This window comes from Colletotrichum gloeosporioides, assembly GCF_011800055.1.
Source record: "Colletotrichum gloeosporioides strain Lc1 chromosome Unknown consensus_19, whole genome shotgun sequence".
Lineage (NCBI taxonomy): Eukaryota > Fungi > Ascomycota > Sordariomycetes > Glomerellales > Glomerellaceae > Colletotrichum > Colletotrichum gloeosporioides.
The window spans coordinates 268,630-407,046 of record NW_025544664.1 but is presented as its reverse complement, the minus strand read 5'-3'; the positions used below and the strand labels follow the sequence as shown (position 1 = coordinate 407,046).

Here is a 138,417-nt window from a genome sequence, read left to right as displayed (position 1 = left end):
CTCAAGCTCCGATGATGCGGTTCATGGCGTGAAGTCGTTCGTCAGAATCGTACGAGTCATCTGGGTATATGTGACGAGGAAACTCGTCTAGGCCCGGCATGCAGACAATCGGGCGCAGCTTATCCGCAATGTATGCGGCCTTTGCCCCATCATGTCCAACTGGACGCTGAAGGATAGTGGGAGGCGCATAAGCCCTCTAGGCAGTGCCGCGAGGGCCAACGTTGCGCCGGTTCTTGTTGGGAACCGTAGTCCAACCGTCCTCCTCAACAGTGGCCTCACCGTCAGCGGCGGGGGTGGAGGGCTCACGAGCAGCAGGGCCGCCGTTGGAGCGCGAAGGGCGGGCGTTGTCAAAACGGCCGCCACGAGGACCGGCACCGCCACGACCACCGCGGGGTCCAGTGGGAGCACCACGCGCACCTCCGGAAGACGCCGATCTCCAGCTGCTGGCCTCAGTGGCACGGGAGGTCTTGGCGGCCTCGCGGGGCTCTTTGGGCTCCTTTGATCGAATAGGGACCTTCTGCTCGTCAGAGGCACCGTTCTCCTTGCTCTCCTTGCTCTCTTCCTCCTTTGCGGCCTCGGGGGCCTCCTCTGCAGCCTTGGCAGCCTCCTCCGCGGCCTTGGCCTCCTGCTCAGCCTTCTCGGCAGCCTCCTTAGCGGCAGCTTCCTTGGCCAGACGGCGCTCTTCCTTGGCCTTCTCGTCGGCCTCCTTCTTCTCCCTCGCCAGCTGCTGCTTCTTCTCCTCGATCTCACGCTCTTTCGCGGCGGTATCGATAGGACGGGCGGCACCGAAGGGGCTGGCCTTGGAGTCAGTGCCGGAAGGCGAGAGAACATCGGGGGCTTCGGAAACGGTGCGCTTGGCAAGGTTCAGCCTGGGGCGGCCAACAGGGGCAGCAGGGGCAGCGGCGGGGGAGGACGGGGCCTCGCTGCCGTCGCGAGACTGGCTACCGGACTTGACAGCCGCGTCAGGACGCATCTTGGATCTCCACTGGCTGTCCTGCTCGGCGGCGGTAGGGGTACGCTCAGGGCGAGGGGGGCGAGAATCCTGGCGGGGTTGCTGGCCCTCTCCCCAAGCGGCGGGGGACTGGTGACGGTTGCGGAACTCCCGAGGTCCATCGTTGGTGCGGGGGCGGCTACCCTCGCGGGAACCGCGCTCCTCCTTGGGAAGAGGAGAGAGGGGGCCTCTACGCTCCCAGTTGCCAAAGTCACGGGTCTTGCCGTCATCCTCGCGAGGCTCGCGGGGCTCACGCGGGGCACGGCGCTCGCCAAATTCGGAGCCACGGCGGTCGTTTCCACCACGGCCGGGGAGGTCAGGAAGGGGGCCCTTGCGGGTCCAGTCGCCAAAGTCGCGAGTAGACTCACCGCGGTCGCCGCCACGGGCTGAAATTATGTTAGCAACGGTCGAGATGTGTCATCGCGTGGGCATGCTTACGAGGATCAGCAACCTTGATTCTGATGACACGGCCCTGGAAAGACTGGCCGTCCAGAGTCAAAGCCTGCTTCAAGCCCTCGAGGTCCTGGAACTCGGCGTAGGCGAAACCCTTGGGACGCTGCTGCTCGCGGTCCTCGATGATGCGGACGTTAACAATGTTGCATCCCTCAAAGAACTCGGTGACGGTCTCGACGGTGGCATCGTAGGACAGGTTGCCCAGGTGAGCGGTAAAAGGGGGCTTGTCGGGGAGCGTCTGGGGGAGGTTCTCGCGGATGGAGGAGTAGCCGCCGTAGTCTCCTACAATATCATCAGCATGTGGGTTGAATGACGTAAACGCAATTGGAATAAAACTCACTGCGCTCGGGGCGGTCGCCGCCGCCGCTGCCCCAGCCACCTCCGGAGGGTCGGTAGCCAGCCCGCTCGGGGGGAGGAAGTGCCTGAGTGCCTACAAACACATGTCAGTGGACGGAAGCCTTAGAGTGCAAGGCTGAGACGGGGAGCTGTCGCATACCGGCTGCATCAAGGTTAGCGAGACTGTCTGCTGCGTATGGTTGGTGCCCAAAGAAAAAAACTCACTGAAAGTATCCTCGACCTCATCTGCCCACGATCCTCCATAGCCTGCACAATGTTAGTATTTCATATCCATTAACTGGGCGGTGAGTCGCTCGTTCGAAGGGTTGTGGGATGCTTCGGGGTTCGGAGAACGGGGGAAAATTTTGTCGAGGGGTTGCGACTGACTTTGGTCTTGCAGGAAGTCGCCAAGCGACATCTTCTGCTGTTCCTTCTTCTTGGGAGCTATGATGACATGACCAGTTAGCGCCAGCACGGGTCTGAGGCGACACAACGGTCCTCGACGATGGTAGCTCACCCATGATTGCGGTGTTGAGGGGGCTTCGCGCAACGATTCAGATCGAGGCGCGAGGCGGGGGAATGGTGGTAGCCGAACGAGGCGGCTGTTCGCAAGGGGTGTTGGTGGTGGTGCGGAGGCTGGATATCCGAGGGATATTCTGCAGGTCGAGATGCCGCCGTGGGAGGGAGGATCTCGTGCGCCGGAGTCGAGAGTGTCGATTGGCGATTTGCGTCAGGAATGCGCGGCAGACTAGATATGGCCCAGCTTGTATGGTATGCTGAGGCGGTAGTCTTCCGGAGAAAGGTGAAGTTTTACCCGCGCAGAAAGGGTGGTCGAAAGTTTGTGAGGGTTGGACAATTTTCTCGACAGTGGCCAGGAGGTGGGAGGCACTAGCCCCGCCGCGGCTTAGCGCAGCTTTTTTACCTAGCGCCCCGCCAAAGAAGCACGGACCATCATAGCCGGGCAAACCCGTGATTGAACAATCCGCCTGCTGTGAGAGGGGCAACCGGAGTCTTGGGGGGGAGGGGAAGCCTGCGGTTGACCTCACTCCAGCGCTTCGCTGTCTGCTGCAGCACTGCTGGGGAGTGCTTGGGCCACAACGTCGCCGGCTCTTGCATCTATCCGGAGTGCACGGTTAAAAACGTTTTGAGCCGCACCGAAACATTTAGAAACGGCCCCTCGCTTGTTTGTCATCTCCTCGTTTGCTGCATAATCGATATCTGCGTGGGGAAAGCTTCCAGAACACTCGTCGCGTCGTCCCCTGCATTGCGTTGTCGCTGGATGTCCGGGCCCTGGCTTCCTGCAACCTGCCGCCAAAATCGATATGGCAGACGACGCGCAAGACGATGTGAAGGAGAGGCGGCGCCAGCGCCAGCGCCGTGGGCTGCTGCCCCCGGAGCTTGTCGATCTCATGGGACCGCCGTTGAAGGTTGGCGCCCTGACTGGTAGGTTCTCATCTGAGTATTGCATCACACTATGAAGTATTCGCTAACTTGTAAATCAAAGGATCCATCGGTCTGTTCAGTGGCATTGCTGCCGGCATCATCCGCGACTCAACTCCAGCCCTGTTTGCGATAGCATCAGGCATCCAATGGTTTGCCCTTGGCTCCAGTTACTGGCGTGAGTATTCCTGTCGCATTCCTCGAATCCACATGCTAATCAAATTTTAGTCTCTAGGTCAGTAGCGTTGAACTACCTGGGCCGCGAGGGTCAACTATCCGACTCATCCAAGGTCAAAGCAAGTGCCGTTGCTGGAGGCACTGCTGGCATGGTCGGCGGTCTCATCCGTGAGTGGCATCTCTTGCCATTGTGAAGAACTTCCTAACCTCTAGCAGGCGGTCCCAAGAACATCATTCCCGGTATTATCGTGTTCTCAATAGTGGGCGGAGCAGGCCAGGCCATTGTCAACAGAACACAACGTGTGTCGCCAGATGCCAAAGAGAAGAAGAGCTTCTTCGAATCAAGTTGGAGCCCACTGAAGAAGCTGTCGGACGACGAGTATCGCGATATGCTCGACGAGAAGATGCTCAAGATTGATGCCGAAATTGCCCTCATTGACGACAAGATTGCCGAGCTGCGGGCTGCGAAGGCAGCGGAGCCCCCTCAGGCTCCAGAGCCTCCATCCAAGCCATCAAGTCCTAAGGCCTAGGTGCTGTCGATTCATCTGCGTACATAATACCCAACCATTTAGACTGTAACAATACATGTACAACATCTCGAAAAACATTCACTTTTCGCAAAGCTGAACTTCATGCCATCATTCAGACACTTATCTCTATCACGATACTCGGAGTCTACAAGGGTGAGTGTTTAGGAATGATTTCAAACGAGATAACTGATTTCGAGCCTCCCTGTGGCGAAGTACTATGCCGCACGAGAGACACTCTTCAATACACCAGTCAAGCTTGTTGATTCAGAACTAGTGCTGCAATCATGATTGGTCAAAGACAGGCAGTACAGCCTCATCGGTTACCTTCCCACGAAGGGATAAGCTCGCGACGTGACCCGCAGCTTGGTTTTCCCTACGCCTTGCACTATTTTACATTTCGCTTCTCGGTACTGCATTGCCTTCACGACAGTTTTGCTATGAGACTCATTGACACAGCAACCCTCCGTCTTCAAGACTTTTCCGACTTGGAACGCCCCAAATACGCCATTCTCTCCCACACATGGGGCAAAGAGGAAGTCAGCCTACAGGAACGGATGGAGTGGGAGGAGGGAGACCCAAATCAAAAGACCCGGATAGAAGCCAAAAGCGGTTTCAAGAAGATTGCAAACGCATGTCGAATCGCTCGGTTAGATGGTCATCCATACATCTGGGTCGACACCAACTGTATCGACAAGAAGAGTAGTGCCGAGTTGTCCGAAGCCATCAATTCCATGTTTTCCTGGTATCAGGCCTCTAGAGTTTGCTTTGCATATCTGGAAGATCTCCCAGCGGAAACCACTACCAAGGACCTGTCTAGGTGTCGATGGTTCACCAGAGGCTGGACACTGCAAGAGCTTCTCGCACCTCGACGCGTGACGTTCTTTGACTCGGCGTGGGAATCTGTCGGCACAAAAACCACGCTTCGCACACGAATTCGCGAGGCTACTTGCATAGAGGCAGCTGTGCTTCGTGACCCAGCAAAGATCAACACTGCTTGCGCTGCCAAAAAGATGTCGTGGGCGTCATCACGCCAGACAACTCGTGTCGAAGACATGGCTTATTGTCTTCTGGGACTTTTCAACATCAATATGCCCCTCTTGTACGGCGAAGGCAACGACGCTTTTCGAAGACTCCAAGAGGAAATCATCAAAGTTTCCACCGACCAAAGCCTCTTCGCATGGGACTGGCCTTCCACGACACCGAAATATTATTTGCGAGGGCTGCACTCAGTCACAACATTGGCCCCTTTCCCCTCAGCCTTTGGAAAATGCCATGATGTTGTGAGGGACTTGGACCATGAGCTGCAGACCCAGCCGCGCCACAGAGAGTATGCCATGACAAATTTCGGACTTAACATCGCTCTTCCCCTGCTTATTGAAAAGCAGGGTGCGCGTTACGGGGCATTAAACTGTAGATACAAGAAGCTGCAAGATTTTCTTATCTGCATTCCTCTGTCTATCCATGACCTGACAGGGACTTTCTACCGAGACGACTCCCGAGACCTTATAATTATTCCGCGTCGATACTTTCTTGGACAGCCGACCTCAATTTTACTCCCTCGATATTCCGAGTCTCAGCACTATGCCTTATCACCTAGTTTTCTCAGACCTCAGGATGGAGAAGTCTCGTTCCTGCTGTTCACCTCGAATAGGGACTTGGGACTCTGGGAGATTCGTACATCGTGGGGGTACATGCGAGCCAGTCAGCGACTTTACATCGAAGGAAAAGATATTCCGCATGATATCAGAGCCAACACTGTCACGGTCAGAAAGAAGAATACCAACACACAGTGGGTGTTTGTTATTTTATGGACCCCGGAATGTGACTGGGGACACGTATGCGTCAAGAGCTACTACGGAGATCCAGAAAATGATGTCGGAGGGGACCTCTTGCAGCGCACAGTGGTTCATGCGCCTTGTACCGGGGAAGCAACGGCTTTCTTCATGGATTTCGAGCTCGAGGTCGGTTTTCGTTATTCTACAGTGAGCAGTTCAGGCGGACGGTGGCTCCCTCTGTTTCTGAAGCGATCACCGGAGACGATGGACCAATGAGGTCCACGACTAGTCGGTGATGGAGAGCTGGCTTCTCCGCCCTTGTTAGGTAGATGATGTTCCCAGCGATGTGAGCCGTGGTCAGACAGCGGCGTTTTCATGTCTGGCGAAGTGGACGCTCACGGAGGGAGTGCCAGTTTTTCCTAGCTGGGCGACGTCAAAAGACATGAAAGGTCCGGTTGTCTAGGACAGGCCAGATTATGCAAGTAGCTAACTCTGGTCTGATTGACAAGAGCTTGCTGTTATCTTCAGTGTAAGCAAGACAGAATCGACGCTGTAGATTAGGCGTGCGGGACAAGTAAGCATGACTCGGCGAACGATTGCGATTCACCACGTGTCTCGACGTCAGTTGGTCCTTGCCGCTCTATTTTCCGATGGAAGGGCCGGTGGACCACGAGCGGATGGAATGAGTTCCGGGTTGCATACGCGTAGACAATTACATGGATGATCGAGATGGCTTGGCAACCGCGATCAACATCAGTTCCTGGAACTTGGACAATGTCGCTGAGGTCGATCCTTGTAGACCACGAGGAGGCTGGAACACATTGCTTCTTCATCAACCGTTGTAAGGCCCTTGCGCATACGTGCCCTCTTAAGTAAAGTGCTTATCTCAACTCAACCAGAAGAGCAAGATCTTGGTTCAGACGGCTTATCCTGGTCCGAGGCTCCCCGTCCGAGGCTGGCTCAGTCGGCGTCCGATATGACGGACGCTGGAGATTGGAGGCGCTTGCTGCACGTGCTAAGGATGAGGAGCAGCCCTAGCTTCGGCGCCAGGGCGTCCCAACCAATGCAGGAGCGCATTGAGTCCGCGATGCACGGCCCTCTGATGCAGCGATGGGATGCACGCAATTGATAATAAATCTGAGGCGGCGACATGAAGCCGTGCCGGACGGGTGGTGCTGCACTTTGGGGCAACAGGGTACGTACTTCTCGCACTCAGTGAGCCGGGATTGGGGATCCATACTGAACAGTCAGCGATCCAATGAGATGCCGTGGCAGCCGGAACTAGCCGGCAAGCGAGGACCATCTCTGGGGGTGGGAATTTTAGAGGAAGTGGTGAATGCCATCGTCTCTTCGCTGGTGACACCGTGGCGGTACTTGCTGCGCGGTGATGCACGGGTGATGTCAGAAGTACCGCGACTGGAGCACCCCTGGCGAGAGTGGACTTGGTGATGTTCATTTCCACCACCCGTCAATCCCAAGTGCCCTGTTCCTGGATTCCGCCGCTCCGTCCGCCTCCTTAACCTTTGCGAGAGTGAGCGAAGCTGACCAGACCAGACCAGACCAAACCAGACCAGGCCAGGCCGCCCTGTTCCCGTCGCCCTGCACTCACTGCACCTGCACCACACCGACGCGACGCCGCTTCTCCTGTTCTGTCCCTTCCTTGTCTTGGCTCCAACTCTCCAAGTTTGGACAGTCAGTCAGTCTTGTCTTACCTTACCAATCCCCTCTTGGGTCCTACTATTTGTTGCTATTGAAACGGAAAAAAGAAGGCCGCGTTGTTTTGCTGGCTAGCAACCCGCCCGTTATCGTTCATCATTTAATCGTATCGACAAGACATTGACAGCCAGCTCGGACAGACGGGTTCCCTGTCAAGGGTGGATTTGAAGCAGCAAGTACCTCCTTGGCTTCCCGTACTGAATACGTGTTGGTGTGTGGCAGCGTCAGTGTCGTGCCGAGCAGGTCACCAAGAACGGAGAGGACAAGGGCTTAGACGGCATCGCTCGCATTTTGCCAGTCCAATCCATCCAACAATTTCTGGCTGCGCTGCGTCACTCGTTCTGCAACAGCTGCATCAATCACCGATCCCGCCGGCTGAGCTTTTTTGAGCCAACCCTCTGCCATCCGACTGGACTGCCACACAAACCGCAATACGGATACGTCGTCTTTTTTCCCCAACGGAAAGTACTCTCCGCACTGCAACGCACCGCACCGCACCTCATCGCATCGCCGCCATTTTTTGGGGTCAGCAACCTTTACTCTCCCTTCCGACCTTCCCAAGGGATCCGATCGTCTTCTTTTCTCCCCGCCGTCCCGCCCTGCGACCGAACGACCGAACGATCGAGCTAGCTCGTTATATCCCTTGGCAAATACTGCAACCGCCTGGGCGCCGGAACTCTGCTCCTGCAAGAGAGCAATCGCGGAGTTTACATCATCAACCACACCTGCAGACGCACCCCAAACACCCACACACAAGGACTGGTTCACGACATGGCGCGCTCGGATCGTTGGAGGCGGAAGTAAACGTGCGGGATTCCATAGAGATCTGGTTCTCTCCAGGCACGTTACCCTCCTTTTTTTGTCCTCCGTGTCCGCCGTCTTGTCCCTCCGTTGCCCCCTCCATACCCACTCCGTTCCGGGAGCTGTTGGACTAACGTTGCGGCGGTGGTGGTACAGATACTGAACCGAGCTTTCGATCGCGCAAATCGACCGCGGGCTCACTATGGCTCTGCTCAACCCGACTTTCATCTTTGGCGTCATTGTCCTCCTCTACCTCTCCTCCTTCATTCTCTTCGCCGTCGTCCGCATCCTTACCGGAGTATCGATCCAGAGAATAGGCTACTTCTCCCTCCGCCGACTCGCTTATACACCGAGAGATGGATTCAAGATTGAGATCCGGGGGTTGGGACTCAACGTCCACCGCCCAACCTTCGCCCAGCCCACATGGCTGAGCATTGTGGTCAGCGAGCTGGTCGTCACCGTCGACATCCGCGAGCTCGACGGGAAGAAGAGTGAGGACAGCTCCGGCGACTCCGATAGTACCGATGCCGAGGAGGATTCCGATACACAGCAGGCGGAGCAGCAGAAGGTGCCTTTAATACGGCGGAATGGCGGCCCCCCGCCCCGGAGCGAGACCTGGAAACACCTCATGAAGCTCAAGGATAGGATAAAGAGGGCGCACCGCAAGCTGAATTGGCTGCGGATGGTCGATGTCGTGGCTACCAACTCTACCATCAAGGTCGTCGACGTGGGCGATGTGCAGTTTGGAAGCTTGACCGTGGCTGTTGACACGCGGCGCAAGATGGTCGACCGCGCACGTTTCTTTTTCCAGTCTCGAAATGACAAGACCAAGAACAAGCAACGACAGGCAGAGTGGATGATGACGCTACGCAGCGTTTTGTTTACACCGGAGGGCAAGGAGTCTCTCGAAATTCTTGATAATGCGACGTTGAACATCCATGGGTTCTTGTACGAGGCGTTGGACGGACTACGCGATGCAGCCATTGCTCTTAAGCTGGGCCGCGTCCACATTCCCTACGACGAGGTTCGGTTATGCGCCGACCGACTGAAGGAGTGTAAGTCGGCTGCCCGCACGCCTTCGTTGGAGGAGCCGGCCGACATCTTCATGGAGAAGGTGATCCACGAGGTTGCCCAGCCGGGCAGCACGCACCAAGAGTTGATCCAGACCGTGTCCGACTCGAAAGAATTCATCAGCTCTATCCTGAGGGGCGTTAAGGAGGTCCAATTCGCGGTGAGCTTTGTTGGCATGACGAAGAAGGTGGAGACGGTAAAGCCCAACGCCAAGCCCATCTTGCTCAATGCCTCTATGAAGGAGGTCGGCATCGATTTGCATCGCCTAGATCCCAAATCGCCATCCCACAGGATGTACTTTCCGTCCAAGGACATCGCCCATGAGGCTCTTGCTGCAGCGCTGTCCATATCTATTGGCCTGGACGATGGCGACGGGAAGCCGGAGAGACTGTTGTACATTCCTATGGCAACAACCACGGTCAAGACAACACTGCCGTCCAAGACAGTCGAGATGGCACAGGACGTGGGCGCCGAAGAGAGGAACGCCAACATTCTCTTCGCCAACTCCGTAGTGACATCTCCTTCGGTGGATCTCGACCCGCGTCATCTTCCGATCCTCGTCGCCATGCTTCAACCAAAACCCAAGAGGCATCGCGGCGATCGTCAGCCACGGCATGTACTTATATCACGATTACTGCCAAAGGCCAACATAAAGTTTACAATGCACGAGCCCGTTCTCCGAGTCGCCCTACCTGCAGTTGACCAGCACGCAGCTCCCGATGATTTTGATTTAATTATATCTTCAATCTCATCGATTTCACTTGACATGGAATCATTCCATTCTACTGTTGAGGACTTGCATTATTCACTAGCCTCAACAATGAGGATACAGTCACACGAGTTATACTACCAGACGTCATCGAGTAACCGATTCGACCTCATCCAAACCGAGTCCTTCGAGTTGAAGGTGCAACTTAGTGCGACACCCGATGTTCACGTTGTGGCATCAGGCAACCTACAAACGTTTGCCATCAAAATGGTGCGACCTGAGATCACCGATGGTCTTAGACAGATCGTGCGACAGCTGAGAATGAATGTCGAGTCTGAGAAGCGATTTACCTCAAAAACTTCAAGCAAGCCACCACAAAACTTCCTCCGCGCATTGCCATCTTGGTTGCTTCAATTTCAACTTCAAGCATCTGATTTCAGCGTGGAGGTTGCTGGCATCGACGAGGATATCTCAGATGACACGCGCGGCGTGTCCATCCAGCTCGATGAGTTCTCAGCGGAGTACCGAGCACAAAGACTCGACGGCGGACTTCAACGGCGGCCATCCAGGCGTAGGGCTAACAGCCGTACCGTCCACCCCGACTCGGATCTTCTCAAGCATCCGGTTTCCCCTGCACCGAGGAAGAAGCAGCAAAACCCAGGAGATGGACGCAGAGTCGCCATTCACGTGCGAGGTTTGGAGGCCTACATTGTCGAATCAGAGGACCGGGTGGAACTGGAGCCGTTCGTCAATATGCCTCGCTTTGAGGTTGCATTCCAGGCTCTCAGCGATCAACAGGGTCCAGTCTTCCATATCCATGCCGGCATGCGCACTGTCCTTTTGCAGTACTCTCTCTTCCGGCACTACTCTGTCGGAGTGGCCATCATGATCCTTAAGAGGGCGTTTATGAGATCGGGACAAGATGTTACTTCGCCAATGATGTCGCCAACGACGCCAAGAAGAGAGGGGAGCGATCTCCTGTCTCCTCCAATGTCACCAGAGTCGCCTTTTGTCGACATGAGTGACTTTTCGACCATCACTCCGGAGCTCGTGGCCATTGACATTAAGGCAGCTCTGGTTCAAGTCAAGGCCGAGCTTCCAAATGACCCTCAAGTGATGCTTCAGGTGTACGGCGTGGAAGCTGGTCGACACAGATGGTCAGCCCCACACCTGGCTTCGAAGCTGATTCGCGTTTACGTCCAACCGCCGAGAATGCGATCAACATGGGCTAGAATGGTCAGCATCAAGGGCGGACGCATCGACTGGAGGACATCCCGGCGCAAGCTTACCAGCGGCGGATTCCAGGAGGACAAGATGATCGACATCAACTCCGACGCCATACGATTTGCGGTACCGCATGAGGTCCAGGTCAACAAGATCTCCGACAACGTCATAAATACGCTCAAATCGATCAAGCAGCTCCACCACCGCTTCAAGACAGGAACTAATGAGTACATTCTTGACAAGGTCCCTGGAGGCCCGAAAAACGTCCCCAAGGTCTCGGTCAGAACCCGTTCTTTGCTCTTTGAACTGGAAGATGGTGCTTTTGAGTGGAAGCTGGGAATGATCTACCGTGCCGGCCGAATTGAACAGATGCAACGTCTTGCCCGTGAAGAGGCTTTCGAGGTCAAGAGGAAGAAGGTTCGCGAGGAAGAGTCAAGGAAAGAATCTGGCAAACTCCGAGCCCGCTCTCTATTCCACAGAGGGCGTCAGAACAACGGCGCCTCGTGGGCAAGAAGTCAAAGTGCAGATGGGCGGAGACGTGGGAGCGAAAGCCAGTCACGAGGTAGAGCGCCGCGGTACGACCCCGATGGAGGTGGCCTTGGTATCACCGGATCATCCAAGATTGCCGAGCAAGAGGCAAGAGAGAAGTTGGATGCGTACAATGCGCAGAGCTGGAAGAAGCGGATTGACCGATTCTACTCCATGGCGAAGAATGGCATGAAGGAGATTCGCGGCATGTTCTGGGGTCCCGATCAGCTGCCCGACGACTTGGAGGACACAGAAAACATCCTCGAGGTGCCCCAGAGGCCAGCACTGATGTCCGCCCTCATCACCGATCTCCAGTTCGTCATCGATAAACCTACCTTCGCTATGAAGGACCTGCCGGATTTCATCCATTCCGTTGGAAAGGGAATGCCCAAGGACATGAAATATGGCCTGTTGGTTCCCATGCATGTCTCGATCGACCTTAGTGAGGCGAGGATTTCATTACGCGATTACCCGCTCCCGCTCATTCACATTCCGAGCCTGAAGGCAGGGCAATCCACAAGGTTACCTGCAATGTCATTAAAGACCAATTTTGTCATCGCGGAAGAGTATCGTGGTATGGAAACAACCCGCCGTATCAAGGTCAACATTGTACCACCGCGAAGCCACGAGCCTGGGGGTGCAAGCGAGGGCGGTTTTGCCATCGACGTCCGACGGACTATCGGACCGGTCAAGTCCTACTCGAACATGAGAGTCGACATCAACACGGCTTTGCCAACAAGAATTACGTGGGGCCCAGCATACCAACCAGCCATACAAGATATGATGATGGGCATTGAGTCCTTCACCAAGCCGCAGGTTGACCCGTCCGAAAGAGTCGGATTTTGGGACAAGATTCGGCTCAATTTCCACTCTAGGATACACGTCGCCTGGAGGGGAGACGGTGACATGCATCTGGCACTGAAGGGCACGCGCGATCCTTACTGCGTGACGGGCAACGGCGCAGGATTTATCATGTGCTGGCGCAACGACGTCAAGTGGAACATCAACGCTGATGACAACCCCAAGCGCTTCATGACTGTCGACTCTGGCGAGTATGTGCTTGCCATTCCAGACTACAGCCACCAGGTCCGGGAGGCTGCCCGGCGCACGGGTGAAGACGACAGTTTGATGAGCGAAGACAGCTATAAGTCTGGCGCTTCCTTCAAGAAGGTCGTCATGAAGCTTTCTGGCAAGGTGCAGTGGATGGCTGGACTCGTGTTTGAGCGGGCAATTATGGAGGGCAAACGAAGCTTCGACTTCAGACCGCACTACGACGTCGTGCTGCGTGCTCCTCACCATGTCAAACCCGAGGACCAGCCGTACGATGCCTTCCGTGGATTCCGAAGTTCACATATCCATCTTTCGATCGCTGTCCGAGCACCCGTTGACCGCGATTGGATGTCTTCGAACCCCGAGTCGTCCCGGAGCTACAATACTGTGCACTGCACTCCCCGTTTCTTCACCCACTTCTTCGCATGGTGGTCGCTCTTTGGTGGCGCAATGGCCTTGCCAATCCGTCAAGGTTCTCTATGGCCAGGTAGAGAGCGGAACAGTAAGAAGTTCGGCAAGCATCTTTCGACCATCAAGTACAACTTGTTGTTGGCGCCGCTGTTTATCAGTCACATCTACAAGCATAAGGACGTTGAAGATGCTTCTGACAGTGGCGTTTCTGCAACGGGCCTCAAAGTCCGTTTTGACAGCTTCATGTTGGATCTTCATCAGAGACGTGAAGAATTCAATACCAGAGACCAGGGCCGAAAGACGAAGGGCAAGACCAGCGGAATCAAGATTCATGCGGCTCAGCTTGACCTGGCAGCCGCTGACGTACGAGCAGTGTCGGCAAGCATCAAAGGCACGACAACCGAGGCCATCAAGAAAGGATCCATATCCCAGCTGATAACGAACCAGCACGAGGATAGCGCCGATTTGTCACGCTTCACGATTCCTGACAACGACCTGAGCTGGATTGACATGGATGACTTTGTCGAGTTGGATTGGATCTTGCCAACGGAACCAAACCCGGATACAAAGATTCTGCCCTTGGCATATGCACCTCGCCTTACGTACTTCCGGCAAACCGACATTGGAGGCGTCGTCTCTGGAGATCCCGACCGCAAGAGCCCCTTTGGTGATGAGCCGACGCACTTCTGCATTATGAGTCACGACGACGATCCTCGCCGAGTTCAGACACAGCTCATTCAGGAACGCTTGGCTCAGCTGGAAGTCCAAATAGAAAGCTACGGAAGGAACTTGGGCGAAGCCGAGCTGAAGGTTGTACGTGACGACGCCAAAGACCCTAAGCTTGTTGCTGCGTTCGAGAGCTTGCAACAACAAGGCGCCATTTTGCAAAAGAAGAAGGTGTACCTTCAAAACATGCTTCGGCAGATGAACAAGCCCACGGACACTACCCAATTCTTCAAGCGCGAAAACGACAGCAGCCAGTCTGAAGAGTCGATCTATCTTGAGCAAGAAGATTCGCTGACGATCCCCTCCGGTGCCGAGTTTGAGAGTGATTTCAACAACCGTTTCGTCATTCACAACCTTCATTTCAAGTGGAACAACACGCTGCGTAACATCGTTCTACGCTACATCCACCAAGTCAGTCAGCGCCGGGGATTCGTCTACTACTTGTCCCGTCCAGCGGTCAAGTTTATCCTGGATATCGTGGAGGAGCAGTATAAGGCCAAACAGAATCCCAAGCCCAACGCCAGCAAGAACCGGACTCCCACGGGTGGCGCGACAACAGGCACCTCTCCAGACCTCGACCAGGCAGAGCGCGAATTCAAGCAAGACATCGAGGACCGCATCAAGAAAATCCTCCAAGACGGCAAGAAGTATGTCAACGCAGACGGCAAAGGCGGTGACAACGTACCCAACGTTCCTATTGAGGACTTGTCGAGCGGTATCTCGGACGAATTCACACCGCAAAACAGTTACCACGTCCGCCTCATTGCGCCGCAGATCCAGTTGCAGAGCGACAAGAACAAGAAGAATGTGGTCATCCTCACATCCAAGGGCATGGAACTCAAGGTTGTTGAGGTCATGGACAAGATGAGAATTTCAGATTCCGTCAGTGGTTTGGTGCAGCGACGATTCCTTGTGAACATGGATAGCACCCAGTTCTTCGTCACGCACCAGTCCTACTTCTCGGAGATGGTCACCTCCTATGCCGGAAGTCGCTATGGAACGCCGTCCTCGACCTCTTGGCCTCCCTGGGTTCCTATGGAGGTCATGTTCGACTTCGAGACCGATCCTTTCGGATTCAATCGTGTGGTGCAAAAGACATCAGCGATGCTCCGATACGACAAGTACAATACTCTGCGTCTGAAGTACAACGACGAAGTCAACACCGAGGGCTCTAGTGATTCATCGCAGCCCAATGCCGAACAGAAGATGGACAACCTTTGGGTCGAGTTCCCCCAAGCCCGTGCCCTCTGCAACTCCGGAGACTATTACGCCATGTATGTCATTGTACTGGACCTGCTCATGTACAATGAGCCTCTGGAGAAGACACGAAGCGAGCGTCTGGAGAAGATCATGCTGGCCTCCGATTTCAGTGATCTCAGCGGCACGCCCGAAATGGTGCAGAAGCTCCAAGAGCGCATTCGATCACTGCAAGACATCAAGTCACACTTCCAGATCTATTCCAAGTACATGGACGAACGTGGTTGGGAGGACAGACTTCTCCTGGAGCGTGATTTGGCAGCATGCGAGGACGAGTTGTTCTTCATGATGAAGGCTATTACATCTTCGCAGCGCAGATACGAGACGGCATCCGAGAGCAACGCCTTGCTGAGATGGAGCATCACAGCTCGCGACACGGTCTGGCACATGCTTCGTGACAACAAGGAACCTCTGGTCGAATTGCAGCTCAAGGATGTGGAGTACGACCGTACCGATAACGCTGATGGTTCGCATATCAACTTGATTCGGGTCGGCAAGGTATTCGGTTTCAACCTCTTGCCTGACGCCATGTACCCAGAGATCATCGCCCCGTACATTGGTGATGAGAAGAGCGCAGGCGAGCTGGGCAACCGGGAGATGATCCGAGTCTACTGGTACATGCTTGAAGCTATTGCCGGCATTCCTGTCATGGATCACTTCGAAGTCAACTTGTTCCCTATGAAGGTTCAGCTGGAGCGAGAGGTTGGAAAGCGTATATTCGAATACATCTTCCCTGGCATTGACGGCGATGAGAAGCAAGCCAAGAACGACTCACCCTTCATGCTCAAGCACACGCCCGCCGATGAGGAAGACGAAGACGATTCCTCCATGTCTGGATCTGGCCGTCTTACGGCTAGTGATAAGGATGGATTCAATACCAGGCCTGGCTCACTCGAGTTGCGTCTACACCCGACTTTGAACTCGGACTCCCCGTCCAAGTCGGTTGGTAGCACGCCTAAGAAGAATCTCTCAGTCAACACTGGAGAGGGCCACGGCTTCCGTCTGTTTCGGTCTGTGGGCACAGGAAAGACTATCGCCAAGAAGCCGTCGTATGAATCTCTGAAATCAAATGCTCCTCGTCCCGGAATCGGCCGCACCTCGACGGGCTTTTCGTCCAAGGAAAGCTCGGTAACGGGCGATAGCAAGAAGTCCCGTTTCGGCTTGCGCAAGGAGTCCAAGGCAGAGGAGAACAAGCCGTCCGACGACCTCACTAAGATGATGTCTCGCGCGAGCAGTTATATGACGTTCGCACACATCAAGATGCCCTCCGTGGTTCTCTGCCTCAGCTACAAGGGCAAGGACAACCGCAACGTGGAAGACGTGCATGACTTTGTGTTCCGCATGCCTGCAGTCGAGTGGCGCAATAAGACTTGGTCCAACCTCGACCTTGCCCTCGCGCTCAAGAAGGCCGTCATCAAAGCCTTGATCTCGCACACGGGTGCAATCATCGGCAACAAGTTCAAGCACCGCCCCAGCAACACCCAGGCCAGCAAGCTGCGAGAGCTCGCCAGCGGGTCGTCCCTGATTGCACCGTCCTCCGCGTCACAGCATGACGCTGATAGCATCAACAACAGCGACGATTCCTCGAGCTTATATGGTAATTCTCCCGTCGACTACTCGCGCTCTCCACCAAGGTCCTTACACGGTAGTTCAGCTAGTAGCATCCCGATCCCGCGATCCACGAGTAGGAGTTCTAGCGTCGCGAGCTCGAGATCACGTCGAACGGGCGAATCGAGCATGCAAGGGCCGGCCGTTCCCAGCTTCCTGATGATGACGCCTCCCACGCCGTCAGACGGCCGAAACCCTCAAGGCTTGGGTATAGAACTCCTCCGCCCGTCGTCTAGAAGCAGTCTCGCGCCGGACTACCAGCCCGGCAACGGCACGATTAGATCTCTATCTAGATCAGGGACGGGAGCGGAACCAGAGGGCCGTCGTAAGTCAGCAGGCAGCGGTTTTCTTCGGGACAAGCTGAATGCCCTCACGCACCGTAAGAGGGAGCCTAGCAAAGAACCAAGTCGGCTGCAGAGGGAAGACACCCCAGAACCGGACGAAGAGGCCACTGCGTCTCCCGAGGAAAGCCCGAAGGCGGTGAAGAGGTTCGGGGGACTTGGTAGTCGGGTGAAGACCGGTTAGGATGGGTCTTTGTGAGTGGGAAGTATTATTCAACATGAAGCGTTGGAGTCAAACAGGATAGGAAGGTTTTACAAAAAGATCGAGAGCATACGTGCCGGATAGAACTGGGCCCCGTGGACATGGGAGGCTGCAAGATTCATTCGCTATACCCGGCGTTTGGGAGGGTATTATATATCATTACATTACTACAACACCACCACGTCAACTGACGTTGATTCTTTTTCTGTAATTTTCGATGGGGAGGAGGGTGTGAGCAGAGGATGAGAGAAAGGAGATCAGGACAAAGCGAGTTTTATCAAGCCAGCGTTTTGCGTTCTGAAGTTTTGTACATATGGATTTGGTTTAAGGGGAGGGAAGTTGTATCGTTTTTAGAAGTAGGGGAGCAATTCATGGTGGCGGACGAATACAAAGTAGCCTTATGTTAAGCTTGTCGCCTTTGGGGAAGAGGATAAATGGGCGGGGGTGTGTGCTTGTGACATATCTTGAGACAGGGAAATGAGGACAACGTTGACCACGGACGCGTGGAGGGGAAGGTTTTGCGTGCGATTGTCGCGGAGCCCATGGAAGTCCTCTGGAATAATGGAGAATCTCCTCCACCTGCCTTCTGTTTGTTGTCCTTGGTCTTCTGCTAAGTATTCAGTCTCGTATAAAGTGGCGACGGTGTCTTGGTGTTTCGCGTGAAGTCGATCTACGGCATTGGGATGATCGACTTGGACGTGGGAGACTAGTTGCTTCCCAATGCGAGGGGTTATTTAAGTTCCCAAAGGGCATAACTCTTAGATGCCCGCCGGCTGCGAGGATCGCGTCTCCCCCTCGCGGGGTCTGCTGCCTGCGTGCTCCTTTGGGTGTTGGTATAAGAATGAGATGCTTCCAACAAATGCCTTGGCAGAGCCACAGATCAGGCGGTCCTCGCACATTGTTTCTTGAATGGAGCGTCTTACCAAGGTTTCGTTACTCCAATGACATGACACCAGGGGATCATCCGTTATCTCCGTATAGGGGCGCAGTAGGCGCTGTTTGCGAGTACTGTTCGTGTATACTCGACGAAGGCTGCGGATACGCGGCGACAGTTGGAGGACGGCATGATCTCATGACAAGGAATGGCGAGCTCCAATATGATTTGAGAATGTGGGATGTGGATCACATACAGTACGGTTCATGGAAAAGGCAATGCGGTAGGCGTTCTGCTGCGCCTGATTGTGTGGCTGTCTGTAGCCGCGCTCCTCGTTCTCGTTGGCGGCCTTTTATATCTCTATCACGGCCTCGATTTGGTAACAAACGGGAGACCGGTGACTATTCATACCCATAGCATGATAACACCTTCAAGCAACGCTCTGGTCCTGCTGAAGTCGCTGGGCGCGCCTGGCCCTTCCGTCAACGAGGCGCGTGGGGTGTGTGTGAGCGGTCCCTGGTCTCGCCGGGCCCGTGATGGTAGTATATAATGATACAGGAAAGCTGAAGAATTTGCACTCTGAAACCAAACGCGGAGAGATAGGAAGCGTCGAGATACACTGTCACAGTGGCGAGAGGCTTTCAATTAGATGGGATAGGGCACACTCGGCTTACCACGCCTGTCCGTATCAGCGCAGTCAACCGCGCGAGTACAGCTACTTCCGGCGCCGTGTGTGACTGTCGTGTGTGTATCCACAACGGACTCTATAGCAAAGCAAACAAACGAAACGAGATCGCGACGCAGTAGAAATATACTAACTGCACCATTGACAACAGAAAGCGGCAATGCACTCGCTCGGCGCAACCACCCAAACGTAATTTCTTGGTGATCCAATAAGTCTCGCTCCAAGCGCTCGATAACAAATATATTTGTACATAAGTTGATCAATCGTCTAAGTGAAGACGGAATGAGGTCTTTCGTTAAACGCAAGCTATAGAGCGGTATTCGCACCCCATCCTGGTACTTTAGAGAACCAAGATAACTACTTCCGGTGTCGGGGGATTGACCATCCTTGAACCAAAGACCTGGACCGCTGGGGCTATATAAACATGCGAAGAAGGCAACAAATTTCATTCTCTCTCCCCCGCGAATGGCTTTTGGCACTCATGATGTTTTTGGCCTTGATAAGAGAATGCGCTGTTGTATTCCATGAGATGCGTCTTCCAGCGGACCAGATCTTCCCATCACCACTTTTGAGAGACTACAGCCTCTGGTGTCGTTTAGGAGCACTCCCCGCGTATCCTTGACGAATATGAGTTGAATGTGTGGCGATTTTCGGGAAGAAGTCATCAGAGATGTAGGGCTTTGGTTTGGGTTCTATGTGTGTAGACTTTCCAATTCCGGTTATGTCATGTCAATTATTCAGGCCATCCTGATTACTACCCACCCGGCATTATTCTGTCCTTGCTGTGAGCTCCAGCTGCGAAGGCGCGTCTTCTGTCCTTTATATACGACCCTATCTCATCGAAACCCGCTTCGTCGTAGATATCGAAGTCCTCGATTTTCGAAAGCTGAGCCCGGCCCCATTCTCATCGCCTCGAGTCGTTTCCTTAAATCTACGCGAGGAGTGGACATCCCTAACGTGCATACTTTTCCGAGCCGATGCTTATCGAGAGTCTAGTAGCCATGTTACGTATCCATATGAATATGTTCGCAGTTTCGATAAGCCCTCAATATCGCTGCAACTCATTGGATTGTCTTTCTCGTCGCGAGAATTCGCGATACCAAACAGTCTTCTTCGTTGTCAAACACAACCCCGGATGGAATAAACCTCAAGGCCTCGCTGATGGAAATGGGCATCCGATTGTAACTCACCTTGTCGGCGTCATTGATCTTCCGCTGTTTATCTGTCTGGTCATTCACAGCGTACAACCCGAGATCTCAGCTTCTCGTCATGCGGACCTCAGCCATGATGTCGAACAGCGGATGGTTAGTCAACTTGGGATAATTCAAGAGGTCTCCTACGAAGGGCATCCATCGTCTGTCTTGAGTTGAAAGGCTTGGACATCGAGAGCATCTTTTTTATGCATCGCCATAGTGATGTCTCTTGCCGTACGCTCGGAACCCAGAGTTCTGCCGTCATGCATATTTGCTGATCTCCTTATAAAGCTGGACAGCTGCACGTTCAAACTCCTTCAAGCCAATAATTCTTCAAGATCTGCGAAATTCAGTTGCCAACTGGTTTCGCAACAGCTTTTGAACCGTATGGCACGGTCAGCCGACCTACGTCAAAAGCCTGCCCGGTACCGAGGCTGATCATTTCCGACCGGAGGGTCCACATCGGCGCCGTCTCCGTCCAACGTCCGTCCTCCTGGGTTGATCTCGCCGAATACACCACAGCTGTTAGGAGAACCGCCTATGCCGAACAGATTCTCACGTCAACTCCGAGTGCTGATATACCTGGTCCTCGGCGACTTGTCTCTCAACCATACACACAGGATGCCTCAAGGTAGACTATTGGGATTCCGAACGGCAAATTCCTTGGTGGCATCAGAAACAATAGTTTCCTGTCGTCTCTTTTTTTGTTAACCTTTCCTTCGTTGCCATCGTCAACACCACCTCGACCAGATGCCTCGATACCGACAGTCATCCAAACTCCGGGGCGTGTCCCATGCATTGAATCGGCAGTCGACCGGTTGCCTCTGACTGTCGATGTAACTCGGGTGTCCTCGAATGTAGAGTCGTCGATGATCTCGCCGCCTTCATATCAACCTCCTCTTTCCTTGACTCCAAAATTTTCTGCCCACTCGACTTCGCCCTCACGACGTCTTCCCAATCCTCCACCCAAACCAACCCAAGAGAACAAGAACACCCTTCTCCAAATGACAGCAGACACGCCTTCTTATACCCCAATCCCCAACCCAAATGTCGCCATCAAACGCCATCCTTCGCAACCTCACGCCATCAAGCCACACACTCTCACAAACGCCATCATCCTCACTCACCTCACCTCACACAGCCATCACCATTCCCCAGACGCACCCTCACCGTAACATCCCGCCCGCCACATATCCACATCGCCACCACCGGAACAGACCGACAGGCAGAACACCAAGCCATCCATCCAGCAAGGAATCTGACTAGCATCCTTACACCAGATAACGGCCCCTAATGCTCCCCAAAACTCTCTTTTCACATTCCTTGTATGGTAGACCAATCACTTTGGACATAATTCAGCGAAAACTACCTCATCAGCCCGTACTGGAGATCCAACCCTCAGAACAACGCCCGCAGCTCCAGATGGAATACAACTTCGACAAGTCATACACCCTACATCTCACATACATCACCGCACCCGATTGCAAGATCACACAAAAGCAGTCAAACGGTCCGTCCCGTTGCCAAATGTCACGCAACCGCCAGAACCCTCGAAAAGCAGAATTCCCATACGAATCTCTCGGTCTCATATCAACCAGCCCATGCCCAATCTTCCTTACCTCCTTCCCAAAAGCCGTCCTCCCCGGTCTTGGAAAAACCCACCACCTTCTTAAACAAGACAAAACCCCATCACCTCAACCGCCAACCCAAAAGATCCCCCATCCCAAACACCTTCTAGAAACCGTCTAGACTCCAAACCACCTCACTCCCCAAAATTCCCATCTCGTCTAACAAAATCCACAAATCCCATAATCATAACCGCACACCCCGAGTTCATAGCCCCCAAACCTCTGCTCTCTCACTGCTGTCTCACATGGATCCATCCGCCCTAAGGCGGAGACAAGACCCAGGGTTCACCGCAATCTTCCCTAGCCTCACCACCACTGCTGGAAAAAAAAACCCTTCCCAGCCAGCCCCCAGCGAACAAGGATCCTCCCCTCAAACGCGCGCAGGCAGGACCCCTAAACAGCAAATCACCAGGGAACGCACAACAAACCGAACCATTGGCATTGGACCCCTATCGAAAAGAAAGAGAAAAAAAAAGCGCGCACAAATTCCAACCCTGCAGAAAAGGGTAGAGTACCTGAGCTGTGAACAGTGAACCCTGACCTAAATTACACAATCAAAATCCCGCCGCTCGAATTATTACAGCGGAGAAGAACACCCTTCCCACACGTCTGACCGTCCTTTTTTTCGCCACAAGCCATGTGCAGACGGGCGCACGATCGCAATAACCGCACCGCGACGTCCCGAGAAAGCGGATACCCCCGACGATTCGGTAGTATCGTTATTAATACAATCTGCAAGGAGGTGGCGATAGAACCGAGGGGGGAGAGAGAGAACACATTTCTGCGCACAAACTCCAAAAATGAATCTGGAGCCTTGCCACGATTTCCGGTCGATTTCCGCACAGCCGAGACCGCAACGTGTGGGAACAAACCGGCCGTTCGAGTTGAATTGGGCAAGGTCGGTGCTCTCAACTGCCGAGGTGGCGGCTCTCCGAGCGCAAACAAGAGTGGGAATCGTGCCTCTCGGCAAGAGGGCGAAAGTGGGAATTCCTAGCCTGCGCAGGACCTAAACCCGTCTGTCGGTCGTCTCGCTCGGTCGATATTCGCGTGTCTCGGAATCTGTCAAGCTGAAATCGAACGTCGGCAATGCGCGGGCGAGCCGCCGTCGCCGCCGCTGCGCCCACCAAATAAAACAGCCAGGCACTGTCCGACACGTCCGACCTCTTTTCGGGCCGCCGAGAGGCTCAGCGAACGAGCCAGCCTGAACCACGTCCTCGTCGGCTTGGCCGCATCTGGATGGCGGTGAGATTGCTCCGGAAGATTGACCCCGTCAACGCGTGACCGCCAGTCGACGACCGGCCCCCTTATCTCGGTTTTCGACCGCAATCACCTGCGCGTGCCCAAGAAGCGGTGCACTTTTCAATCTGCAGGCCGTGTTCCTGTATTCGTAGTCAGAGGTTGGGTTAGGCCTCCCTGCATGCTTCCCGGCCCAGTCCGAGCAACGTGTTCCTGGGCCATGCCCTGCAAGGATAAGTCAGGTCTTGCCTCCAATCAGTCAGTTCCTGTCATCGACAACCATGGAATGCCTGTAAGAATATGTGTACATATGTGATTGAGATTGTTCTGCAGCTAAATCATCTTGTGCGTCTGTAGCGCATCCTTTGCTCCCATGCGAATTCTGACGCCGCATTGCCTAATTCCCATGCTCTTGATCTTGCTCCTTGCTAATGCCACTGCGCCGTAATTCACCAAAAGCCTCGCGGCTGTACCTTCCTAAACAAAACTCCGGCTCTCATGTCGTCGCATTTCTCTTGCATCATTGTATGCAGAGATCAGAAAAGTTTTCCCAACTCCCCTCTTCCCTGTTGTGCGAGGTCCTTCCCTGACTCACGTCGCGGCCCCCCATTCGATCACTTGGGCGCCAGTCACTCAACCTGCATTCACATGCAAGGTCAGAGTCAATATTTTTTGGTGCCAAGACGTGGGCTGTTCGCGTGGGGAACAACACCAAAGAGGGGTCGGGTTTGACCCCCCGCAGACACCCGAGTTCGTGCCGCGTGGGTGTTTTGCCAGTGCTGTCGAAGGCGGTAAAGGCGTGTGAGTGAGTCGTCGTCGCTCAACAAACGGAAGAAAGTTGAGTGTAGAATGAGAAGAGAAAAAACAGAGAAATAAAAATTGGTATGCATGCGATGCGCCTCAAATGCTCGTGTCCCCAATCCATCGCTATGCATATGCTGTCGAATCAAATGCGAATCAAAGGCGCTGTGAGTGGCCCGTTTCCCTCGGTGGCAGCAGCATCCGCAACCTTGGATGCGTTCCGAGGCGAGATGCGACCCCACGACGCAGTCTTGGCTATGCGCATCCCACGCTGCGAAATGAGTCCTTGTCGCGTGTCGCTGTCATCAGGCCATGCGCTCGGGACCGGGCTCAAAAAAGACGTTGTATGTGTGTGTGTGTGTGTGTGTGTGTGTGTGCGTGTTGTGTATGCGTGTGTGTGCACGTTGTCGTGTGTGCATTGTGTGTGTGTCGGACGTGTGTCCACCTCTCTGTTGTCGTAACCCTTTGCTTCCATCATTGGCTTCCTTGGTAGTTGTTGACAACGCATCTTGCGTCTCTCATTTTCGCAGATTGCTCCGCCCCCTGTTTCAAATAATTCGAACGTGCGAACAACCGACCGCCCGAACAATTCTCCTGCTCGCATATCGCTTCCAGCCGGTGATCCTCGGTTCTAGAAAAATCGACAAATGCAGCAGGTGGTGATGACCCGCTAACAAACAGCTCATTTCGCAATAGTCGTGCCGGCGGCCAAAAGGCGACGCAAAAAATTCCTGGCCGTAGGCGGCAGGCGGTAGAAGGACGACTTGCAAAAGGTCCCTCGCTATTACCAAACAGTAAGGTAACGGCATGAGAAGACCCGCAGATCGACTGCTTCTAGACGCGAAGAAAAATGGATGCCGTCCTCGGTGCCCCAGACGGCGTAGTCGACGGTTTAGGTAGAAAACGGAACCCTTTTGCAGGGAGCCAGACGCGCGATGATGCTGACCATTCCGCGATGTCGGATAAGGCAGGCACTTAACGTCGGCCCCCTGTCTGATGAATGCGGGCCCAACGCTTCCCCGTAAATTAGCGTCTTGGGGCCTGTTGAATGACGATTCCACCCGAGAGACACGGTGCAATCAGGGCAGCGCACACAACGTGCCAGGAATGCCCCCGACCCTCTTGTTTTTGCTTTGTCCGCGGACAAGCACCGTCGTAGTGTCGCACGCGGGTGGAAAGTCCACGGCAAAACACAAGCTTGCCGCGGGTGAAGTAATTCGGACTGGGATCCGACTGCTGACGTGCTCGGTTCCTGGTGTTGTTGCACATTGCGGCATCGGTGCTGGGTGCGTGGCCGCCGGCGCACCGTCGGGCGGCGTCCGGTCGTGGGGGTTCCTGCATTTTCGGTGCGCTTCATCGTCGGTTCGCGTGATGCTGGAGATCATGTGTTCGTGCAACGCTTATTGCGACACGGGAATCCATCGAGCTGGGACGCCGTCGGCGCCAACCTCGTAGGCCCGCACGCTCGGCTTCCGCGGCGGCAACGCCCAGCGGGCACGGCCTGGGCGCTGGTCGTCAAGCTTGCCCTGTTTGCGCATCGCCATCTCCATGACAGCGATGCGGATGAAATCCGAGTTCTCGCGCATCTCGCGCTGACGCATCGCTCCAGGCGGGTAGGAAAAGGCAGTCTGGTTCGGAGATTGTGAGGGGGGCTGATAAGGCGTTGACTGAGTCGTGCCTGCCGATGTCGTCGGAGAGGGGCCCCGGCTGGATGGAGGAGGTGCACTCCGGCTTCGCTGAACCTTGTAGGTCTGCATCTGGATCGAGGCAGTAAAGCTTCGCGTTCCCGTAGGCGCAGCGGCAGCCGTTGCTGGGTGGGGCTCTATGCGTGCATTGGTCGTGGGGTTCAGATACCGGCGGAGGGCCGCCGACGGCTCCTCCTCCAGCACGGGCGGTCGTCGTTCATCCGTGTAAGGCACCTTAGGGTCGATGGTAAGAATGGACCGGGTGAGAAAGTCGTCTGGCGGAATTGACGAAAAGTTGATGTTGGAAATAGATCGGGCTGCCGAACGGAGAGCGCGGAGGGACGCAGTCAAGTTGGACTTGAAAGCCGACTTCAGAGGACGCAAAGGGAAGGTGTAGTCTGAAAATGAGAATTCCGACTTGACGTCTTCCTCGTCTTGCGATTCATCAAAAACTCTAAAGTCGAGCTCATCCACGGAGACTCGGTCGCGGGACAGTGGGTGATCCTCTGGCTGGCCGGGAGGAGAGGAAATGGGCTCCAAAGATCTCCGGGGCTGTCGCGATCGCTTCCTGCGAGGACTTGACCCATAAGGTGACTCAAGTGAGGACAGTGTATCGGTGGAGAATGAGTCCCCGAGAGAGGGCATGGACTCGACAGAAACCGTTCGTGTTGACAGGACTGAACCGAGTCCGCTGTCGCTAATGGAGAGATCGTCGTCCTCCAGATCATCGGGTGGGGAGAGAAGCAAGTCCATGGGGCTCTTGCCAAAGGTGAGACTGAGCTCTTTCTCACAGACCTGCTGCCTCTCAATGACAGCCTCCAGAGTCATGGGCTGGTCTCGAGCAAGCTTTTGCTTAGAGCCACGTCTCTGTCTGGGGATATCAGTGACGGCCAAAAGGGCCAACATGGCGGGAGGGACGGCATCCGGAGAGTGCACATCTCTAGGGCGGAAAGATTTCCTCGTAACGTGGCGAGAGCCGTGAAACAAGCTGGATTTTGATTTTGAAGGGATCTGGACTGGGCCGGTGGGCGTTGTTGGCCGGGTCGTTACGCTCGTGGTTGTCCTGGGAGGGCTCGACGGCGCCAACTTAGACGTTTCGCGGCGAGCATCCTTCCTTTTGGCCATGGTAGCTGCGGTGGTAGTGGGAGAAGCAGGGATAGGCGTGACGGTGACAGAAACGTTCTGAGCATCCTTTTTCCGATCCAGCAAGGCAGAAGGCAGCGCCGTTCTGGGGGTGTTGACGGGGGGAGTTGTCGTCGAAGTCGAAGTCGTACTGACGGCGAGTTTGTCGGTGTTCGGTTTGCGCGTGGGAAGCAGAGGAGAGGGAGAAGCGGCTGGTGGTGTGGAAGAGGCCGAGGGATGCCTATTGTAGTAGAGGAAACTCCTTGGGGACATCATGGCGTCTGGACATTCCCTGGGCCCTGGTGCGCCAGTGGCTCGGCGGGGCAGGCCGGACCCGACAGGCAAGACAGGTTGACAGGGAAGGGGTGAGAAAGGGACCAGACCAGGCACGCACACACTCCCTAGGGTGGTGGTACTTTGTGGCTCCCTGAGGTCAGGCAGAGACGGTGAGGTACCTCTGCAGGACAGGGCAGGGCACGACTGGAACCAGGATGGATGGGGGTTCGGAGGCGCTGGAAACTGGCACGGATTGGCGAGCAGACGGCGGAGGAGGCGGCGCTCAAGCTAGGGGATTCGACTGTGACTCTGAAGGGTTTGGGCCGACCAGTGGAGGCGTGCAAGGCGTGGCGGGCTGTTGCAGTCTGCAGAGGGCACGCGCAATCAGGGGACCAGTTCGGGCAGTTGTACAGTTTGTCCCTTGGGCTGGCACTTGGGATCTCTGAGGTGGTGCTTGCTGGGGGTGTGTGTGGGCGTGCGGTGCGGACGGACGTGCTCGTCTGTCGTCTCTGACTTCTGTAACCCTTCTGCCCTTCTGCCTCTCTGGGACTGGGAGATGCGCTGTGTCGTGTGCCGGGGGCAGGGGTGGCCAGTGTTTTGGTAACGTAAAGTCAACGGCGCGGTAACAAATCAGCGACGATGCTTTTCAAGGAGATGCTCGAACAGGAATCGCGACGGGTCCTTTGAGGACGGTGATTGACGGGAAGTGACGCAGCGGGTCTTTTTTCTTCAACGTCTTGTATTCGTCGTATCCTTGGTTCTGGTGGTTCTGGGTGGGATCTGGGTCGTTGGGGCCCGGCTTTTGCTGGAGCTGCACCCTTATTCTCCAATCTCGCGCGATTTCGTAGCAAGGAACGGGCGGGACGATGGAATGTGCTGCCGCCCTTGCAGAGTGCAGAGCGCGGTTGCGAGTGAAGTGCAGATTGCTTGACCGTGACTGTTGGATCGGGTGGGTTCGCGTGTGGTAATGTCGGTGCGGGTGCGGTCTGCGTAAAGTTGTGGAGGCCAGCAAGCGCACGACTCGGGTCGTCGTCAGAGGTTGACAGAGAAGGGTGGCTGCTGATAGCGGAATGCGATGAGCGCCGGGAAGGACCTGGATTCGAGTTGGAGATTGGAGGCTGACGGCTGATAGGGCTTGGATATCGAAGATGGAAACCCGTCACGAGGGTGAATTCGAGACTCGCGATGACGATGATGGGTGTTAGTATTAGGTACGAATAATCGATATTCGGTCGGGAGGCCTGGTGTCTGGTATTGAGGATGTATCGGCGAGGTGTTGAGCAGAGCAGTCGGCGCACGTCCCGAGAGGCGAAGTCGAGGTCGAGGTTCGTTCGGTGCCTAGGTGAGGCGACGACGATGACGACGATGCACGAGGCGGCGATAAGAGAGAAAAGAGAGATAGAGACACCGAGAATGAAGACTAGCAGAGAAAAGACCACGGGCAAGTTGGGGGACTCTTGGTTTTAGGTGGCAGGGCAAAAGGCATTCGCTCCTTCCAGGTTCCAAGATCTGGCCTTGGGCAGAGAGATAAGTAACTATCCGTGGGAGCGGAAGGCAACCCGAGGCTGTTTCTGCTGTCCTGATTATCTACACCTTAATCCAACCCAGCATGACACCTCTCGCCTTCTGTTACTGGGCCGAGTTCCATACAACACACACCACCTCAGTGACCGGACTGGCACAGCACGGGCAGGCACACTACCTCACACGTTGACACTGATAACGGGCCCAGGATGGAGTTGCTGATAAGGAACCTGGGGAAGGACAGGCTGGGAAGGGGCCACGGCCATGGATCATGACTAGGGACTTTGCAGCAGCAAGACACGGGGTCGCAGACGACAGGCGCTTGACGCTGGACGCTGGACGACGGGATGCGATGCTGCCCTCCACTGCCTTTTTCAGAACCTCAGCTGGACCTCCTGCCCTGCCTTGATTTGCCTGGATCGTGGTTACCCGTGACGTTGTGCGGTTGCTGCGGTAGACAGGCTGGGCAGGGCAGGGCAGGGACGGACGCCTCTTCCTGCCTCCTTCCTTTCCCCTTCGTCGTTCCTGCCTCGCTCGCGCTTCCACCCTCCGTGCCTGCTTGCTTCCTTACTGCGTATTGCCCTGACAGGCGACGGTGACCGTGTGCTTGCCCTCCGTGTGCGTCCTGCCTGATTTGGAGGCGTTTTCCTCGACTCCAGAGGAAAGCGCGATGGATGGGCGCACAGGCCCCAACTGATAAGCACCCGAAGCCTCCAACTTCCCCCAATCGTCGTCGTCTCTGCGTCTCTCCTCCTGTCTGGGCCTTAGAGTTTGGGGTGACATGAGTTGAGTTGGGGGTCCTTGGGGGTCTCCATGAATGTGGTCACGTTCATGCCACTGGTGGATCTCACCTCGAGACCAGCACCAGCCAGCTGGGATCACTTCTGGAAAGATACATAATACGAGCGCTCTTTCAGCTCTCACATCAACACCCCTATTGCGGACCATGACAGCGCCGCCAGTGTCACAATTACAGGGCTTCAGGGCCCGGATGACGGATGGCCAGCACCGTGTACTAAAGACGGCGACACACTGATACTGGATCTACGGCCTTGATTGGCCCCGACGCAGCTGATGGTCCTGTGGCAGTGGTGAAGACCGTCATAATAGTGGGAATTCCAAGACATTCGGGGTCTTCCAGCAGGGTCTCACCGTGTGAGCGCCCGGCTGACCCGATCAGCGCCCAGCCCTGGAGCGCTCAGAGGACGTGGAGAGGCCTCTGAGAGAATGAAAGAGCGACAGCAGCTGAAGCCTGAGGTACCTGGTTTCTCAGCCAATGGCAAGCCACAAGACCCACCTTGGGGATAAATCTGGAATAAACCACCCTATGTACGACACCTCCCCCCAGTTGTCTGGATAGCATTATTAAGCACAGCACAGTCCGTGAGCGTAGCTCTTGCACAACTGCCAAATGGCTGTGCTATGCTATGCTCCCTTATGCAGTGGGACGCTGTCCCTGGCAATATAATGCGTCGCTCATTTTATGCGTAATACAGCAACGTGCAGTCACGACCTTGGCTTGCTGCCAGTGGTGCCTTCTTCCTTGGACCTTCCCATCGTCGCCAACGTCGGACCGCCTCTCGTGTGCCTCTTGCTTATCAGCCCCCAACGACTCCATCCCTCCCACTTCATCCCATCCCCTCCATCCCCTCAAGCGCAACGCCCAATTACACGTTTTACCGATCGCCTCCGTGACCCTCCATCTCTACTAAGAGACCACCACAAGATCCGTCCGACCCTCTGGGTGTGACAGAGCAACAGGCACGCACGCACGCGCTGTTCAACGAACTCTGGATCGCCTCGGCGCCCTCGGGCTGAAAATGATGACCACTTCTTCAGCACGGCCTGGGGTCCTGACTCCTTCCGCTGCTCTGGACCTGACTCTAGCCCATCCCGACAGTCAGTTCAAGATGCCGAGGCGAACGGCCGCAGAATCTAAGACAACCACCATCACCACAACTCGAACTATCGTCGAACCGTCAAGCCGCCCGCCTGCGGCCAAGCGCTGTGTCTGGGCCTCCACCAGCAACCTTCATCGCCGCCAATCTATCTCCCGACGGCGGCCAAGTTCCCATGTCAATCACCGGACGGCTATTGAGCCTCCGGTCCTTGTCCGGGGGCCTGCGCTCGGTGACTCGCAAACACGCACGCAAAGTCCACCTCCATCGGCCTCCTCCGACTCCAAGATGAACAGTTGCCTCCACTCCGTCCACTCAGACGCCTGCCTCGCAGAGCTGCCAGGCTCAGTTGCTCCAGTTCTTTAAATCCTTGTCGACCTATGCGACGGGCTCTCATTGACGAGAATGGCAGGCCGACGGAGAGCACTCTGCAGTTTCCCATGGCACTAGGCTCTAGCGCCGCTTACCATTTGCCTTCCGTTCCATCCGTTCTCTTGGCCACTCAACCATCTCGACCCCGAACCCTCCATCTTCGCTCCGTTCATCGCCTCGAGCCCGATGAGCATGCCCTACCATCTGGCCCAGGACCCTTCAGTGGTCGTTGGGAAACCAATATCAACGCACTACACGTACGGGCCTCGTCGATCACCTCGGCGCCTCTCCCGCTTTCGGCACCTTCAGACGTGTCATCACCGCATTCACCCAGCCAACATGAACAAACTCAACCCAAGGACAAGGAATCAAGAGACGAACAGCCGATGCCCGTCGATTCGGCCGTCATATCTCTCGCATGGTGACATGTTCAATCGCCCGTTGCTTTTCACATGCATCGTGTTTGACTCGGCCTATCGCCCTTGCCCACGACTTCAACCTTGCTGCAGCTTGGGACAGGTGTCTGATGCGGAATAGCTACCTGGGGGATGCAGAAGTTTGCCCTCCGCTTCTCTTCCTGTCGGGACACGGATTGCGCCCACGGATTCTCTCCAGCCGTCATGGCAAATGATATTCAGGGCTGTTTGTCTCATCCCGCCCGCCCTTCCCCCGCCATCTTGGCCCGTTCATCACTTGCCCATCCCTACCCAACCTAGACCAACAAGCTTCCACCATCGATCATGTCACTCTCCATCAGAAACTCCTACCCGAGTGCAACGCCCTCATCCAGTGACCGAACGCTTGTTGAACTTGCCCGAGAAATAACCCGATCAGCCTGATTATCATTCGCTGCCTGCGTAACCTGTCAATACTCACATGCAGCCAGTTCCCAAGATGAGCAAGACGCTGCCCCATGTTGTCCATCAAACAGCAAACGCGCCCCGGCATCTCGCATTCAGACACCGGACGAGCTTGCTTCGTACATTTGCGCAGACAGACGGTCATCGACTAACGTTTAGCCAGGTGTGCGCGCGCCAGAGAGTCATCATGCACCACCCCGAATCTAGCGACGCCATCCCACACCTCACACGAGTCTCACAACTGCCTTATCGCTGCGCTGTGATTCGCTCATTTGTACCCCAACCCTGCGTCATCCAACGCCGGCAAGGTCGACTGGCGTTGGTCTTAGTGCGGGTGGGAACCGGGATGGTGGTGGTAACTTTTCCGCAAGTCGAGAAGCTCTGAGTCGCCCGCCATACCAAAACCAACCCTACAGCGATATGTTTTGCGGGGTAAAACCATCGATGGACGATGGCACGCATGCAAGGGACCTAACGTTTGTTTCTTCGCTGCCAGGACCAGCCATCAGCTGACTTTCGTCCAGCTCTGGGCATGCGCGCAAGATCCCATCCAACTCAAATCTCATGCACAGTTGTCGTTGCCGTCGCACAAGACACGAGCGTGCAAAAGCGTGGGTAGTAAAGGCTTCCAGATCGTCCGGTTGCCCAAGATACTGCGGTGGCACAGACGAGAGACCTCCAACATTTCTCGACACCGCCAAGGCCCCAAGACACGGCTCCGGATCTCAACGGCGCCGTCTAGCACGCCCCCCTCTTAACCCAAACCTGCCAAAGGTGCCTCACACTTCTTCACCAAAACCTCCCGTAGCCCGAGCGGCGGTCTCCCAACCCGTCTGTCCCGGTTCTTCCAAAGGGAGCCTGTCTCACGCGTTATTCCAACACCTCACGTGCCTCCCTGTCTGGCCTATCCGTGACCAGAAGCAGCATTCCCATGTGGCCCCGTCAGCGCCAGTCCAGGCAGGGTTGTAATTTGTTGACACAGTCAGGAGAGCCCATCAGGCTGTTGTCTTGTTAGGGTCGCATGGTAGGCAGACATCGGGCACACGCGGACAAATGCGCAGCCTCAACATCACCTGGGTGTCTTTTTGCAGTTTCCCGTCAACCCCGCAGCCTAAATACGGCCAGGTCTGGACTCTCTTCTTTTAAGCGGGTGTCAAGGTCTCGTTCTCACGCTGGCTTGACACGGGACCGCCAGCCAAGCCGCCCCCTCCCCACAACGGCCGGACTCCGGGGCGCGGCGCGGGGGCGGGGCAGAACGGTGCACCACATGTTATCTGCCATATTGAACAGGTGTTTGTCTTGTGTGATTTCTTGCATATGGGATTCTGTCCGAGTGCTCATACGCAAGTGGCAGTCTGCTAGATTTACTAGACGGGTATTTGGCAGCCCGTGGCGTCAAGTTGTGAGCGTCTGTCCGTCGGTTGCCTTGCATCCGCATTGCAGGGGGCGCCACATTGAGATATTGAATACTTTGCAGCGCTCAAGGGAGTTATGGTGAACTTACTGAGGCGGTATTCCTGTGTTCCTTCCAAGAAGATCCGTCTGTGACCGCCGGTTGAAGGCCCGCAAAGTTGCCCATCACAGACATCACCGGAAGTGACAAATCTTGGACCTCATGCAGCAATGACCCAGCCCTTGTAGAAGGATTGATCGCTATAAAGTCCACCAGCTCGACACCTATCGCCGCAATCTTCTCCAAGATTCATCATGTATTCCGCCCTGTGGGTGTGGTGCGTTGAGGGAAGTACAGCCTGGTCAGCTTGTCGAGCGGCGGGGTCATAACGGACGAGCCTACGCTCCTAATGCATAGTTGTCGTGCCATCTCGACTTCTGCCAGCTGCCCCGACCCCGGTATTTGCCGTTTCTCCTAGGATGGTATCGAAGATACGCACGCAGTGACCGGAGACGACACTAGGTAGGTCTCGGTTGAGGGTGATAGACTACTGGTGTTCTTCTAAAGGAGAAGATACGGTCAAGTAGGTAATAGATGTGTAAGGGAAGGCCCAGTACAATCTCAACCTGGCAGCCATGATTGGCATGAGAATCATCAGGGCCAAATGCGGCGAAGGTTATGCCCATTCATGCCCCGAAGAAGTAATGGTATTATTGTAGTTTGCTGCGGGATGCTGCGTACAGGTCAATGAGGCTATCTTTGAAGGGGATGTGATGTCCGCTGCTCTAACTATATTTATCGTGTCTATGCCGTTGCTTGTCTATGCCTCTTATGGTCCGATATGAGCGGTGCAGGTCCTTGCCAGTATGCCACGAGCTGTGCGTCTGACCCTCTGAATAGCACTTATGCAAAGGAGCCATATAAAGAAGCCAATGGGACGAGTCTCTGTGATGTTGCCGGACAGAATGAATCCAGGCTTCACCGGCGCTGATTGATTTCGAAGTTTTTAAACCTGCGTCATGCGGTCTTTGTCATTAATGCTCGTACAGAAAGTTGGTCCGTCTTCACTGCGGAGGTTGTTTGTATGTCCCTGAGGATGCGTCCCATGTGGGTACCAGGGATGAATACACCACGAGCGACGAGACCACGGGGTGAAGCTGGGAACGAATGCTAGCCGTGGATAGCATAACTGAGATTGGGCCTTAATGAAGCAGTGGTATCAACATGAATCTTTCGGGGGCAGTCGAGTCAAACACCTTGGAAGATCTAAAGAGGCCATTGGAGGCTAAAAGCTTTGCTCTTGCTGTGAGCAGCGTGTGGTTTTATATTGGTTGATATTCCCACTGTGCTGGAATGACACGTAGATAGTTGATACCGAAGAGTTCAAGTTAGATCTTGGAATTGTGATTATAGATGAGGCGATTGCGGGGATCGTTTTCGTTGGCACAAACAAAAACGAGTTGGCTATTCTCGGCAAAAGCTCCCGTCCTGAGATTCCTCGTCAAGGTCGACATGTCGTACCCCAAGTGGTGAGACTGAATTGGATACTTCTGAGCACCAACTGATCGTCATTGGTCATTTCTAGATGTTTATTAATACTTTAATAAAGTGAAGAAGAGCCGGGTAGCCGTTATCGAGGAGAAGATGATTTCAGTGCACGACTGCGTCACTGGGTCTTTGAGAACCGCTACTGTCTTGCTTCTCTGAACGGTTCCATCACATTTTGGTTTGCACATCATTTGTGTTGAATGAACCTTTTATTTATGAGCTTGCACCGTCGTAGTTATGTCTTGTTCGCAGACGCATAAGTGAGCAACATCATATCCCTTGCTGATGCCGCGTCGCGCTTCTCTTCGATATTAAAGGCTCCGTATGGGGGAAGACAAAAAAAAAAAAAAAAAAAAAAAAAAAAAAAAAAGAACACAAGACAATGATGCAAAAGTTTGAAGCGGTGTCTTCTCTAGAAGGTTAATGCCGTTGTAACGTTCATCAGCCGTGTCTAAGCAGCTAGCCACGTCGATGGATCCTTCAATTCGAGAGACACGCCGTCCTTGGTATGTTTGCCGCGAATACTATCAAGTCGAAGGAGCTGAACAATGGCAGCAACTTTGGTGATATTAATCAAGTCGTCGGTCACGCGGAGATGGGTGTCTTTGCTGGTTTGACCGTTCACTGACAATACTCATCTCGTGATCAAGCCCACCTTCGGGTTCAACAGAGTCGGAACCGATCCCACTCACCAGAGTTTGTTTGGGAGAAACCAAATCTTTATAGCAGTCTCGCTCTTTCATACTGCCAACAATTACCTGCGGGTAAAAGCCTGGACTGCCACATGCTTTGTGTTTCAACCTTGCCTATTTCATATACGTAGTACGCTTCGCTCTCTGCCTGGGACAACTTTCCCAGTAACTAAGAAATGGTCTCTGCAAGTTTGGGATGACGCTCTGAAGTTGATCACCCAAATCATATGGCCCGTGTATAGTCGTGCTCAATGGTTTGGTCCTTCTCTCTCCTGTTAGTTGAAAATAGAGATATTCGCGGTCCTCCCTGGCTCTCTTTCCAGCATATTGGTTTCGTCGGATAGTTATTAAAAAAACCACAACTTCGATGAGAAGTTCCGCAATCCCATTACTCCCTCTCAGACTTAAATCAAGAAGAGTTTTGTGGAGGATGCCAGCGTCTCAACTCGATTAACAAGACTCTATTCTCTAGTTGTAGTATTGCGTGAAATCATGGCTCAAGCCTGTTGAGGCCCTTGATAACTGCGCGGCCACCTCAGGGTTATGCTTGCTTTCGTTGATCATCTGCAAAAACGCGTCCTCCTCTAAAATCTTATCGGGGTCCCTTTTGCAGAGCCTCCGCATGTTTTCTGTTGAAATCGGATCGGTGAATTCGCGATATAGCTTCCTTCGAACATCGCTGTACCGGTCCAGGATGGACTCCCCTGCTTTACCCGTAACGATTCCGCTCAAGCAGTCATACAAACCCCCAACATCGAGAATCCCTCCCGTCAACCCCAAGCCACCAAATGGATTGCATACTGATTCGAAGTTTTAGCATACAGGTCTTAGAGAAGTATTGATGATCCGACTTACGGTGCGCTGCATCACCCGCGAGGAGGATCTTGTCTTGTCGCAGCGATGGTGCCAGGCGCTGGTGTATTTTGTAAGGACTGAAGTTGACACATCTCCACTCGTTGGCCTTCGGATTTCCTGGAAGCATCACCTCGAACTTCCAGGCTTGTCGTTCCAGATATTCGGTCTTGGTGAGTCCTGGTACTTCCCCGTACGTAAATCGCCACAGGCCGTCGATGGAAATCCTCGCTGCCATGTACCTACAATCATGATCAGCCAATGCCAGCGAGCTGTGAAAGGATCTGTCGGCCATACCAGTGCTCTCGGCTAATGATAAAGTTGCTATCGGCGAACCCGTACTTGTCGAATGGATAGTAAGTCTGTGAAATGTCAACTTAATCAGCGCAGACACCCGATGGCAGGACACGCTCCTCCACTTACGTTCGTTGCGATAATCTGCTCATCCCAAGTCCATCCCGGAAACTCCATTTCGCCAAAGAGCGATTTACGGACTTGGCTATTGGCGCCATCGCAGCCAATGACATAAGCAGCTGCCAGCGTTCTCATCGTGCCCTGAGCGTCTACCTCCACGATGGCTTGCTCCTCGTTCTGGCTCACATGCGTCACCCGGTGACCCCAAAGAATACTGGCTTGGGGCTGCTTCAGTAGATGATCATGCAAGATCTTGCCTAGTTTGTTCAGCGGTAAGCAGATCAATGGATGCTTCAAAGAAGTTGTCAAGGTGGTTGTTGGAAGCTCGGCGATGACCTCCCCGTCAGGTTTTCTCCAAGTAACACCGTGAGGGATGAAACCCTGCGCAAGAATGTCCGAAAGAACTCCTGCTCTGTCGAGCTGTTCTACGGCCTCTGGGCCGTAGTGAGTTGCCCTAGGTTGGTTGTCGAGTTCGTTGCCGGCATCGACGAGCTGTACCTCCAGCCCAGCTTTGGCGAGGAGAAGGGCTAATAAGAGACCGCAGGGGCCTGCACCCACGATGATGGCGAACGGCTGGGACATGGCGAAGATGCCTTCAAATGCTAATGTGACGAAAGTCAACTGCTGGGCATACACGTGAGCTACTAGGAGGCTGGTTCAGGACCCGCAGTGCCACGGTGCCAGGCATCACGCATCTTATATCTAGGCTACTTCATGACTGCTCGCCGCGTTGCTACATATTGACTTTAACACGACTTCTCGGGTAAGGTCTATGCTGAGTGACGTTCACAAAAATTCTGGCATCATGTTGTAAACTCTTGCCGAAACCTGGGCTGCAGCAAGGTGGGCGTCTTCGTACTCCCGTCAAGGCATCCCACATACCCCACACGGCATTTGTCCCACCATCCCACATTGCCTAATTAGGACATTCTGACCAGCCCACATCATGATGCCGCTGGACAAACGGATTCCCGAAACTCCATCTCGATGAAGGAATTCATGCATTCGTGATGTCATATGGAATTAGTTTTAGGCAAGAGTCCGAGAAAGGATTATAGATACATATGATCGATGTATATCCTTCCTATTATCTGTTCAAGTTCGATCAGCAAGTAGTTAACGTTCTTCCAACATGTCTCCTCCAACCACCCAAGTCCCAAATGAGAGCGCAGATCGACGCTGGTTTGAAGATGGGCATGAGAAGCATCACGTTCCCCTGGCACCAGCCGTGCCCATCGACCCTACCGTCAACACCTGGTCCCGCTTCGGCCCTACCTTCGAAGCCTATGAATACTCAGGCTGGATCGACGAAAGCATTTCCTGGAAAACGGACTGCTACATCGGGGATTGGTCGCCGCTTCTGAAAGCCCGCGTCAAAGGCCCAGAGGCCCAGGCCTTCTTCGAATTCATCTCTACCAATCGGTGGCCCAACTTCAAGCCGGGACAGGCGAAGCATGCTATCTTCTGCCAGGACAACGGCTGCGTGGTCGGCGAAGGCCTTGTCCTCATGCTCGCCAAGGATGACTTCATCTTCACCAGCGGGCCTGGCACTGTTTGGCTGGCGTACCAGTTCCAATTCGGAAGGAAGAAGTTCGATGCTACGCTTGAGCTGGTCACCGACGATTGGTTCCTCCTCCAAGTTCAAGGTCCTCGAAGCGCAAAACTTCTCAATGAGGTTACGGCCGAAGGGGTTCAGGACATCGAGTTCATGCACTACAAGGAGCTCTCCATAGACGGCACGAAGTTCCTGTGCTTGCGACAAGGCGTCTCGGGCGAACTAGGGTTCGAGCTTTGGGGCCCTGCGGAAGATGCTCGGAAGATTTACAGCTCCATTGTAGATGCTGGCAAGCCACATAATCTCCGCCAGCTCGGTGCCCGTACCAAGATGGTGAACCATGTAAGCAATCCCTTTGGTTTCTCATCTGAAACTCTCGAATGCCTTCTTTAACACTGTTTGCCATCGCAGGTCGAAGCAGCGTTTGCGACGCCAGGCGCCGATTTCATCCCAGCTGTCCACGCGCCCTCAAGCAACAAGGAGCTTGCCGAGTTTCGACGATATGCCAAGTCGATTGGCTTCGACTTCGACTTACACGTGTCCAAGGCCAGCGGTAGCTATGGAACCGATCCCGTGCTGTACCACAATACCCCATTCGATCTGAATTGGGGTTGGCTTGTGAATCTCAATCACGACTTTATCGGGCGTGACGCGCTTGCCAAGCTGAAAGCCGACCCTCCGCAGAAGTTGGTGACACTTGTCTGGAACAAGGACGACGTTGCGGACGTCTTCGCATCTTTATTCCGTCCCGAATCGTATGAGTATATGGAAATGCCTCGCAACTTGCTCGGCAACGTTGTTGGTAGCTCCGTCTCGGTTGGAAGCCAGACCGTCGGATATGCTGTTTCCCGATGCTACAGCTACTGGTTCAAGGAGATGATTTCTCTTGGCATCATACTCAAAGAGCATTCTTCACCGGGAACGGCAGTATCGGTGAGATGGGGTAGCGAAGGCTCGAAGCAGAAGATCATCAAGGCTGTAAGTTTGTTCACAATGTGTTCTGGTGCATTTAGTTGTCTCACATTTGCATACAGATCGTCCAACCTGCCCCTTACAAAGAGGACAAGAGACGCTGGAAGATTGAGTAGAAGGTTACAGCTCAACATGGGAGCGGGTGCAATTCTCATAGAAGTTGCACATGATCTCGCCAGCAAAACATCTGCAAGTATCCCGTCGGGAGCTATATTAGTTGCCGGACCAAAATTAGTTTTCAGTCGTACTGCACCTGTTAGTGGACTGCAGCTACCCTGGAACCCCGCATGATCGCTGCGATGGTCCCATAAATAAAAGTCCGATGCCGTCGCCCTCGGATACTTGCCAATCTCCGTCGCGGGCCGTCACGGGAATTAAAATCCTGTTTGTGGGGGTTGAACTGGGTTTACATGCACATGGCGCTCATTAGGAATTGGATGCTCTTCCTTATCCTCTTTTGTCTTTGAATTGTTCGTCTTGACTGTTCGTCTTACTCAGCACCCAGCCACTGACTGTCATCTGAAGCGATGACATCCAAGACAGCGCCTGGAACGTCGGTCATCTCATTTGCTAAAGAAGGCACCGCGGTACACAAGTGCCGCGTTTGTTTCAAGCCTTTCAAAAGGCGAGAACATCGAAATCGCCATGAGCGCAGCCGTCAGTCTTTCATTCGCCTAAAAGTTTGATGCTCTTTCGCTTCAGCACTGACTGTAGGCGCAGACACCCACGAGAAGCCCCACATATGCCGATTTTGTGGCCGTCGGTATGCTCGCAGGTAACACCATTGAATTCACGATTCACGAATGTTGTCTGTCCCCTAGATACTCATTTCCACTAGCGACCTCGTGACACGTCATGAGAAAACTCTCCATGCGGACCAATGGCAGCCGGTCCGCCGTGATCTCACGCAAAGTTCAGCCTCCGAAGGCAGAGACGAACATGGCTTGATGGGCAATTCGTTTGCCGCCACCAATGAAGAAACACGGACCGATGTTGCAATCACCAACACCCCGGACAACTCGGCGTCAATATCGGGGATTGGGACGACCACCGCGCATGCCATAGCAACACCGATTGACTTCGGCTCCTTCGACATACACGATGTCAATTTTGATACTTACAATGATTTATCCCCTAGTTTCTTCGACCCTTTCCTCGGCGATGTTTTTGATTCCTTTGCACTCCCAACTCTCGATGACCCCAGGATAGGGATGAACGCAGAGAATGCGTATCTCGAGCCTTCACTTGCTTTGGGAGAGACTCCCGTGCCCCCAGAAACGCCGAAAAAGGAACATTGCTTGCCGCGAATAGCAAGAACAAGAGCCACGGCGAAACCAAGCATGATCTTTACCGAGGAAATGAGGGCACACTGCGTCAATGATCTGAGATCACATCTTACACCTGAGCGACTCGGAGACTTCCAAATGCCTGACACAGCCTGTTTGCAAAAGTGTCTGAACTCTTATATCGAATCATTCCATGTTCACTTCCCTTTTCTACATCTTCCAACACTCAGCCTCGAGACGGCTCCAAGCCCCCTGACACTGAGTATATGTGCAATAGGTGCACTTCACCGACTTGACAGGAAGCTCGCTGCGTCGCTCTATCTAACGGCCGAGTCAATTCTGTCCATCGTGGAGTTTGATATTCTACGCAACTGCTCGGCATTGCTGCAGGACTGGGCAAAGCCCCGAGATATGCCAATTTCGGCATCCGCGCCACTTCCACTGGCTCAAGCCCGCTTGCTACTTGTATTCTTTGCTTCTTTCAGTGGAGAGCCGCAGCTGATACGACAGGCTTTGGTTGGTTGCGGGTTCCTCTCCGCCGTAAGTGCTTCTAGTGTCTCCCAAAATATCCCTCGGGTTTGCGCTCAACGTTATAGGAATTCCGGTCAAGAATGTCAAGAATGAGGCCTGTTTCCGCAGCCACAGAACTATCGGACTGGCGCACCTGGGTTGAACACGAGTCAACAAAGCGGTAGGGATTTTGTCCATGTTCCAAGCCCTGTGCCGATGAGTTGACAATATGAAGCTTGATGTGCAGCAGCATGATTCTCGGTAACTTACTTGTAATTACTTACGGGATGGTCCCGGGATTTTCTATCCTCGAGGATGCCGACATTGGAATACCTGCCGATGATGCCCTATGGGAAGCAAAGACAGTGTCGGACTGGGAAACTCTAGCGGCAAATAAACCGCTGTCATCCCATCTAGGTCTTCGCGAGGCAACTTCCGCTATCTTTGGTCAGACGCCTCTTGAAAAGAAGTCAGATGTCTGTTGGGAGTGGTCGCCGTTCGCTGCCTCGGTGGTAATGCACAGCGTTGCTATCGCTATCTGGTACCTTACTCAAGGGCAGCAAGTATGCCACAGCGCGATCCGTAACTCAAAGGAGAGGCACGACGCAACCCAAATTGCGGCAGCTCTCTCCAGATGTCGAGACTTGCTCGCAGGAGTTGCAGACGCGCACACTGGTACCGAGGGTACTTGGAACGAAGCCGAAAGCCCCCTGCTGTTCAATGCATTTGCCATATTACGCGTCTCGTACGGGAGGGCATTCATCAGGTTCCATTCCCTGGACCGCTCTCTACTGTTCAAGGAGAGTAGTCAGGTCATGCTGTCGATCTTGAGACGCTATTTCGAAGCTGTACAAGATCGAGACCCCTTTATGACCATGGCTGTCAGCTGTGCTCTTGAGGGATTCGCCATACCAATACGAGCTGGCATTCTGCTCATACAGCGCAGCATCCCGTCCAAGCCGAATCAATTAATTAATTAATTAACTAATTAAATTGAGGTTATTTAGGCAGTTAATTAATTAAGCCTAAGATGCTAAAAGCTTAGCTAGCTTAAATAAGCTAATATTACCTAGAAAAAAGAAAATCTGGCCTCTAGATTAATTAGAATTTTTGAAATATTTTTTGAAAAATAAAAAAAGCCTACTTAGATATTTTAGTACCTAGCCTTATTCTAATTACTTGAGGTTATAACTTTTATAACTTTTATACTTAAAGTGGATAACTTAAGCTAGTTTTAAACTAATATCTCTATAATTACCTATATAGTAGACTTACTACTAGCTTATTAGGTCCTATTATAATATATCTCTAAAAAAAAAAAGGGTAAGTAGTTACTAATACTAATTTAGTGATACCTTTAGGCTAATAGGTAGTAAAGTAGGGCTAAGTACTTCCTAATAGTAGGGTTAGTACTATTAGTAACTACTAGAAGTATTAGAAATATATCTTTTATTATACTACTAGATTAATATATTTTTAGCCCCCTTACTAAAGCTTAAAAAAAGCCTATTTTTAACCTCTATATTAGCTTTTAAAAATAACCTTTTTTTAATATTACTACTTATATTACTATTACTACTACTACTACTACTACTACGCCTCTATACTTTAAAGACCTATTTATATATACCTCTTAATATCTTTTTTAACTTCTTACTAGTTACTATAATGCTTCTACTAACTTATACTTAATATATTAATTACTTTATTAGCTATATAATATTAACTCTTTATAAGATTACTATTTAGATTTATATATTATCTACTACTATTAGTAATATATTAACTATTAACCTAGCTACTTATAATACTCTTAAAGCCCTACTTTATACTATATAGAAAGGCTAGTAGTTTATTAATATTAAGGCTATTTTAAAGAAAGGTAATTAAGGCTATACCTCTTAGATTACTAATAAGGGGTTATTTATTTATAAGATTTTACTTAATAGTATAAGGGGTAGTATCTATTAAGTCTACTAATGCTATAATAAAGTAAAGACTTTTAATTAACTATTTAATACTATTTCTACTTCTACTACTATTAAATATCTTAAAAATAATTACTCTATCTTCTGAGATTACTATAAGGCTAGTTATCTATCTCCTAATAACTCTAATAACCTTAAGCCTCTATCTAAGTGCCTCTAACTTATCTCTATTACTATACCTAAGTAGAAGACTATTTAGATTAAAAAACTTACTATTAGCTTCTTTATTAATATAAGTAACCTTCTTATAACATTTAGTAATTAATATATATAGTATATATTTAGCCTTTTTAACCTTAATATTAATACCTAGATATATTAGTTAAAAACTAACTAGAAGGATTAATTTTAATAACTTTATATATCTAAGAAGGTATAGATTAAGGTAGAGATATAGATAGTATTTATAAAAGTTTATATATCTTTTAACCTATAAACCTCACCTAACTAATATATAATTATTACTATCTTTAGCTACTTTATTAACTAATTAAGTAAATAGATATAGTACTTCTTAGGTCTCTATTACTAGTTTAATGCTTACTCTAGTGAGAATATTACTACTATAATATATATAGTTATAAAAAACTAATAACTACTTAATAAGATTAATATTACTATCTCTAATAACATTAGTATTAATAGCACTTATATTAAGGTTCTATATCTATCTATTTCACTTTTATATACTAAAATAGATACTTAGTATTACTAACTTTAATACTATAGCTATATCTTTAACTTTATTAGTTATACTATAATTTATAAGGTTAATAAGGAGGTATTTAAGTAAGAGTCTAACTATCTTATTAATACTAATAGGATTAAAGAGGATATAGCTTAGTAGAGGATTATAAGACTTATTAGTAAGCTTTAGAATATTATTAAGTATATTAGATTATTACTATAACGCTTTAAGGCTTTCTTATCTATTAGTAATAAGGCTAATAATAGTGATAATATCTTTACTCTATAGGAGGAGTTATTATAAAAGCTAAATTTAATATTAAGTAATATTACTTAATAGAACTTAATATATAATATAATCTACTACGCTTTACTTAAGTATAGCTAGATTAATAGTTATATATACTATATTATAAGCTTTAAGTATAAGTCTAATTATATTCTTAATAAGGATATCTTTACTAATAAGGATTAATAAGTCTTTACTAAGTTAAATAAAGTTCTTAAGCCTCTCTATAAATAGATTAAGTAATATAAGGGCTAAGGTAAGGGTAATAAGTATAGTTAACTCTAGGAGGTTTTAATAAGCTTTAAGTACTTCTTAGATTAACTTAAGGATTAGTATAAGTTTTATAATACCCCTACTTCTGAAGAGATTAATCTTATAGCTATATAAGTATCTTAAAGTCTCTTATTATAGCTATCTTAATTAATAAGGATATTATATTAATCTAATAGAGCGCTAGCCTTATAAACCCTATTAATTAATAATATCCTAATTTATATATAGTTAGACTATATTATTACTTTACTATACCCCCCTTAGGTTACTAATTTTAACTCTTATACGTTTATATACCTATTAATTATTAATAGCTAGTAAGTACTTAATAATTACTATAAGAAGTTTAGAGAGTCTCCTCTCTATGCTATAATAGTAATATTATATTTTAATAGGGGTTTATAATAGCTTAAGAAGCATTAGGACTTTCTAGAGACTTATAAGTAGCTCTAAACTACTTAGGATAGTCTTTAAGATTACTAAGAGTAATAATATACTAAGATAGCTACTTATACTAATAATTTAGTCTATTTAAAGTCTCTATAAGGGTTTTTTACCCTAATTATAATTCTTCTAAGGTTTAAAAACTCTAATTATTATTAATAGCTAAATAGTAGCTTTTATAATACTACTATTAATAAAGTTAATAAGCTTAAGTAGTATTTTACCCTCTTAATTACTTAGCCTATTAATAATCTTATTTTATAGTAGATTTTATATTAATAAACCTTCTTAACGCTTAATAAGTTTACTCTTAATATCTTTACTATCTTAGTGATAATAACTAACTATAAGAAGGTATTTAGCTTTACTAAACTAATACTAATATTATAGAGGTTTTTAATAAAGCTATTACTACTTAAAGAGATATAATACCTCTAGAACTAGGCTTAAAGTAGTAGTATTATTATTAGTAGCTATTACTTTAAGTAGAAGGGTTAATAGAGGCTAGGATAACTTTAGAATACTAAATAGGTATATTTCTAACGTATTAAGATATTATAAGAGCTTTACTAATTTCTTAAATAGGTAATTTAGTTAATCTTAAGTTAAGCTAGTTAATTTAAGTAAGCTTCTCGTGAAAATTCAGTTAATTAATTAAGCTAGACCCTCAGGCTTAGCTTAATTAATTAGGATACAGCGCTGTGCTTATGCGAAAGACAGCTGCTTTCAAGTGGAGTGTAGAACACGCCTTAGCAAGCTGGGATGCCGGTATTGTTGGAATTTCGCTTCAACCTGAATTGTGCTGAATGTGATTAGGTCTACTTGTCACGAAATGGTTATACGCTGTTGAATGTTCATATCGGACGAACGAACCTGTCACACCCGAGGAGAAGCAGGTCTTGGACAGCGTCAGGCAGCTCTTGAGCGAAGTTGACAGCCAGAAATCTCAACACTTGTCGCTTGCTGCAGAGCTGGCCCGTATGTGGGCTAGTATCTACGACGACACGTGGGTTTGGGGAGGTAAGAATGCAATGCTACCGGATCAGCTTCAGATACCTGACCGAAGACGTCACAGTTGCACCACGGATCGGCTGGGTTCTCCGGGAACTTGCCAATATGTATGAAACTGGCATCGTTGCTGTATGAGCATCTTGGAGGATTTTGACCGGCAAAAGGCTTGTAAGTGCTTCACAGGCCCTGGCTTCTGGAGATCTCTCATCCCTCATCCCACATCAAACCCCTGGCTGTTTTCTTAGTGCGGGCTGGGAAAATTTCCCCTTTCAGAATATGGAGCACGAAAGCGGAGACCCAAACCAGCGATACCCATCCACATCAAGATGTTTCCTGATGCCTCGGAATCCGTCGAGAACACCGATGTTTTTCTTAAATACATGTGAAATGTTGTCTGCCAATCAAGGTTTTTGCTTTGCCAATCGTCCACGCTTCAGGAACTTCATCAGACAATGCTGCTTCCATCAACCAAATATTCCGTCACAGAACCATTACTATTGGGTTCATGTGTCGTCGCTGCACTTCTCCCGCTTCTTCTCCTGTTAAAACTGATACCACGTCGACACGATGACATCCCCTACATCAACCCCCCTCCCGTCTTGGACCTTTTTGGCCAAAAGACGAAGAAACACTTCACCTCCAACGCCGGGAAGCTCATGAAGAGCGGGCGAAAGCTCTTTCAGGGGAAGCCGTATAGGATGTTTACTGACCTCGGCGAGCTTGTCGTTCTTCCCTCAAAGTACATTGATGATTTCCGGAATGAGCCGGGCTTGAGCTTCATGACGGCTTTCATCGACAACTTCCACCCTTCATTGCCAGGATTCGAAGGCTTCGCGTTCGACGGCCGCCCAGACGAGCTTCTTCATAGGACCATCAACAAGAGACTCACAAAACTCCTAAGTAAGCCATGCCCTCCGTGTCCAGCAATCCTGATCTAAAACATTGCACAAGACCAGATTACTTCACCATTGGCGGCAGAGGCGAATTTCGCGACCAATCTCGTCCTCGGAAAATCAAACGGTAAGTCTCATCTTGAAAGCAAGGCCCTCTCCCTGGGCTAAGTGTGAAAAGAATGGCAGGAAATTCTTCTTAAAGACGCCACACTGGAACTCGTCGCCCGCTTGTCCTCACGTGTTTTCCTCGGAGGAGAGCTTTGCCGGAATCAAAAATGGCTCGACATCTCCAAGTCCTACAGCGTCAACATCTTTCTTTGTGGAGAGCTACTGCGCCAATATCCTCATTTTCTCAGGCATGCCGCATGCTACTTCATTCCCGAATGTCAGCTGCTGAGGAAGCAAGTCGCTGATGCCCGGCAATTGATGACGCCAATTTTGCAAAAGCGACGAGATGAACGGCGAATCGCCAAGACGAAGGGGAAGTCTGGGCCAGTGTATAACGATGTAATGCAATGGGTCGAGGAAGAAAGCAAGGGGAGCTCCTACGACCCTGTTGGAGCCCAGCTCGGGTTCTCTGTCGTCGCGATGCACACCACGACAGATCTGGCGACTGAGACCATGTGCCGGCTCATTCAACGCCCGCAGCTGATACAGGATCTGCGCGAAGAGATTGAAGGTGTGTTGGTGAAGGAAGGCTGGACCAAGACGGCTCTTTTCCAGATGAAGCTACTCGATAGCGTTCTCAAGGAAGCGCAGAGGCTGAAGCCTACGACTTCGGGTGAGTTGACTCCCAGCATGCAATGGGCTTTCTAATACTGACTACTCAAAGCGACAATGAATCGGACAGCCATAAAGCGCGTCACGCTCCCCAGCGGCCTGGTTCTTGAGAAGGGTGATCGCTGCATGGCAGATCTCGGTTCCATGGTGGATCCTGAAGTCTATGAGAATCCAGAGGTTTTCGACGGGTATCGGTACTTGCGCATGCGTGAAGACCCGAAGCTCGAGAGCAAAGCCCATCTCGTTAGTACCTCGTCGATTCATTTGGGTTTCGGCCATGGGAAGCATGCTTGTCCTGGAAGGTTCTTTGCCTCGAACGAAGTCAAGATTCTTCTGTGCCATTTGCTGTATAAGTACGAATGGGAGATTGACAGCGCGTACGAGCACAAGATCAGGGAGTTTGGAATCGGTCTGTCTTCTGGCGATGGCCTGAAGGTGTCTTTCAGGAGACGAGAGAACTTGGCTGTTGACATCGATAACCTCTGATAGCCTAAACCGGAAAGACAAGGAGAGGGGTTGCCCGTCTCAATTGGACTACTCAAGAAGTACAAACGGGCATTTAAGTATTGATATAGACCGAATTTTCATGAGTAGACATCGCATGACAAACTTATGAGAACCATTAGTATGACTTCTCCTCGTGAGCCATGATGTGGGAATATTCAAGTGTTACGTTATTCCACGCGAAGGAATTTCTTCATTGATGAGGTAACACGATGGGAAATGGACGGAGAAGGTCAACTTAGCTTCACTTCTCTCTGTGTTTGGCCGTAGGTAGTGCCTTCGGATCGGCCTTTGGGGGTATCATCACTAAAGGGATACCAGCCCCTCGGGTCAAACACAATGCCATTAGCTGTTGGACGACGAGCTTTTACGAATGTTGAAAGTATCTCACTGGACTGTGCTCAAATGTTTCGCCACGGCTAGGTAAGATCCAGACAGAGAGGTCAGGCTCATCGCCAGGGCTGCATGTACAATGCTCCGAAACTGCTAGGTTGGTGTCAAGTGTATCTGATTTCAGCGAATATGAGATGACGGGATGCTGATTGAGATAGTGATACGGAGCGAGGAGGAATCCGTCACCCTTTCGGACATCAACGGTCGACCTGGTCCGGAGCGCTCCGTCTCCGCGATGACCGCAGCTAATGTTCAGATGACAGCATCAGCAGGGACAGGTAGGCAAAGAGAACCTCCTTGGTCAGGGCCAGCAACCAAGGTTCCAACTATACCGAAAAGACACAAAGTCAGAGACACAATTAATGACTCAAAATCATAATCTCATTCAAGGGCCAACGCCCAGCCTATCCTCTGAACGCCATCTATCATGCCCAAGAGGTCGCTTGTGTACCTCGGAAGACGTCGAGAAATAACCACTAAAACAGGACTCCCAGTTACGACGCGTTCGCGCTCACGTCGTTGAAAATCTTCTTCTTGATATCCATCGCAACCAGACCCGTCTTCTCCTGCATGGCCACAGCGTTGGTATCCTTGACAAGCTTCTCAACCAGTCCGTCCACCTTCTTGCCGCCCGTGCCCATGGCGTTCATCGACGACGCACTCCGTCCTTGCCGAGAAACCTGCGTCGTGGCTTCCTTGATCTTGGAGGCGAGATCGAGCATCTGCTTGTTTCCGTAGTCGCGGTTCGTGAAGAGTGGGCTCTGGCTCAGCGTCTGCACCCAGTACTTGTGCCACAACAGCTCCAGCAGGTGCGAGTCGAGCGTGCTCTTGAAATGCGACACCTCCAGACTGTAATACTTGCTCGCGTGGGCGCCAAACTCTGCCGCCTTGGCCAGGGGAACCTCCTGCCAGCCGTCACTCGTGACGCCGCCGCCGCCGCCGCTGCTGCTCTCCTTCTCCTTGACATAGTTCTCGGGGTACGTGCGGAAGGCGCCGATCTCGACCTTGCCGGCGTTGATGGTGCGGTCGGGGTCGATGACGACGGCGAGGAAGGGCTCCTGGAATTGCTGCTGCAGGGCCTGGGTGCTGACATCGATGCCGGAGAGCCAGCAGCCGTAGCCCGGGTGGGAGTGGTACCAGCCGACGACGTTCTCCATGCGGCCCTGCTCGCGGCACAGGGTGAGGTAGTCGACCATGTACTCCTCGGCGTCGCCCTGGGCGTTAACGCGCGTCTCGGTTCCCTCGACGGGTAGTCGGAAGGCATCTGTGACGATGAAGGTGTCGCCGTTGACGTACCCTTGCATCAGCCCCATCACCTCGAGGTTGCCGCCGGACCGGGCGTGCATGACCATCTTGATGAGCGCGACGGCGCTGATGCGGACGTTCTTGAAGTGGTTCGGGTTCTGGGCCCACGGGCGGGCGGCCATGGCTGTCTTCTGGGCATCGGTGTCGAGGTCATAGAGGGCGTCGCGTTTGGGGTCGACCAACTTGACGTTGTTGTCGAGCTCTGCGGGCGGCGGTTAGCACGAGACGACTGGTGCAATGGATCGGGGGGCAATCGGAAAGGACTTACCCCACGACTTGAGAGCTGTCTCCATATTGGCTGCTCAAACTGCGTGAGCAGGATTTGTTTGATGGAGTTGACGATTGGAGAGAAAGGTTGAAGATGGAAGGCGGCAACAGGTATCTTACCCCACCATTCAGGTGCCTGCCTCACGTCAAAGCTTATCTGTATCGATAAGATAAAGCTCTAAGCACCTGGAAGGTTCACTTATGTAATCCCCATCCCGGCGGAGAAAGTCCGGGGTTTTCATCCAAGTGGGTCACTCCTCCATTCGTGTTGCGACCGGTGCTCAATTGAACTCTCGTCGACGACCACCTATCAACACCACTAATAGTATCATGAACACAACCTCAAAACGCCAAGATGCAAAGTTTCAACACAGAAGGCTTATCAGAGACAAGTCTTTTAGTCACGTGATGGCACACTGCTTGGCAGCATCATCAGCGGGCAGTGCCTTTCGGGCGTCCCCGACCTTGAGGCCAGCGCTAACATGATTCGGCTCGTCGCATTTCCAGGAAAAACTCAAACATCAGCGTGTTGTCGCGATGATAGCCATTCGAGGTACATTTGAACTCTTGGCTCGGACTCTGAGTCTTTGCTCTCAAAAAAGAAAGTCGATTCGAGGACTTTTTGTGGGTGTCTGATGGAACCGCGTGGGCGGGAGATGGCCGAACACCGTTCATCTTCCACGCGTCGCTCAGCGGGTCTTGCATCGACATGATGAACGGTTCGATGCGACGCGCGGGGGTGGATGAAAATCACTTGGAAGAAGCGATCCTCGAGATATGCGAGAACCAGTATTGCCGGATTCGCGGTTTCCAAGACGGGAAAGACGCACAACCCTGGCAGATCACTGGGCGACTAGCAGCTCTTGGCTTCAGATCCTTGGGGGATCTGGATCTTGAGGCTCAAGCAAACGACAAACGTCATGGCATCTCCCGGATATCTTCATTCCCGAAATATTTCTGCGTACGCAATCAATTGCGTCGAACTCCGGTCCACATTCGATTACCAATAGCCGCCACACACACAACGCAACGCGGACTTTGTGCCGAATTCCGCTCGAACTGCAAAGTCTTCCCCGCGACGACTCGCGAACGCGAGAGCGAAGGGATGTTCCCGGCCACGCCGCGTGGTACATCCGCGCCGGCTCCGAGAGAATGCTTTGACATCATCCCAAGGAAAGGGAGGGCGGCCACACTTTGAGGCGAAACGCAAAATTCGTCGCAACACTTCGGCGGTTCATGCAACCAGCAAAGGTACGGATATGGGACTGCTGCGACGCTGCTGGCCTTGCGACTGGGCGGTTTCACCCTTCGACGACGCACAAACACAACCCACCAATCGCTCAGTCTTTCTCACACATGAGCAGCGAAGAGAACAGAGGCACGTTTTGGCACATTCAAAGCACATTAGGTACCGTCATTATTACTGTTAAGATGTTATGGAAAAGGAAACCGAAAAGAGCTGATCTAGTCTACACACAACACTGAGGCTAAAGGAAAAAGAAGATGCAATTCCCGAATCCGAACCCGCCACCGAGTCCGAGGGTGGCAATTTGGATTTTCTCTCTCTTCCTAAGGAAAAGGGATCTCGGACTCTAAAGTACAAGGTGACGGGGGGACGCCGAGACCGTCTGAATAGTCAAGGGCACGCCCCAATGGTCAGAGCAAATCGTAGTTGGCCCCTTGCCTGCCAAATGGGAAACCCCTTAGGCGGTGAACGCGACGGCGTCACCGGCAGCGGACTCGTCGCGGCGGTTGCGGTTGGCCTTCTTGGTCTTCTTGCCACGGTGGTGGGGCTCGCGGGCCTCAATGGCGTGGTCAGCAGCATCGTCGACAGAAGCCTCATCGCGGCGGTTGCGGTTAGCCTTCTTGGTCTTCTTGCCACGGTGGTGAGGCTCGCGGGCCTCAATGTCACGAGCCTCAAGAGCCTCGTCGGTGGTGGCCTCGTCACGGCGGTTGCGGTTGGCCTTCTTGGTCTTCTTGCCGCGGTGGTGGGGCTCACGAGCCTCAATGGAGTGGTCGGCGGCGTCATCAACGGAAGCCTCATCGCGGCGGTTGCGGTTAGCCTTCTTGGTCTTCTTGCCACGGTGGTGGGGCTCGCGGGCCTCGATGTCGCGGGCCTCAAGAGCCTCGTCGGTGGAAGCCTCGTCGCGACGGTTGCGGTTGGCCTTCTTGGTCTTCTTGCCGCGGTGGTGGGGCTCACGAGCCTCGATGTCACGAGCCTCAAGAGCCTCATCAGTGCTGGCCTCATCGCGGCGGTTGCGGTTGGCCTTCTTGGTCTTCTTGCCGCGGTGGTGGGGCTCACGGGCCTCGATGTCACGAGCCTCGAGGGCATCGTCGTGAGCACCCTCGTCACGGCGGTTGCGGTTGGCCTTCTTAGTCTTCTTGCCACGGTGGTGGGGCTCGCGGGCCTCGATGTCACGCTCCTCTACGGCAGCGTGGTCGACAGCCTCGTCGATGGAGGCCTCATCACGACGGTTGCGGTTGGCCTTCTTGGTCTTCTTGCCACGGTGGTGAGGCTCAGGCTCACGAGCCTCAATGTCACGGGCCTCAAGGGCATCCTCGACGATGGACTCGTCACGGCGGTTGCGGTTGGCCTTCTTGGTCTTCTTGCCGCGGTGGTGAGGCTGTGGTAGGTTGTTAGAATATGGGAAGCTTTTGACCATATATAGACAAGCGTCTTACCTCACGAGCCTCGATGTTAACGGCCTGGGGCGCGGCCACGGCAGGAATGGCAAGTGCCAAGGCGGGAGCCTTAATTAACTCATATTAGCGCACATGTCCCCCACTGTATAAACTCATGATGGTGTCCAACTCACTACCACGCGTCTGGCAACCTCGCCATTGGGGATGAGGTTGAGGGACTGAACGCCCTGGACGGCAAGGATGCTCGCCAAGAGGAAGTGGCCGAAGGAAGGGTAATGCATCTTGATGGAAAAGGAATGGTAAGGCTGACCGGCAGCGAATGACAGCAACTGAAATTACAGAAAGGAAGAGAATGAAAAGTCGCGTCAAGCGATTAGGGGCCAACAGTGGAATGAGAGGGTTGAATGGTCAGATGTTTGTGGGCTGATGAGCGGGTTTGAGTGATTTATATCTAGCTCAAGTCTTCTCTCTCGTCCTCCAGAATCACTACTGTGCCTGACGGGGGGAGTGGATGGATGTGACATGGCCCCCCCTCCCGGCAGATGTCGTCCCCCAAACCTCATCGCGAGTTGTACGTCGGGGCAGGGGTCGGGGCCCCAAGTTTAGACGAATTCCTTCGACTTCGAAGGCGTCAAACTGTGATCGTCCTGCTCTGCTAGACCAGAAACGTCTCAGAGTTCGAGTGAAAGGGTCTAGAGGGGGTGGTTGGTCACGGAGTTGGGGCACTGGGGGAGGGCAGAGACGGGCAGGCAGGGTCACAGGCTATGACGGCTTGTTCTGCGTACAATGGAGAGAGTTGCTCGGACTGGGCTAGCCGTAGAGACGGGACACCATTCAAAACTGCCCCAGGACCACGCCTGGTGAAGTCGAGGATCGTTGGGTAGTGCGGGGATGGGGCGGTCTGGGTGGCTTGCTGGGATTCGAGCCGTTACCCGCGTCTCTGCGTATTCCAGCGGCATGCGCTCGCTTCAACAAGCATAATATCTTATTGGCGATAGGAATGACCCTGGTTGGGCCTCGCTTACAGTTTCAGTCTGCGAGGAAGTCGGGCTAGGGGTGTTTGGTGGAGGCGCCTCTTTCTCGTTTGGTGGTTTGGGAACGAGGGAACGAGGGAAGAAGACAGGGCTCCCAGCCAGATCTGATGCTAAGCCTGATCGACAGGCCGTTACGGAAGGTGTTCACGACACCGGCGCGGTCAGGGCGAGGGAGCCAGAGGTGAAGAGAAGAGGGATGAGTGACCACTGAGAGACGAGGTGGTGCTGGTAGTGGACAAATGCGGCATGCGAGATTGGCTACGGTTAGTGAGAGAGCCGCACAGGGGGGGCGGTCTTCGGTCATCCCCTCTGATACAGCAGCAGTCCCAGGCTGCCAAGACAATGACACGCCGAAGGTGGAAAAGAACCCGACTCGCAAGGTGTGGAAAACGAAATGTCCCACTTTGGCAGCAGCGGCAGCAGCAGCGGTGCAGAGCGAATGTGAGGTTGCGGCAACAAGATGCCGGGTGGTGTTGAGCCGCAGTGCCGCCCACCACCCTGCGGCCCTGCGCTGCCTGCCTCATGGGTGTGGCCCGGGCGCTTTCCCAGTTGATGCAAGTCTCTGGCTGAAGATGGGACAAATTTGGGGGTAGACTTTGGTTCCTGGCTGAAGTCGAGGCGGCAAGGGTGTGTGGTTGTCTGTCATTCAAGTCAAAGTGGTGGAAAGGTGGGATCGAGGTTTGGTGTTACCGCGTTGATGGAGAGTCCTAGGGATACGTACTCGATTGGCTAAGTTAGCGTGACAGGGTACAGGAACGTACCTTACTGAGTAGGGGGGCTAAAATCTCCGCAAAGCCAAGGCAGGCCCTGTCACGTCCCAGCTCCGCGTTTCGCCAGGCCCCTGTTCTGAGACACCGCACCAACGCCTCAGCTTGGCCAAACACGGGGACCCAGGCAAGCCCAGCCAGCCAGCCAGTCAGGCGAACGCACAGCTGAAGAAGCCCTGCTGCGAGTGTGCAAGACTGGCTGCTTCAGTGCTTCTTTCTGTTGCTGGCGCTGTTGTTCCCGCTGCTGCAGAACAAGACTCGCGCGAGATGCAACATCGACCACCACCACCATCTCCACCTCTGTCACAATGGACGACATCCCTCCATTCCTCCATGCCTCCCCCATGGATTGATTAGTTATCCGTTCTTTTCCCCCGGCCTGTCGAGGCCCATCCATGATTGGACGAGCGATCCCGTTTTTCCCGCCCCGGCTGCGACGGCGCTGTAGTCCGCTCTGTGTCGTCTATTCTTGCTTTGGATGAAAGGTCACAATGGCCCGTCCGCAACTTCGCAACGAAGATCAAACAGCCCAAACGTTTCTGATGGCTGGATGACATGCCCAGTGGCTGGCCCCGGTGGCTGTCGACATTACCCAGAAGCGATGCGGACGGCGACTTTCTTGCCCAATTTCACTGTTAGCCTGTTCCCCCTGACGTTGACTTGACATGACAGCGTAAGCGAGGCCAAGGAGAGAAACAGCCGAACACAGTGAGAGACTCAGAGAGAGGCAGAGAGCCAAACCTGGAAGTGCCAATCTCGCATCCTTTCCTACCTTGTCTACATCACGCCGCTGCTATTGCTGCAAGTTCCAGCAACACCAAACACGGTCCATTGCAGACAAGCGCCCTTCCCCCATCGATGGTTGACGGTCTGTGATCTCCCATCATTCTGGTAATCCGATTTTCGTGCCCGAAGCGGATCGTCTTGGCACTCGTCTCTTCTTACCTTCAGCGAAAGCACGCCGAGCGTCCCCCCTCGCCTAGTCTATTCTCTCTTCCTCTTTCTTTCCTTACCTCTCAATTCTTATCGTTTTGTTTGGTCATTCACTTCTCACTTCCCAATCTCAACACCAAACAAACATCCTATCGTTGGGACTGATTTGTCGCGTGTCGTTACTTTCATTCTCTTCTCTAATTAGCACCTGGCGTGCGAGGACTTCTTTCACATAGTTACATTTTTGGTGTCGTTCTCTTCTTGTCTCTCTGCTGTGTTTTTCAAACCAACTTAATCATGTCCGAAAAGATCTACCGAGAAGTGCCGCACGAGGAGGAGGAGGTTGAGAGCCTGGCCGGCAGCCTCAACACGGAGAACACGGAAAACACGGACCGGCCGGCGTCGACGTCGAGATGGAGGCGGATGAGGGTCGGCGATGAGATGCCGTGCAAAGAGAAGGCGCGTCTGCTCGTCGCGAGGTACTGGCCGTGGGCTGTTCACGGCCTGCTGCTGACGACGTCGATTACGTTCTTCGCGCTGGCTTTCTGCCTGCGTTTCGGCAACAAGATCGACGACCAATACTTTGTCAAGAAGTACTCGTCATACTGTATGTCTTCTCTGTCATTAAGACATGTTTGATGGAGGAGGAAGCTGACCCGGATACACAGCTCCCGCCGCGGAAGTCGTCAAGTATCACAGTGAGAGATGGAAGCTGCTCCCAATCATGGACTTCTCGCCGTTTGTTGGAGCCGGTTGGGAGGTTGACCGTGCATGGGATCACATCACCAACAATGGTAAGCTCTTGTCATAGTTGCATCTGCAGCTTCATGATGACTGACTTTTATTGCAGTCGGCGACCAGATGATCTCTCACGCAGAGCTCGTCAAGCTCGGCCTCGACCCCAAGTCCATCAAGATCACCAACCCCATCACGGGCGAGGAGGGATACCGCGCCGGCCTTGAGGTCTTCCACCAGCTCCACTGCCTCAACCTCCTCCGCCAGTCGTCATACCCCGAGTACTACAACAGAACGGAGGTCGGCGGCGACGTTCCCACTGACGCGGAGGACCTTCGCGGCCACATTGGTATGTTTGCTTGAAACCGGTATAATCCATCATTATCACTTAACTAACGCATCTACACAGACCACTGCATCGAGGCCATCCGCATGAAGCTCATGTGCGAGTCCGACATTGGCGTCTTCACCTTCAAGATGTACCCCGAGCTCCCCGTCGAGGGCCACTGGCCCGACTTCAGCACCCTGCACACCTGCCGCAACTTCGACGACATCCGCAACTGGGCCATGATTCATTCGGTGACGTTTGAGGATGAGGAATAGAGTTTTCGCCCTGCAGCCGGAAAAGGGGAGGCAAGGCAAAACGGCATTCGTGCGGGGGAGGGATCCCCTTGGTGGACGGATTAGCTTTGGTAGAGAAACGAAAAACGTTAAAATAAATACAGCATATGAGCAGAGCGCGGCATTGCACACAACTTAAAAAATAAAGCCTCAGCAAAGTTCACACGTCCAGCGCCGTAGGGCGCAGCGCGCGTACACACACGTGAGCGGGAAAGAAAGAAGTTTGCTTGGCTTCTGTCATACCGCCGTCCATATAGACTCAAGCTTGAGTTATGCTTTTCGGCACGATAGACCGACGATGAAATTCAATCTAGTGATCTCATCTTTCGGGGTCGAGGAGGAATTAGCTTCAGTCGAGGCCCTCAATAAGCTGTGCTCCGAGCCATCCTTCCAATCCACCAGCGCCAGCTGGTACCGACTGGACATCCACCCAGTATCTGCCCTGATGGTCTAGCGGTATGATTCTCCCTTAGGGTTGTCTTCGACAATCACGTCTGGGAGAGGTCCCAGGTTCGATCCCTGGTTAGGGCCCAATTTCTTTTTTGCGTCATCTCAGGTGTTTTCTCGGCCGTCAGTGCAAGTTCGAGGCAGGCTGTTTCGTTTCGTTTTGCCTCACCTGTCAAAATGCATCTAGAAACACTAGCGAATAACGGGCGGGAGGTGTGTCTGCTGACACGGGCACTTATGCGCGATGCGGGTGCACGACTTAATTGAAGCCCGGTGCCTGTCTCGCCCTGGCCCTCCTCGTTTTTGTCTTTCCTACTTCAATAAACCCTTCCTCCCCTCGCAAGTCCGCATACTTTTGCAGCATCCTTGCATGGAACAAGGCCAACCCGGGCGCGCCACGACGAGACGAAATACTTCAGGGTTCCATGGGACGGCAGAAGACTCCCGAGGCCGACTTGTCTTGCTCGTTTTGAATCCTTCTTTTGTTCCGCGGAGCTTGTGGTGCTTGGCGGATCGCGCATTCCGTGGAACGAGTTCGCGCGGTATGCGAGATAAGCTTCTTTCGTGATTCGTGCTCTCAGAGTTTGGCTAGGTGGCATACTCACTTACTACTTACAGCCATCTGCCGCCCGTTGGATCGCGGGGAGCAGATCGCTTGGAACAAGCGGCCTAATTCTCCGTCGCTGTCATCCCAGTGTCTTTCCATTTCGCAAGCTTTTGACTCGCATCGCCCACGAGAGCGCGCCCGTTGAGCCCAGCCGGGCGGGATTACCGTAAACGCGGAGGATGCCCCTCACGTAGTCAAGCACGGAAAAGCACAGCGGTGGGAAAGAAACATTGATCAAAAAACGTAAAACTTTAGATTGACTTCTTTTGTCTATCGACCCCTAACCTCGGGGTCTATTGTATCCAGGGGTATCTCTTCCTCTCTCTCTATCACTCTTTAGTCCACATGAATCCATTACATCAACACAAAACTAGCCGCGCTCGCCGAACTAAATCCAAAACCACATGCATCATTTTCTCCGGTGGATGGCGAAGATGCCGGCCTAGACATCCTCGACGTCCTTCTTGGTCACGATGCCGAGCTGCTTGTTCATGATCTCGTCCGGGTCGCCGGCGCCGGCGTCCAGGACCTCGAGGTTGCCCTGGGCGTCCTTGGTGCCGGTGCGGTAGCCCGAGTGGCTGCCGAAGACGTACCAGACGTAGCCGGCAAGCAGGGCGGTGGCGGCGAGGAAGGCGAAGATGGTCCAGTTGCCCATGCTGTACATGGGGGAGTCGGTGCTGGGGAAGAGGAAGGGGGCGGAGATGCCGCCCGTGTTGGCGATGGCGATCATGCCGCCCGTCGCGAGGGCGGTGGCGGTGGAGCCTTGGACGGTTGCGGTGCGGTGCTGGTTTTCATGTTAGTCTTGTAATACTGTGTGATTCGCGGTGATGAACTTACAGCAACGAAGGGGAGGACGGCGGCGTTGGTGCAGGCGATGATGCATACCGCAAAGTAGCGCACGCCCCAGTGCTTCACGATGGCGAGGAGCAGGTACCCGATGGACACGAAGATGAGGGCGCCGATGACGTGGCGGGAGCGCTCCTTGGTCTTGTCGCTGTGCAGGCAGTTGCCAATAATGATGAACATGGCGAAGACGTTGGGCGGGACGGTGAGCAGCTGGGCGTTGTATCCCTTGAAGCCGAGCGAGGAGACGATGGTAGGCGCGAAGTAGCCGAAGGCGTTAAGCGAGTTGGTCATGAGGAAGTACATGACAGCGAAGAGCCAGAAGAAGGGGTCGGCGAGGGTGGACTTTGCGACCTTGCTGTCCCAGTGCTTGTCGCTCATGGAGGGCGCGTAGGGGCCGAGGCGCTTGACGGCAAAGGCGCGCTCCTCGGGGGTGAGCCAGGCGGCGGTCTGCGGGTAGTCGGGCAGCATGAACCAGACCATGACGCCGACGATGACGGCGGGGATGCCCTCGAGGATGAAGAGCCACTGCCAGCCGGTGAGGCCGCCCTTCTTGTTGAGGAAGGAGATGCCCGTGGCGAGGAGGCCGCCGAAGGCGCCGGCGACGGCGACGGAGGAGGCGAAGATGGCCATGCGGGTCGCGCGCTCTTCGGGCTTGTACCAGAAGCAGAGGTACATCATGATTCCGGGGAAGAAGCCGGCCTCGGCGAGGCCGAGCATGATGCGGACGGCGAGGAGGCCGCCGTAGGTGGTGCAGGCGGCGGTGCAGATGGTGACGATGCCCCAGGAGACCATGATGCGGGAGATCCACTTGGAGGGGGAGAAGTACTTGAGCATGATGTTGGAGGGGAACTCCATGAGGACGTAGGGGACGAAGAAGAGCGCGACGGCGACGTTGTAGCGGGAGCCGGTGAGGTTGAGCATCGTGACGATGTTGTCTTCGGGGGTGTCGTTGTTGAGTGTGCGGGCGTTACCGAGGTTGACGCGGTCGAGGTAGTCTGGTTGGTGTTAGCTGATTGGTCTCGGTCTAAGGAGACTTTCTGAGAGGTTGGTGGACATACTCAGAAGGTATGTGATGCAAATCCAGGGGAGGATGCGGAGATCCTGCTTCCTGACGATGCGCTTCTCCATCTCCTTGTCGGCGAGGTCGACAGTCTCCAGGCCGGGCACGTCCAGAGACGGCGCCGGGGAGAACAAGGCTTTCCAGTCAACCATCTTAGCGGATGATGTGGAAAGTTGCTGCTTGTCGGTAGTCCGTTGAGGTCTCGGTGAAGGTGGTCGATCTAGTCAGAGGATTGGGCCCTGAGAGTTGATTCAGGGGGTTGATCTATAGTCGACGACCGGTAGACCTTGTCGAACCCGTATGATGACGGCTAATTTTCGAAGTTGTTGATGACTTGCAGTTCATCCAGAGACCATCAACCCGTGGACAGAGGGAGTCGAGAGGTTGTTATAAGTTGACAACCCCTGACAGTTCCGCGTGGATGGTACGATCCATTCCGACATCCGCCCGCGAGGTTCTCCATAATAGTGCGTATCCCACCCCGCGAGCTATCTGTTTTAGAAACTGCATTTGTACAACCAAAATGTCTTCTCTTCCCTGTGGTGGCGCTCTTTTCCTTATCTCTGTCTCTGCAAGTCATTGACAGAGTTCGGGGGTTCTCTCCGCCGCCTAGAGAACGATGAAGCGCTTGGGCGAAGTCAATTGGTAAATGCCGGCGGGGGAGATAACGCATTCGCCAATCATATGCCGCGCACTACTCTAGATAAGGCCAAGTCTGGGCAAAAAAAAGTTGTCAGTTCCGGGGACGACCCCGGACTCGGGAGGGAGAACCATTTCCCAGGCCTTAGATTGAGCGCTTGTCCTGACATGTCGACGGCTCTTTTTCTCGGCCTGCGTCCGGTCCTCGGGCAGGCTAACTGAAAATTTGCAAACAAAGAAGGCGAACGGCGGCAGCACACTTGCCAGAAATGTGTGAACACATGCGTCTAGGAGCCCTGTCAGATATGCCGCATTTCCGTGGCGGTCAGGCCGAATTAGACGCATGTCAGAGGGCCAATTCCTACTTCTGCGGCTGTCAGCCTGTCGCTTGCCAAGTCTGCAGATGCATAGACATGAGGATATTATTCAAGACTTCTCCGTGGGTCTCCGGGACAGTGGACTTGGATCGAAAGGGGGGCCGTTCGTGCATGATGCAGCGCAGCAGGCGGAGTGCAGCATCTCATTGCTTCGGGAGACCACGCTCTTCCTTATCGCCGGATCCATAGAGAAGCTTAGGGTTGTCCCTTGTTAAAGGACTCCTTTCTTCGGATATTCGTTCCAGCTGCTGTGCCTCTTCCTCGAGCTCTCGATATTACACACGCGGAGGGAGGCCGCATACAAGAAATCCTGTTCGTCTCATCTCGTTGACGTCGGGGTTGCTGACTCGCGCACCAAGGAACCGGCGGTTTGGCGCTCGGTGATGGCTGCTGATAACGGCCTTGCTGGCGTGGGAGACGCGGCGTTGTCGCGGCGCCTCTTTGGTGGCAATTGCAAGCGGTTGAATCGTCGTATATTACACGAAGCGATTTGATCAAGATGGGCCCATCTACGCGTAGTATGTGCCAACCCCCGTTCCCCGCCACCGGGCTCCATTCACACGTGAGAGCCACGGTTCACCTAACCCATGATGACATGAGCTCCTCGGTGAGTATGGCAATCAGGTAAGCAAAACTCCAAGAAGATGAATGAATGGAAGGCGACGCATGCCTTGGATTGTCGCTTGCAAAAGCGAAAAAGCCCAGGGCATCTTTGGCCTTGCGTCTGCCGAGAAGGCTAGGCATCACCGACAGCGCGGGATGTGGCACCATGGCGTCTCCGTACTTCGGCCGTTGCTGTCTGATCTGGGACTCCGAGGGATATGATGACGATAGAGGTTTACTTTACACTATTGAAGGTGAGTTGTAAGACGAATGCGATATCAAGAGGGCCCCAGAGCGATGGCCCGATGGGCGGCGCGCGAGACACAGACACATGCGCGCGACGCCCGCCGGCGGCCTTGTTCTAAGTGGCTGCAGCCCTAGGCCCGCTGCCCGGCGGGCATGAGTGGGTCCGCCCCGAGCCGATCGGCTGCAGACTGCAGTGCAAGAAGAAGTTCCCAGGTCTTGCAGGACTCTCTTTACGGACCAGGTATCCGTAAGCATCAATCCAGCCGTTGACAACTCGTGTTGAGTTGATTATCAAGGGAGTTTCCGGAAGTTCGGAAGCTAAGTACTGTAGCTATCCTGCATCTTTCAACTTTGATCATTGGCGACGTTTGATATTCATCACTCTTGGCCGATGCCGCCAAACACAGCCGCAAAGAACACATCACATCTAACCGACATCGGCCTTCAGCTATGATTGACAAAGTTGTCAGCATCTTTCCTTTCCATCTCTTTGGCTTGACATGTTCTCTCCCGTTATTTCCCTCCCCCCTCCCCCCCCCAATCTTTCGAGCCGTTTGGAATCTTCAACAAGTGTTGTTTCTGAGNCCCCCCTCCCCCCCCCAATCTTTCGAGCCGTTTGGAATCTTCAACAAGTGTTGTTTCTGAGCAAGATGACTCAGGTGTAGCCTCCAGAAAGGCTGGATTGGCTTGAGCCTCAAGGATGCTGTGCGACTTCTCATGTCACTTCCACATTTCATTCATTAGTCCAATATCCTCTTGTGCTTTCATTGTTTTTCTCCAAGACTTCGTATTGCGAAGCAACCTGACTCCAAACCTCAAATTCACACTGTGTGAGCAGTGCTTGCGGATGCTTCGGAAACACGACAAACCCTCTGGGAGCGTAGGAATGAGCTGAAGACCTGTTGCAGATGCAAGAGGAGTGTGCACATATACCAACGAAAAAAAGGGGGAGATTGCATCATTGAGGTCCAGGAAAAAGAAAATATGTTCATCATGTCGCCATTGTTGCTTGGTGTTGATCCTTTGTTAAAGGAACAAGGGGTGAATATTTCCCCACTTCTAATTAGTAAACAGCCAGCTAATTGGTCACAACTGGCGACCACATTCGCTTTAAAGTAGACGCGTGAAGAGAGTTAGTTCATCGCGCCGCGCCGTGATGCTGTGAACACTTGGACCTTCATTCGCTCTTCAATCCAATATTCGAACTCATCTGAAACACTTGATTGTTCAATCTGACTAACGCTATCTATCGCACTATCACAGCACGCCGGCCGATTCTGTGTACAGCTCCACGACTGCAGCGCGACGCGTCCTGATTAGGCAGGATGGGGACGGAGCTCGTGCGCCTGGCGCCCACGCCCAAGGAGCACATCGAGCAGCTGGCAAAGACAAACAGCGTGTTCTCAGACTCTGAACTTGAGGACTTTGGGGACCTGGACCCTGCCCTGCGGCGTAAACTGGAGTCTACTATTCTTCGAAGGACGAAGTCTCCCATCATCAGGTACATTTTCACAGTGCAGCGAGCTTCAACAATGAAGGTAGCTGATCCCTGACCCGGCAGCTTTTTAGAAGAATTCAGGGCCGACACAGTCAATCGCCTTTGGGAGTTGGTCGAGTATGCAGACAACCAGGATTACAGTCAGGCGAAGGCAAAAGGTGAAGCTGCGGAGATCAAATTCGAAGTCCATCCAGGCAGAATCCTTGTAAGATTCAACGACAATGGTCTCACACCCAAGAGCGTTGATGCCTTGTGCGATACCAGCTCTATTGTCGACACCGCCGACACAGCAGCAATACCCAGTCAGCTGCAACACAAGTTTCTCTTCAAACTTGCCTGGAAAATGCACTGGGCATCAAGCGGGTATTCTTTCAGTTTCGTCCATCGTGACGGCGATCTCGGTACTGGCATGTTCTCACCAATCTGGGAAGAGGACGAACCCAGAGGCGAAGCTTTGGAACAAGATACCAGTGGAGGTAGTTGTATAACGCTCTTTCTACACAAGCATGACGACCCGCAGGCCGAGTTGGAGCAGACATGTCATATTCTTAGGGAATTCGAAATTCTCCAGAACAGCACTTGCGAGCTTCTGCTGACTACCAAAGTGGAGAACTTTACTGTGTCTTCACACGATGCCGAAGGGAACACCTTGGAGTCGACTACAATCACGCTTAAGCGGCACAAGGTTGAGGAACAAGACCTTTTCACCATAACCAGAAGCAAGTCTTCGGAGGAGACAATAGACGAGCGGGTCTTCATCCACGACATCACATTTTTCGACGCGCCATCGAAGATCGATAATGAGAGTACTGCTCTCGAGCAAACTGACGCTGTCATTGCGTTTGAACTGACACATGACCCACGAAGCGGACCTCAGCCCGTTTGGGGATGCCACCACGCGCAGTTGAAGTCTTTGGGCCTGAAGGTGCGTCATACATGACGAATAGCTGCTCCAAAGGACGGAGTAATGGTCAAGAGATGTTGAGCGCGCTGACTTTGATCTAGTTCCTGCTCCAAGCCGATTTCGATGTCCGCGACGGCGTCCCGGCCCCAAGTAAGCGGAACCAGGCAATCCTCGATGCCATCGCCACCCACTTCGTCCACATTGTCGAAAGTTTCTCCAAGACATCACTGGGCTATCACTGGGCTCGCTGGTTACCTCAAAAGGAGGACGCTGGCTCAGGCACCATGATCACACCAGCCCGATTGCACAGTAAGATCAAGGATGTTTTGAATGACGCGGAAGTCTTCCGAACGAGGACGCCAGATGAATTTCAAACGCTCTCTGCCGTTCGACGGATACCTGATTTTTGGCTCGATGAGAACGGTGACCCGCTGTTCCCGGATACCGATGACCCCGTCTATCCTGCGAAAGCATACGAAAACTCGGATCTGGATCTTCTCTCATCTTACGGCCTTAAGTATATGACGTGGGATCATCTGCTGGCTCGTATCAAATTCGACATGCGAGGAGCAGGCCAACATACCCCTCGTTGGTTGCCTAACAATCTTCTTACCAGCGAGAAGTGGCGTTGCCTTGCTGTGAAAGCAATACTTCACATCCATCACAACATCCCTCAAGAGGCCGCCAAGCGGCTGCGGAAGATGCCACTGATTCCGCTATACACGACGCAGATGGTCACGGCTGCAAAAGTCAAGCCAATTTATTTCCCTTTTGACAACAAAGGTCTTGAGATACCGACGTCTCTTTCGCTCAATCTCGTCCACAAGGATCTGAGCGGCGTCTCCAACTTCGGTCCTGACGACCAGGACCGGCACAAGTTGTTCAACAGACTCGGGGTGCAAATGGCAAACACGACTTTCGTACGGGACCGGATTCTCAGCTCCCCAATGCATGAAGTATTGAAGTCGGGGTCGTCGAAGAAGAATCGGGCCGTTGAGCGATTGAGATACCTGTACCTTTCCGATGAATGGAGTGTCGAGACTGAAGACCCGTCACTGGTGACCGAAAACCTCGTTGTGATGGACACCAAGAATCGCATACGAAGTCCAGCCGGTTCAGCCCACCATCGCACATATTTGAAGACATTCGATCCATACGGCCCTTGGGAGCTTCTCAAAAGTCCCTCGAGTGGAGAAGGTACCGAATTCGACGCCTCTTTCCTCCACGAGATGTATTTGAAGGACGAGCCAGCTGCGAAAGACGGCGGCGAGTCCTGGACTGCGTGGCTGCACCGCTACCTGAGCATCAGCACACACCTTCCATTAGTCGACTCGCAAAACACCGCAAAGCTTTCACCAGAGTTCGAACACATCTACACGCACCATCCAGATAAGTTCATCGGCGCGCTGCAGCGACACTGGCATCTCTGTGACGAGTGGTCGCCCAATCACGCGGCGTTTATCGAGAATCTACGAAATCGCGAGGTCATCTGCAGCGATGGGAAAAAGTACCGTCTATCAGAGACGTTCCTTCCACTTCCCGAGGTGAGGATGAAGTTTTTGGAATATGTCGCTGCTCCGTTTGCCGTCCTTGATCTCGACGAGGAGGTCACGGCATCTTCCTACTCTTTCAAATGGGGATTTTTGGTCCTGGAGCTACGCGTTAAGACCGGTGTCTTCGAAAGCATGGAGTTCTATCTTGATGTCCTCAAGAAGCTTTCGTCGCTTCCCAAGAGTGGCTTTGCAAAGCCGGACGCGGTGGGCGAAACAATCGTACGGCTGTATGAGAAAATCCAAGCTCTGTTCTTGTCTCTTAGCGGCAGCAGCTCAGAGCGGGCCAAAACAGAACGGGCCAAATTATGGTGGGTGCTAGTATCCTCGACGAGACCGCTGGGGGCGAAGAAGCTAACGAACCTTGTAGGCAAGAATTCCAGAACAATCGTTTAGTCTGGGTGCCCGGGGAAAGCGGAGTTGATGAAGACGTGCCGCGCTGGGCTACCCTCAAGGAATGCGTGTGGAAGGCCCCTCATCATATCCTTTCCAAGCACAACCTCGAGGACCGCTACAGAACCCAGCTCGAAGGCGCGGACGAAAGATTGGCAATCTTGGAACAGTTTTTCCAAACGACCCTCGGCATCGCGGATTGGAGCTTTGCTATTGACGATATGATCGTGGAGTTGTCTGAGCTTCGACGTGCAGAATCTATCGAGGAAGACGTTCGGGAGAGCAGCGCTCTACACTGTTACAAGCGAATGGACGATATTCTGGGAAAAGGAACAACCCCGAAGGTAGAAGTAGAGCGACTGAGGTTGGCACCATCTTTCTTGGTTTAGCTGTGGATTTTACAGACGTGGCTGACAATTTTCGCAGAAAGACTTTCACCGACGAACAGCTCATTTATGTGCGAGACAAGCGCACCGGACGTAGCATGTGGCTAACGTCAGGCTATTGCTTTTGGTCCTTCGGCACGATTAGTCCCCTGAACCACATATCAATCAACTCGATGTATCCTGATTTCAACACCTTATTCGTCAAATTCCTCGGAGTTCACCAGCCTGACTTCGACATGGTTTACAAGTTTCTCCTTTCGTCGAGTAAACTGGCTTCCGCCACTCTCTCAAACGTCAAAGCAGCCATGTTGGCGCTCAACACGTATGGAGACTTCCGAGGACGTCACAGCACTTTGGATCCTGCGCCCCTTTTGAAGGAGAAGATTTTCCCGGTCCGACACCCGGACGGCAAGGTGACTCTTGAGCCTATCGCAACTGAGTTCTTCATCATGGACAGGAAGAATTTTGGATTGAAGTTCGCGTCGAAGGTAAAGCTTCTCGATTTCACTGTCGAAGAAACCCAGGCCCTTGAGGCCGTTTTTGTATGGCTTCGCATGGGGGATCGCTATCTGTCTTTCTTCGTACGCGACCAGGACCTTCTCCTGGATGTCTATTCATCGAGCCCTGTGCAACCATACCGGGATATAAAGCGTCGGGCGTACGCATTATGCCGGTGAGTCACCACACGAATAATGAAGCGATGATGTGCATCCCTCTAACTTCTCTCTCAGAATTGCTGCGCATTGCCGTAGCCCACGCTGGGCTGCAGATAAGCAAAAGATGTGCCAAGATCTCACAAACTTGGAAACCTACGAGACAGATGGTATCTGTCGGCAACTGTCCATTCTCCAAGACGGACAGACCCACTACTCCGAGATCGAGAAAAGTGATGGCATCTTCTGGGCAGACAATGACACGTTGTACGTTCCGCGTCATCCGGCTCGACAGGATGTCTGCTATCACATGAACCTCCCAAAACAGGTTTTCGCCTGGATGATGAGAGATCCCTCAACTGGAAGACTCACTTTGAGTGGATTCGCGGTGGACCGGAAGATCCAACTCGTCGCTGCTGTCATCAATATGACGGAGTCAAGTGTACCTATGGCCTTAGTCGCAGCAGACATTGACGAGATCGATTGGCGAGAGGTGGACAACGAGAGGGTGGCGACCACGCCCGAAGCCGAAGTACCACACTATCTTGAGATGCCCACGACACCCACGAAGAGCAGGAGTCCAACACCCGACCTGCCGAAAGCAGCTGAACCAACTGAGGAGGCAGCCAACACGCCAGAGGCATCTACGACACCCACAAAGCGCAAAAGCTCATCGCCTGAGCCGCCGAATGCAGCTGAGCCATCTCAGGAGACCGTCGTCACGCAATCAGACGTTGTGCTCCCCAGCATCGAAGACTCCGATACGCCGAAACGTGCAAAGTTGGCAATGGTGAAAGTGGAAGAGTTCGATTTCCGAATGCCTTCACCGGACCCGAAACCAAAATCTATCTCGTCACCTGTCAAGACCTCATTACCCGTAGTGCCTGCAGACCAAGGCTTCACCTTTAGGATACAGACCCCGCCAATTGTCACTCGTCTGCTTCAGTCCCCACCGGATGAGTACTATGGGGGGGTGAGATATATGGGAGGCGAAGAAATGGAAAATCAAGGTTGAAATTCAGGCAGAGACTGGGAAGCTTTGGCATTCTCCTTTTCTAAGTCGAACATGAGAATTTTCACCTCATATCGAGCCAGATGCTAGACCTCCTCAGAAGGAATCAAAACGCATAATGGTGTCGGATCCGTCATTTCATCTCGCCATTAGGCAGTCGCAGATGTGGTATTGAATTGTTTTTTGTTTTTAGTCATTGACACAAGCCAAAGGCATGAAATTTGAGAGACGAAGTCAATTCGAATACTATTTGCATCCGCTAATTCCAGCAGCGAACTATATACATCTGAAGAAAACCGTCGTCATCTATAGAGGCGACTCCCGCCCCCTAAACTTCCCCGCCAGCAATCTTTGCTGGCTTCAAGCAGGACTATGCGCATTTAGCAATCAGAAGTGGCAGCAGCAGCGGCAGCGGGCTTGACAGAGGTGACAGTGCTGGCAGAGGAGGCGTTGCTACCGCCGGCAACAGTGGCAATCTTGTCGCCGCTGGATCCGTTGGCGCTGCCACGGGTGGTACCACCGGGGATGACATCAGGGCCGGGGATGACGTTGTAGGAGGTAGAAGAGCTCCAGAGGCTGAAGTTGACGGCGGCATCGGCCTGCTTGTAGACACCAGGGATGGAGACGCCAGTGCCGGGCATGCTGGTGGCGGAGTTGCCGGTGACCTCGAGCTGGGCGCAGGCGTAGTAGAACTCAGCCTGTCCATCGTGGGCTCCGTGAAGGCCGATGTGCTCGCCGCGGACGAGGTACTGTCCGTTGGGGATGGTGGAGGGAACGACGAAGTTGACGTTGTCCTCGCCGTAGCTGCACCAGGCGGTGGTGCGAAGGGAGGCGGCGTCGCCGGCCTTGCAGAGCAGGGACTGGCTGACCTTGTACCACTGGGTGCCCTTGTCGGTCTTGGCGTCGGTGACGGGGCTCATGTAGACCTGGGTAGGGCCGGGGTGGAGCATGCCGGTGCCACCGAAGGCCTGCTTGAGGCCGACCTTGTCGCCGGCCTTGACCTTCATGACAGAGGCGGCGCCGGTGGATCCCTTGTTGCAGGTGAAGTCGGCATCGGTGGGGGCGATGGATCCGGAGGGGATGTTCTTGAACTTGGTGGGCATGTAGGTGTTCTGGTGCTTGCGGATGTAGGTGTTGTCACCACCCTGCTGAGCACCGTTGACAAGGAGTTTGTCGAAGGTGTAGTGAGCGGAGGAGAGGCCGAGAAGGGCGGAAAGAACGACGGTGGTCTTCATTTTGATGGTTGATTGGAGGTGAATTGTAAAGAATGAAACGACTTCAAGTCGAATGAGTGAATGGTAGAATCAAAGAATGGAATGAGAAACAAAGAGTGTCTGGAAGCTGATGTCGAGCTGAGTTGATTACAAGCCTCTAGAAGGACGGATGTGGTGCTGTTTAAATACACCGTCAATGAAGGTCAAGAGCTTTAACTCTAAGAGTTAATTTGACAGCTTGAACCCCCTTGACCCATCTAGATCTCGCAATATTGTCTAAGGGGAACCCGCGAATTCCCATTTTCATCAATCGCCCTCGCTCGATGGCCCTGATGTGCGCGAGATAGATTGGGTGCAGGGCCCAAGTCCTGGTCCAATACAATCAGCCCAAAGTATGGCTTGCTCCAATCCCATTGGTTTGTATGTCAGCAACGGGCTTGGTCTATCTAAACGCTGACCAGGCCGCCAGCCTTTTCGAGGCCGCTGTCTGTGGGGTAGCACGGGGGCTCCCCCTGAAACTCTTCGCCCCCTGGTCACTTCGTGTTCTAGGCTTCCCGTCAGCGCATAGAACAGGATCAGGTTCATTTCTCAAGGATCATCTGATCTATGGAGTTGAGTCCCGATTCTTTGGTTGTCTTCGTGGAGGTTGTGGCTCTCCAGGAAAGGAAGTGGTCATGCGTTTGAACTGCTCCAGACTCGCTGGAAGAATTAATGTCAGCAAATCAGGACAATTCCCGTAATCTGTTGATAAACCCATAACAACTTCCATCGGTTTCTAAGCTCACGGGACCCCGTTCAATACTGTTGGTAGAGCTTCTTCCAAGCGGACCGCGGAAAGAAGCCCCGCGGCATTGCTTTGGAAGTTTGTCGTTGATATGGGGCCCTTCCAGCACCCTCTTTACTCTCACCGGGATATTTTTGCCTGCCAAGCGGCTGTGTGCCGGTAGCCCCTGGCAGTCACCACATTGGGGCTCGGCGTTCAACATGACCAACGCTTGAATCATCCACCCAGACCCATACGCATCTAGTGGATCGTACATGGCATCGGAAATCGCTGCACTTTCCACCAGTAATTGACCTGGGAATGGCGTCTCAAGCCTTCCGCAACTGGCGATAAGTGGAACGAGGCGTCCTGGTGTCCTCAGAAGGCTGTTATACAATAAGTCCGAGTGGTGGCGCTGGAGTACCATTTGCTGTGGCTGTGAACGAAAAGCTAACAAAATACCATGGTCTCACTCTCCATAAGCAATAGAACTTGGTGATACTCCTGCGTCGTGCGAGCATGAGAATCTAAACCTGCAGTCCGGCGTTGTTGTTCTTGTTTGTCATACAATGACAACGCGCCGACAAGGATTCCGGAACAAATGAATCTCGGACAGATCAAACGTCTCTCGTCTTGGCAACTAGACTATTTTGGCACAAATATGGACTCCTTAATTACCAGTAGGGTGATATGCGAGAGCCCTGTATTCTCGAAGTGGCGGCCAGACAGTGGACCGATAGCACGGTTACAGACTAATAAACGTGGCGTATTCGGGGACAGAACCGAACTACGAACCGGTCGTAAAGTTCGGGACGAGCCGTGTCTGACTACGCCAAAGCAGGCGGTATCTGAGATCTGATCCCTGGAGCTGCAAAGCTCAGGCTCCTGCGTATTATCCGAGCTGAAGCTTTAATGTGTGGTGGGAATATTGGCGATGTTGGAGAATGTGCGAACGTGAAAACTGTATGTGGTTTAAGGGGGAGTATTACTCGTTCGAGTTCTCACTTTCTAAACTTACGGGTAAATCGGGAGGAGATGTACGGCGATCTTAGAAGTGAAAGGTATGCTCTGGGTGCTACGACCCGGGTGCACTAGAGATTGGCTCCATTGCCGAGAGGGCAATTCTTACCAAACAGGGCTACTGAAAATTTCCTCTGGATGGAATGGAACTTATGAACCAAAACAAAGTGGTTCGCGTGACAGGTGGGCCTTCTCTACAAGCGCGTCTGAAGTTCGGACAACGTCCCATTTGGGGTGTTTACCATCTGAAGAAGCTACTGTCGCGGGCACAAACGCTTACGTCTGTTCGTGACTTCACCGTGTTCTGGTGAAAGGCGTCCAGAACAACCACTAAACATAATTGAAGGAATTAGAGCAGTAAAACTACCCACAAAAGGCCTAGTCAACCTGCCGCTGCCATTGATTGATTTGAAAGCGAGAGTCTTCACGGTGCAATTATGCTCAACGGGATGATTTCACTGACCAGGCCATTTTGGCGTGGATGACGAACCTGTAATAGCGCTAGTTCTTAGTTTTCGACGGTCTCTCTCTGTGCGTGTGGTACCAGCACTGTCTGTTGGTCAGGTCAGGAAGCGTATTTGTATCTCGGGGTCGTCTCCAGTTGACGAAAGTTCCGATACGCCCACCACCAGTGACCCCTCCTTGATGCCAAAGCCATGGATATGGGGAATATTTGTGTGGCTATAGTCCAGTGTACTTCGTCGCGGAAGACGAAATTGTCATTGAGCTTCAGGGGTTTTTGGGGGCGACGAGTTAGGCGTCGCGCCCACGGAATTGGCCCAGCCATGCTAGTCTGCACTCACGAGGATCCATTGCATCGAAACCATGTACCTGCCGGTATGACTGAGACATTTTTCGAGATCTCATGATCATGAAGACTCACCAGAACACGAGGTCATTGTGCTTTCTCAATCTTGCGAAGACCAATGAATAACAGTGTGTCACGGAGCCTTTCCTGTGAACTAATACACCTACCTACCCAAGAAGATGTCTTCTGCCACAGTGATATCAATTGATGAAAGAAATTCAAGCTGGAACAGGCTGTACATGCTAGTAGGGGGAGATTGCGATACTTTTACGGGGCAACCTCGTCCCAGCTTGTCCTATCAGCGTCTCGGGCGAACCTAAAAGAGCCTGGAAGAAAGATGCGAGGCAAGAAGGATCAGACGCTCGGGTCAAATCGTGTCCATAGAACCTCGATCGTTCCATCCTTGGTTCGGGTCATGTTCCCAGATCTACTTGATGGGCGCCAATCCCAAAAGTGAAGATGTTCCGAATGTCCGGAAGACCGAATCGGCCGTGATCCGTGCGACCGCTGAGAGACACAGGCTCTTTAAACATGAAACCCTACAGAGGACCACGAAGGAGATCGTGTTCGTCTCCGGGATGTTCTTGGTTCTACCGGGGCGCCGTCCATGAATCTATGGCCTGCCTCAACATCCACGTTATTGAAGGGGCATTGGGACTGGGATGGCGAGGTTCAAATGTGAACATGATACGGAGCTACCTAGTGCGTCTCTCCAAACGAAGCCTGGGCAACCGAAGGTCCGATGCCCTCGCGATAACTCCTTGAAAATATTTCCTACATGGACGCTGTTGGCGCATGGCTGCAGGTCAGGTACGAAGGTACGTCGCTCGTTCTAATCCAGTGCATCCCATGCTATGTTCTCTGCGTCTGCACGATCTTGCAATAGAAGCTTCAATCTACGCTACACACCATCATCTTGTGCACTGAATAGTTACACCACAAGATGAGATGAATAATGTACATCTATGTTTTAGCTCAATCAGGAGCAGGCTGTTGATATGACAAAGGATTTGCGTCTGGTCGACGAGGGCTGGGGAAATTCAAAGTAAATGCCTGGTGCCCTAAGACTGGATCAGGGGGAGGTGGTCGCCAGTGACAGAACCCACTCAAGGACACGCGCCGTAACTGCCATGCTATGCGTCCCCAAGAATACGTCAATGAAAGGTACGTACAGCGTACGCAAAATAATCATATAAAATCCAAAAATCTCTTGGCATTCTCGGTCCTGTTTCTCCTCACCACTCATTCTCTACAGTAACCCATCGATGTTATCTTTGGGGATCGTGTTTCCGATAACGCCTTTGATCATCGTTCACGAAGGTTTGCCTTAGGAACCTGACTCTCAAGTCTCAAACGAAGGGCTCTGACGTTCGCTGGACTTCTATCACGAGGCAAATCGAGGTCTAGGGGTAGTGACATCGTTGGAGGGATTCTATGCCTAGAAGCACCACCTCGCGCAGACCAGACAGCAAGATCGACAACAAGCACCTTTCCACATCTTGAATACCAATTTCAATACTGCGGTAGTCCATTTCGCAAGTATTTTCTTCTGATTTGAATGTGGTTGAACATTTGCTAACAGTCCTGACACACGCGCAGTTAAACTTCCCAAAACACGTCAAGAACCCCCAGCCGTCGCCGAAGGTCGAATCCTCCACGCCTGAAACAAAAGCACCATTCATCACCGTAGTCCTTACGCCCCATGATGTTTCAAGCTTCGATATCGTGCTACTAGCCCATCATTTCATTCGCGAGGCATTATGAACACCGACATGAACCCCACCGAACCGAACCGAATCGATGAACAATCCATTATACTGAAGAGTCTATCGTAGTTTGACCTGTGAAAGTTGCTTTGAAGAGGTCGGTGATGGCGACTCCGAGGCCCTCCAGTATGTCTATCGTGCCTACTCCTGGCGCTTAGCCTCGACCTCCAGCTCGATCAGCATTGCCGGGAAAGCGAGATGCGGAACAGCAACCGCTGTCCAAATCGGTCGGTGGTTAGGGATGCGCTCCCTCAGGGCCTCAACCGTCTGCTCCCATGAAGTCCGAATGTCGCAGTGATACGAACGAAGCGAGTAAACATCCTCCCACCCGCGAAGGCCTGCTGCTTTGAGGACGATGTCGACATTCTCCATGGCCAGCGCAACTTGCTTCTTGCTGTTGTTCGCGTCAAGGGCCCCGGACTCAGGATCCCAACCTCCCTGCCCCGAACACTTGACGGTACCGTTGCCGAGATCGACGGACTGGGAGTAGTGCCCAAGATCACTGTGCTTTTGTGCGGCACCGGGCGGGTTGTTGAACTTGAGGGATGCCATAACTGCTTTGTTCGTGCCTGACCCTGGACTACAGCGCTTGTCTAACAACTCGCCACGCTGTCAGAATACAATGGGAAATCCGGAATTTTCAACTAGATTTGAAGACAAGATTTACTGAACTCACCTGCAAAGCGGTGCCTCTCTTGATGAAGCTCAGGCTACGGTATGGTGGCACGTAGAGCCAATGGTATGGGATGCTGAAATATTTGTTGAGATCTGTGGCTTGCACTTCGTGTCTCCTCCATATAAATACAAGAGAGAAAAGCAGAGACACAAAAAGGCTCTAGAAGACGGAGAGCAGGACAGCAGTGCCCAGTGACGTGATGCTCGCGGCGATGCCGCCGTGACCCCACTAAGTCGGGATCTACTCTTTTGGACCCCGATTGAAGTTGGAGACTTTGGAGGCGCCAGGGGAAGGTCCCCGCGCGACATAGTAGCCCACCACCAGTTCACTAATTGTTCGAGCGTCCATTAGTAAGTAGCATTTGGCAGTTGAAAATTAGCATGAATCTAATGTTCCTTAGTAGAACCAGATGGTGAATTAATACCCTCATAGTGGGCACACATACGGCAGCTCTCGTGGATGGTTTACCGCCTGTAATTACAGAGGGTCGATTATGTGTCTCGTCTCTGGGCTTGATAATGAAAATCGCGTTTTGGTTCTCAACTTGACCGCCTTCATTGTCATCTATATTTTCCTGGTGAGTTTGGAAGCTGGTACAGCGCAATCTTTCATTCCGCCCGCAGATCTCCTCATCGAACCCTTACCCCTGTATATTACCTACATCTCGGGTCAGCAGCTCGAGAGATCTCCCCAGCACCTGTGAAAAAGGCTTATTCTCGAATGTCTGTAGCACGCGAGACCAGAACTTCAAGATCAAGTAAGGAAGATAATCCATTCGTTTTCGAGAACATGAGTCGCGGAGATCGCCGAGGGACGATAGCATCATCGTGACAAGTGTCTCAACCCTCTCAAGAAGCTCCCGCTCAGCTTGACTCTGTCAGTCATAGTAGGGGAGGAAATGCACCATGAGGACTGACCTTGGCTCCTTGTTTGGCGGCTAATCAAATGCGACAGCCATTTCGTGACAAGAATGGCGGAATAAAAGGCTGATAGAGCCATCTCAAATCCCCACTTACTGGCTGACATACGCACAAAGAATGCAACACCACTATTTGCAGGCTCCTCCATGAAACCAACATATTCCCCGATGGCTGAAAGTTTAAGTGCGGAGGATAGTTGTATTTCGGAAGGCAGGTTCATCAACTTGGATGCAATCCCTGTGGGATCAAAGAGATTCAGCGCCAGGGATGTAGAAACTGTGCTTTCTAACAATCTTCGCGAGTAAACGAGACGCAAGAGACCCCTGCAGTCATTATGCAATCTCTGGTCTGCAACATCTCTCGAAGACAAGTCTGCTGCGGCATCACAGTATTTGATGAGGAGCAACGTCACTTTACTGCGTTTAGTTAGTAGTTGCAATCGTTGGCTATCGTATGCTCTGGTTAAGGCTTACTCAAGTTGTTCACTCTCTGACCTTGCAAGGGTTTCAAAAGTTTGAAGGTGAGCAGCCTCTCGTGTGAACTTCAAACGCTGCAGGTGAAGTCCCAGCAAAACCCACACCCCTTCGGTGGCAAGTTGGGGAACATGGTTACGTCTCAAATTTGTCTCAAGTTCATCCTCATAGCGGAAAAGCTTTTCGTATACCGCCACAGCTGTATTTTCCTCTGTGTGAGGAATAAGATCGTGTTCCAGGCCATTCCATAGGCTTCGCGGACATGGCAGTTGGAGTTGATGACTAGCCGAAAAAGACGGCATTGGAGACTCCGAGAGATAGCTATGGATTGCTAGAGCGCAAAACGCAAACGCAAAGCTGCGCTGGACCATCTCGGTCGTGACATGCCGTTGCAACTCGGTTTCCAAAGGCACCACAGCCGAGGCGATGCTGAGGTGGTACCAATAGCTCAGTTTGCAATCGAGAAAACGTAGTTCTTTTACCAAGTTACTCGGTTGTGCTATTTTAACGTATTCTGATAGTAACAGAAATGTGCTTGCATGCTGGAGCTCAATTCTTCCGAAGTGTTAGACCATGTGCTCGTAAAGGTAAAGAAGCAGAGAGTTGTCAAATATTACTCACGATAGACCAGAATGGTTTGTTGCTCTATGACTGGTTGCAATAGAACCACGGGTGAAGGATCTACTGGCTTCATAGAGCATCTCCCCACTGTCGGTTTCGAATAGGTAAAGCGCTCCTAGTGCAAGCATCGCCGTCTGAAAACCGATGTGCAGTTTTTCGGGGTCAACACTGCTGTGTACTAAGGTCATTCTCCCATTTTTCATGAAGGAGTTGTAATATCGAGTTCGTGTTTGAGTAGATGGGATGGTAAAGCTCGGCTTGTGTTTAAGATATTCTTCCCATAATGCTTCGGGAGTCTCATGGGCTGCCAATGTGTGCATTGTCAGAGTATTTGGACTCAAAGCAAGGTAAGTCAATTTCGGGGAAAGACTTACGAGCTTCGCCTCTTGATTCCGTGTTGAGGTCTGCGATTTGTCCCTCCAAGTTTAGGATATCGCGCGGGGGCACCCTTTGGGTTGAGACGCGAGCCAGGTCTTCTTTTCTAGCTTGACTATTATTATTTGAGACGAGGTCTCCAGCAATCCTAAATAGACCACTGTTACGAAAGAAGTCCTCGAAATCATGAAGAACATGTTTGCTTCGCGCTGAGTGTAGGAAAGCTGGCCCTGATACCGGACTCAGTTACTGACCAACAGTGTAGCCAAGACTCGAGACCTACGCTGGCTGCAATATTCTGGGGGCAACGGCAGTGTCTTATTATCTCTGGAAACAGACCTTAGCACTGTTCCCTCGGATACTGAGTCGTTGACACGACTCGGCGGTGGAAGGTGGTCTTCATGGTAAGAAGGATCGCTATTTGACTCATGATGAAGTCGCTTGTGACGCTGTAGCAGGTCTCTCCTAGCGAAAGATGAACCGCATTCACAAACATATGGCTTCTCCTTCGTATCTAAACAGTCACGTAGTCAGCATGATCTCTATATCAGAAGCAGCAATAGAGCTGTAACGATTGCGGTTACTTGTGCAAGGGCTACTTACGAGTCCGTATATGTCGTTGGAGATGTTCGGGCTTCCGAAACCCCCTGCTGCAAAATGTACAGATGTGCGGTCTATCTGTCTGCATCTCCATGGGGATGTGTGCGTTGTTGGTGCGGTGTTGGAGACTTCAGTGTCTCCAAAAGAACGGGGTTCCAAAATTGCTTGCCTTTTGCTGCGATATGACGAGTCATGACACCAGGAATACGTGAACTACCACGGTGACGCTATGACGTCTCCAATTTTCGGGATTAAGGTCTCGGGCTCTAGCTGAAATTCTCCATCTCAAATCCCGAGATTGGAGACAATTATCTCTGCCCTTTTCAGGCAGGCATTGACTTCATTTCTTTCCACGGTGAAGCTGTCAAAGGACTGACGCGAGGATGACCGGAAGAAAGCCAGGGACTCGGAAGTTTGCGAATCCACCTGCGAAGTCTGCCTGTACCTCTTGGTTCGCCCGCCCTTTCCTACTTCGATGACTTCAAGGGCCTCTTCTAAAACCCTTCAAGCAGAGCATCTCGCGTACGATGTAGTGGCGATCACCCATGCACTCGGGTGAGTAGATTCCTCCCGCATCTAAATGGACACTACTCTGAGTCAAGATCCGTTAGTGCCTCCAAAAGGGCGATTCGTGCACTTTTCTCCCTAGCCGTCGAGGCCTGCGGCCGGCAAAGAATCGCCATGAAAATCCTCGCCAGGGGCCATCAGCCTTGAACACGAGATATTACGTGGAGGCTCACCAAACCGTAACACATAACAGTTTTACGGAGAGTGCAGTGGCTGTCGAGGGGGATCTCAACCCAGACACAGTCGTTGGACTCCCTCCCCTCTTTAATGATGATTTCGATGCATTGCATTTTAACAACATTTTCCACGGCGACACAGAGGAAGATCTAAACCAGTTCTTTGCAGATATCTTTAGTATACCTACTTATCCACGTGCTGGCTATGAAAGCTCACCGGCAACCATCGTCTCGCCCCTTCGACGCCTTTTTGGGAACTTTACCTCCGATGATGATGTGTATGCCTGCCCCAGCTGACAATTCGTGTTATCTCGCACTCTATGGGTTTGGGGCTGATATTGAGTGTTCCAATGGTTTATTACAGTCTGCGATCATACTACAGATTTCTTCACCCAGCCTTTCCAGTACTGCCACCACCGGTTGACGGCATGATGGATAGCGTCTCAGACTCAATGCCACCGGTCAACACATACTCGCCTTCTTCTCCGGTAATCTTGGCTATTCTATCAATACTTACTCACTTACCGCAACTGCGCGGTCACGAGAGTTATCCTGAAGCAACAGATGAAAACATTCTTGAAAGGAGCACATCTCTTTCTCAGCATGCGCTGCACGCAATCACAAGCTGGGACGCCATAAAAGTCTTGGAGACTCATTCGTTCTCCGCGTCAAGGTTTCATCCAAATGTACCCGGAGAACTTGAGAGACCACTGGCATGTTGCGTACTGAGTCTCTACCACTATCTGTGCAGAGGAGACATTGAACAAATGACGTCTTATGCCCAAAAGGCTTTTGGCTTTTTGAGAGAACTGTCTTCAAATACAACAACGTCGAGACCGGAAGTGCGCTTTGAGGAAAGCCTTCGAAGAGCTTGGTGGATGACAGTGAGTCGCCAAAGCCCTTGCTGAAGGACGCACATCTGACGGTAAACCACACAGTATATGTGCATATGCAATGCATCCATTGTTGATTGCAAGGTAAGATGAAGAAATGAAGAGAAATAGATAATATTTTAACCATACGCTGGTCTTAAATCAGTCTCCCGCAGAAACCATCGACATCAGTAAGGTCACCATACCATATCCAACCATTGCCGGGAGTTCAGAGGTGAGCTTTCAATACTCGTTGGGTAGGTACGGTCGTCTTTGGCGATGTAGCTGATTGAGATAGATCTGGGAGCAAATAATTCGCGCTGAAGAAACACTGGTTGGTGCAACACTTTTGCTTGTTGCCTTGGTAAAGGGATTCAACTCTGAGACAGCAGCACAATCCTTGCATGATAATCTCCGTATCATGGACGACATCATTGTGCATCTGCTGGATGACAGCGGACAAAATGGAGATAATCGAACAACCGGAGTAGATTGTTGCGAGTCAAGACTCGCTGATTATTTCCGCACCACAGCCCGCATCCGATTAAACAGGTTCGGTTACTTCTTCTATATTGCGGCCAAACGTTAACCTACTACAGCGCCCGCATCAAGCTGCATAGATATCGGGCCATGATGGATAACCTACGTATCCTAAGTCGTTTTGACACCAACTCTCGCTCTCGGGTATCTACCTCTGATGACGCTTTGGAGTGTGCAACATCGTTGGATGCTGCGAAAGCAGCCAAGATATTCCTTCTCTCTGCTGCTCAGTCTAAAGCTGTATGCCAAGAGTCTGCATCAAGTATTGTAAATGGTTTGAATCAGCTGGTTAATTCAGGATTTGCTCGTGAGTCACGCATATCAAATCCCTAGACTTTTTGCTGAACTTAGATCAGTCACCCCTTGCTTTTGCTCTGGTTTACTTGCAGGGTACACCCTCATGATGATTTCCCACTTTGATTCATCAGCACATGCAGGCACACATCATGGAGTGTCGCAGGAGATACAAAAGAAACTTTCAGATGACGTCGAGACTGCTATTCGAGTGCTCGCACATTTCTCTAGAGGCTTTGGTGCTGTAGCGGCTTTGAAAGGTAATATGCCCAGTGCCTCAAAGACGACCGAAAGCTGATTTTGTGTTTTCAATAAAGATCAGCTTGAGATTGCTGCTATTGCATGCGATCTTGCCGAAGGTGACTCGTACAACACGGGGGCTGCCTAATTTTCTGGCAGCGGACTCCGAGCGGACCCGTGGCGGAGAATCCGTCCGTGATTGGGAGTTGGCCGGAAGCGGCCTGATTTTTGGTGAGCGGCGCCGGTGAGGGCCCACTCAAGCCCGCCGGTCCGCTCCGCAAATCCGCAGCACGATAGCGACACGCACGAAGGACACTGGAGGCCTGAAGCCCTTCCAGAGTATAAATAGTTCAAAATATTGCTTTTAGGCTGCGATTGTGATCTTTGTTATCAACCTCTAAGTTCTTAGACAAGCATTTCGACTCTTACTTCATGAAACAACACCTTGCCAGGTTGTCCACCTGCCGCTATCAGCAAACATCATCATCTGACTATCTTTCGGATACAATTTCAACATGTCTGCTCCAAGGCAACTCAGAATCCTGATCACAGGATGCACACCGGGCGGAACGGGCGCGGCCCTCGCAATTGCCTTCCACAACGCAGGTCATCACGTCTACGCCACGGCGCGTGATGCGTCCAAGATGATGCCGCTAGAAAAACTGGGAATCGAAACTGTCGCTCTCGACATTACATCAAAATCTTCCATCGCCTCAGCTGTCTCCTCTGTTACCTCGTCCTTGCCCGACGGAAAAGGCTTGGACATGCTTGTCAACAACGCGGCCGGAAGCTACACAATGCCCATTGCAGACGCCTCTTTAGATGCAGCAAAAGAGATGTTCAATGTCAACGTCTGGTCCCAAGTGGCTGTCACGCAGGCTTTTCTGCCTCTCCTGATCAAATCAACGGCAGCCCCGTCTGAGGATGGCCATCCAGCTCAGGTAATGATTGTGAATCACACATCGGTCGGATCAGTCACTGCGATACCGTTCCAAGGCATCTACAACTCGTCAAAAGCGGCCTTTGCTTCACTCTCCGACACGATGCGTCTCGAGCTGGCACCCTTTGGGATTCATGTCGTGGAGCTCAAGACTGCCGGTGTGAAAACAAACCTGATCTCCAACAACAAGTTCAACACCACAGGTGAACGCCTGCCAGATGGCTCGATTTACGAGCCAGCCCGTGAGATCGTGGAGCGGGCTATGAGCCAAGATGAGCTTCGGGTCAGAGGCATCTCGCCGGACCAGTGGGCGTCGGAGGTGGCTTCAGCATTATTGGTGAAGAATCCACCGAGAGTCATCTGGAGAGGCGAGAGTGCACTCTTGTCGCGGGTGGCTTCGATGCTACCGCCAGGAATCTTTGAGGGGATGCTCAAGAAGATGACCAAATTGGATGTGGTAGAGCACATCATCAAGGAAGGCAGGCGATAAGGATGTAGGAGTGACATGAATGCGGGTATGGCAGTGCGTCGAGGAAGGAGGCGTCTTTCGCAACCAGAGAACGACAGAATTGAGAAGCAGCTATATAGCAGTCAACATCTAGGGTAGACAGTAGAATCTCTCACATCTGATACAAGATTTACTCTGTTACTCTTGTCTTTGACATCAATGTCCCACTCGCAGCGATCATGATAACCCTACGATTACACACGAGCACGGCCATACTAAAACACCTGCGAATACTTTCTATTCTCGTCGCGCTGGGATTGAGCTCAGACTTCACAGGGATTGGCAAAAGACCATCATCACGGCCTCGGAATCGGTGCTGGGCCTATTATGCATCATGTGGAGAAGTAGAAGCCAGGATGCCGACGAGCCGACTGAACCTGGATAACCGGCACAAGATCGTTCATCTGTCAAGATGCACACCAAAGCTGGGCAGAAAATCTTGTGTTAAGCTTATCTTTGGGTTGAAGCCTACCAAGTGGCCCAAATGTGCCGTCCTAGCCGGCACAGCATCGCTAAGACATCTGCTGACACAGCATTCGCCAAGGCTGGTGACTTCAAGTCAAGACATCGTCAAGTGCAAAAGGGAACAAGATGAGAGTTCAATGTTCTTAAATCTGGAAAGCTTTCACTACGAAGGGGCGAGAACAGAAGCCGTCAGTTTGCGAAGATGCCGCTTACGCGCCGAAACAAAACTTGATACTGAACGGAATTTGACTAGTCTACGGTGTATCCAGCCTACGAAGACCTGTTATTTATATAGGATTCATATTCAATGAATCCTCTCTTTTTGTGAGCTTTGATTCAATTGAGCAAGCTTGGGAACATCGCACCTTCGTTAAATTGATGCGAGTCTACTTGCGGCCGACCTTAAGGATTCAGCCACCTTGGCATCAAACACCGGAAGAAATGTGTTAAAAAATCAATACGAAAGAATCCAAACGATCTGTAAACGGGAAAAGAAAGAAAGAATTGTTTGCAAGGGATAATTCGCGTCTCCGATCGTATTGCGCATTGGATGTTGACGGGAGGTTGACCCGATCGCAGGAATATCGCAGCTGCATCATTTCCCTCGAAGAAGCAAGCCGCAAACTGCACTCAATATCTCGTATCGGAAGTTCCGGGACTGCAGCAATGAGACGGCCGGTTACGGGGTGACGTTGATGACGCGGATAGGGAGACCGCGTCAGTCAAATTTGCGCCGGGACCGGTCCTGCTCATTTCCCCCAGTTCATCGAATACCGTACCAGAGATGCCAGGAGCATCCGTACAGAGGTCTAGAATCATGCGTCTATCCGCAACTGCATCCTCATGATTTATCAGACAAACCCCTTGCCAAGGCATCTGATGAACGGGTCCTTGAATGTGAGAAAATAGCACTAGATGGGGCTGGTCGTGTTGCATAGCCGGGAGATATCCCACCGCCCGATGATCTCCAATTTTCCGTAAAGTCAAAACGTGCTCTGTAAAAGACTTACGAAGGGGGATTGTTCTCCATCGATTCGCTGTGCTGTACGCAGATCTTCGCAGACATGATTGGGCCGTCGTGGGTTGGTTCAATTGCTGTAGTATTACGATCAATTGAGCAGACAAGGGCTTCGTAGACAACGGACGGCGTTGAATTTATGATTGAACTCTACCTCAACCACCACGTGTCTTTCGCAGCAAACGACTTGAATTGAGTTTGTGCATCGTTTCGATGCTGAGTCGCACGAACCCGACTTTGGCCAGAGTGCAATTATTGGCAGCTATGACATTACTAGCAGAGTTTCGGGAAGAAGGAAGAGCTTGAGTCAATCACACTGAAAACAAACGGCCCTGTGCTTCGGGGGCTGCGCAGTGGACGCCAACACAGTAATCTTCTGCCCCCTTTCTTGAGCGTTTGCTTCCAAGGCTCGGCGCCAAGACACGTCAATATCAGCAAGCAGGCTGGAGGTGCGAACGCGCACACCTACAAACTTGGCTTTGTTTGAGACTCCGGTGCGACAAGAATTCGTTCTGCTGCCTAAGCTTTTTGGGTGTTCGTCGCATGCTGCCAGGCGATAGCTGACAAAAGCACAAGTTCGGGCAGACAGCGGACAGATCGGGAAAACTGAGACCGATAGGCAACGGCGACGTGCATCCTCGAAAGAGCCGCTGAGCAGATGCGCCAAGATCATTCGCCAATCAGAGACCTACTTCGGTTCCCATAGCGATCTATTTCCGTCATTTTAGCAGCGTTCGGGCGGGTGATGCGACATTCACGATTGGGACCCAGGGGCACGGGAGAGAGGGATGATCGCAATACATCTGGAGCTAAGGGATGAGACGCTGCCCACTGTCGTTGCAGGCCTCCTGATTCTGGGTCAACAATGAAGCCAACTCCAGCGCTAGTGATGAGGTTAACGGAAGTAGACCGCGGAGAAGCTTCAAGCATATCGATCCCGTCTCAAAGTCTGCCGCGGCTCTTAGTAGGAAACATATTGGGGGCGATGTGAGCTGAGCCGTGGCGACATCGTCTTGAAAAGTTGAAAAGCGGCATTGACGCTCATATGTCCAAGACAAATCGACAATGGCCAGGCCACCAGGTGATCAGCATTGCATGTACGATCCGATGTTCCACGAATCAAAACATCAGATGAAGTCAATTCGTACACAAGCCGAACACGACCATGGACGCTGACGTCGCATTGGGGGGAGAGCACAAGCACCTCTACCTTAATTCTCTACCTCCGACATGCGGTGCGGGAACCCAAGCTCAGTTTCAATAGAAAGACGTAGATGAGACCGTAATCGTACCTTTAGACATCATCAACGCCTATAACAGGATTGAACTGACCCCACCTTGTGAGAAAAGCGGCCGGGACGTGTCCGGTCTCCTGTAAATGACCCTCTGCTCACGAAGAGGCCCGGCCTCCGGAAGAGTGGGCGACGAGCCCCGGCCACACCGGCAGGCAAAAGACGAGACAGACCAACGGATGACAGCAGCGCGCAGACGGGAAAATAACATTTTCCATGGTAATCGTGGCGTTCGAAATTTTCACCATGGATATCGAGGCCGCCTCCGATGGCCAGTGCAAATCCTCACCGCGGCAGATCCTCCCTCTTACCACCCCATAATAGGGGCCAAATATATGCGGCTGCATCACCGGTATCAACTTGCGGCTGTTCCCAACCAGGCTATCCTTGGCGTATATGCGATGATCTATAGCTCTCGGAGCACTAGTTCTCGAACTTTCGTGCTGGCAGAGTCTTATGATTTACCGATTGAACGGTTCGATACGGAGGCTGCTGAGACAGATTCTCCATGCCATTATGGACGGCGATCAGAGCAGGAATCGGATAGGGTGTTCTCCATTGAAGCGACCTTAAAACGTCTGAACTGGACCGAACAAGCCGACAAGCGATGCGCCCGGCCTAAACTGACGTGACGAGAGCGCCCAGAGGCCACGAAGAGGGCCGGTCTGCAGGCTCGCATGCGTGCGAGGAAACAACGGGCAGTAAACCTCGGGTGCCTCGTTCTCGTCACCGCAGCGGCCGTCATAATCTGGCCCGCCAAGACCCTGAGCACTTTCCCTCACGCATCTTGAAATCCCAATCCGCGCGGCCGCGACTAGTGACGCGGGATGGCAATATGGACATCATGATTTTTCGTCTGAGAAAGTCTTGGCATTGCTTTGGAAAACTGGAGAGAGTGGAGTTTTACGATAGAGACGTTGGCGGTGGTTGGCTTGGCTGACTGGACGGCGACCCTGGCCATCCTGCTCGTCTGTTTCGAAACGGCCTGCAAGGGGTGGTGCGACATTGAGATGTGCCCCTGGCAGACGCCATGGGGGAGTGGGCAGCAAGATGGCGCCGCCTGTGGTGTGTGTGGGAGTGATTGAAGAGCCAGGGATTCAGCGAGAGTTGTCTGCAGACCGAGAGTGAGTGACGGCTTTGACAGACTGAAAGTCGGGGCTGTTGCGATGTTGGTGTGGGCGCGTGGCTGAGCAGGGCCCAGGGGCGATTCCCGCCCGTGAACCGGATTGGGCCATCACTTTATTCAAGACCTGGGATTCGTCTGTGTTCAAGCTTTGGGGCCAAGGAGATCGAATTAAAGGGCGGGACTGGCTAGTCAGGACACGGGGGTCCCCCGTCGAGATTCCGATGCGGGAGCGGCCATCACACCTCTCTTTCGGGCAACGACCTGCAAGCAAACAATCAAGTTGGGATGAGTCCATGTCCCGAACCGGGAACTGTGTCCGTCTTCCGATGGAGCCTACAGCCGGAGGGATGCCACCACCGGTCAACGCCTAACTCACGCCCGCTCACTACTACCGGTGCTGCATGGCAGTTGGCGCTGAGTCTGACAGGATCTCTTGGGATGAGCCCACATTGTGGGAACACGGTGGATTAGTGGCTCCAGTGCGATCTTCAGTACCTGCATCGACGCTTTCATTTCCTCCGCGTCGCTTGTTGATTGATACCTGTGTAGTCTGCGGAGGAGATGGAGCCTCTTGGCCTTGGCTGGAGTTGGACCAGTTCCCGTTCTAGTCTGGACCACATCTAATATTGGCGCCGGTAACTGTAGTGTAACTCTACAGTAGACATGGACGTGGGAAGATGCCATCCATCCTGGCAGCTCACTTGATATAAGTAACGGCGGGATATCCAGCCAAAAGCAGCTTTTTCTCTTCCTCATCACTTTCAACTCACACCTCTTCGGTCTTCATTGTTCATTACACTCTTTCAAGCAGGCTTGATTCTATTTCTTCGTTCTCTCAAGTAGACAAGCCCTTTTCTCTCTCACTTATCTCGCCTTCCTTACCAACCAATCCAACAACCAACCAACCATCAAAATGAAGTACTCCGTCGCCCTCACTCTCACCACCATGGTGCTCGGCATCGCCGCCGCTCCCGCCGCCCAGGCCGCTCCCAAGGAGCACAACCTCGCCCGCGCCGAGTCCGGCTACTTCGACCTCATTCACAAGCTCGCTCGCGCTGAGAAGGCCAGCCCCTCCAAGACCAAGTCCGCGAAGAAGCCCAAGAAGACCCACGCCACCAAGACCCGTTCCCCCGGCTCTATCATCACCTCCGCCCCCGGCAACGGCACCGCTTCCTTCGCCATCGCCGCTGCCAGCAACGGCACCTCCGGCGGTGACATCCCCGCCGCCTCCGGTACCTCCGTCCTCAAGGCCGCCCAGACCATCGCCGCCGGCGAGTCTTTCGATGGTGGCATGAAGATGTTCGACCGTGGTGTCTCCTGCACTGGCCAGTCTGAGGGCGGTGACTCCGACTCCGTCTTCATCCTCGAGAAGGGCGCCTCCCTCTCCAACGTCATCATCGGCCCCAACCAGATCGAGGGCGTCCACTGCAACGGTGGCTGCACTCTCACCAACGTCTGGTGGTCTGCTGTTTGCGAGGACGCCTTCACCATCAAGAAGCAGGACGCCGGCGAGACCACCAAGATCACCGGCGGTGGTGCTACCGGTGCTTCTGACAAGGTCCTCCAGCACAACGGTGCCGGTACCCTCTCCGTCTCTGGCTTCACTGTTTCCGACTTCGGCAAGCTCTACCGCAGCTGCGGCAACTGCAAGACCATGTACGAGCGCCACGTTATCTTCGATGACATCAACGCCTCCTCTGGAAAGCTCCTTGCTGGTAAGTGCTTCGCTTTTTCACCCAGCCTCCTGTGAAACCCCATCTAACATCTGTCCCTCCAGGTATCAACTCCAACTACGGTGACACTGCTACCTTCACCAACGTTGTTGCCAAGAGCGTCAGCGAGGTCTGCACCGAGTTCAAGGGCAACGACTCCGGTGATGAGCCCACCGAGATCTCCAGCGGCCCGTCGACCGCCTGCAAGTACTCTACCTCCGATGTCACCAGCTCTTAAGCTCCTGAACAAAATCGCGAGATCTGCTCGGGCACTTTTTGACCCGAACGAGAGACTCAACAGTGCCACATTCCGTGAAAAGGCACTCATGTATAGGCTTGTTTACTTGTAGATATTCTTCCTTCTGTACATGCCCATATAGCGTGTATGTATTTAGACTCAATGAGCCCTGTGGGCAGTTGTCACCCAAAGCTTGCGCGTTTTGTGCTTCATCGTGAATAGTGCTCTCATCACCGGCCGCTGAACGCCTCTATTGGCTATCATACAACTTGAAACTGAAACTTCCCATGATGCGACACTAGTGTAGAACAAACTTGGACGCCTTCCTGTCTCCATTACGCCATTGATCTATGGCTCTGCCATACATGTACCCATGCAAATACGCATCGCCAACATAGCGACACTCTGAGCGACATCCCTCAGGGCGAAGGACCACTGGTGTTGAGCAACCAAGTGGGACTACGACGACATCTCCAACAGCCATGAATCCAGATCCGATGCCAATGCGATCCCCCTCAGTGATGTAAAAGCATCGACCCATCATCCGAGAGCCAAAGTGTTCCTGAAGGAATCTCCGACGGGCGTCAGGCTTGATATCAGTCTTCGCGTCAATGTACTTCTCAAGCTCTTGATCAAGAGGCAGATGCGGCAGCCTCTCCCGAATCAACGACGCAAACACATGGAAGCAGGCGGTAACCCAGTCGAACGAATTGGCCCATTTACGAGGCACTTGGTTGAGACAAAGTGCCCTGCAGAAGAGGTCTTGCGCCTCAAGATCGTCGGCCTTGTACGTCGCTAGCAGAAGCGCTCTCCAGTGGATGAAAGCCATGAGGTAGTCTGCTAATGTACACAGTGTACCGACTGCAATGCCATGAGTGCGGATGGTGTCAATCTCAAGAGAGGTGATCTCAATCTTGTTTCGACGATCGTCTTTGAAGGAAAACTTGATCTCTTTGCGTTGCGATGCGGAGAAGGGCGGCTCAAAGGCCATAGCGCCCAAAGCGACGGTGTCAGGAATGTGAGACCAGTCTGGGACCCACGAGGGTAGATTCGCAGTGTCCATGTGAGGCGGGTAGTGAATGGCCTCGCAAATCACGTCGAAACGTCCAGTTGTTGATATAAGAAAGTCTACCACGTCCGTGTAGATTTCTTTGACGGATAGACTGTAATCGACTGGGAAGTCCTTGCGCACGTCTTCTGTGAGCAAACCCAAGATTCCGAAGACTTTGTCTTTTGGATCAGCAGAGAATTTCCGTCGACAGACACGCATAACCTCCAGAAGAGAATCCTCCCCATAGTGTCTCAAAGCTCGGATGTCTGGAAGACTTCCAGGACCTTGATAAGTCAAAATCTGGGAGTAAGTGAAGTGGTTCTGTGCTGCTCTGGCGTATGTCCGGCCCTGGGAATTCCCAGGAAAGTAGTAATCCAAGTCACCCTTGTGTCTTTGAAAAACGTTGGACGCCTCTCTATAGACATCCCACGGAAGCTTGCTGGAGCCGCAATAGACAGTGACGGAGCGTGCATTGAAGACTTCTTGTACCACCCACAGTCTCTTCCAGTAGTCTCTTTCGAAAAGAGATACGGCTGCAGCGATGTCGCTCTCGTTGCTTTTGGAGGAAAGAAGTTTCGTAATCTTGTCTGGTGATCCCGAATGTTGAGTCATTCTCAGGAGAAACTCGGCCGCGTCAGAACTCCGGTCTGCTTCTGGGCCAAGCCAGACAGCTACGGACTCTGCCCTCGAGTAAATCTTTGTCATCATTTGAACTTGTTGTGTTCTTTCATCCCTGTTGTGCTGATCGATACAGAGCGCGTCCACCCATACGGTGACTATCTCATTCTTTCGTCGGAGAGCTTGCAAGGCGCCATGCAAACTAGCAGATACCGGAATCTCTGTGCCTTCAAGTTCCAAACGTCGCGTGTCCCCTGCGTCGCCCCACGCATACGATATAGCGATATAATCCGGTAGTTTTGTAATTGGAGCATGGAATACTTCGCATTTGATCTTGAACATTCGCGCCGGAAGTAGTCTGATCAATCTGATTTCAGACTCTCCTAATGCGTTGTATCGATAGAGTCTGTCGCCGAGTGTGCCAGTCGCGGATGAAGGGAATGACTGCCCGGATGTTGCGAGAGACGGCGATGTCACGATCGATCGGCCAGCCGAGTTTGACCTGTTGTGCCATGAGCGTTGCTCTTGCTGATGCATGACCTTCGGAAACGAAACATCGGCATCTGGTCTTACAGGTAGCGTGGAGATCCCTCGGGATGGTTCAACTTCATCGGAACCTTGGGGACCGATAACTGCAACACTGACTGGAGGAATCCGGGCATTACGAGATCCATTCCTCCTAAGAGATGATGGATATGAAGAGTTGCCAGTTGGAGCGTATGGTGCTGGTCGCGGAGGGCTGAGAGCGCGGGATGGCCGTACATCCTGGGAAGAGAACCGGCGATGGTCGTTCCTCAACGGAGGTGGAGATGGGACACGACTGGAGTACGGTGCGACATGAGCACGCTTCAGTCTCGGCGGAGGGGATGGCCTTCTCGCCTCGGTTGACACCTGAGGCTCTGTGCGGTCGACAAAGACTGTCCGCTTCTTCTGCCGAGCTTCATCGTCCGAATGATAACCTCGATTCGACTGAGGCACAGTCAGATACTCGAACTCATCTGACAGCCGGGGATCCCTATATCTTCCAGCCATAATAGCATGAAGAGAAGACTAAAGTAGATGAGAAGTTTGCCGACTGTAGGTTGCTTCTCTTGACTTCGAGGGTTTGTAATATGGCCGTGGTCAATATTTGAGGAGTTCGGCCCTCAAGTATGATTGTCAAGAGGAGTGAGACGAGCGGGGTTGAAATCAGGCTGCGAGATTTTGTTGAAATCTGACACCGTGAGATGAAGTAACCAATGGGAATGGCCGATTAGTACGTAGCACTGCTGCATGTGGTCATACTAAAGTGGGTAGAACACAATTATGTATGTAAGTTTGGTTTAGCTGGACTCAGCCTGATTTTAGCTCGTGGGGATAAGGATAAGGTCAACTTTACTTTCCACATAGCATCATTTGGCAAGAACAATAAAATCGACCCATTTTGAGACCGCTTGTTTGCTCCTACAGGTTGGAAAGAAGGGCCTGATTTTACTCAACTTGAGCACATAAAAGCTTGTTCTTGATTTTACTAACGAGTAGCTCTTTGGGGTGTCTCATCGGGAGATTCCCGACCTTTGTATAAGGTCTCTTACGCTTCCAAAATTGCCGGGCTCTTCATCCTTCCCAAGCACGTATCTAAGTCTTCTAGCTTAATGCCACGCTGATAGTTCAACGTCTTCTCCGTAGGCCAGGCAATGCCACTGCCAGCTCCAAAGATCCCGCGATACTTGTTCCACACATTCCCCGGGTCACTCCTCAAACTTGCTTCTATCAATCCCATGTCCCACTCCTCCCTCGTGAACTCAACCTCGTCAAACCTCTTCTCCACTAAGTCAGCAATCCTCCCATATGAGACTGTATCCCCGGCCACAAATATCACATTGCTCCCACTACCTGAAATGCTCCTCGGCTCAAACACTACCTCCGCCGTCATCCTCGCAATGTCCTCCGGTCCCGTCACTGTTATCTCCACATCCCAGCCGCCCAGCGCCCTCAACTTCCTCTCCTCAAAGTCCACGACTCCAAACTCCTTCACAAACAAGAAACTCATAAACAGTCCCGTGCTAATGATGACCCACTCGGTACTGGTCTGCGCGCGTAGCATATCTCTCACGTCGAGCTGCTCGTCAAACAAGACCTGCGGACTCCCGCGTCCGATGACATCGTAGTCAACGCCGAACTGCCAGGGAATGTAGCGGCGGACGCTGGACTGCAATGCAGCCTCACAAATGCGGCGCTGGGTTCCCGTGGGACCGACGAAGCCGGTGCAGCTGATGACGGTGTCGTATTTGCTGAAGAGTGCGGCGAGGTCTGCAATGGAATCGTTCACGACATCGCCCGCTTCGACGGAGACACCGAGTGCCTGGATGTCCGAGACAATCTTGGATTTCGATGGGTCGGTGGAAGAGATGGTTGATGGCCGCAGGAGAACCGAGATGTTGGCTTCTTTTGGCAGGGAGGGGTGTGAGCTGAGTGCTTTGAGCATCGCTGAGCCCAACTCGCCGGCTCCGAGAACAAGAACAGACATGTTGGCGGCGCTCGTGGTTACTCTTGGAAATGTTGCCAGACGCAATTCGTTGAGTGTTCGTTTTACAGCTGAAAACTAAGAAGAAGTATTACATCCGACGTAGATGGGTACGATGATGTTTTGAGAACTAGTTCGAATGAGGTGCAATCCGCCGCCTTGAAATACTCTGAATGACGTCGAAAGGATGCTCAACCCAACTTAAGCGACGCTACGAGAGTACGTAATCAAACAGGCTGCAAGCGGCGATGAAATCCTTCCACGGAGCTCCGCGGCCGGTGATACGGGCGCTAAATCCGGGTGTGGAGCCCCGGGTGGGACTGCCGAGCGGCGATCCCATCCTTCGGGTCACGGCAGACGGCGATTCTGGTGGGTGGTATTCCTGCGACAAAAACAAGGAATAAGCCTAGAAGTATCTCTTGTTTTTTTTTTGTATGTACGGACGAGATTTCGATCGCCATCCAGAAAGCCGAATCCCAATACTCGTTTTGACGTTATCGAAGAACAGGGCAAAACGTGACCTTGCTACATGGTGCTGAAGGGCAAGCCTTACTTCTGATTGATGAAACAGCAATGAAAGACAGCAGAACATGAAGAGAGGGGAAACATGCACTAGCTATTTGATTTTGATAAGCTGCGGATGAGAAAGATTCATACATCAGTGCACTTTGAGTCTACGGCCTTTGATTGGCATTACTCCCCAAAGACGAAAAATGCTCCACACCTATATCCCTCCCAAATCGTGATCATACTCCATCCAAAGCTGAGCAACAGTTTTACCAGTCAAACCTTACGCGTGTATCCACATCGGAATCACTTCTCATTGACCAGTTTCACCAGCCATTCAAGTAGCTGAATGTGAAGCTATACAGAAACACCAAAGCCCCGCGGCTTTGAGAAAGAATTTGCGTCTCGAAAGAGAACAAAGCTTTCGATTTATCTTGAATGGGTTTTCAACACCGAGATGCCATCTAAAAAGCCCGTTACAAATGCGTCGAAAATCGCTGCTGGGTTCGCCGGAACTGCTTTTCTTCGCATTCTATAGTCAATTCCCCTCTCGGTACGCACGCGAGTCGCAACACCAGCGTAGTTATATGTTCTTAGTGATTAGTTCAGGATGTTTAAGCTCTGTCTCTGTTATTGAGGCTTGAGTATAATTGAAATAAACCGCGCAAGCAGATGACGGACTATGTGAGAACTTCAGCGCTGGGATATATTTCGAGATCTCACCCCGAAGTGCTACTACTAAGATGAGAGTAAGTCACGTTTGAGGCGAGTCTTCAGTCGTGAAGCTGTCAGGAACCATGTGAGTGTATTGGCTGTTTAGACTACCGTCGGATTCTCGCCAAATACACCATTTTATTTGCGATTGGGACCAGATACTTGCCGCGGCGCTTTATGTCCACGTAACGGATCTTGCATTTGTCTGGGCATGAAGCAGCCCCGCAGGTATAAGTAGTCAAGAGATTAGCCACCTAGTCGTCTCAGAACAGATATAGGGCCCTGCAAATTCTTTGAAATTGAAGGCTGTCTTGGCTGGTGTAAGCCGGGCAGTTTCCATCATTGAGTTATGTCGCTGGGACATTGTCTACTCTTGACTCCGAAACTTTCTCGACTCGTTTCATACATGATTGCTTTCTTCTAGTCATCTTTGCTGTCCCGCACGAACTTATCCGCTATTATACCCCAGGGGCCATTGTATCTTACTTGCCGTCGCAAAGCTGGCGCAGGTGGAGAGACCAAACCAAGTCCTTGGACTTGCACGAGAACGTGTAGTTGAAACAATCAGCTCAACTCATCGCTGCATTCGGTGAGAATTCGGTTCAGACTTGCACACAATTGAACAACTTGAATGATGACCAAAAACCACAGTGCCTGTTGCCGACATAGCACCATTACTGGGCACACCCGAGGGTGCACAAAATCACACCTATGGTCACCCTTTGAAGCCTAACCTCTATCAATGCTGGAAACTATCATTATGTTTGACGTTGATGTATCTTGTTTTACAAAACCCCTCATGAAAACGTTCGTATGTCTCGTGCGATAGTGTCTCTTTGAGGTGGCTAACCTACGCGCGGGCAAAATGAATGTGCCAGTGAAATTACGCTTCTCTTATCGTACGTGCTGCCAGCCTTAGTCTTTCTTTCATAAGAGACCTAGTTGATTCGAAACGTTGCAGATACTATACAAGACTCATAATCCTTAAACATTCTTCGTATTCAACTAAAATAATCTGCAGAAAGGAATGTTGGAGGGGGAATTGAGCATTACGCGTATTCATCAATTCCCGTGCGAGACCAGAGATCTAGCGTCTGCCGGGGGTCTGGAGCACCGTCCACAATTCTGTCTCGGCATAATTAATCCAGCCTAAAAGTTTTAGACCACTGGTGCCCATCTTTTGGAGAGACTGGAACATGCTTGTACGAAAGACCATACTTACATTTCGCGACGGAGGTCAGAGGACTTAGACTTGGGCGGCGTCACGGAGGGGACTTCTCCAGGGTACTAGCAGCGCCCACCTCAAGGCAAGTAAACTTATTAAGTTCAATCAATTAATTAATCAATTATAAAGCTATCGCTAGTTAATTAAGTTAAGTTTAAGCTTTAAACTTAATTAATTACCTTAACTCTTTTAATAGGGATTATAATATAGATTAAATAAATATTCTATTACTAAATATCCTTACCCTTTCTTACCCTTCTTTATTTACTTTCTATTTCTAATAGGACCCCCCCTTAATAAAGTATAAATTATTCTTTTTTATTTATTTAGTTTCTCCTTTTTTTCCTCTAAGTTAATAATATAATAATTTTAGTATAAGGATATTTATAATTTTCTCTAGCCTCTATAATATAGCTAAATTTTTTAAGGAATTTAAAGGTTAATCCTTAAAATCTCTTAGAAATTTATATTAAAATTATTATTTTACTACTATTATCCTCTATCTTTATTATCTATTAATATCCTTTAAATATAAAGGTATTACTAAGTTAACTTCTCTTTTATTTTACTTATCCTATACTAGATATCTATTATATTAATAATCCTCTATTTAATTTTAACCTCTCTTTTAAATACTTTTAGCTAATTTTTAAAATATAAATCTATTTTATTATAGCTTAAATAAAATAAAAACTACCTCCTATTTAACTATTTTTTATTTAAAGACCTCTTTAGGGTTATAATAAATAATAAGGTATATATATAAAAGTTAGAACTTTAGAAAAAAGGTATTAAGGAGAGGATAAATTAAATAAGAAACTATAATTAGTTTTTTATTCTCTATTAATTAGATAGTTAACTAAGGGCTAGTTATTAGGCCTATTACTATTATAATCTTAAGGGTAAATAAATTATTCTTAATATTAAAATAACTTTATCTATTTTAGAGTATTTTAAAAAGAATTATACTAGAGAGATTTAAGTTATATTTATTAGCTTAAAAAGCTCTAAAGAACTTAATAATATTCTATATAAGAGATAGTATTTAGATTTTATTAGTTTAATAAAAGATTATATAAAGAGTATTTAGAAAGTTACTATTTACTTTATTATAGATATTAACTTTCCCTTTAGTATTTATAAGAACTTTACTTTTTAGAATATAATCTTTAGTATTAATATAAAACTAAAAATATTATTATAGTTTATTACTTTAATAGTTTATATACTTAAGGGTATTTAGAAATATTAGAAAGAAGTTATATAATAAGAACTTCTATATACTAACTCTAAAATCTATTTAGCTTTTAATTTATAGACTTCTTTAAACTAGTAAGTTATTATAGGTATTACTATATATTTTATTATTAGAGAGAAGGGTCCTTAAATATATTTAATTACTATAAAGAAATAACTTAAAGCTTATAATAGTATTAACTTTATAAATACTCTTAAGGAGGTTATTTAAAACTAAAGTATTATAAACTAAATAAGAACTTTTATCTCTAATAATATAAACTTAAATAATACTTATATAGTAAGTCTAATCCTTTAATTTAACCCCTCTATAAAAAAGAAATAAGATACTTAGACTAAAAGGATTTATTACTTTAAATATATCTTTAACTTTATATTAAAAGCTTTTTATTTAATAAGGATTTTAAGAACTTTAAGAGATAGTTAGATATATATATTCTTTTATAATAAGATAAAGCTAATTTTAAGTATTAATAAAAAATTAGACTAATTAATAAATTTTATAATATTATAAAGTTTATAAAAGCTTTACTATAATATATATAGAGGTTTAAGAATTTATCCTATAAGATATTAAAAGNGATCTAAGTAATTTAGTAATATTCTTCTCTCTTAGTAGATATTTAGAGAAATTAAATTAATTTAAGATAATACTATAAAATAAAACTCTATATACTTTATAATTAAGTATATAATTTATTTTAAAAATAAAGTAGATAGTTTTTATTCTTTTTAAAGTATTAAAGATCTTATATTAGTTTAAGATATCTTAACTTCTAATAACTAGCTATAGTTAATAGAGATTATAATAATCTTAAAACTTATTTAGAAAATTATATTTTAAATATAAAGTTTTAAATAAAATAGCTTATATAGTAAATTTTAAGAAGTAATTACTATAATAAAGTATCTTCTAAATTACTTTAAGAGTTAGAAGACTTTCTATAATAATATTAATAGTAGGGATTTATAAGATCTTAAAATAGAAGAATTATAAGCTTTTTTATAGGAAATATTTTAAAGATCTACTTAATTAGTATATTAATAAATTTTATTATATACTTAAGAATTATAAATATCTTAGAAATAATTTAATAAAAGCTTTTTACTTACTTATACTTACTAAGAGTATATTAATAATATCTTTAATTTAAAAGAGATAAGTAGTAATAACTAGTAATATATAAGGACTTTTATTAATAATAAATAAAAGAAACTAGATAAATATTATACTTTAATAGAGGAGTTACCTCTATATACTATTATATTACTCCTCTACTTTAGTTTTAATATAAAATACTTAGAAAAGAACTAATAATCCTCTTATTAATAAGAATAAATATCTAATACTAAATTAGTTCTAAAGAGGTATTTTAACTAATAGTATCCTTCTAAAAAAGGGGAGGGTATAAGAAGTATAAACTAATACTTAGAACTTTATAATCTAAATAACTTTAAGTAATAGGTTTAAATAGAAGCTATTATACTTAAGGGAGAAGAGGATAATAAGGAAGTAAATAAATTAGAGAAGTATTTAGACCTATAGAGGTAAACTAACTATAATCCTATTAAGTAGTAGTTTATTTATAAAGAAGAATATCCTTACTTAAATAAGCTAATATTAAATATATTAGTAATACCTTTATAATTATCTAATTATAAAAGGGTATTTAGTACTATATCTCTAACTTAAACCTTATAGAGGTTAGTAATAAAAGTAAAAAGGCTAGAAATACTATAATATATAAAGTAATAGTATAAGAGGGGTATAATCTTACTACTTAATAGGTCTAAATAGTTTTACTTAGTAATTACTTATAATTAATTAGTAATTAATTAAGTATAGTATTATAATATAGTAATTAAGTTAAGTTTAAGCCTCAAACTTAATTAATTACCTTAAGGTAGGCGCTAGGTACTAGTGCTTATATTTGTAACGTCCTCTAGCTATATTATAACCTATTATGTATGGATAATAGTTAACTGACCTATTTAGGCGTTAGGCAGCTAGGATAGGATATTTATACTATAGAATTAATAGGAATAATAGGGACTCACTTAGAATAAAAGAACTATAGTATAAGTTATATAATAATAAGATAAGAGAATAATTAGTAGAATATAAGAAGAAATACTTAGTAATTAATTAGTATTACTAACTAATTATAATCACCTATATACCTAGGTAATTACTTAAAAGTAGATAAAGGATACTATTTAGGACTTATATATAGTATAACCTAAACCTCACTTAAGGTTAGACTTCTATAGCTCTTTAGTAATTAACTTAGTATTTATCCTTATAGATACTCTTAGCTTACTTTTACTATAAATCACTTATTAAGTTTAAGACTAATTACCTTAGTCTCTAAAAAACCTAATCTACTATAACTTATAACCTATAACTTAGACTATAACCTCAGTATACTATTATAACGTATTAATCCTTAGTTTCTATTAGCAGACCTTACTATTAGATAGCTAATTATAATATTTTAATTACTTCTATTTAGTAAGTTAACTATTAATACTTATTAATAGTGAAAACGATAAGTATATCTTTATATACCTCTACTAAGTTATTTACTCTAGGGACCTCCTCCTCTTTATAGTAGCTAGTTTAGAACTTAGCTAAAGAACTTAAAAGAGCCCTTATAGTAGTAGACTCTAATAATGAGGTAACCCTAAAGAAAGATACTTATAAACGCCTTTAAACTAAAGTTAAGAAAGGAGATAATAATATTACTAAGGTCTAAACTATATATAATAATACTACTATAGAGCTTTAAGGCCTTAAAGAAATAATATAATAACTAAAAAATAGCCCCTAGTATATTATAGACCTAGAAAATGAAGTAATCTAACTTAGAGGATAAAATAGTAATACTAATATTAAAGAACTCTAAGAAGAAATCTATACTTTATATGTAGCTATTAATATCGTTATAACCCCTACTAGAGGATAATAGAAGCTTAAGCTTAGTACCCTAATTACTTATAATAGTATCTCTAGATAACTTAAGTTATTCCTAATCTAAGTTAAAAACTACTAAAACTTCTACTATAGAGATTTTATTAGCTAGACTAAGAAAGTTATCTATACTACTACTTACTTATAAGGATAAGCCTTTAAATAGTTTAAACTTATCTAAAAAGAGTTCCTTAAGTATAAAACCTTAGATAAATACTCTACTAAAACCTATAATATCTATAGTAACTTTAAGGGATTTAAAGATACTCTTTACTCTCTCTTTTAAGACTTTAATAAGAAATAATAAGTTAAGAGAGACCTTATATAGTTATAATAGATAAAATTAACTAAAGAATATACTACTATATTTAGATAACTTAGTATCTAACTTAACCTCACTAAAGAAACTAAGATCTTTATATTCTATTAAGGACTTAAGAATAAAGTTAAAGATAAGATTATTAAGATTAACTATCTTAAAGACTTTCTTTAGTATACTAACTTAGCTATTAAGATTAATAATTAATTTTTTAAACGCTATAAGGAAAAAGGCGAAAAAAGATAAGGACTAAACTCTAGATATAAGTATTAATAGTAGCTCTATTAGAAGTTTAGCCCTTAGCAGAATAACTATAGACCTTATAATAACTAAAATAATACCTACTAGAGTACTACTTATAGATAACATAGTAGACCTATAGATCTTAGTATAATAACTAAACCTAATAATAAAAAACCTTAGAACCCTAAGTATTATAACTATAATAAATAAGGATATATTATTAGAAACTATAAATAGCCTAAGAAGTTTCTCTAGAAGCTAGTAGCTAAATAACTATAATAAGTTAATACTATTATAAAAACCCTATATATATCTTAATCCTAGACTAAATACTATAATAATAACTATTAAATCTACCTTAAAGATAAGGAAATATTAGGATACTACCTAAGGGATAATAACCCTAGATATTCTAGATATAATATAACTACCCTAGATATATATCTAAGAACCTTAGTAATAATATATACTAGTAATAATAAGATCTAAAGGAAAACTAGAGAATAATTAGATAAAATACTCTAAGTATAGTAACTCTAACTAATTCTTAGTTCTACCTTAAAAATAACTAATAGCTAAGGTTAGACTAACTATAGACTTCTAAACTAAACTACCTATATAATACCTAAAGAACTAGAGAGTAATAATAAATAGAAACTCTTATACCTCTAAGTAGCTAAAGAAATATACTTAGAAAAGATCTAAGAAGAGCTTTATAACCTATTTTAGGAAAGATAATTTAGTACTATACTCTTATATATAGAACGAAGGAAGTAAGTATATAGAAATCCTATTAGAATTAAATAAATTAATTAAGAACTCTAAGAATAAATAAGGGAAGAATCTAATAATAAATTAGATTATTAATATAACCCCCTAGAGGAATAATAACTATTTAATCTTATAAATAACTAGACTTTTAGAGAAGGAGAAAGTTCTCTTTATAACTTAGATAAACCTTATAATATTATATACTAATATACTTAGGTAGAGATTACCTATAGGCTTACCCCTAGTGTGGATAATATTAGCTCTAAAGAGGAATTTAAGAAAGATAACACACCTAAGCGAATTATATATAAGCAAATTAACCTATATAATAATAAATAATTTATTAAGCTTTATAATATACCTAATATAAGACTAAGAATATATTATACCTTATAACTTAGAATTAAAGATCACTTATACCTTAAAATCACTAACTCTAATTATTAATACCTCTTTTAGGTATAGTATTTCTTTAACTACTATAAAATCTATATAGGAGATAAGTATAACTACTATTTTTAACCTAAGTAATATAATAATAGTCCCTTATAAAATATCTATATTATATATACCCTCACTAGATAGGAACTTAGAAAGTTTAATAATAATATTACTATATTCACCCTTAACTAATAATTCCCTATAAAATACCTCTATAATAAATAGATAAAATAGGATAAATATTAATACGATAAATACTAGATTTACTATAAAGAAAAAGCATACGCCTAGAGAATTATAAAGAATAGACCTTAACCTCCTTAGGTTAGATACTATAAAAACAGCTTTATAAAGGTATAACGAGAAGGGAAGTAAATTACCTACTTAAGACACTTAGAGTAATTAAAAAACTAAACTTACCTACTAATATAGAACTATAATAAGTAATAAGGAAAAAGTTTATCTACTAAATATTATAAGGATATTAGAGTAATATAGAACTTAAAGTTACTATTAATTAATAGATAATATTTATACTAATTAATAGTAGAGCTAAAGTAAACTTTATTACCCCTTAAGCTATTAATAGGCTAAAAGTACTATAGAGAGGAAAAGAATAACTATATTAGTTATATATAGTAGAAGGAGAAGAATTTAAGTATAAAGGAGGTACTATCTATAATAAGATTACACCCCTTAAAATAAGCTACTTAAATTAAAAAGAAAGAATCTAATTTAATATTACTAACTTAAGAATATATAATATAGTACTAAGATTACCTTAGCTATAAATAAGTAACTTATAAATAGATTAGAGTAAAAGCTAACTCTATTAGGACTATAATAACTTAGTCCCTAAGTAGCCTTATTAAAAATAAACTTTAAATAAGCTAATATTATATAAAATAATAAAATAATATATCTACTACTTTAAGGTAAAAAAAGCTATATTATAACTATTAATTATAATAGATCTTAAATAAAAGAACGATCTACTTCTATCTATCCTAGAAGAATATAGAGTTTATAAGAAACTCTTTATAGCTAAATTAGAGACTAGACTACCTAAATATACTAGTTTTAATTATAAAATCCCCCTTAAGGAAGGGAAAGAATTATAATTTAATAAAATCTATAGACTTAACTTAATAGAGATAGAAGCCCTAAATAAATACTTTAAAGAAAACCTTAGGAAAGGTTATATTAGACCTTTAATATTACTAATAGGAAGCTCTATCTTATTTATACTAAAAAAGAATAGAAAACTATAACTATATATTAACTATTATATATTTAACGAAATAATAATTAAAAATTACTACTTATTACCCCTTATAGATAAAATAAGATAACTTCTATATAAAGCTAATTAGTTTATAGCTTTTAATCTTAAAGGGGCTTATAACCTAATCTAAATAAAATAAGGCGAAGAATAGAAAACTATCTTCTAAATATAAAAAGGATATTTTAAATACTTTATTATACCTTTTAGTCTTACTAACACACTTATAATATTTTAGAATATAATTAATATAGTATTATATAAATATATTAATATCTATATAATTATCTACTTAGATAATATCCTTATCTTCTCACTTATACTTAAGAAGTATAAAGAAGATATTTATTATATCTTATAAGCTTTTTAGAAAGCTAAACTCTTAGTTAAACCTAAGAAAAGTAAATTTTATATATAAAAAGTAGAATACTTTAGATTTATTATTACCTCTAGGAAGGTTTATATATTAAGAAATAAAGTTAAAGCTATTAAGGAATAGCTAGAACTTAGTAACCTTAAGGAAGTCTAAGGATTCCTAGGTTTTATTAACTTCTACTATAAATTTATTAAAGATTATAGTAAGATTAATATAGCTCTTACTAGCTTTAGCTATAAAGATATACCCTTTATATAGGAAGAACTATAATAGATAATATTTTAGAAAATTAAGGACCTTATTACTAATAAACCTATCCTAATTATCTTAAACCTAATAAAATAGTTTAAAGTAGAACTTAATATATCTAACTATATGATTAGAGTATAACTATTATAATAAGATTTAGAAGGATACTTATACTTATACGCTTTCTTCTCTTATAAGCTCTATAGATTAAAACTTAATTACTAAATATATAATAAAGAACTTATAGTAATTATTAAAGTTTTTAAAGAATAGAGACCTAAACTTTTAGGAACGATTTATAAAGTACTTATATACTCTAATTATAAAAATCTTTTATACTTTATAATCTTAAAAGTGCTTAATAAATAATAAATCTAATAGTTAGAATTCCTCTTAGAATTTAACTTCTAAATAATCTATTAAAAGGGATTAGATAATAGTAAAGTAGATACTTTTAGCTAACGATTAGACTATAATATCTTAATACCTAAAGAAACCTAAGTAATTCTTAAATAATAGGATAATAGAGACTTAGTATTAGTAGCTAAACTCCTAATAATAGCTAGATAATTTAATATTAGCCTAACTAATAAACTAAACGATAAAGTAATTATAGAATTTTATATACACCCTATATATAGTTACTAAGGAATTATAAAAACCTAGAAATAATTATAATAATAATATAAAGAAAAGGTTATAAGAGAATATATAGTAAAAGTAATTAAGGATTATAAGGTATACCTAAAAAGTAAACCTATTTAATATTAACCTTATAGTATATTATAACCTTTACTTATACTATAAACTACTTAGTAATCTATATCTTTTAACTTTATTATTAAATTACTAAAGTCTTAAGAACCTTTTATAGGAGTATACTTTAATAATATTCTTATTATTATAGACTAACTTATAAAGTATACCTACTTTATTTTATATAAAGAAGTAAGTAATACTAAAGAATATATATATATCTTCCTTAAATATATTATTACTAATTATAGAATACCTAAGGAAATTATATTAAACTAAGATAAGATCTTTNTCCTTAAGTATATTATTACTAACTATAGAATACCTAAGGAAATTATATTAGACTAAGATAAGATCTTTACTTCTAAGTTCTAGAAGTTAATTATATTATAACTTAGTATTAAATAATTAATATCTATTATATTTTACCTATAGACTGATAGATAAATAGAATAAATTAATTAAATCTTTAAAACTTACTTTTACGCTTATATTAACTATAATTAAGATAATTAGGTTATATTTTTACTAATTACCTAATTTGCTTATAATAGTATAATTAGAGAAAATACTAAGGAATCCTCTTTCTACCTTAACTATAGCTTTAAATTAACTACCTATAGAGAACCTTAAGTAAGCTTAGTTATAGTTAAAGCTACTACTTTAATATAATAAATTAAGGATATCTAAGGTAATACTTATAAAGAACTTAAATTTATCTAATAATAAATATTAAGATTTAGTAATAAATAAAGGATTAAGGGACTAACCTTAAAAGAGGGAGATAGTATCTACCTTATATAGCGAAATATTAAAATAAAATAACTAAGTAATAAACTTAATTATAAAAAACTTAAACCTTTTAAAATCTTATAAGTTATCTTACTAGTTAACTATAAGCTTAAACTCCTAGAAATTATAAAATACTACTTAGTATTCTATATTTTACTTCTTAAGTTAGTACTATAAAGATTATAAATAAATAACCTTATTATTATAGAAGATAATAAACTAAAGTATAAAGTAGAGAAGCTATTAGACTATTAATATAGAGATAATAAATAGGAATACCTTATTAAATAGAAAAACTATAGATATAAAGATAATATATAGGAACCTAATAATAACCTACTTAACTATTAAAATAAGATTAATAAGTATATTAGAATGCTTAATTATATTAATCTTAGGGATAAACTAAGCCTACTTATAACCCTAAAAGAATTTAAGGAATATATAAAATATACTGATAAAAGAGAAAGATAAATATAAGAAGAAATATAATAGAAATAAAGAGAAGCTAAGAAATAAAAAATATAACTCCTATTAGTATAAATATAACTAAGAGGATATTTTAAACTAATATAATAAGAAAATATATCTATTTAACTAAGAATACTAGAATATAATTAAGACTCTTCTAATAAGAAACTTAAAGTATTAGGATTCTAATTAAAAATTAAATCTAAGTCTAAAATATTAAAACTACCTATAGACTAAACCTCTAATATAGGAGATATCGCTAGTTCCTCTTTTATAACCTCTTAACCTTTTTAAAATACTATCTTTTTCTACTTATATAAGTAATCTAACTATACTATAGATTTATCTAACTTAGCCTATATAGTATATAAAGTAACTACTTTTTTTCTTAATACCTCCTCTTTAGTTATTTTAGTATCCTCTAAATAAATAGCTTTATTTAGTAAGTAATTAACTAAGATAAGTTAGTACTAAATAAGAAATATAATAAAAATAAAGATTTATAAGTATAAATAGTATCTACTACTATGTTATAAAACTACCCTAAATAAGTATACTTACTATAAACTTCACTACTAAGAAGAAGCTTATAATACTTCCCTAAAGAATAATAATAAGAATAAGGTATATTAATAACTAGACTAAACTTAGCAATATATAAAGTATAGTTATAATAATAAAGAGTAGAGGTAGTACTTAATTTTAATTTCTAAATATAACCTAATATAGTATTAGTATTATAAGTAAAATAGGAAATATAATTAATAGATCCCTAACTTAGGACTAATAACCTACTTATATTAGGTCTTAAGGGTAAGACTTTTAGAGAGGGGACTTAATATTATAACCTATTATATATAGATAATAGTTAATTAACTTACTTAAGTATTAAGTAGCTAAAATAGGATATTTATACTATAGAATTAAAGGGAATAATAGGGACTTACTTAGAATAGAAGAACTATAGTATAAGTTATATAATAATAAGATAAAAGAACGATTAGTAGAGTATAAGAAGAAATATTTAGTAATTAATTAGTATTACTAACTAATTATAATTACCTATATACCTAGGTAATTACCTAAAAGTAGATAAAGGATACTATTTAGGACTTATATATAGTATAACCTAAGCTTTACTTAAGGTTAGACTTCTATAGCTCTTTAGTAATTAACTTAGTATTTATCTTTATAGATACTCTTAGCTTACCTTTATTATAAATCACTTATTAAGCTTAAGACTGATCACTTTAGTCTCTAAAAGACCTGATCTACTATAGCCTACGACCTATAACTCAGACCACAACCTTAGTATACTATTATAATATGTTAATCCCCAGCTTCTATTAGCAGACCCTACTGTCGGATAGCTGACCGTAACAAGCTATTGTGGGCTCGCGGCAAACAATGGTTATGAGCCTCTTCGAGTCGTTCCAAATAAACTTCAGTGACGTGCCGTGAGCAACCTTTTCGTTCGGCACCAAGTGGATTTCCAGGTATTGTGTCTCAAGACTTCCAATAGTCTCTAGCACCTGATTGGCGTCCGTCATCCATGATTTTCAAGGCGGTGGAATTCATGCCGAACACAGGAACATTTCGATAAGTACCTAGTAACTATTAAGTGTGAGAAGCTTCTTGAGGACAGAAACACAGACGTACACTGCTACTGGTAAATTTGGATGCCTTAGTGGAGGACGCGTTGGAGGACTAGCCATGGGCACTTGGGAAGGGAAAGATTGATCCACTTATTAAGTACTAAAGAATTTACGCTGGGTAGCCTTGGAATATGACGCACCCTGTGGTTATTTGTTTTACGCCTGGGTCAAGTGGCACAGGATGCAGTAGCCATGCTCGTCTCTTGGAGGCGTGCTGGAACAATTCAACTGATAACTAGTCACTTCCCTTTCACGTATAAAAAAATGAGCTACTCATAAACCCTCATACAGCCAGACAATCTGGTCGATCCATTGATCCATTTCGATGTCAAACCGGCGAGATTGAAACTAGGTCAGCTAAACGCCATTCTTCGCGCTGCAAAGAGGTTCAACTGTAACCGTTGCATGTATTGGTAGCTCTCTTGTGATTCTCTATCTGCTGTTATTTGATGTTGGGTACTAGTCGAGAATCAATCCGCTCAATACAGTAAACGACGACGTGTTTGGCCAGACAGACTGTTGAAATGATCATGTATGACATGACATTACTGCTATGCTGGAATAATCTTGGCCGATAAAAGTCGTTACCTAATAATTTACCTTTCATGAGAGGATAGGCCATCTTCCTTGTATTACCTTGGGCAGAATGTGGTACCTGGAAGACCCTTTCATGTATGCTGGATCTGCACTGGGCTGGCCACAATTGTTGCTGAGAAGTTGTCAACTTTTGGCTCTGAAACACTTCAGGGTTACTTCTATACACAGCACTATTCATTCGTCGGATTTGGTTTCTGACGTCAACGTATGCATCCATGATACACCAGAGACACCTGGAAACCTAACTCGCGGACGGAGGGCTATCGCACTGACATGTAAGCGCAAACGGAACAAAGTCACTAGACTCGGCCAAAACCACGTCTTCTTGTCAAGTCATCGCTTGGTTGAAGCCTGCCATTGTTGTTGTGTGTTAGAAGACCAGAATTGCAAGCCATTCCACGTTTTAAGCAAAGAGCTCGGTGGTGTACGCACAATCATACACTCACCTCCACACCGTATCTCCATACGATTGGTGCCGGGCTTGATGAACAGCTTCCCGTGTACCATCACAGATCGAGATCCTTTATAAACGCGCTCATTTGTCTACTGGTTCAGTCACTCTCAACAGCGCCAATGGCGGGGTACAACCCAGAATGCTGATACAGTGCGTCTCCGATTGCACATACTTGAGACGAGATCCGGTGGGTCGGTGAACCACAGCTCTCGACTCACGGTTCTTGAATTTGGAAGCGTCTTCGTATTCAACGGTTATAGTCCACGGGAAGGGATGATGTGGGAAGGATTAAGCATGAGGAACTTCGAGACTCACACGTAAGAAATCTCACATCTGTCCGAACTCCGCAGAGTCGACCACTATCTTGTGCAGCGATGACTCTGTTGAGGCCAGGCGAGGCACAGGACATGCATTCCCTGGGGAGACCAGATAACAGTTTGTGCAAAGATCATACTCTTTATATTGAGAAACATTATGCGGAGATTCTGATCACCGCTGACAACGCGAGGCAGGGTCTTGTTAGACAGGCTTTCATCTCTATAATGGTAATGTGCGACAACTGCCACAACCAAAAACACAATGAAACGAAACAACAGCAAAGTGGATCGCCTGGATGAAATATCTTGATGACCATCTCGTCTATGAGCTGGGCGATCCATGTGGTGGAAGATAATCTTGTTTATCGAGACTGCAGACGACGCTCAAAACGTCGCCGTCTTCCTTCATTCACAAACTCAATTTCTACGTGGTTCATCACGAATACACAATGTATTGGTATGCATGGATTGTGATACGAGCTTCGTCTTAGGGCTAGATATGCGGGTGATGGGTATAATGACCATGCGTGGCTTCGAGCACCAGTACTTATTCAAGGTTTACGGCAGCCATTACTGACACTGCGAAGGCCACTTGAAATGCTTCTGATGAGAGCTTGCTGATAATGCTGCAGTTTTCTATATTAATACAGGTGTGCCACATGTCGTTCTTCACTCGCAGAGTCAATGTTGTCCGCAATTTGTTCTTGACTCTGTTCCACTAATGAAGCTGAACCTAGTCCAAACAGTGTCTGCTAGTATGAATGTACTTTCAAGCCCCGGGCAATATGCGCACATATCACATGCTCGTCATCTTCCCTAACTGACTGTTGTATATTCTTCCGTTGTTGAACCTTTCTTCATGAAGTCAAAACAGGAACAGACTTTGCTTGATCGACAGTTTACCGAGGCACAACGTGGAACAAACCACTGCAAGTTATGTCGATATTGACTGTCAGAAATGCGACGAAACAGACTATTTGCGCGAAGATCCAAGACAAATTAGGACCAAAAATGATTGCTTAAATACGTTTGTTGGGGACAGTTTTGGGTCACGAAATGTGATGATCATATCACAACGTGATTCGATGTCTTTGAGCTCTGGGAAACTTCTGCGTGAATTGCGAAGCGGCCAGGTGATCATTACAGTTGAAGTAAAACTGGGGGACTACCCAAGAAATATTGGTCTTTTCTTACTTGTGAAAGCTAGCAGACCCCGTGTCTGGGTATATTTTCCATTGACCTCGCTGCGAAGATGTTTCAAGCACATCCATATCACGGCAAGACATCAAGATCGGGGCATCATGGCACCTGTCAGAACGCGAATACGTTAAGTGGGATGGGACGTGCGATAGAGCGGCCGAAGCATGCGCCGGGGAAGGACATGTTGGGGCCGAGCCCGAGGCTGTAGCGTTTCGGGGTTCGGGGTGGGGCACACGTCGGACCCGGATGGGTTCGCCCGCGCGACGTATCTGCTATGAAGTGAATCAGTGAGAAGTTGTCCCCGATGAAAATAGTAGACGTTAATGATGATTCAGTGGAAGGGAGGAAATGTATGGCCTCCAATGGACCGAATTTGTAAAGCCGCACAATCTGTTAGACATTCATCGTGACATATCTGGGGTAAAGGTGCCTGTACCATGGCGGACTATGGCTGGACCATCGAATGTGCGTCGGATCGAATGTCGGGACATGACGTAAAAGGACCGAGAAGGTCCGGAAGGTGAAAGGTATCCAGCCCTGGCAAATTTGAGGAAAGCGAAGGGACACCGCGGCGTACATATGTGTTGACGACAGCGTATTATCTTGGGTGATTTAGCGCAGATGGGCGTCGGGCGTCGGGCGTGGCGGAGGATGGCGTGGACGAGGTCGACGTCATTTGTCATTTCCGCCAAACCATGGGATTGGAATGCGCGTGTCTGAGCATCGGAATTCGATGGCACTTGACGGGGAACTGGAGCGGTGTTTGTGTGGCGGGAGGAGTCTGTTTGTCTCGCGTGCTGCAGGTCTGGGTATTTGTTTGCGTGGGGACTTGAAAGAGACAAGAAGGAATTGTTCCGGCAGTGGCTGGCAAACAAACACTCGGGAACGAGAAGATGCAGGGAGCAGACAGTTTAGGGGACTAAGGTACGAACAAGTGCGCTCAGTCTCACCATGGCGAGAAGCCCGTTGATGGGGTGTTTCAGGTCAGGTTCCTTCTGGAATGCGTGGTGCCGATGAGAGAAGGCACTAAGCTGGTCCCCTGACAATAAGCAACGTTGTTTCCTTGCGTGGTGCTTTTTTCTTTGCTGCACTGCAACATTGTGTTCCAGCTGGACGAGATCTGTGGCCCGGCTGTCTGCGTGTCTTTGTGAGGCAATGTATCTTTTCATGTAATTTGATGCTGTAGATACTTCGTACCTTACCAGAGAGAGAATGGAGACTGGGGGAGCATTGTTGGGAAGCACGGGGCGCTTTAGTTTGCCAATGGCGTCGTTTATTTGGGCCTGGGGATGCTTAGGTAATGCCTTACCACAGCACGCAAGCAACACCCGGGGCAGGTGTGGGCGGGTGCTCCTTCCCTTCATCCAAGCAAGAACGATGCTTTTGCCGCTCAGGGAGAGAAGGAGACACCGGACCACGACCAGTCGTTGGTCCCTTCCATCTTTTGTTGCCCGCTACCTTAGCCAGCCACCTGACCAACGGAAGTAGCCATCAGAATTGGCCAATCCGACTCCTTCCCACGCCCATCAGATGCATTTTGCAGGTTTCTCCATCCCACAGCTCTCTATTCCAGGAGTCCCAGCAATGTGATGTCGATCTCTCAATCACTTGGAACGCAACGCAACACACACTCACACACACACACACACACACACACACACAACACACATAACCTGACTGGACTGGATTTCGGGGTCGCCAGTCCCCCTCCCATCCCATCCCATCCTACCCAACCCATCCATCAGCTCCAAGTACCGGCCACCGCTTGGACCTTTGCCCGTCGTCGTTGATTGATTGGGCGTCGGATGGCATCGGCGCTGAAGCACGACCACTGGCACGCCGTGATCTGCAGGCCAAGTGCTTCGACCTGACTGGACCTGCCGGGGGTGTTTTGGTCTGCATGCGCCGTGTTCGTGTTGTCTTTGCCATCTGGTACTCCGAACGAACACACACATACACGCAAGACACGCAAGACACGGTACACCTGGGGACGGAGCTCGAGCGTGGTTTGACGGTCCAGTCCAGCCCCCGTCTCCATCAATTCCCCCTCCTTGCCGCCTTAGCACCGCCATTAGTACCCCAATGGAGTATCGCACTATGCTAAGTTGCTAGGTATATTCCTTCATGTCGCTCAGGCAAAGGACGAAAAAAGGCAAACGGCCAAGGGAGATCGGTCGCCCTGTGGCCTGCAACTGCAACCTGCAGGAGTAAGCTCCGTCCTGTCCTGCCGCCCTGCCGTCCTGCCGCCGCTCACCCTCGCCTTGTCTCGCCTCGTTTGATCACGCCGCCCGTCAAGCCCGTCGAGGCGCCAGCCAGAAGCCAGAGGCACCAGACGAGAATTCTGCTCGACCACCCACACGCACTTTCACCTCGCCTTTCCTGAGGTGGCCTAGCTACCTGGCACCCGTCTGCCTCTGCTGTCCATCCACCGCAACGGTTCGGCTGATGTGGTGGCCAAACTCCACCAGAGAACACCCATTCTCCTCATCCTCACTTCTTCATTTCCTTCCATTCCTCGAACTTCCCGGCCCGGTTGCCTGCGAGAGCTCCGGACTGGCTGGATCTGGCTGATCAGGGAGCGTCGGCCACGGCTTCGTTCTGCTCCCCTCATTGTCGGCCTGTCACTCATCAAATTTTGACTCACTTTCATCTCACCAACCGACCCGATTCGAACGGTCGCATTCCTTTGCATCTTGTCCTTTGGCTTCTCGGCGTTCTCTGGGTTCTCTGGTTTCACAAACCCGACTTTAATTTTTTTGCTTTCAAAATCTTCCACGACAAACCACCACAATCGACACCGCCGAGCATCGACGACAGCCCTTGACGAACCCCAACAGACTCCCACGATTTCCGACGGCAGACAGGCACCATCCCCGGGGCGATCTCCCCCACTCAACCCCCCGACGCGGTGAGCCAGCCCAACAACCCCATCCGCCATGCGCCTCACCAAGGCCCCGCGATGGAGGGCGGCGAGCCGCAACTCCGACAAGGCTTCCGTCCTCACCTTGCTGGGCATCTCTGAGCTCCTCAAGATTCGCGGGAAATGGTCGCTGGCACTGCGTCTGGGAAACTTTGCTTTGAATCAATCCCGCGGCCTGGGCACCCTCACCGAGGGCCTGGCGCTGTTGAGCGTCGGCCATGCCTACCGCAACCAAACCCCGGAGGATTGGATCTCGGCACAGCACCACTTGCGCATGGCGAAGCTACTTCTCGAGGGGCTGCCGGAAAGCGAAGACCAGACATTCTATCTGATGCGCGCCGTGCTGCTGCTCGGTGACACCCTTGTGCGCCGCGAGGACATGGGTGACATTGCCGAGGCAGAGGAGCTGGCCCATTTGGCGGAGAGGCTACTGCGCAAGAGCCGAGAACGACCTGGCAAGACCTTCCGCTGGACTCTATTCACAGGATCATGGCGCGACTTTTGCTTGCATTCAATGGTTGAGTTGGGCGAGATTTACTACTACACCAGCCGTTGGGCAGAAGGCGAGAAGCTGCTGCGCGAATTGGTTCCCACGCTCGTGAAAAGGAGGGGCAAGCGTCACGTCACAACCATTGAAGCGCAGCGTGATTTGGCAAGCATGCTAGTCAACCAGGACAAATACGAGGAGGCCGAAATGGCCTACCGAATAGCCAGGGATTGGAACGAAGACGTCCCGGTTTTCGGACACGAAGAAAAGGCTGCCATCGACTACAACATCGCCATGTGTCTTTCGGAGCGCGGCAAGGACAAGGAAGCGAGGGACGAGATTGCGAACATGGATCTAGCAGCCGACCTGCTGCACTACGCCAACGGCGAATGGACGCTTAAGCTGGCACGACTGACGAGCTTACGACTCAAAAAGTATGACGAGGTGATTGGTCTGTGCAGGAGGTTCCAACGAGTACTGGACGAACACAGGGCAAGATTCGGCATCTGCAGCCCGGTGACCTTGAGGAATATGGAGGACCATGTCACGGCGCTCAAGGCGCTTCGCAGATGGGACGAAGCCATAGTTATTCTTCGTGATATGTGCAGGCGCGAAGCCAGCGACGTCGCGCGCGTAGTGGAACAGACCCTCGAAACTCGGATCAACCTCGCACACACATTGCGCTCCGCAGGACATCACGAGGAAGCAGCATATGAATACCGCAAGTGTCTCGAAATTGAGCGCGCGGCATCCGACGACTACAGGGACGAGGCGCAGATTCGGAACATTCTCAAGTACCTGGCGTATCTGTACGAGTTGGCTGGCGACAAGATGAATGCGCTGATTGCGTATGCACAGCTTCAGAGGGAGTATTGGGCCCGGCCGAGTCAACATCGGAATTTCATCAAATATGAGTGGTGCAGAGGCAAGATGTTTATGCTGCAAGGACGATGGGAACATGCGCTGAAGATGCTTCTCAGCGCCTTGGCGGTGAAGAGGGGCGTTGAGACGGCGGTGGCTATCATCACTGGGTTGCCAATCGAGGCTGTCCATGCGATGCAGCCAGGGCGAAGGATACCCGAACCGACGCAGCCCGAGATTCTCGAAGTCGGCGACGAAGTGGACGAGGACCAGAATGCGCTCGAAAAGGTTGATACCACCGGCCAAGTGGAAGTAAAAGAGGTTGTGTTGGACGAGGAGGAAGCGGATGCCGCTTGGGACGAGGTCGACTGGTGGGAGGAGGTTATCAAGGATGCTGTCGACGCTGTCAGACGAGAGCAGCCATTCCAAGCGTGTACCCCTCTCGACGAGGCGGACTCCGAAGTCGACGACGACGAGATCCAGGAGACGGTCGATGCTGTTTTAACGATGAAGAGCGGGTATCCCGCTGTGCCGGCGGGCGAAGAGTGGTCACAGCCGCAGTGGCCGAGGTTACCCGATACATATGAGGAGTTGGTCGTGCAACAGAGGAGAGTGACGGAGGAGGAGAGGCCATGGGCCGCATGAGGTGGACAGCACGATTTATGAGTATATGGGCATCCAGCCAGGAGGGCTTGTTTTTCTTGGGTTTTTAATGAGGGGGGTGGTCAGTCCCTATGTCAATATGAAGACTTGATACCAGATTTACATCGAAATTCCTGTGGCCGATGGAACTCGAAAGTGATCGTGACTAGGATATTGCCTGGGGTTTAAAATCTCCGACGGAGGCAGGAAACCCCTTTTTCCTTCTTGGCAAGAAGGCCCAAAATCGTCTGGTTGTCTACAATCTTGTTTTTGCAACGAAGACGCAGTAGCCATGCTACCGTTCAGGTGAGAATTCTGAAGCATGAAGATCAGCGGCGGCTGAAGGAAAAGGAGGTGAGACGGATAATCGCGAGCTGAAGTCCAAGGATGATGGACTGCAGGGATGTGGCGAGTGCGGAACCGAATCCGAACGAGCCGGGGGCTGGCTGGTTTTGGAAATCTGTCACGGATGTGGCATGTGGCACCTGTGGAGAACCCACATCGTCGGTCCTATGAGACGTGAAAGAACTTGAAGCTCAGTTCAAGGAGATCTAATTGATGGCTCATGAGTCACAGCGAGTGTATATGCTGTTTTATACCTGGTCTTTAGTGAATTTTTGTGGTGGTCTGAGGTTGTATGAGACTTGAATTGGTGGATCAAGGGGCGGTTGATTCGGAGTTGTTGGCGCTTTTGCAAGACAAGAAATGTCGCCCCAGAACATCCGGCAGCCTTGCATCTCAGCTTCCTGATGGTAAAGTTGCAGAGGGGGCGAAGCTGGGGTTTGAGGAACGTTTGTTTCGTTCCGTGGTTCTGTCTTTGGGTGTCCTTTTGCGAGTATTCGGATTCGAAAGAGCGAGGTGACAGATGTCTGGAACAACATGAGTCAACGTTCGATGTCCAAACTGGGCGGGTTTGGGGACTTTCGACTGGGCGGCGTGCTTGCTGTTTTCCAATGCGGATAGATGCTGCCGCACTGCAGCAGCATACCATCATTTGGGCTTTCTTTTTCAGGAATTTCAAAAAGCTGTTTTGAGAAATTCGGTATCGTTGTTCCAAAGAAACGAGACATGGGGTACTCGTCGTCACCGCTACGAATATGCTATATAAACAAACTAGAAGCAAGTTGAACCTGGAAGCTGCAGGAGTAAAGCCGTGTCTCTCATTGATGCGGAAATCGCATCTCTCTTCAACGTATTGTCTTGATAGAACAGAATGCAGTCCTCCTCAGCAGCTACGGATCTTCGCATCAAGCCCGATACGTGTCCATCAGTGAGAACCATGTCTTGTACCTATTAGAAGTGTATACACCATAGAAAAACCGTCAGGACGAGGAAACCCGGAATGACCTGTTTTGCTCCAACGTAGGGGGCTTTGGGAGTGTCACGCTCTTTACGTGTGATACCTGTTATTTACAAGCAAGACATCAAAGTTCTCAGACCGACGACTGATTGCTGGTCAAACGGGTCCCTCTTACGCTGCTCCATCTCTCTTTTATAGCGATAGGGTCCCTAAAGATTAACATCTATGCTTCTGAAATGAGATTCTGTTTATTATTAAAAGGCACACTTGGGTTCTCGATGTGTCTTTCTGCTTTGTAGGAACAATGATGACAGTGCTTGCGAACACTCGAGTGTGTGCAAACTATGGAAGATATTGAGTTGCATGCCTCCTATCCTACCTGAGGATGATTATTGGTCGTGCCTCGGAGAATGAATTCTGTAGGACCATAATGGGAGTTCTTGAAGTATTAATGTGAATACCTCAGAGACGAACAAATCAATACAGGGGTTACGTGTGATTGACGCCTATTTCAGGGCCTTGTGTATGTGTATTATTGAATGCCGGTTGATTCCTCTCTTTAAGGAAAATGGCCTCTAGTGGTAATCTATATAGTCTATGAAATCCAAGAAAATTCGAAGGGAATGCAAGAAACAAAGGAAACCCATGATGAGATGTATAAGTGAATATGAATCCTACAGACTGACACGCGCCGCATGCTTATTCAACGGCCAAAGTCCGTCTTTAGCGCACATTCATATCTTCCGGTACTATCTTACATCTCTTCAACTACATGCCTGTTGTCTTCTTCACCCCCAGCCGCTTTACATGGTGTGCCCCTTCTGAAAGCTGTAATCATCTCCCTCCCATGACTGCATCTGCGTCAGGGGTACCTGATCCGGGACATTCCTTGCCCTCGTGGGCGTCCGAATAGCAGTGGGCAAATGGTCAAAGATGTAATCAGGGAGAGCAACCTCTTCGCCCTCGGGCTGCTGCTGCTCCTGTTGCTGCTCTTGATCGTCATCGTAGGGAGAAGCAATCTTCCAGCCCGCGCGCTCGAACCTGCGCTTCACCGCATCGCTCACCCCCACAAACCGGAACTCGACGCCGCTACCCGCAAAAGCCCGCAGCTCAGCCTTCGCATCCTCAATCGCGTGGAGACCGGACGCATCGATAAAGGGCGCCTTGGTCATGTCGATGATGACGAGTCGAAGGGCCGGGAGCAGGTACTCCGGCTGCGTCAGGTTGGCGCGCTTTCGCAGGTACTCCACGCGCTTGTCACGGCAGTCGCTCCAGGCGCGGTCGTTCTTGTTGACAGTCGACGGCACGGAGGCGTGCCAGATCATGGCGGTGTCGACGATGCGGTTCCGCACCCCCTCGGCGTTGGCGTACATCAGATCGCTCTCGAGGGACAGGACGCACACGCCAGGCGGCACATTCTCCCCGGCCTCCCAGCACGGCAGCGAGAACACACCCGGCTGACCCTCGAGGTCCACGCCCAGCATGACTTTGGGGCGGGAGCTCATGAAGCGGCAGAGCGTGTAGATAACCAGGACGCCGGCGCCGAGCTCGAAGCCGATCTGGGGCGTCGCCATCAACGCGCCGTTGAAGGTCAGGAGGAAGGTGATGAAGTCGGCGAAGGACCACGCCCAGTACTTGCCCATCCCGCCCGGCGAGGGCATGGTGTCGATGACGGCGACGATGATGATGGCCGCGACGGCGGGGAGGGGGATGTACTCGATGAAGCTGCTCAGGGGGTACATGCCGGCAGCGACGATTCCCGCGACGAAGAGCGCGGAGATGGGGCTCCTGACGCCCGAGGTTGCGGCCACGCTGGCGCGGGTGATGTCGCCGCCGCCGACTGGCAGTCCGCCCATGAAGGAGTTTGCAATGTTGGAGATGCCGAGGTGGACGAGTTCCTGGCTGGGGTCGACCTTGTAGCCGCGCATGCGCCCCAGGCCCTTCGCGACGAGGATGTGCTCGAGGGCGATGCCGAACCAGACCATGAAGCTCGGGAAGAAGAGCGACTTGATGAGATCGAAGCTCATGCCCTGGACGAAGGAGACCTCCGTCTCGACGGGCGACACGGACACCCACAGCGGCTTGTCGCCGCGGTCTTTGTTGACCATGTACGTGATCCAGGGCGTGAGCAGCAGGATGAAGAGGTTGCGGTTGCTCGTGACGAGGCGGACGATCTCGTTCTTGGCGCCGAGCTTCTTCTGGACCTTCTGCAGCACGACGAGGAAGACGATGGTGCCGAAGCCGAGAGCGACGGCGAAGGGGTTCGTCTTGGGCAGGTTGGCGATGAATTCGCCGGTGAGGTGGGAGAGCATGGGACTGACGCCGACCATGCCGAAGAGGAGCGGAACCTGAGCCATGTAGGCCATGATGCCCATGCCGCAGCCGAAGCCCAGCACAATGGGGACCGAGAGCGCGTCGAAGAGGAAGCCAAGGTTGAGGAAGCCGAAGAGGGCGGACCAGATGCCGGCGCAGAGCGAGAGGACGGCGGCGACCAGGGCGGGGGGCGGGCCGGGCTTGGGCATGGCGGTGTTGATGCCGCCGATGATGATGGAGGGGAAGAACATGGGCCCGAAGGAGACATCTGGTTTCCCGTGATGATTAGTCAAGAGGATATCACCACGCCTTTTACGAAGCACAAAAGTGTGTGTCCTTACCTTTCGAAGTTCCCATCACGGCGTAAAGAATGTTCGGCAGCCAACACGAGGTGAGTGCAATCTGGATAGGAACACCAGCCAAGGCCGAGTACATGAGGGCCTGGGGGAACATGACGAGCCCAACCGACACACCGGCGACCAAATCCCCCAGGAGCCAGGCGGGCACGTACGATGAGATCCAGATGAAGACGGGAACCTTGTTGAGGAAGTAGCGACCCGTGCCAGCACGGAGAGTCCTCACTCCAATCTTGGCCCCCGAGCCGACGCGGGAGAAGTTGGCATCTTTCTTCAACCCGGCACCGATTCCGGCGATTTTCGCTCCCAAGTTCGCGCCCATGATGGCGGTTTGGTTCCTTCGGGGAGGGTCGTCGGGAAGGGTTGTCGTCGGGCTTAGGATCGAAACGATGAAGACGAAAATTCAACACAGATTTATGACAAATTCCACAAAAAGGAGAGTAGTCAGCCAAGAGGATGTAAACAAACAGCCAGTCGAATACAGAGGAAAACAGAGAGCGATGTAGACTTCATCCTGGGATTTTGCTTTCGATGGGGACACCAAGAGATAAAGAACTTCAAAATCCTACAGACACGAGCAGGGAGCTGGGGAAAAAACGCCTAACAAGAATCATTGCTTTCTCGATACCGAGCTGCTCAATACTACATCTCGCTAGTTTCATAATTACAGATGCAGAACGCCTCGGGCTAAGCCGCGAGTTTTGGGTGGTCTGGGTGGTTTGGGGGGTGAAAGACGGCCATTCCAGAAGGACCAATCGACGATTTTCACGAGACCGAAGTCGACTGTCTCGTTTCAGTTTTGAGGACGATCCACTGTTGGGGCCCCTGATTGGCGAACCATGCTAATTTTGGGGCTCGGCGGTTCGTCGTGTTTTCTGGGGCCTTTTAGGGGCTGGGATATTGACTCAAAAAACGGGGGTGCACCAGCTGCGCAAGGCCATGCAATTCAGAGTTTCCCTTTTTTGATGAGAATGGCTATGCGTTCGATATCGCCATATCACATTCAATATTCTGCTGCGGCTGCTGTCAAGTACGACGTTCTGCAGATTGCTATTGACAGTCTTAGGTAGTGCCTTCATCGGCAACACGGCACTACTTGTCGCATGAGTCGCGAGTCTGTTTAAACTGGCGGGCCATGGTAGGCGATTGCTTGAGAGCGATGGTGCTTCCAGGGGATGTCAAAGGTCCATTACTTCAAGGCTTACTGGCGAAAATGTAAAGGTCGGTTTCGGTAGTGAACAGAAGACCTGTTTGAATTCTGCCTCAGGACTAATGTGGTTTCGAGTACATGACACATTTGATTCAACAGTTACTCTCAGGTTCCAGATGGGGAAATAAACGCAACAAGTAGGAGAGAACGACCATCATCTTACTGCTTGAATACGAAACAAGATACATAGGGGCTGAGATTGTAGAGTGAGGGTTATGGAGAGAATCTGAACCAACATGGGCGCTTGTATGGCTGGTCGTCTTAAATTCTGTGGGCGACTTGATCAACGTTCAAACCGAACGCGAGGATGAAAAATCGATTACCGAACAACTTCAACTACTACAAAGTTGAATGCTCCTATACACTATTACTTGAAGCAAAATGAGAGCTACACTATTAATCACCTAACAAAATTGACGTTTTATTACTGGCAATGAAATTGACGAACTCGGTGCTCAGCAGCACTGCTGTCATGTCAAAAGGCCTTTCAGCTACAGGAGCATGTTGATCTTACTACTGAAATGGTCGTAGGCCCGGCGGCCGAGAGCTATGCAACGCAGCAGCGCGTACGCGCCCTCGGGCGCGTATAGCTACTATAACTACGTAACTCTACGGTTTTAAGGCCTACGATCTTAAAAGAGAAAGGAAAGGACTTCTTATCTACTTTATAGATCTAAAATAAAAAGAATGGGATTAAAAGCTCGAAAATCCGCTAAAAAATAAGTGAATTCTGCTTCTGATCTATGAGGATTGATGATGATGTCTGAGCTAACTTCTCGCCCCTTGAAGGGGGCTAGTAATCTGACCTCTAAACGCCGAAAACGCCGAAAAATCCAGTGGGCCCACCAAACCCCGTTCCACTACAATCTGTGATATCCATTGTTTTTAGATCCTACGTACCTAGTGTGTCAGTCCAAGTGTCGAACAGAGTTCTAGAGTAGGGAATGCCCCTTTGGGCGTAGGGCTCGATGTATTTAAACCTGCCCTGCTAAACTTTCTGCGCGCGGCTATCTCCCGGTTCCTTATAAGCGGCCCCGCCCGCGCCACTCCGGCCCCGCCCCCTTCCCCTTCCGTGCCGTAACACGATAGAAACCCTCAACGCGATCATAACTGGGATAACACCTCCAAAATCAAGCAACATGATAATTTTTACCCAGGCTTGTTGGTATTCTACTATTGATTAATCATAATTTGCCATCTTAAGAAGGACTTGCTGTAGGGGGTACATAATTGACAAAGTTCGTGAGTGTTCAGTGTTTGCCAATTTGTTCGGGATCAACGATGACGCGTTCTTAATGCCAATGTATAATTAGCTTACCCTATGAACGCTTCATCTGTAGTTGCTCACAGCTAGCTACGACATGGGTCTACAAGAATTGTGTGGCGTGAAATGTACCCCGTAATTCAATAGCCCGTTTATTGAACTTGCGGGCTGACTTGGTCCAGCTGTTCATGGATATACGTAAGTTGAGAATGAGTGACAAAAGCATGTGGATGTGATCCAATTGACTGCGCCAGAGTGCACATCCATGTAACATTGCTTGGCCTTGTTTCGGGGACGCCAGCCTTGATTAAGATCTCCCTGCGGCGATCATGTTCAACTCAGAGTCCTCTTGGAGTAGATTTCTTCCGAGCGCACAGACACTTCCGGCCTCCGGGCTGTGCGAAGACCGCAAGCTCGGCGGGGAGATAGGGAGCCAGCAGAATGGGTGTCGCCGCAAGTTTGCATGGCATCATGATCGGCGAGAGCTTCAGCACCACGTCAGCTGGGGGCGCGATCTGCGACACTGATCATGGCCCGCGACAATGATGTGTTTTCTTCCAGTTCACGGGTGAAGCTTATTGTCTCCCCAGACGGTCGGCGAATCCAACGACTGCCCGCTGAGTAATTTGTTTCATGATGTACTTAAATGCAACATTGAGTACCATCGAAAGAGATGATCTTTGGCTGGGCATGTTGATGATAGTTGCTCGTTGATTATGTGAGATTTCATCTGCAAATATCAGCAATGCCTGACGAAAAAATACCAACCCCTCCGCAGTGGGACACTTTCCAGCGACTATGCCACAACACTCAAGTCGTGGCATCCGATCTCTCTGCAACCATTGATGAGAAAAGGCAGAATCTGCCCATTAGTAGCGAGTTCCAATTCGCGGCGGCCGACCCTTTGTGCGCCCAGCCCGTTAATCATCCCGGCCGATTCGACGCCGAGATCGCCTCGTGCGTCGTCCACGGAAACATCCCCGAATGCATCGACGGGACATTTTACCGCATCATCTGCGATTTTGTGTTTGCCAACCGTAATGGACATGACATCTGGATCAATGGCGATGGTGCCGTGAACGCTTGGAGAATCTCGAACGGCGTGGTCGACTTCAAGCAGAAGTTCGTTCGGACCCCGCGCTTCATCCTGGAACGGGCGGCTCGCAAGCCACTTTGGGGCACGTATCGAAACCCTTATGCAGGAGACCCGCGAGTCTTTGACCAGATTCAGTCTACGGGCAACACGCATGTTCAGTGGTGGCAGAAGAGGTTGCTCGTCCTCAAGGAAGATAGCCCGCCATTGCTCGTGGACCCTGACACATTGGACACGATTGGTAATTTACACGGGGCCCTATTTCCTTCAAATTGAGAAAAAGGAAGAGAAGCTGAAAGAAAACTCACAGGGGTGTACGACTTCGAGGGCCAAATGACGGCCAAGACGTTTTGCGCCCACCCCAAGACGGATATTTCCACTGGTGAGATGCTCGGTTTCGGCATGGAAGCTGCTGGGCTTGGGTACGTGACTGTAATGTGGACTCTCTTAGGCATATATTGACCTCACCCACTCAGCTCGAATGACCTTGCCTATTACAGGTTCAGCAAAGAGGGGAAATTGCTGGATGAGTGTTGGATCAAAACTCCGGTCGTCACCTGGACCCATGACATGGCCGCAACTGACAAGTGTGCTACCAAACTCCCCTGAAACTTTGGGGCTTGTAATGCTTCGAAACGAGAACAGATGCTCACGTGAAAGTCCAGTTATGTTATCTTCGGGATGACGCCGCACGAGTTCGACTTGAAGCACATGAAGGAGGCCAACGGAACTCATTTTCGACGAAACCCTTTCCTTGTAAGCAATTTCTAGACCCGTCCTTATCGGCGAAAAACGTCCGTAGGCTAATTCCTTCCACACTACCAAAGGCCAATCACTTTGGTGTCCTTCCACGTCGTGGCCCCAAACCAGAGGACGCAAGATGGTTTACCTCGCTAAAGAACCACTACTGGGGCCACGTGAGTAACCATTTCGAGGGTGATGACGGCTGCATCTACATCGATACCTTCCTCCACGACACAGATGCACTCGGCGTTTTCCCAACCCAGCATCCCGAACTCGAGTCTGCGCACAACCCCGGCCACCGTCCTCCCGTGGGCAAGTTCGTCAGGTTCAAGATTGACCCAACCGCCGACAGTACGGAGATGGAGCCGCCGACCATCATCAGTGATGTGGCCGGCGAGATGGCCCGCTGCGACGACCGCTACACCACGAAGCCCTACAACCATGCCTTCGGGTCAGGCGGCCCCACACCTCGGGGTTTCGGTGCCGTCCTGCACATTGACATCGCCGCCGGAACCACAAAAGTGTGGAGCGCAGGCCCGGACGTGACGGTTGGAGAGCCTTGCTTCGTCCCACGCTCCGCGGATGCGCCTGAAGCGGATGGATTCCTGGTCGTCTCCTGTCGCGACCACACCACAACCCTTGGAAGCCTCGTGATTCTGGATACGCGAGATATTACGGCGGGTCCTGTGAGCATTATCCAGCTTCCGTTCAGAATCCGAGAGGGTGTACATGGTAATTGGGTGAGTTGAAACAAGACTTCCCGTTCTTTATTAATCATATGAGGGGGCACCCCGCGTTCTGTCAGTTTTCGCTAATAATGACTTGTAAGGTTCCCGCTTCCGATTTTGCCAGCAGGAAGCCACTCGTAGACTACGCTGGCGTTACTCCTAGTCTTCTCAAGGAGTTCGGGACTGGAGCTCCCTTTCCCTACGAGGACTTGGCTACCAGTGCCGTGAAGATGCGGTAGACCTAACGAGATTTGCGGGTCGGTCGAAGTAAGTATGGAACATTCTCAAGGCGTAATGAAGGCGCGCAAGCTTCTCGGATAATGGATTAATCCGATAAATTACTCTTTCCAATAGCTTTCCTACCTGGCACCTAGATCAGAATGAACTCGTTGGCTAAGGCAAAGCTTTTATTAGAAAGTTTTGCTGGTCTAACCTGCATGGTCTGAAATATTGTGTGCCTGCGGTTGTTCGCGATGCCTATCAGTATGAATCTCAAATTTGAATACTGCAACAGCATCTGTGATATATCAGCTTTCATGGCGAATTGCAGACTGCCGCCAGCTTCTTGCCATTCAGTAGACTTGCTCGGCAAGCTTACAGAGAGACCTTGCGGCCATCGGCTCTCATCAAAGCCGACCAAGACCTTGCTTGGAAAACATGTTTCGCAGCTATTACAATGAGATTGACGTCTTGCCCGCCGAACATTATGGGCTGTGGGTTCCAATTGAAGAATAGTTTGTTTCCACTTGATCGTCAGTTGGTCTTTGAGTTCCATGTGTTGTCATCGTCCGATATTTTCACCAACTGCTATATTTCGGTAGCCCGCGCGATCCGGAAAGTCATGGCATTTTGAGAATCTTTCTTCCCGTCTCTACACCTTCGAAACTAATAGTTCATCATTACTTACTTAAACGAGAACTAGACGCGGCCATTCGAACGTTCGGACTTTCCTGGATCATAGCCTTCAACCATGACGTGTAAGCTGATCAACGACAACGAGGTATAATAGAAAGGTTTCGTCTTCTCTATGTGATTCAATTAATTCTCTTGTTTGCCTGACCTGTCAGCAGCCAAGCGTAATGCAATTAAAAGTTCATCATATGATCTTGCCCACGCCAAAGCGACATTCCAAGTCAACATCCAATATGTCGTTTCGAACCAGAGAAGGCAGCTCTTGGGACTTCAAGCGTAACGTTGTCAACACAGGCCTCCCCACAGCAGCCGTCAAGCCCGACTCTAATGATGTACCCCAATTTCACGACGTCATCGTCATTGGTGCTGGCTTTGCGGGCTAGCCGCCAGAGATTTATCTCTACAAGGCCTGAGCGTACTTCTTCTCGAAGCTCGGGATCGCATCGGCGGCCGTACATGGACTGCAAAAGGGCAAAACGATGATTACGAAATGGGCGGCCGCTGGGTCCACCACCTGCAACCTCACGTGTGGAGTGAGATGTGTCAATATGGTCTCACGGCGACCGAGAAGAGTGCTGGCATGGAGCCGGACTGTCCATTGATTACTGATGGCAACCTGAAGAGCATGCAGGAGGCGGGCGCCTCGTTTGCCCCTATCGCAGCTGCTTTCTTCGACGTCGACGGCCATGGCGGGCGAATTGTTATGCCTCAGCCGACTCGACCTCTCCTCAACCACAAAGCAATCGCCGTGTAGGATATCAGCGCCGAAGAGCGTATAAACCAGATGAATGTCACGGAGCAAGGAGAAGGGCTACTCAGAATATGGATGTCGACCTCAGGCCTGACTGACATATCCCAAATTGGGTTCTTAAATCTGCTATGGCTTTATGCACTCTCTGGGTACAACTTCCAGCGATATCTTGAGATCAACGGAGCCTTCAAGATTCCCGGAGGAACCACAGCGCTAGCCGAAATGATTTTTGCCGAATTCAAGGGTGCGTCGTTGTTCAACCGCCATATCACTGCTATCACCTCGCATTCGACAAGTGCAAACGTTCAGGTCAAGGGTGGCCAAGAGTTCTCTGCCAGTCACGTTATCTGCACCGTCCCAGTACATTGCCTCGCCGATATCGAATTCATACCTGCCCTGCCTCCTTCGTTTGCCTCGATCGGGCACTACAATTTTGGCGGAAAGCTTCACGTGCATTCATCAAAATGCGCGGCTAAATTCTTTGGCGTTACTACTCCTTCCAAAACTGCCTGCTTTGGCATTACTGAGTCTGCTTCTAACACTGGGGGTGTCAACATAGTTGCCTTCAAGAGCGCCCATCTTGAAGCACCCGGTCGGCCACCATTGACGATCCTGGATGACGCCCTCAACGAGTATCTCTGGCATGATTGGCGGAACGACCAGTTCTCCAAAGGGGCTTGGCCTGTCTACCCTGCCAAGGTCCTTTCGGAAACCCTCGGTACACTCATGCAGAACAGGAGAGCGTCTAGAAGGCTTACTCTTGCTGGGTCGGACTGGGCCGATGGCTGGGTTGGTTATATAGATGGGGCTATTGAGCAGGGGCGTCGCGCTGCGTTCGCCCTCGCTGACGAATTGGGCTCTCAGCGATGAAGTCCAATTTGACACCGCATGGGTTGTCGCAGAGAATAGCAGTTCCGACAACTGCTCACCCAAAAGACGCATAGCTCTATTTCTACATTCTTGTACACCTGATGAGATCCAGACGTTGGTTCACTAGCGTGATGGGTGGCAATACGAGGCGTTCAACAGGAACTGCCGTCCAAAGGTATGAAGTCGGGAGTCGGTGGCTGACACTTCCGACCACGGAAAACGGCGCACGCCTGTCCCCGCGCTACTGATGCTTTCTCAAGCTCAGGTATTTGGAACCCCGGACTAAGAGACACCATCCTCCACAATCACTGAAGATCATAGGCCCAGAGCGAATATGCCACCGGCACGAACACTCTGATATGTATCCACTTTACAGGTTGTAGGGCGGGGTTCAGTAGCTACATCATCACCGCTGCCTCTAACCACCCAGAGCCAATATTTGCGGGCGTAAGTAAATAACCATCTCATCTCACCACGACTAGTTAATTTTTGGGAATGAACCAACTGCCATGCTCTTGCCAGAAATCGACAATACCTTTGGACAAAACCTTCAAGATGGCCATCAGCATCAAGATTCTCCAGACAGGGACCATATGAATCCGCCCTTCCCACCGCCATCAGCCTGCAAAGAAAGCTGTACTTCTACGTCGCCTATCAGTCTTTCTTGACAGGTCTTGGACACCGCCACTGCCAATCAATACGTACCTAATCGATCATCCCGAGGGACACATCCTATTCGACTCTGGCGAGTCTGCGAACACTCTGAAACCGGGATACTTTCCGTTTTGGATGCCCTTTTTCCACTTTGCTGTCGATATCAATGTCGGAAAGGACGAGGGCATCGGTTCTCTTCTCGAGCAGGAGAGCCTTGCAGCTGCCAACCTCAAGGCAGTCGTACTATCTCATCTTCACCATGATCACGGCGACGGGCTACCAGACCTGGTTGGAGCACCAGTCTGGATCACTGAAGAACATTGGCAGGCATACGGGAAGCCAATCCATGCTACAATTGAAGGGGCTGTTCCGAATCAATGGCCAGAAACGTTCAAACCTCTACTCCTTCAGCCAACCGGTGGCCCTATTGGACCATGGAACCAGAGCTATCCTATAACCGATGACGGGAAAGTGGTGGCTGTTGACACACCCGGGCATGTGCCAGGACATGTGTCGGTGATTGTATACGCCGATGACGTTACGTATCTCCTGCTTGGAGATGCTACATATGATCAAGATCTACTTGACAAGGAGCTCACGGATGGCGTCAACAACAATCCAGCCCTGGCAATCGATTCTCTGAGGAAAGTTAAGGAATTCGCAAGTAGCGAAAAGGTTGTGCTCCTCCCTGCTCACGACCCACAGACAGCTCACCGCTTGGCGGAGAGGACCATATATAGACCTAGCATGGTTCAAAGTTCGACGGAGGACACGTCTCTGGACGCGACATTTGGACTATTTCTGGCGCTTTTTGTAGCTCTTGTGTTTATGTGGCTGAAGTTAAGGCAAAGGCAATAGTGGCAGGTTACCTTATGGCATTCCCATACCGAGCTCGTCGCGTTAATCATGACATGTTGATAAATACCGTGCCACAGCTAGTATCCTAGTCATCGCGTCTATGGTAGCTTAGCTGAAACTGTAGTGGTTGTCAAGTTGAAGTGGGACCGGCTTGTTGCCGAACACGACGGCATGATCCCGATGATGAAGTTTCCCCTTTTCTCTCTGCCAAGAATTGTCGTCCCCATTTTCTGTGGACAATACTCCAGATTGAAGGAAACTCGAATCAAGGCGTTCATTCGTATTTATCCCTTACAGACTTCTAAGCTTCTTGAATAAAGTGTCCTGTGAGCCAACAAACCCCCACGTCCGGACTACTTCGTCGTGGGGCATCGGGAGAGTATCCCTGTTAAGCATGGCTGACACCCTGATCATGTCGCCATCTGATTCTACGGTAGCGGGCTCTGACTTATTTCCGAAAGCAGAAGGCGCTCCTGTATGGAGGAGTCGGCGACCGAGATAACCGAGCTCTGGTGATGGAAGGTTGATTTCCAACTAACAGTTCCACATCAGGAAGAACAGTTGATTAACGTTGTGAACTTCAGTTATGTCTGAATTTGTGGAAGTCTTGAAGGCCGCGAGATCACGTTTCCTATGCCATGGCAAAATCCCGTCTTGGTGCCTGATTGCTAACCCAACATTAGATATCATCATGGGCTTGCTGATCATCGTCTTCCTGACGGGCCGAGACGGTAGGTTTAATGGCAATAAACGAACCACCTGAAATCATTGCCGGGACTTATCAGGTACCGATCTTGATGTTGACGTCCAATCGCAAGCTATCCTAGGTGTGCACATGGATCAGTCGTACTTCATTTGGGACGTTTCCTCCGAACTCCCAAATCTAGCTAGGTTCATGTTGGTAAATCCATCCCCAGCCATGCAGCATCAACCTTCCCCACTGGGAAACGTGAGCATCCAACAAGCTTATAAGATTGGTCTGCGAAGGATTGCCAAGGAACATCGTGATAATTTACAATTTGGATGAGATCCTTGGCCATCGTTAAGCCAGATAGCTAACCAGGAAAGAAGCAACAGACGTCGGGATAGCTCCGTCTCGAACCTCAATGACTACAGCATATGTACGTACGATCTAAAGCCTGGCGAGTCTGAGAATCAAGCTATAAAACCATAGAGCATCGTCAGACTTTCTGGTGAAATGATGTTTCCGAGCTTTGAACTACCAGCATCTACCACACTCATTTGACGCTGCACTCGTTTCAATATGCGATCCTTCACTCTTTTGTCGTTTGTCGGCGCCGCTCTCGCAGCTCGCCCATTCCTCAATGAACCCGACACTGGAATCGAGGAAATCTTTGGTGATCTCCCAGCTGGCGAGTTGCCTCCCTTAGACCGACTCGTCGGCTTGCGGGACTTCGATTGGGCAGCCCGCCACTACCTCAACTTGTCAAGCTACACATTCTATCGCAATGGCGCAGCAGGCGAGTTCTCCTACCGGAACAATCTAGAAGGCTTCCATCGCCTCCGCTTCCGTCCCCGGGTCATGGTCGACATCACCAAGGTCGAGTCGATGATGCCGACAACCATCCTCGGTCACAACTTCTCTGCCCCTTTCTACATCAGCCCCTGTGGCCGTGCCGGTCTAGAACATGCCGAGGGAGAACTGGGTCTCGTCGGTGGTGCAGGGCAGGAAGGCATTCTCTACATCCCGGCCCTCCGGACTACACGCTCCGGCGAAGACATTGCCAACGCCAGAGTCGATGGACAGGTGACCTTCCAACAAGTCTACCTCGAGCACAACGACACCGCAACCCAGGAGATCTTTGATCGCGCCAAGGCTCTAGGCCACAAAGCCCTCGTCTTCACGGTGGACTCGGCCGCGGACGGTAACCGCCACAGAGCAGCCCGCTACGGCGTTAGCTCCGCTGATACCGCTCTTACCTACAACACCTGGGAATACGACAAGCATTTGCAGTCTATGACCGACCTGCCTATCATCATCAAAGGCGTCGACACCGTCGAAGATGCTAAGCTAGCTGTGGAACATGGAGCACCCGGTATCATCCTTTCCAACCACGGCTCCCGCCAACTCGACAGCTCACCGTCAGGCTTGGAAGTGGCGCTGGAAATCCATCAAGAGGCGCTGGAAGTCTTCACGCAGACTGAGGTGTTTGCCGACGGCGGTGTGCGGTACGGTGCCGATGTACTGAAGCCGCTTGCGCTTGGTGTCAAGGCCGTTGACCTGGGGCGCCCATTCATGTTTGCGAATACGTACGGTGCTGAGGGTGTGGCGAGGGCTGCGCAGCTTCTGAAGCATGAGATTGCGATTGATGCTGCGAACCTTGGGGTTGCGGATCTGAAGCAGATCAATTCGTCTTTCGTAAGTCACCTTCCTCATTCCATTGGTTTGCAGCTTACTCAATGTCTCTATAGGTCAAGCTCCAATACAACGGCTGGTACAGCTGAGCGCTTGAAGCCCTCGAAAGCTTGACATTCAGCTGTATTCGGATATCACGAAACCGATTTCACGATTGGGTTGGTGATAGGGTCACGTTTCCTCCGGCAATGTACTCAAGTCGTTCAAGTTACGTCAAGTTTACTTCGTTGTATTTGAATAGACATAGAATAAATTGGAGTCTTGACTGATCCAAGGAAAGGATCACTATTGCAAAGTGATTCGGCGAGATGTTGACCAAACTTGTCAAGTTATTCCATGTTTTGTCTCATACCAGTTGTCATCTCATCGGAAGGGATGAAAGAATGAGCGAAATAACAATCGATTTATATAGAATGACGTCTGCTTTGAGAATCCTTTTTGCAGAAGTTCGATCAGTTCCGGCTAGCCAGGGCCAACTAATTTCACCGACACACGATACTATGCTATTTTCGACCTTGACGTGCCCTGGGATGATGGCCGTTCTGAGTTTCAAGGCACATCCGCCCCTGCTAACAATCAACAAAGAGCCAGCATTGTCAGTATTGGGACATTTCGGCAGAGATGTAAGTTCGGGTAAATCATGCCTGTTTTGGCACACCGTTCCCGGATTGCCTCCAGTAGGCGGCCGTCACGAGTCGTACATCATGAGGTACACTAAGGCTAGGAACGCCCTCTAAGGAACCTGAAACCTTGGCTCTAAATTATACATGGACATACAGAAGAACGAGATGGAGAATTTCGAAGATCACTTGAGACTAAATTTACCGACATCTGATACCTTGCGACATTAATATCATCTCAAACCGTGGCGGTCAGCCCCGGCAGGGCTGAGTATGTGATGTAGATGATTTGCCAGGAGGTTGAACACGCGGTTATCGACGTCTCAAAGCATTGTATTCAATCTTGTGCGCTTATTAAGGCAGTAGACAGTACTATCTGTTCATCTTCCGACTTCTCTAGCAATCCTTTTGACATACAATTAGTATATATCCCCCCTCTCGTACCGACATCCCATCTGTTCAGCTTTTTATTCTCCCGCGAACAGTTATTGATTATTTCTGTCACTTTTGCCTTGACGTGCTATCAGTTATTGAAACATGAAATACCCGGCTTTTCTTCTCGCTCTGGTCGCCGCTACGGAGGCCGCTCACTGTAACGCTGGATGGGACAAACCCGAAGGAGCCTCATGCTCTCTTAACCAAGTATGTTTACCCACTATATCACAACAAAAGTTGTACAGCCAGCTAAAAAGCTCTAGCCCAATACCTACTGTGTAAGTGAGCACCTTCGCTATCTCGAAGAGTGTTTTTAATACCAGATGTACAGTGTAAAGAACCCGGTAACAAAACCGAAACATTCCCGACGCGCAGAGTGTGCCACAGCCCGCATAATGGCGAAGAGTCCGTTCTTGTCAAATGCCTGGGTAGCGGTGTAAGTATCTGGCCCCTGAGAAAGTACTTCAAATCACTCACATGCATATTTGGGAATAGATTGTGCTCTGCGTAAGTTATGCTTTCTCAAAACTCAGTGCTACTCTCACATTTACCGTAGTGCCCATAATGGATAATTGGCCGGAGAACTTTGAACAACTGTATTTCATGTTCATAAAGCTTCAAGGCATTTTGACGAGTGATTGGCACTTACTGATGGAAGGTGGCAAGCAGGCGGTGCAGGTGTTCAGTATGTTTTAGCCTTATGATTTGGCGGAACATCGTAACGGTACAAGCATGTTCATTCCAAGAAGCATTGTATTTTTCATTACAGTCTATCTGGAATCATTCATCAGAATTCCCACAATTTCAATTATTCAACGGCTTCGACCTTGAACGAGGATCAATTAATGCCGTACGAATTTCCTGAGCAGTGCATTATTCGGGCGATGAGCGCGCTTCAGGTCTGACTGGGTGCTCAGAGCTTCTTGGTGTGCTATGAGCACTCGGTAGCCCACTACAAAGTCCATTTCCATCGTTCTAATAAAACTACAATAACCATTCATGCCGTCGAAGGCACAGAGGAAGATGAAGATGAACGCCAACCATGCCCGGAGCAGGCACTCGTACAACAGTGGCATCAACGATCGTTCGTGTCGGGTCTGTAGCAGTCTGCATAAAGTAATATCGACCGGATTGGATGATCTCACGTGGGTGACGACACGACGTCGACAGTCTACACTAGAGAACTGGCAAGCGTCGTTGTAGCCCTGAAAAAGCTGATACAAACAAGCAGAACGGAAATCATAGGAACGAAGCTTTTATCTACACCAAGAATCAAGGCGCGATCGAATCGTCAACCAATCTAAGCATCAACTGTATGTGCTGTATTACGAGGTAGAAAAATATATTTGAGCATCCCGGAACTCCTCCTAATTGTCCATGTTGCGTTTTCATTATGCTTGAATCGTGAATTGTGCTCTCCCCTTCATTCGGCTCTGACCTTGGATGCCAAGAGAGGGTGCGGCTTCGGCCTGGGACTCAGCATCTCTTGCTTTATTGGGATCTTGGTCTGCTGCTTTAAGTCCATCAATATTTGCGTGATCTTATCGAGACGCTCGTCAATACGATCAATCTTGGCCCTACTGTTGGTCTCTGGTGGTCAGAAAAACAGAGCAACTTGGGGACCCGCTGGAGATGGCAACCCACTATTCCGGTGATATGAGCACTCTCTGTGCTTGGGTCCTGTGCTTCAGTTGGAGCTTTCGTTCGCACGAAACCTTGGAAACCTTGCAGCTAGTACAGGGCGAACCCTTATCGCACCGAATCTAACAAGGATGGTCAGCATCGTGTGTACTTTGTAGCATGAGACGGAGAGGCCGAAATGTCGTCGCATTTCAGCCTACCAGAATGGCTGTGCAGCCTAGCGACTAACACCGGCATGGACAACAACTACCTTTCGAGAACGGCACCAGTCGCACTACCAATGCAGTGAAATTAGCCTCAACCTCAACTTAACAACTCGATCGATCGATGATTCATCATCGTAGTTTCTTATTGGTCCAACTCACCGATCGAAATGCCGCCGGCCGGGGCTCGACCTCCGCCCGCTCCACCTTGACTTGGTCCATGTCCAGTGTGTGTTTGCTTGACAATTGATCCGACCAACCGCCCGACGGACAACGCGGAGCGGAGATGGAATAAAAGGTTAGCCCGAGGGCGATGGGACGTCGTCAGCCTTAGGAGGAAGATCAGCTTTTGAGTTGATTGAAATTGCTGATTAGTCGGGTTGGACCAGGTAAAAGAACGCCGCTCGCGTGGGCTCACGATCCGTCAGGTGGTGCGTCGGGCGCCCGTCGGACCCCGGGTCTCCCGGGCGCGGGGTGGGAGAACATGCGCTTCTTATACATCGAATACATAGTGACGATATAAACTGCTCTGTGGGATGCGACCAACAGGATACGGTCTGGAACTCTTGCCCTTATCCGCGATGTTGGCTTTTCCCCCGGCGGGTGGCCTTTCAGCGGTCCGCGGATACAGCGCCGGTGGCATGCCGTCTACCCACTTCCCGAGGGAGCGGATTGGGTAATTAATCGCCGAACGTCTATTTTGGAGGTGAGATGAACATTGCAGTGAGGCACAGAGTCTGGCAGTTTGCTTGAAAACATGCTACTGGTCGTTTGCGTAGATCTTGCGTCGGGGATACACCCGATCACTAACTTTCCTCACTGGTAGAAATACAGACGTCTTCATCATCGTCGATTGATCTCGGCAGCGGGGTGCAAGGGCGGCGCGGACGGGGCCCGAAGAATCCGGCAACCGAGGGTCGGGGACCCCGCGGGTATGCGGGTTGGGTGAGTTGCAGGTCGGTCTGCCGCGGGCCCGAGGACATGTTTCCCCACCGGCGAAACGTGGAGAAGCATAAATATCGACTCAATGTGAGTTCAACGGCTCTCGTGCGCCAAGTGGGATGGGGAAGGGCCTACAATTACGCCGCAATGCTCCGCTTAGCCTTGGGCAATCGCGATCAATCAGCAAAGTCTATCCCTGTGAAGGAGCCTGCGGATAATGGGCCTCTGATTATCGACGTCAAAATCAGTGACACACCCCCGAAGTGCAGTTTTCATCACTTTTGTTTCTCCCTTTTGTTTCTCCCTTTCTAAGGCCAGTTTTTGATGGTGGTGCAGGGGATTCTGGTACACCTATCAAAATGCGCTAAACGCAGAAGAGTAACGAGAGGTTTGTGGAGGTTTTCATAGCACGTCAGCAGCCTCACCGTGTACTGTGTCACCTACAGGTACTGAGCTGAGCTTCAGAATTCGACCTATCAGCATCAGCTGTTTATCAGTTACATGTAGCTCACACAACGGGTATCGCCGTGTAGGTGCAGGGCTTGCTTCTGAGTTTCTGACCTATCAGATGATGGTTGTCTTGGACACGTCGGCATGAGGCGGCTCGACAAGGTCCGCTGCAGCCTGATCGTTCCTCCTGCACAAATCCTATCCAGTGCCAAGTTATCACCTTTTGAAGCATCGTCAGCCTCAAGCTTGCTCATCGCGTATCGTCTGTCTGAGGACATTCCAGATTTTCTCCCCCCCCCCCCCTCCCCGGNCATTCCCAATTTTTCCCCCCCCCCCCCCATCCCTGGCACGTCTCGCAAGGTCTAAAGCTTCATTTGCATCCTCGTCCCTTCCTGTCGACATCGGTGTCTTCGTAATCTCGTGGCAGCCTCGCCGTCTCAGGTATTTGCCATGCGACTCATCGACGTTGAAACAGGCAGGCTGGAAGAATTCCACAGCGATACGCCCAGCTACGCTATCTTGTCTCATACATGGGGAAAGGACCACGAGGAGATATCATTCCAGGATATGCAGCAAGAAGAGGCATCCCAGCGACAATTCGGAAATAAGCTAGATGGGTTCTTTAAGCAGGCAAGATCCGATGGTCACAGCTACGTCTGGATTGACACCTGTTGTATCGACAAAAGCAACTCTGTCGAGCTAGGCGAAGCCATCAACTCCATGTACCGATGGTATAAGGAATCGTCTATTTGTTACGTTTACCTTGCGGACGTTTCTAGTCGTACCGGAGAAGTCGATCTGGAGAAACTTCACACGAGCCGTTGGTTTACACGAGGATGGACCCTGCAGGAGCTCTTAGCTCCTAGAAGCCTTAGATTCTATGACTGCGATTGGTGTCCGTTAGGAGAGAAAAACGAGCTGGCTGGTGCTATCAGAAGCATTACAGGTATTCCATACGGGATTCTCCTTGGTTTCGATGATGTGAGCAATGCTAGCGTCGCACAGCGAATGTCTTGGGCAGCCAAAAGAGTCACAAAGAGAAAGGAAGACTTGGCATATTGTCTCCTGGGGATCTTTGATGTCATGATGCCCATGATATATGGGGAAGAGGAGCATGCATTCATTCGACTCCAGGAAGAAATCATAAAGAAAACTGCGGACGATTCAATTCTCGCGTGGGGTATAAGCCCTGACTCCAACGACGGCGTTGAACCCGAAAATATCGACATCCATCTTTTCGGCAACGCTTTAGCCACTAGCCCTGCTGCTTTCATGCACAGTGGCAACATAGTGTCGGTGGGAAATGGGGACTCAACCATAGAGGGACTGGAGACTGCGAGGGGTTGCTTGCCGTTGCGTCTCCGTCTCAGCAATACCGAGACTGGACAGGCTATCGGGTTTCTCAACTGTCAATCCATGAACCACAATGACGCAGTGGTGGGAATCCCTCTCCTTTGCATTACGCCTGGCGCAGTGCCACGGGAATACATACGACCGGCGGGGACAGACGCAGTCCTGCGTGTACCTCCGACAGAGGCAGATTCGGCACCTAGACCTATTCGACTTCGGGCTTTGCTGCCGAGCAACAAAGCAGCACTGAGTCAATGCACGTACGGCTTTCACATCAACCAGTGGTCCGAGCTCCTGAAAACTGATCTGAGTGTCGTCGATACCTATTCCGATGGACAATGGAATGAAGACCGGGCGGTCATTAGTACCGTTATGGATATACGACACAATGCTGCTCGGCGGTCTTGGTGGAAGGTTCGCCAAAAGACTGGAGTGTTGAAAGACTTTGTAATTGCTCTCGAACTTGGCGTCAAGCAGATGGAAGTGCACGCAAGTTGCCATCTTATGGTTGCATCTAGGGACACGGCTCTTGACATAATTGCTCGAGCAACAGTCGATTCAGATGGCTTTTTGGGCAGCAGGATTGCAAGCAACGACTCTTTGACGTTGGGAATTAAGCTCTCGCAGGATTTGCCCGGTTCGAAACTTTATATGGTTACATTGGCAACACCGGCGACACCGTCACAGTTGATGGACATCGTGGTGGACGCAGATCAGGAGCTGAAGATACTTGCACACACAGACTCACTCTTGAAACTATTTGCAAAGAGTTGGCCGGTCAGCTTGAATTTGTCGGGGTTCAAGAAACCACTGGAGGGAAAAGAGCAAGCTCAAGATCCACTCTTTCTCGATCTCCTAGGAGAAAAGGAGGCAATCCAGTCCCAAATTTCCCTGGAATCCCATTCGATCCAAGAGTTGATGGCGCACTCTGAGAGTAGACAGAGACAATGGCATCGCTTGATGTTGATCAGTCTTTGTAGAGATCTTCAGCTGAGCGACACTCCTTCAACTGACAATATTCCTAAGATCGTGCGAAGAGCGTTCATACTTGCAATTACCGGTGGACATACCGCGGCCATGGAATATCTCTGGAAATATCTCGAAGTTGATAATACTATCGAAGATTCTGAAGGGCGAGGTGCTCTATCCCTGGCAGTTGCTGCAGACAATATTCCAGTGCTGGAGTCACTCTTATCCAAAGGATTTGCTGTGAACCGCTCGGACAGCTGTGGACAGTCTCCCTTGTCAACAGCAGCCCTGCTGGGGCACCATGCAGCCCTGCTGATGTTGCTGAAGACAGAGACATCCATCAGCTTTCATACCAGAAACGGCCAGACTCTGATAGATGTGGCAGTGAAGGCGAATCACTGTGCAGTTGTCCGAACGCTGTTGGAAAAGGGAGCAGACGTAAGAGGCGGGTTTCAAAATCAGTCTAGATCGCGCTTAACAGCTCAAAATGAGCCTCCCCTAGCTGTGGCCTCCCGTCTGGGCTTTGCTGGCATTGTTGAATGTTTGCTCCAATATGGAGCCAATGTCAATGAAAAAGGCCTGCCTTGTCTTCCAAACAGCGTTGGATTTCGAGCCGACTGCCCTGTGTTGGCCATTGCTGCATATATGGGCCACCACGACGTTGTTAATTGTTTGTTAAGCCGAAAGGCTGACGTCAATGCAACCGATGGAAGTCGCCGAACGCCGTTATTATTGGCTGCCAGGAACGGCCATGACCAAATCGTCCGACTTCTCCTCCAACAAGGCGCCGACACTGAGTTGTCAGACAGTAAAGATGGCGGGACGCCGCTAGCGTTTGCTTCCACGTGTGGCCATCGTCAGGTTGTTGCATTGCTTTTGGAGAAAGGCGCAAACCTTGAAGCCAAAGACTTCGAAAGTCAAACACCGATTTTCCACGCCATTCACGCAAGGCGTGGTGAGATCTTGCAGTTGCTTCTCAGCCGGGGCGCCGACGTCAATGTCACGCAGAACGGAGAAACCCCCCTTTTTTACGCAATACGATACACGGAGGTGGAGGCAGTTGATCTTCTTGTCAAACATGGAGCCAGGATCTCGACAGAAAATAAGTTTGGCAAGTTGCCATTGCAATATGCCCAAGATCAACTGACCCGCCCCATTAACAATCTCAACGAATTTAACACTGAACGGCGTCAACTGCTTAGGGCAAAGCGTGAGGAAATCATTCGGAGACTCGAGTCTGCCACCGTCGAACATGACCAACATGCGGGGATGACGACTAAGCCAACGCTCAAATCTAGAGCGCAAAAAACATTGGTACAGTTGATCAAAAGGTGAGAAAGCTTCCGAAGTACACTCTACGGGCTCTCACGGCATGGGTCAAAATTGCGTGAAGGCGATGACAAGTCCCAAGGGAAGTTGGTGAATTCTGGGACTTGTAGTAATTAGTCTGCGCAAACATTTCTGTTTTGAAATCCTCATCGCATCCAGACTGTGATGGTACCACCACCCGATTCGAGGTTCCAGGCCCAAAGTTCCTAGACATACTTCAAAGACCGATGTCTCAGATAACGAACTGATTCTGAACATCTGAAGATCTACTGTTCATCATCCAACTCAGGTCTCGAAGCTTGGGCCACCTGCCCCACAAACCATGTGGTTCACTGCTGTGCCACATTGGCGCATCGGCAACAAAGCTCTATTGTTGGCAGCAACATATGGAATCTAATGACGGATATCAAGACTTACAATACGTGCTTGATATGCTGCTACTTACTGACGGACATGACTCGAGCTACCCGACACTACATCTGGCACTACCGTTGCTAAGGCCGTATTTCCAAGCCACCATCTCTAATTGGTATCGCCTGTCCATGAGTGGGGGTCTACACTGATAACAAAGAGCTACTATGATGCGGGGGCCCTCCATGGGACCATGTCACAGCATAAAGACCTGTCGGCAGTCACAAACCCCGTTGCTGAAGGAGTTTGTTTCCACATTCCCACATGAAGATCTTCGCTCGGGCGAGCCAGACAGAACCCGGTGAATGAGACGTGTCCCACGCAACATCTCAACCATCGCCAGCCATCATCGTGTAGAACCCGCTCAAAGATGTCTCCCTCCCTGGGCGGCGTCGTGAACCCGTACCTGGCAGCCGGGGCCGCGATCCTCTTCGCCCTCATCCTCACCGCCCTGAAGCCAAGGAAACAGCAACAACTCCCACCGGGAACGGACCTCCCGCCGGGCCCGAAGCCGAAGCCCCTCATCGGTAATCTCCTCTCCATCCCCCCGGTACACTCGTGGCTCGCCTTTCACGAACTCATCAAGGAGCACGGCCCCATCGTCCGCCTCTCCATCCCGGGCCAAGAGCACGTCCTCCTCGGCACCGAGACCGCCGCCAACGACCTCCTCCGCCAGCGCGGTAACATCTACAGCGACCGCCACTATGCGCCCGCGTCCTCGCACCTCCTCACGGACGACCACATGCTGCTGCTGCTCCCGTATGACGAGCAATGGCGCAAGTACCGCCGGTTCCTGCACCAGGTGACAATGTCCCCCGTTGCCCCGCTCTACGAAACGGAGCAGAAGATCGAGGGCATCCGTCTACTGCGCGACTTGATTCGCGACCCCAGCGACTACGAGGCGCTCTTCGAGCGTTTCAGCGTCGGCCTCGGCCTGCGCATCATCTACGGCCTGCGGCTGGAGAGCGGGCATGACCGCGACGCGAGGATGATTCTCGACATCGTCCACGAGCTCGAGCGCGTCGGGTCGCCCGGGGCGTACCTGGTCGACCTGTTCCCGTCGCTCATGTATGTGCCCGAATGGCTCGCACCCTGGAAGAAGTACCTCCGCGCACGCCGCCGGCGCGATGAGGATTTCTTCCACGAGCTCATTGACCGCAGCAAGTCGCCGTCGTGGGCGCGGAACTGGCTTGAGACGAAAGAGCAGTGGGGCCTCACGCGGCGCGAGGCGAACTGGATGCTTGGGTCCGTGTTCCAGGCCGCGGCCACAACCTCGGGGTCGGCGCTCGCGTCATTTGTGTTGTGCATGATGCGGAACCCTGGTTGGTTTGAGAAGCTTCAGAAGGAAGTTGACTCAGTCGTCGGGCCCGACAGGTTACCCACCTTCACCGACATTGCGGCGCTGCCTCTCGTGAGAGCGTGCGTCAAGGAGACGATCCGCGTCTACCCCATCACCGCCGGAGGATTCCCCCATCGCTTGACGGAAGACGACACTTACAACGGCTATTTCCTGAAGAAGGGGACTGTTGTGCATGCCGTGCAGTGGGCTATCCAGCGAGATCCGGAGCAGTACCCCGACCCTGAAGCCTTCAACCCTGACCGCTGGCTAGACCCGTCTTTCCCGACGTACAAAGAGCCTCTGACGCAGTACCCCAACCTGCAGAACTACTCAGCCTTCGGCCATGGCCGAAGAATTTGCCAGGGTATCAACATTGCCGAGAGGAGTCTCAACCTGAAGATCGCGATGCTGGCTTGGGGTTGCAACGTCAACAGAGCCAAGAATTCTGCCGGAGAGGAGATTATACCCCCTGTTTACAACTTTGTCGAGGGTTTCAACGTTCAGCCGAAGCACTTCGATTTTGATCTCAAGCCGAGAAGTCTTGAAAGAACGGAGCTGATAGAGAAAGCGTACGAGCAGTCACTGAAGGACGACCCTCTTCTACAATAACTTAATACGGAGGGCAGTAATACTAAGCGTAATGATCATTCAATGAATTCCAATATCTTAGCCATATCTATTTTGAAATCATGTACAGCACCCCGAGATATTCCAGCAAGGTCATGATACCCGATTTCACCACCGATGGCAAACCAGAAGAGCCGCACTCCATTTTCCGTAATGACCATGGTTGTACAAATCTCCATGAAATAACAGGCTGAATGACGAACAGAAAAAACGCCACAATGAATCGTAACAGTCTCAAGTTCCCAGGCCCAACAT

General features: G+C 49.6%; 31 protein-coding genes and 1 pseudogene across 32 annotated transcripts in view; 18 read left to right on the top strand and 14 right to left on the bottom strand.

The window, feature by feature from the left end:
- Window position 1: 1 nt before the first annotated feature.
- GCG54_00006406 (putative RNA-binding protein sce3) lies at window positions 2-2,198 on the bottom strand (the record flags this gene model as incomplete). The annotated part of the gene is made up of 6 exons (XM_045406408.1): window positions 2-166; window positions 221-1,377; window positions 1,430-1,726; window positions 1,785-1,874; window positions 2,006-2,047; window positions 2,168-2,198. 6 exons carry the CDS (start codon window positions 2,196-2,198, stop codon window positions 2-4), a joined length of 1,782 nt encoding a protein of 593 aa, XP_045267700.1.
- Window positions 2,199-3,102: 904 nt separating this feature from the next.
- On the top strand, window positions 3,103-5,627 carry GCG54_00006405 (Vegetative incompatibility protein HET-E-1; the record flags this gene model as incomplete). The annotated part of the gene is made up of 5 exons (XM_045406407.1): window positions 3,103-3,223; window positions 3,285-3,398; window positions 3,449-3,565; window positions 3,614-3,913; window positions 4,384-5,627. Coding segments are annotated over 5 exons (1,896 nt in total), but the record flags the coding sequence as incomplete, so codon positions are not given.
- Window positions 5,628-8,421: 2,794 nt separating this feature from the next.
- On the top strand, window positions 8,422-17,328 carry GCG54_00006404 (UPF0648 protein C3H5.09c; the record flags this gene model as incomplete). The annotated part of the gene is made up of 1 exon (XM_045406406.1): window positions 8,422-17,328. One exon carries the CDS (start codon window positions 8,422-8,424, stop codon window positions 17,326-17,328), a length of 8,907 nt encoding a protein of 2,968 aa, XP_045267698.1.
- Window positions 17,329-25,163: 7,835 nt separating this feature from the next.
- Window positions 25,164-26,846, bottom strand: GCG54_00006403 (uncharacterized protein; the record flags this gene model as incomplete). The annotated part of the gene is made up of 1 exon (XM_045406405.1): window positions 25,164-26,846. The coding sequence occupies one exon, from the start codon at window positions 26,844-26,846 to the stop codon at window positions 25,164-25,166; it is 1,683 nt and encodes a 560-aa protein (XP_045267697.1).
- Window positions 26,847-35,601: 8,755 nt separating this feature from the next.
- Window positions 35,602-36,981, bottom strand: GCG54_00006402 (FAD-dependent monooxygenase terC; the record flags this gene model as incomplete). Its single annotated transcript, XM_045406404.1, has 4 exons — window positions 35,602-35,933; window positions 35,989-36,227; window positions 36,283-36,347; window positions 36,409-36,981. The coding sequence occupies 4 exons, from the start codon at window positions 36,979-36,981 to the stop codon at window positions 35,602-35,604; spliced, it is 1,209 nt and encodes a 402-aa protein (XP_045267696.1).
- Window positions 36,982-37,531: 550 nt separating this feature from the next.
- Window positions 37,532-39,042, top strand: GCG54_00006401 (Aminomethyltransferase; the record flags this gene model as incomplete). Its single annotated transcript, XM_045406403.1, has 3 exons — window positions 37,532-38,296; window positions 38,366-38,932; window positions 38,989-39,042. 3 exons carry the CDS (start codon window positions 37,532-37,534, stop codon window positions 39,040-39,042), a joined length of 1,386 nt encoding a protein of 461 aa, XP_045267695.1.
- A 411-nt stretch (window positions 39,043-39,453) lies between these two features.
- Window positions 39,454-40,907, top strand: GCG54_00006400 (uncharacterized protein; the record flags this gene model as incomplete). The annotated part of the gene is made up of 4 exons (XM_045406402.1): window positions 39,454-39,606; window positions 39,641-39,685; window positions 39,748-40,752; window positions 40,809-40,907. 4 exons carry the CDS (start codon window positions 39,454-39,456, stop codon window positions 40,905-40,907), a joined length of 1,302 nt encoding a protein of 433 aa, XP_045267694.1.
- A 66-nt stretch (window positions 40,908-40,973) lies between these two features.
- GCG54_00006399 (uncharacterized protein) lies at window positions 40,974-45,549 on the top strand (the record flags this gene model as incomplete). Its single annotated transcript, XM_045406401.1, has 4 exons — window positions 40,974-41,603; window positions 45,120-45,171; window positions 45,220-45,423; window positions 45,479-45,549. The coding sequence occupies 4 exons, from the start codon at window positions 40,974-40,976 to the stop codon at window positions 45,547-45,549; spliced, it is 957 nt and encodes a 318-aa protein (XP_045267693.1).
- Window positions 45,550-45,740: 191 nt separating this feature from the next.
- GCG54_00006398 (Cytochrome P450 monooxygenase eqxH) lies at window positions 45,741-47,573 on the top strand (the record flags this gene model as incomplete). Its single annotated transcript, XM_045406400.1, has 5 exons — window positions 45,741-45,779; window positions 45,852-46,314; window positions 46,366-46,434; window positions 46,486-47,088; window positions 47,140-47,573. The coding sequence occupies 5 exons, from the start codon at window positions 45,741-45,743 to the stop codon at window positions 47,571-47,573; spliced, it is 1,608 nt and encodes a 535-aa protein (XP_045267692.1).
- Window positions 47,574-48,478: 905 nt separating this feature from the next.
- Window positions 48,479-49,582, bottom strand: GCG54_00006397 (COP9 signalosome complex subunit 5; the record flags this gene model as incomplete). Its single annotated transcript, XM_045406399.1, has 2 exons — window positions 48,479-49,491; window positions 49,558-49,582. The coding sequence occupies 2 exons, from the start codon at window positions 49,580-49,582 to the stop codon at window positions 48,479-48,481; spliced, it is 1,038 nt and encodes a 345-aa protein (XP_045267691.1).
- Window positions 49,583-51,259: 1,677 nt separating this feature from the next.
- On the bottom strand, window positions 51,260-52,480 carry GCG54_00006396 (uncharacterized protein; the record flags this gene model as incomplete). Its single annotated transcript, XM_045406398.1, has 3 exons — window positions 51,260-52,180; window positions 52,239-52,307; window positions 52,373-52,480. 3 exons carry the CDS (start codon window positions 52,478-52,480, stop codon window positions 51,260-51,262), a joined length of 1,098 nt encoding a protein of 365 aa, XP_045267690.1.
- A 2,750-nt stretch (window positions 52,481-55,230) lies between these two features.
- Window positions 55,231-56,271, top strand: GCG54_00006395 (uncharacterized protein; the record flags this gene model as incomplete). The annotated part of the gene is made up of 4 exons (XM_045406397.1): window positions 55,231-55,540; window positions 55,602-55,727; window positions 55,784-56,017; window positions 56,078-56,271. The coding sequence occupies 4 exons, from the start codon at window positions 55,231-55,233 to the stop codon at window positions 56,269-56,271; spliced, it is 864 nt and encodes a 287-aa protein (XP_045267689.1).
- Window positions 56,272-57,785: 1,514 nt separating this feature from the next.
- GCG54_00006394 (MFS transporter prlL) lies at window positions 57,786-59,401 on the bottom strand (the record flags this gene model as incomplete). The annotated part of the gene is made up of 3 exons (XM_045406396.1): window positions 57,786-58,127; window positions 58,181-59,184; window positions 59,248-59,401. 3 exons carry the CDS (start codon window positions 59,399-59,401, stop codon window positions 57,786-57,788), a joined length of 1,500 nt encoding a protein of 499 aa, XP_045267688.1.
- Window positions 59,402-62,439: 3,038 nt separating this feature from the next.
- Window positions 62,440-67,513, top strand: GCG54_00006393 (uncharacterized protein; the record flags this gene model as incomplete). The annotated part of the gene is made up of 6 exons (XM_045406395.1): window positions 62,440-62,615; window positions 62,676-63,537; window positions 63,618-65,377; window positions 65,437-65,823; window positions 65,886-66,518; window positions 66,577-67,513. The coding sequence occupies 6 exons, from the start codon at window positions 62,440-62,442 to the stop codon at window positions 67,511-67,513; spliced, it is 4,755 nt and encodes a 1,584-aa protein (XP_045267687.1).
- A 377-nt stretch (window positions 67,514-67,890) lies between these two features.
- On the bottom strand, window positions 67,891-68,745 carry GCG54_00006392 (uncharacterized protein; the record flags this gene model as incomplete). Its single annotated transcript, XM_045406394.1, has 1 exon — window positions 67,891-68,745. One exon carries the CDS (start codon window positions 68,743-68,745, stop codon window positions 67,891-67,893), a length of 855 nt encoding a protein of 284 aa, XP_045267686.1.
- Window positions 68,746-73,222: 4,477 nt separating this feature from the next.
- Window positions 73,223-73,633, bottom strand: GCG54_00006391 (uncharacterized protein; the record flags this gene model as incomplete). The annotated part of the gene is made up of 1 exon (XM_045406393.1): window positions 73,223-73,633. The coding sequence occupies one exon, from the start codon at window positions 73,631-73,633 to the stop codon at window positions 73,223-73,225; it is 411 nt and encodes a 136-aa protein (XP_045267685.1).
- Window positions 73,634-74,634: 1,001 nt separating this feature from the next.
- Window positions 74,635-76,091, bottom strand: GCG54_00006390 (annotated as a pseudogene). Its single transcript has 3 exons — window positions 75,772-76,091; window positions 75,151-75,705; window positions 74,635-75,093 (listed from the first exon to the last, which is right to left on the bottom strand). Coding segments are annotated over exons 1-3 (1,334 nt in total).
- A 395-nt stretch (window positions 76,092-76,486) lies between these two features.
- GCG54_00006389 (Zinc finger protein rst2) lies at window positions 76,487-76,840 on the bottom strand (the record flags this gene model as incomplete). The annotated part of the gene is given in 3 exon segments (XM_045406392.1): window positions 76,487-76,660; window positions 76,750-76,796; window positions 76,810-76,840. The coding sequence occupies 3 exon segments, from the start codon at window positions 76,838-76,840 to the stop codon at window positions 76,487-76,489; spliced, it is 252 nt and encodes an 83-aa protein (XP_045267684.1).
- Window positions 76,841-77,920: 1,080 nt separating this feature from the next.
- On the top strand, window positions 77,921-78,950 carry GCG54_00006388 (uncharacterized protein; the record flags this gene model as incomplete). The annotated part of the gene is made up of 2 exons (XM_045406391.1): window positions 77,921-78,373; window positions 78,660-78,950. 2 exons carry the CDS (start codon window positions 77,921-77,923, stop codon window positions 78,948-78,950), a joined length of 744 nt encoding a protein of 247 aa, XP_045267683.1.
- Window positions 78,951-78,994: 44 nt separating this feature from the next.
- Window positions 78,995-79,493, top strand: GCG54_00006387 (uncharacterized protein; the record flags this gene model as incomplete). Its single annotated transcript, XM_045406390.1, has 2 exons — window positions 78,995-79,208; window positions 79,258-79,493. The coding sequence occupies 2 exons, from the start codon at window positions 78,995-78,997 to the stop codon at window positions 79,491-79,493; spliced, it is 450 nt and encodes a 149-aa protein (XP_045267682.1).
- A 457-nt stretch (window positions 79,494-79,950) lies between these two features.
- Window positions 79,951-80,865, top strand: GCG54_00006386 (NADPH-dependent 1-acyldihydroxyacetone phosphate reductase; the record flags this gene model as incomplete). The annotated part of the gene is made up of 1 exon (XM_045406389.1): window positions 79,951-80,865. One exon carries the CDS (start codon window positions 79,951-79,953, stop codon window positions 80,863-80,865), a length of 915 nt encoding a protein of 304 aa, XP_045267681.1.
- A 4,832-nt stretch (window positions 80,866-85,697) lies between these two features.
- On the top strand, window positions 85,698-86,734 carry GCG54_00006385 (Pectate lyase H; the record flags this gene model as incomplete). Its single annotated transcript, XM_045406388.1, has 2 exons — window positions 85,698-86,499; window positions 86,562-86,734. The coding sequence occupies 2 exons, from the start codon at window positions 85,698-85,700 to the stop codon at window positions 86,732-86,734; spliced, it is 975 nt and encodes a 324-aa protein (XP_045267680.1).
- Window positions 86,735-87,032: 298 nt separating this feature from the next.
- Window positions 87,033-89,435, bottom strand: GCG54_00006384 (uncharacterized protein; the record flags this gene model as incomplete). The annotated part of the gene is made up of 1 exon (XM_045406387.1): window positions 87,033-89,435. The coding sequence occupies one exon, from the start codon at window positions 89,433-89,435 to the stop codon at window positions 87,033-87,035; it is 2,403 nt and encodes an 800-aa protein (XP_045267679.1).
- A 538-nt stretch (window positions 89,436-89,973) lies between these two features.
- On the bottom strand, window positions 89,974-90,912 carry GCG54_00006383 (uncharacterized protein; the record flags this gene model as incomplete). The annotated part of the gene is made up of 1 exon (XM_045406386.1): window positions 89,974-90,912. The coding sequence occupies one exon, from the start codon at window positions 90,910-90,912 to the stop codon at window positions 89,974-89,976; it is 939 nt and encodes a 312-aa protein (XP_045267678.1).
- A 19,530-nt stretch (window positions 90,913-110,442) lies between these two features.
- On the top strand, window positions 110,443-112,419 carry GCG54_00006382 (uncharacterized protein; the record flags this gene model as incomplete). The annotated part of the gene is made up of 1 exon (XM_045406385.1): window positions 110,443-112,419. The coding sequence occupies one exon, from the start codon at window positions 110,443-110,445 to the stop codon at window positions 112,417-112,419; it is 1,977 nt and encodes a 658-aa protein (XP_045267677.1).
- Window positions 112,420-114,519: 2,100 nt separating this feature from the next.
- On the bottom strand, window positions 114,520-116,707 carry GCG54_00006381 (Sulfate permease 2; the record flags this gene model as incomplete). Its single annotated transcript, XM_045406384.1, has 2 exons — window positions 114,520-116,297; window positions 116,371-116,707. 2 exons carry the CDS (start codon window positions 116,705-116,707, stop codon window positions 114,520-114,522), a joined length of 2,115 nt encoding a protein of 704 aa, XP_045267676.1.
- Window positions 116,708-119,604: 2,897 nt separating this feature from the next.
- On the top strand, window positions 119,605-121,663 carry GCG54_00006380 (Lignostilbene-alpha beta-dioxygenase isozyme I; the record flags this gene model as incomplete). Its single annotated transcript, XM_045406383.1, has 6 exons — window positions 119,605-120,193; window positions 120,263-120,374; window positions 120,429-120,539; window positions 120,618-120,708; window positions 120,780-121,436; window positions 121,526-121,663. The coding sequence occupies 6 exons, from the start codon at window positions 119,605-119,607 to the stop codon at window positions 121,661-121,663; spliced, it is 1,698 nt and encodes a 565-aa protein (XP_045267675.1).
- Window positions 121,664-122,569: 906 nt separating this feature from the next.
- GCG54_00006379 (Monoamine oxidase N) lies at window positions 122,570-125,469 on the top strand (the record flags this gene model as incomplete). The annotated part of the gene is made up of 4 exons (XM_045406382.1): window positions 122,570-122,699; window positions 122,768-123,036; window positions 123,091-123,876; window positions 124,681-125,469. 4 exons carry the CDS (start codon window positions 122,570-122,572, stop codon window positions 125,467-125,469), a joined length of 1,974 nt encoding a protein of 657 aa, XP_045267674.1.
- A 1,264-nt stretch (window positions 125,470-126,733) lies between these two features.
- On the top strand, window positions 126,734-127,935 carry GCG54_00006378 (Cytochrome b2; the record flags this gene model as incomplete). Its single annotated transcript, XM_045406381.1, has 2 exons — window positions 126,734-127,849; window positions 127,903-127,935. The coding sequence occupies 2 exons, from the start codon at window positions 126,734-126,736 to the stop codon at window positions 127,933-127,935; spliced, it is 1,149 nt and encodes a 382-aa protein (XP_045267673.1).
- A 4,652-nt stretch (window positions 127,936-132,587) lies between these two features.
- GCG54_00006377 (Vegetative incompatibility protein HET-E-1) lies at window positions 132,588-135,791 on the top strand (the record flags this gene model as incomplete). Its single annotated transcript, XM_045406380.1, has 2 exons — window positions 132,588-134,410; window positions 134,468-135,791. 2 exons carry the CDS (start codon window positions 132,588-132,590, stop codon window positions 135,789-135,791), a joined length of 3,147 nt encoding a protein of 1,048 aa, XP_045267672.1.
- A 775-nt stretch (window positions 135,792-136,566) lies between these two features.
- On the top strand, window positions 136,567-138,144 carry GCG54_00006376 (Cytochrome P450 monooxygenase psoD; the record flags this gene model as incomplete). Its single annotated transcript, XM_045406379.1, has 1 exon — window positions 136,567-138,144. The coding sequence occupies one exon, from the start codon at window positions 136,567-136,569 to the stop codon at window positions 138,142-138,144; it is 1,578 nt and encodes a 525-aa protein (XP_045267671.1).
- A 252-nt stretch (window positions 138,145-138,396) lies between these two features.
- GCG54_00006375 (uncharacterized protein) overlaps window positions 138,397-138,417 on the bottom strand; it is a gene marked incomplete at both ends in the record, with an annotated part of 1,975 nt that continues 1,954 nt past the window's right edge. The window contains one exon of the mRNA XM_045406378.1: window positions 138,397-138,417. This exon is cut by the window's right edge and continues 951 nt beyond it. Coding sequence (XP_045267670.1) covers window positions 138,397-138,417 — 21 coding nt within the window.